This window comes from Microtus pennsylvanicus, chromosome 4, assembly GCF_037038515.1.
Source record: "Microtus pennsylvanicus isolate mMicPen1 chromosome 4, mMicPen1.hap1, whole genome shotgun sequence".
NCBI classification, from domain to species: domain Eukaryota; kingdom Metazoa; phylum Chordata; class Mammalia; order Rodentia; family Cricetidae; genus Microtus; species Microtus pennsylvanicus.
This window is the reverse complement of record NC_134582.1, coordinates 7,329,656-7,473,330: the sequence shown is the minus strand read 5'-3', so window position 1 is coordinate 7,473,330 and position 143,675 is coordinate 7,329,656. Positions and strand designations below refer to the sequence as shown.

Here is a 143,675-nt window from a genome sequence, read left to right as displayed (position 1 = left end):
TGTGTATGTATGTGTGTATGTGTGTGTATGTGTATTTATGTGTGTGTATGTGTGTGTATGTGTATGTGTGTATATGTGTGTGTATGTATGTGTGTGTGTGATATAAAATGTAAACATCAGGAAGGAGACCTGAGAGGGCTATGTGGGACATCAGGGACCCTCCTAAGGAATGGCACAGCACGGCCGTGCTCACTGCTGGCGAGGCTGACTCCATGTAGGGCAGACGGCACGGGTGCAGGCATGGTAGTGAGGCTCCAACAGACATCAGGATAACCTGAGGGACACTAGCCAAGATGCATGTGACCGAGGGACCCTTCTCAAAGTCTTGGTGTGAGCCTCTGAATTCTCACCTTGCAGAGAATGAAGACAAGGAGCGGTGGTGGGTGGGGCCACCCCTGGGCTGGGCAAGTCATGAAGAACAAGCCAGTAAGCAGCACTCCTCCATGGCCTCTGCAGCAGCTCCTGCCTCCAACTTCCTGCCCTGTTTGAGTTCCTGTCCTGACCTCCTTCAGCGATGGACTAGGACATGGCAGAGTAAGCCCAATAAAGCCTTTCCTCCACAAGCTGCTTTGGAAATGGTGTTTTATCACAGCAACAGCAACTTTAACTGAGACACTTGCCATCAATCAAAACTGTCCTAACCTGAAAGAGATTATATGGTGAATTAAGATAGAACTCAAGAACAATCGCAGTGGGTTTTTGATCCTACTGCACGTACTGGCTTTGGGGGAGCCTAGGCAGTTTGGATGCTCACCTTAGGAGACCTGGATAGAGGTGGGCGGTCCTTGGGCTTCCCACAGGTCAGGGAACCCTGATTGCTCTTCGAGCAGATGAGGGAGGGTGACTTGATCGGGGGAGGGGGAGGGAAATGGGAGGCGGTTGCGGGGAGGAGGCAGAAATCCTTAATAAATAAATAAATTAAAATAAAAAAATAAATAAATAAAAAGATACGGTGTTCTTGAAGTTGCCCAGCGGAAGCTGTGCACATACCTTTGGGAGATGGGGCATGGTAGGTCTGTGCAGCTGTTGTGTGGCCTCAGCAGAGTTGCCTGCTGCCTTCTCAGGCAGGATTAGATCCCAAACTTTTCTTGCCTTCAGAAATTCATGGGCCTCTTCCCTAGGTCAAGTGCTTCTTCTATAGGTAGGAGAACCTTGGCTCACTTACTCCTGGTGGGACATGGTTTCTAGTCTTTTTATCATTCTGGAGCAGTTTCTGGGTGAGCAATGATCAACAGTAAGTCCTGGCTGTCGTATTCTGTGAACCTGAGCTGGGAACACTTCTATCACCCAATGATCACAGGCATAGGCATCACCGTTATCACGGTTAACTCCTGCATCTTAGCGAATGATGGTATTTCCTACTCTCCTGGACACTCAAACATGGAGCGTCTGGGAACCCTGATGTGAGGAGTCTTTGCGCCAAAGACGAATTCCCAAGCTGCAATGTCTTGCTGCGGTATTCAGCTGTCTCTCATCGGCAAGGCCCAGTCTCCTCACTTGCTCCTTCAGGCTTAAACCTTATATGGGGTGACCATGATGGTTCTATCTGTCGGGCCACCAGAGAAGAAAAGCACTTTCATGGAGCAGGCCACTCTCAGATTTTTACCTTATCCAGGCCTGAAAATGCCAGAAGCAGATAAATGAGCTACCCAGCTGAGGGCATAACTTCCACTCGCCACAGGAACTGGGAGCAGGAGCGAGCTATCTCCGTGTTCACAAGTTTGGGCAAGGTGAGAGAACAAGATGAGCTCCCAGCACCGGCCGTGTGCCACTTCTGCTGCTCTGCGCGATGCTTGGGATGCTGGGGGACTGTCTGCCTGTCACTGACCTCGAAGGCAGATGCGATAGTCTATTGTGATGGGGTGGGCCCTTCTGGGCCCTTCCCTCTCCCAGCCTCGCTGTGGAGGAGAGAGAGGCGCTCACAACCCCTTCGGTGGAATCGTTCCTCCAGTCTCGTCTTAAAATAGATCCTTAATTTCACAGATAATTAGGAACTTCTGTGGAACTCCATCAGCCCTCGCCCAGCGCCTCACACCCAGGAGCAGGAGGCTTTCTGTTAATCTCCTCCACCCAATGTCACAGACACAGCCTGATGTGTCCCATGGGCAGAAGCGCAGGGCTCCTGGGCCCTGGTGAGCCAAGGACTGTGGCGGAGGACAGCTGGCCCTGCTCCCAGCTCAGTCTCCTACCACCACAGCCCAGTCCTCGCTGCAAAGCTTCAGGCTGGTGCACAGCTGACCACATGTTCTGAGCATCTCCTAACAACAGGTGCTGCGTCCTGCCCCTATCCATGTTTGTCAGTTGCCTACACGTATGAGAGCGTGCAGTGGGTGTCTGGGAGAGTCTAAGAGAACGGATCAGCTGCCAGGAGAGATCGAAGCTGAGCTGAGCAGGAGATGTGGTCACAGGAGGGTATGGTCAGGGTGTGGTGAGGTCACTGAGAGATGGGGTCAATGTTGGGTGGGGTCAAGTGTGCTCCCAAGGAGGTGGGATCGTTTGAATACAGCTGCAATGACCAGACAGATCACCTGCCTCTAGGTATCTGTGGGCAACAACAGTGACGGATGACGTGGTTAATGGAATAGACTGGAGGCCATGCTACTCTGTCAGCGGCCACAGGATGATCTTGAATGACAGCTGTCGGAGACGGGCTTAGCCATGGTGGAGAGAGAGAGCAACCTAAGTGACCCTTCGTGTTAACCGGATTCTCTCTTACCTTGGCTGCACAAACCTCTGTCTCTCATCTCTCTTGCAGTCCTTGTTCATTTTACATGGCTGTAGTAAAAACAGCCAAGGAAGCACGCTCTATAAATGACAGTGTGCGTTTAACTTTCTGTTCTGGGGGATCTGAGTATAGCGTGAGTTTGGGTTCCCGGGAAGACTTGGTGGCGGTGCTGTCAGGTGGGGTCCATGTGAGAGGCAGAACTTCCACACGGCAAGAGGAGCAGGTAGGGCTCACTCACAGCCAAGTCTTCTCCAAGGAAGGAATGCAGTCTCGTGAGGCCCCATCCACTTCACAGGTTACACCTACCTTCCCTGTGGCCACAGGTTCGAGGACTCGTGCGTCATAGTTTTTCCCTTGTGTTGGTGCCCAGAGAACAACGGGATGGGATGTGTTAGATCTGGAAACTGAACTGGGACAGCACTGGAGCCGGAAGACGGGGACACCAGGACTAAACCTGAGCTGCATGCGTTTGCCTGAGAAACGCCACACTCTTAGACAGTTAAAGGCACGTCTGTTTCTTTTGGGAAGATACTTATTTCATCCAGCCTGCTCTCTGTTCTTACTTCCCCTGCGGACTGCCCAGCAGTCTCCTTAGCTGGGGACAGGGGGGGCACAGGGCATGCCGGCCCCAGGATAGATGGTATTCTGCCCATAGCTCTGTGGTATCACTCTTGAGGGAAGGTGGCCTCAGAACCTTGTGTCCAGTGCATACTTCAACCCATGCAGACCATCATTGTTTCCTGATATGTCCACTCTAAGTCTTTTCTGCCCAGGAACTCTTTGTGAAAATGTAGGCGAACCACAGGACTCCCTGGGGCTCCATCAGGGGCAGTACAGTCCTAGGGTGGTAGGAGAGACCAGGAATTTCTAATCTCCACTTCCTCATCCTGCCTGCCGGGCCTCAACAAATCCTTAGACAAGAGGTGAGTCTCCCTGGGAGACACTCTCTTGAGTGGCAGATACTGACGTCCTATAATCTTGAGGAGGCCCACCATAGCCCTGGCTTTGGGCCCCACTTGAGCCTCTCCCACCAGCCACAAGGCCTCTCCCAAGCTGGCAACTAAACAGCACCATAGCTTGGTTTGATTTCTTTTTCTTTTGGCAGCAAGAGCAGCAAAAGAATGGAGGAGGGGAAGAGGATGAGCCGGCAGAGGTGGCGGAGTGAGGCTCCTGCCACAAAGCCGCAAAGCCTGCCCTGATGTAAATGCGCCCCCAGCAGTCACAGCCTGACTCAAAAGCAGGCGTGAATTCAGCAGGCTTGGATGGAACCAGGTCAGCCTCTGAAATGTGCTTTCTACCCTTGGCTTGGCAGTTAGTAAGATGAACCAGGTGTGGCGTAAACACCATTTTAATACCCCCAGGTAGTCTGAAGGAAAGCCACAAAGGATTGAGTTAGCTGTCAATGGGAGAAGCACTTCTGGCGGGCGGCCTGGGTAGAGCTTTTTTCAGACGTTTAGCCCTTTTATGGAGACCTGCTGAGGTTGGTCCCATCACCTTGTTTTTAAAAAGTGCCTGGACAAAGTTAAATGTGGCCACACATCCCTTCCGGACTTAGGTCAGTACCTTCCCAAGTTTCTTAAGCCAAACAGTATGGGAACATGAAAAACATCAGCCGCTGTTGAGGAAGAGGAGGCCGTAATCTGTTTTCAATTGGAGACGCTCTGTCCCAAAGATCCACCTTCATCGCTAGGCAGAAAGGCCGGCTGTGCTCTGAGTTAGAATGAGGACATTAATGCAATCTGGAGACTCAGGAAAGCTGGCATCTAGAAACACCCAGAGCAGCACTAACTAGGCAAGGAGATGTGGTTTTATGCTGGCTATGGGTCCCTGAGCCCTTGCTTCTGTCAAAGTGAAATTCAATACCAGCCAGGAGCGTCAGGTGGAATGGCCAATGGGCCGTGCCTTACAGGTTGTCATCCACAGGTCCAGTAGCTCCCCAGGCGCTGTGCTGAGGAGCATCTGGGCTCCCCGGGGAGCATCACTGCGGCCTGGGAGGGGTGTTGCATGGATAAGGAGCGGTATGGAAGGCCTGTGTGCAGTGGAGAGGGGCTTAGCTCCCTGCTCTCAGAATCTGGCTGTCCCTGAGAGAGCAGCAAGCACACAGAGGTGATTAGGTGCTCCCAGGACCTCCAGGTGACCAGAAAGCTTTGCGTAGAGAGGGATACCGAAGTGTGAGAGAGGAATGTAAGATGGCTCCAGGTATACGCCCCTTGTTTAGGGCAGAGCTCAGGGACATTAATCCTTATGGTGAAAATCAGTGGGGATGAGACGTTGCCGTGAGGATCAGAGCAAAGGACACACACACAAGACACCGAGCTTGCCAGCGTTATCTGGGCTCCGCTTGTCACGAAGGGTGACATCTGTGACAGGCTACTGCTTACCTTCTTTTCCAAGGCTGTTCCTGACACACATCCACACACCCAACCTACTGGTTTGTTCTCCTACTTTCTCATTCAATGCTTGGTAATTCTGGGCTGGCTGTTTCGTTAGCCACACTATCTTTAACACAGAAGGCCCGAATCGGTTTGATCCACTTGGATTTTGGGCCTCCTGGGAGTCTAGATCAGGCCAGGCTGGCCCTGGAAGGCCCGACTTTCTCAGGACTGGGTGGGGCAGCCAGCCATGAGTCACAAGTGGTCTCATGTGAATCACCTGGGCCACGCCCAGGGATGGCGCTGGCCTCTGTGGCGGAAGGTGTCTCCCTAGGTGTGATCTGTTGAAACTCAGCTCCGCCAAGCATAGGCGTGAGGTTTGGCACCAGTTTGCCTAATTTTCAGTTCCTAAGACAAAAGACTCAATGGCCTTTGGCAAAATCTACAGTTTCCCCGCATCTCTCCATTCCAGGGTGTGGCTGGAATTCAGCACAGCGGCTCTCTCTGGCAGACCTGAGAAAGTCTCAAGGGCAGCTGGTGCCTAGCGTGCTCTGCCTGATCTCCACAGTCTCCTGGACACCTCTGTCCCTGGGCCGGCCACCCTGGAGAGCCACACCTCCTGTCCAAGAGAGAGAGGGAAACTCCCTGATAGCTACTCCAGCCCAGAGCCCATGGATTCGGATGCTTCATTCTCCATCTGAGCAGAGATGGCTGGTAGGGCCATCTGCCCTGTAAGCGGATGTACCTCCCATATGGGAAAGGTGGGTGGTCAGGATCTGTGTGTGTTGAGCCCCACCTTGCTGGGCAAATACACTAGAAGAGTTAAAACAAGAACTTCATAGCCCTGCCAAGTCATAGGGTCGGGGCAGGGGGCAGAGGGGGGAGTGACCCTGTGGGTAAGGGCTGGCTCTCATGAGAGCTGTTCAGCTCCAACAGCAAGTCTGAAATCACTTCTGTCCCTGCCAGGTCAGCAGCAGGTGAGACCATAGGACCACTGTCCCAAGATCTGCATGTGTCAATTCTCTGATCCAGATCAGGGCAAAAACCTATGAGTGCTACACAAAGGCATGGAAATTAGTGAAGCAGCCAGCGGGAGGAAGGTCGCTAGGTCCCCTCTCTGCCATTCTGTAAAGAGGTCACCATAGACCGAATGCAGACGATTGTGTGTATATAGTGCTTGTGTGGAAGAGAGATGGCTACCCGAGTTCTTGCTCCTTAGTGTCAACTTTGCTTTACGAGACAGGGTCTCTACACTTCCCAGAGCATGCTGATTCGGCTGGGCTGGCTACCAGTGGACCAGAGAGCTGCCTGTCTCTGCCTTCCAACACTGAGAAGGCAAGCGCATGCCGCCACGCTGGCTGTTTCTGCTTCTAATCAATTCTGAGGAGGAAATTCAGGTTCCCATGTTTATGTGGCAAACCAGTAACTGAACGTCCAGTGAGGATTACTTTTAATAGAGGTCATGCTGCAGATAAATTTGTATTTGTTTATTTTCTACATAAATTGGATGCAGGAAATGGCTCAGCGGGTAAAGCCCTTTGTCACACAAATGTGGGATGCAGAATTTGGATAACAAGAACCCGCGTAAAGTCAGGCACACAGGGAACATCTGTAATCTAGGTGTTTCTGCAGGGAGGTACTAGGCAGAAATGGGAGGAGCCGACTTGAGAGCCAGCTTGCCTGGTTTGCACAGTGGCAAACAAGAGTCACTATTTTAACAAGCAGAAGGGGAGGGGCAATACTGAGGTTTTCCTGCAGCGTGACATACACACACACCCACACTTACACATAGTCATACCTACAAATACATCATGCAAACACACACACATACAGAGAGTGAGTGAGCAAGAGAGAGAGAGGAAACACAGAGAGAAAACAAGGGATTAAAACAAAATTGAATTCAGTTCCCTCTGCATTGCTGTGAGTGAAACCTCCAAGTCATCAAAAAGACTGCACGCATTTTCAGTCTTGAGGTCAAGAAGGTGAGGGAGGAAATAGGTGGGCAGGAAGGAGCAAACGAGGCTTTGAGGCTGCAGACCATCAGTGGCTGGAGGCTGTTGTATCGTCCATGATGAGGAAGGAGCATAGGATGGTGGTCCAGACAGAGTCAGTTGGAAGGTGGGGGCAGGGCAGCTCCGGGCTTCCAACCACCTGTCACTGGTGTATCAGTAGGACAGGTGGCCTTTGCAACCCAAAACACAAGTAGTGATGTTCTGATACCCTGGCTTGGCCTTGGCATCAGAGTGGCCTGGGCTGGAGAGCATTGCTCAGATGAGGGACGAGATCTATTCTGGTGGAATGAGGCCAGACCACTGCAGCTCATTCTGTGCAACCAACATCCCGATAGACAATGGAGGTTACGGACAGAGATAGGCTGGGGTCAGATAGGCCAGGCTCAAGGGGAGACTCCAAGCCAAAGTTCATGGAAGCTGAAACAAGAACATGCAGGAACTTTCATCTTCTGTGGAACCAGCCCCACGGATCTAGCTCTGGCACTCCGGGTGTAGGAAGAAATCCTTGCTATTGAAGGCATGCCTGATCACCATGATGGCTGCCACTCTGATTATCCTTCCGCCTCAGTGTGTTTGCCTGGGGCTAGGACAAGGATGGTCCTCTCCAAGGCCATGAGGTTATAGCCCATCATTCTTTCCCTGTCACAGTACTATGTGATCTCAGAAGCCCAGGAAGCCACAAAGGAGTCAAAACTGAGTTTGAAAGAACGTATTTGCCAGATTTACAGGAAGGGATACTCCTAGGACATATTGGGAGAAGTCAGAATTCAAGGGACAAACATTAGTCAAAGTGTAATAAAATATAAAGTAAAATTAAGATTGCAGCATTGTAGTAAACAAGGGGAGGCCTTTAGTACTCTGCGCTTGACAGAGGTAGAGAGGACCTGCTTTACCTCAGAGTCTGGAGAGCAGAGCTTCCAGAGGCCCACAGGCCAGACCAGGCTCTGAGATGGGCCAGATTGGCATTTCCCCCTTCATAACAACAACCAAGTGGTCCTGGAGCCCAATTCTAGAAGACCAGAGCCTGAGCCACATGCTTTGGAGCTGTGAAGTCCCCAGGATGCACCTTAGGCCATGTCCAGTTCCCTGTCCTGATACCTAGCCTGGCCTTGCTGCTCAGAGCTCAGCCTCAGAAGCAGTGAGCACCATGGCTACAGGGGAGAGGAGTGACCAGGCCAGCACTGAGGGTCCTGACCCAAGCAAGGCTCTTGCGGAGGCTGCACCCCTTCCTGCATTGTGTCCTCTGTGTTGTTGGTTGTTTCCACTCTTTTGGCTCTTATTTCTTTGGGGGTGGGTGCCTGCCACACAGTTCCCAAATAAATACATGGAGGGTTATTCTTACTTATGAATGCCTGGCCTTAGCTTGGCTTGTTTCTTGCCAATTTCCCTTAAATTATCCCATCTGCCCTTTGCCTCTGGGCTTTTTATCTTTCTCTGTTTCTGTATACCTTTCCCCTTACTTACACAGGCTTGCTGTGTAGCCTGGTGGCTAGCCCCTGCGGTCCTCCTCTTCTTCTCCTTCTCTTGCTCTTCCATCCATTCTCTCTGCCTGCCACCCTACCTAGCCTTTCTCCCATCTTGCTATTGGCTGCTCAGCTCTTTATTAGACCAATTAGGTATTTTTTTAAACAGGCAAAGTAACACAGCTTCCCAGAGTTAAATGCAACATAAAAGAATGCAACACATCTTTGCATCACTAAACAAATGTTCCACAGCATAAACAAATGCAACACATCTCCAACTAATATTCCACAACACCTCCACTCCGGCACCTGGGCCTTCACACCATTCTCTTTGTCCATGCACAGCCATTGACAGTCACCCAGTCAGCCTTTCCCCTGCCCTGCTATGTTCCCGTCACAGCATCTAAACCAGCGACTGAGTAAACCCTCCAGTGCCCTACCTTGTCCCCAGGTCCCCTGGAGCTGACTGTCTGCTTGCTTCCCTTTATTCTGATTCCATTGCCTGTGCCCCCATGCCCCCAACCCCTCACACCCTCAGGAAATCACCACAAGAACTCAGGGTTCCGTGTGTCTTAGACACAGTGTGCAGTTTGTTCAGCAGCCATTCACGTGTGGCATGCTCCGAGGATCCTCCCCCACGATCTAGTACCTAGCTGCTGTTTCTTAACTACAGTACTGAGGCACAGTGGGAATGGGTAGGAGGAACCATTCCCCAATCCATTGAGAAAGCAGGGCATTGTAGCCGGTGGCAGTGAGATTCAGACTTGGCTCTATCCTTTTCAATCTCTTCCTAGTTGGACAGGCAGTACCGCTATTTGGTAAAATCAGCTCAGACCCCTGTAAGCAATGGAGCTCACAGCGCTAAGGACGCACAGCATGGCCACCTGTGGGGGAAGCTTGCTTTTCTGCAGCGGGAAACGCCACTAAAGAGCACAGAGGAGAAACGCTAAATGTGCAGGCCAGGAGCTCTGTGTGGATTACTCCTGGTACTTCTGTCTTCAGCGATTTGAACTATGAAGCAACCACTCTACTGCTTAAGAGAAAGAGGGTGGCAGGAGGAGGAGGAGGAGGCCTTTCGAGGCAGGGACATGGCTTTCACTGAGGACCAGAACGACAAGCTGACTGGATGCCTCGGGGTGCTTTGGAGATATCCAGTGAGTCCGTGTGGTTGAGGTCTAAGTGGCTGCTGTGGCTAGGTGTGTGCTCAGCTGTGGCCTGCCAAAAGGTCCCATGTGTGACTCTCTCACTGTGCACCAGAGACATTGCTGGAGGAATCATACTCAACGCTTATCCAGAGACCTAGGAGAAGTCAACTCTGCATTCTGCACACACATGACTGCCAGCCCCCGAGGATTCTTCAACTTGATCGCAGAGGCTCGCAGTTGCCATGGAGACCCAGGAGAGCCAGGACACAAGTTCTCACTCTGCATGCAGTTGGGGTCTAAAGGCAGGAAACGCCCCCCTTATTACAAGGAAGGTTAGCATCTTGTTCTATTCAGGATCCCAGCAGACTGGCTGGGGCCACCACTCTGCTGCATTCAGTCCACTGCTCAAATGGAGTCTCTCCCAGACATCCTCACAGACACACCCAGAATAATAATTTGGCATCAAATGTCTTAAATGAGTACACATCATTGTATATATTTATGTGGCGCAGACCTGTGCTCCATGTGTTCCTGCCGAAGAATGGCTGAAGTTGGCTAATAACCATAGTCAGCAGTTAGTTTCCGTGTTAAGGTTAGGGTGATGATCAGGGTAAGATGGGATGGGCAGGACATACTGGAGATACTGACCATGCACAAATTGGCAAGTATCTAGCCATGAAGGCTAATGGGGACTGGATCCCGGACAAGCAGTGCTCTCTTTACAGCAAAGTAGGTGCTGTCAATTAGACACACACCCTCTCTGTCGTGGAAGGAAACTTCTGGCAGATTCCCCCAACCATGAGACCAATCCCTTGTTGGCTCTCACCTTCCGCAGCTCTAATGCCAGGAGCTGGGATGGGCTAGCCCCAGACGTGGTTTTAGGAGGTGCTGAGTAACTTGACGTTGGTACACTGCAGCTCACCACCACTGTGCATGTTCTAGTGTCAGAGAAGCACAGAAGCCGCAGTGGACTTGGAAGGCCTCTTTATGGAGGGGGCTTTATGACTGACCATCTGAGTGTTGGGGACTGTGGGCAGTGGCTGTCTCCAGCTCCGCAGTGAAGCCAAGGGGCAGCGTGAATCTCGTCAGAGAGGGGAGCGTCATTTTCTCTTTTCAATCCTTAAGCTGTTGTCACCACACTTGGGTTCAGGGAAATCCTGGAAACAGAACAATGTTTTCAGTGTAAACACTGGACTCTCAGGACTCCAATTTTCTAGGCTTGTATTTGAGACTAAAGTGGGATTTGGCCCCAGGAGGTCAACAGCACAGAACACATCTCAGCACAAGCCTTGGCAGCAAGCGAGGGTAATGTTTGCTTTGCAAACCACAAGTTTAGTACTTAGAAAAAATATATTGCTCACCCACCAAGAATAAAAGACGGGAAACAACACACCCTTGTTTCATGAACAAAGCATGTCGTGAGGTGAGCCAGAGCCGGGTTAGAGTGCGCCACTGAAGAGCCTGCCGAGCCTAGCCAGTGCCCCGTGGGCCCCCGGCGGTACATGGTGGCCAGCACAGCCTCCTTACCCGCCCCCGCCCCTATCTGTCAGAGGACATGCTTTCATTAAGACCCTCAATGCCCAGAAAAAACGTGCAGTATTTGCGGGTTTGCATTGCACAGAGCTCAGTCCTAGGGGAAGGTGTTTCAACTGATGAGGGCTGGGCTCAGGTGATAGTCATTGACTTCCCAACAAGAGTATTATCTTCAAAGACTGGCAAGTGGCCAGAGTGAGGAACAGAACAGGCAGAGAGAGGGACATGGGATCTGACAATTGAGCAGTATAGTAGGGCAGGCCATCAACTTGGCTAGAACCTTCTGTGATGTTCTGAAGGAAGTCACCCAAACACTATGACACAGATCACCTCAGCTTCATCAGAACCAGAGTAGCAGGGAAGGCCCTGGTGGCTGGTGCCCAGCTGAGGATGTGGACCCCACCTTCCTTTTCTTGTCTCTGAGTTGAGGTGCTCCTGCCTTCCTCCAGAGATCCAGACTTTCCTCAGAGAAATTGTATGGGCATAAGAAAGGAGTCTTGTGGGACAGGGTAGGGAGAGGACTGAGACCCGGCTGTTTGCCTGGAGTAGAGACTCCTACCAAGAAGAGACATCTAAACAGAGTTGAACCAGGGTCTGGGTCCATAAGTTTCTCGCTTAACAGAAAATCTCTCTTTAAAAAAAAATCTATCTTTCATTAATGCTCTCAGAACTGGGTTTTCCTTTTAGGGTGATTCCAAAGACAAAAGAAGTTGAATGTTAAAGCAGTGAGATATTTTATACACACCGAAGTCTTGCAACCAAATTGCTACGGACCTGAGGAAACTTTACTTCTCAGAATGGGAGAGCATTTTCCATCCCACACAAAGTGAAGGGCGCACACTGCCAACCTCCAGGCTCCCTGAAGCTAGAGATGTCAGTGACATCCCCACACGAGGGACTCGAGAAGACAGTGAGGCAAGAGGGATGGGGAGTGCACACCAGCTGATTGAAGAGACAGGCGGGCGCAACATGGTGGCCTCACAGAGGTTTAAAGACAGGCCGTCAGTGTCGGACGTGATGCATGGCCCTGTGCAGGAAGATGCCATGAAGTAGCAGCCACCGTGGAAGAGAGAAAGGGCGGCCTGGAGGGGTAAAGCCCTAGCAGATGTTGACCTCTGGTGAATTCAGGGGTGAAGGTAAGGAGGCTTGCCTCCTTATTCTGTAGTCCCAGAGGTCTGAAGAGCGGCTGTGAGGATCCTGATATTCAAGGTTTGTGCTCTGAGGGTGGCCAAGGATCTGGCTGTCTGGTGCGGGTCCCATTGGAGCAGAGCCCCAGCTGCATCTCTCTACAGTGTCTCTCGGTCTCCTGCCTCCTCACGACAGCAGCTGTTCCTCCTGGGCCCAACCAGAGGGTCCCTGTCATACAGGCGGATCAACGGACACCTAGCAACTCCAAATAGACACTGGCCAAGCATAATCGCCATCCTGAATGACAAGCACTCCCTAAAAACACTAATTTGCATATGGACATATGGACTCCAGTGGGTGTGCCAGACAGTTTTTCACTCAAACTTGGAACTTACTGCCTTATGGATTCCATGGACTGGTCAGCAAGTCTTGCATCCGCCAGTCTCAACAGGGGTCACAGACACTCACAGTGCTGCAATCAGGTGTTTAAGTGCTGAGCATGTCATCCAGGTTCTCATCCATGCACAGCAGGTATTTTACCCAGTGATCCATCTCCCCAGCTACATAGCCTAACACACACACACACACACACACACACACACACACACACACACCACACACACACACACACACACACACACACACACCACACACACACACACACACACACACACACACACACACACACAAGTTCTTAGCCTAGACTCTTGAGTATACTTCCAAGCAGAGATGGGCAGATCTTGTAGCCTCATAGGGCTAGGCTCTTCTGAAATCAAGGACTCACTAAGAACCATGCTTTGCTCAAACACAAGGGTTCCTGTGAGAACACAGGCTGAGAACTGTCATCTATGACCAGGTCATCCTACCGGGCCCTCAGAAGGACTGCCGCAACCTCCAGCTGGACCCTAGAGGCCCCCTTGCCACAGCCTGTTAGTGTTGTCTCAAGTCAACATGTCCTGTCTCATCTGCACCCACTCTGAAGCCGGAGGCTCTGCCTGAGCTTTGTCTAATTAGCTCTGTGCTCAAGCGGTCTTCTCTCCACTAACGGGGAGGGGCTTGCCCTGCAGCTCATCACGATCCCAGCAAAAGATAAGCCAGAAAGTTTTGGGTAACACACGAGCAGGGAACAGATGATCTGGCTTTATGATCGTGTGCTGGGAGTTTTTTGCCTCAAATACGTTAGTCAACTTTGACCTCTGGCATGTGCTGGTGTGTTGACATCTTGGCATCTCTGAACACAACCCCGAAGAAAAAGGAGAGATCCTTCCTTGCACTTGGTTTTACAAGGTTAGCTAAGTTCTTTCCACATCTGTGAGGTATGGCAGAACTACCAGGGCACCCTGGCTGGCTCAGTAGGAGGAGGATGCCCAGAAGGACCCAGGGTGGTCCCAAGGCCCAGGTGGAGCTCCATGTACTTCTCCTGAGTTAACTGCAAATGCTCATCTTTCTTGTGCATGGAGATCTTGACATCCACCAGGACATTTACAACAGACATGGCGCTTGCCCTTCGGGCTTGTTCCACACACTCGCCCCGTGCACTTCAGTTCCGTAAAAGCCCAATGGCTCCTCTTTGTCTCGCAAAGATGATTGTGAGGTGCTTCCTGCGGGAGACCACTCAGTTGACATTGCTAAAGGCAGATTTTCCTGTTGGTACTGAGACTGAACCTTGGAAAGATGGAAACACAATCTTTTCTCAAAGGTAGAGAGCTGTGCAATTTGGGTCACAGCTAGGAGAAAAAGGAAGAGGCAGGGAATGGCCTATGACATGCCACAGTCTGGCTTGAGCTGGAGCCAGAGACTAGCCGAGCCGGGGAGGGACTGTCATCTTGTTCCCACAGCCATCTCTGTGGGGTCATTGGGAGCAGGTAGTTGCAGCCAACCGGCAAGGAGCCATGGTCATTCCTCCTACCCTCCCACGTCCTGGGGAGCCCCTCTATCCCAACTCTCATCCTTGTTGACCTCTTCCCTGGGCAGGGTTGGCAGAGCTCAGCCGACCTCTGCATATGGGAGTCCATTGAGAGAACTTTTCCCACACTGACTGAGCCTACCCATTGGGAAACCCAGCAAGTTGAAGGAACATGGACATGGCCAGTGCCTAGAGCTGACATTGTCCTGGTGCAGCATTGGTATGTGGTGGCTAGAAGGAAATGCATTTGGCTCTGAAAGTGGAGCTGGATAATCCACAGGAAGGCAGCTATTGACAGCCCAGGCTTTGCTGCCTTCTCAGAAGCTCAGAGTAGGGTGAAAAACACAGCATCTCTGAGTCTCAACATCCTGATCTTTAACCCCAGTCCTCAGGGAAGCGATGTGTCCTCAGTAAGGTAAGGAGCTGCAGACGTAGTCAAAACAAAGTCCAAAGATCCTTTACTCAAACACCCCATACCTTCCTACATCAGGCTCATCAACTCCAGATTTATTTAGTTTCTTCTCCCTTCTTTTGTGTTTTGAGACCGAATCTCACCACGTAGTTGTGATTGGCCTAGAACTCACTATGTAAACTAGGTAGATGATGAACCTTCAGTAATCTTCCCACCCGTGCTTCCCAAGGGCTGGGATTATAGGCAGATGCCACCATGTCTGACTCCCGATTCTTCACTCTGTCCTGGCCTCGTAAGTTAGAACTTCTAAGCCCACAAAAGGTTTCTTCTTAGTTATTGTAGGTATCAAATGTGATAACATACCTTTGATAGGACAGCGCTTAAGGTTCCCTACCTGGCAGTGCATCCCCAAATATCTGGAGCGCTGAATATGTGCCTTGATTCATTACACCTCTTCCTTTCTCAGCCCTCTCCCCTACCCCACATCTGTACTAGCCCTGGTAGCCTGTGCTCACATTAGCCAGTTCTCCCAGAGTGACAGACCTCTCTTGCTAGGGCTCTGTTATCCTGGTCTGACCCCAAAGAAGCTCCAGGCAGAGGCAGCCAAATTGGTGGGATCCCAGGCCCTGTTCTGGCTCCACAGAGTAACTAGGAAATCTGTCTCCAAGGGGAATCCCAAGCCATCCATCACGAACAGCCGAGATGTTAGGGGTGTGCCCCGTGCCTGATGAAAGAAATACAGCTAAGGGGACTTTTGTGACCTGGATGTGCAGCCCAGACATAAAACTGTCCTGTCACTTATGCCTAACCACACCTAGTGGGACTCAGGTCTTCAAAGAAACTAGAACCAACTCGTAGAAAACCCTGATCCATACTCAACTAGAGAGGGGCAGTGTTGAACCAGCACGGCTCCCCTGAGGTCCTGTTTTCTCTAGGTCATATTAACTTTTTGTGTTAAGTGTTGACTGAATCTCAACGTTAGCTCTCATGATGAGTCGTAAGGGGTGAACATAGAAACACAGACAACACAATGGGAGCAGAGTAATGGAAGGAAGGATGGGTGGGCTGGTGGGATAGTGGAAAGGAGGATAATACAGATGGCTAGAAATGGGGTGAATGGATGGAGGGATGAGAGGGTGGGTGGGTGGGTGGAGGGATGAGAGGGTGGGTGGGTGGAGGGATGAGAGGGTGGGTGGGTGGGTGGAGGGATGAGAGGGTGGGTGGGTGGGTGGGTGGAGGGATGAGAGGGTGGGTGGGTGGGTGGAGGGATGAGAGGGTGGGTGGGTGGAGGGATGAGAGGGTGGGTGGGTGGGTGGGTGGAGGGATGAGAGGGTGGGTGGGTGGGTGGAGGGATGAGAGGGTGGGTGGGTGGAGGGATGAGAGGGTGGGTGGGTGGGTGGAGGGATGAGAGGGTGGGTGGGTGGGTGGGTGGAGGGATGAGAGGGTGGGTGGATGGGTGGAGGGATGAGAGGGTGGGTGGGTGGAGGGATGAGAGGGTGGGTGGGTGGGTGGAGGGATGAGAGGGTGGGTGGGTGGAGGGATGAGAGGGTGGGTGGGTGGGTGGAGGGATGAGAGGGTGGGTGGGTGGGTGGGTGGAGGGATGAGAGGGTGGGTGGGTGGGTGGAGGGATGAGAGGGTGGGTGGGTGGAGAGATGAGAGGGTGGGTGGAGGGATGAGAGGGTGGGTGGGTGGAGGGATGGTGATTGGTGGACAGATAAAGGATGGGGAGGTGAGAGAGTGGCAGGCCGATGAAGAATGGGTGAACTGGTGGGAAGATGGGGGTAGAGGTGGACAAACCAGGAATGAATAAAGAGCAGGGGATATACGGACGTGCGGGTGGGAGGCTAGAGCTAGAGCGAGGGGTTGGTACCAGTGGACTGGTAGATTGGCAGATGGGAAGTAGATGGATGTGGAATGGATAAAGAGTGGACGGATGGATGCGAGGACAAATGAGTGAGGGACGGGTGGTGGGGAGACAAAGGCGTGAGTGCCGGGCAGACGAAAAGATGCGAGGACCTGCTCCTTCCACCATGAATATTAGCACAACAAGCTGGACCTATAGTATGCACAAGCAAATCCTAGTACGTTGTGCTCTGTATGTCAGGTCATCTGCGGATCGGAGGTCACCTGGCTTAGCTGTCCTCACCGGGATCTCAGAGGATGGGGCCCCTTTGAATAGCTCTTTGAAAACAGAATTTGAACTCGATGAATGAACTGTTGTAACCCAGATTAAGTGGAGTCTTAATTAGGGAAAAGTCTGGATTAGGTAGCATTTAAAGATTTTGTTTATTCCTTTCAAGTACGTGTCATTATGGGAACTAATTGCTAATAGCATATTTTCAAGTCGAGGTCCTGCTGGGTCTACTCCAGTGAATGGGGGGAAAAATCTCATAATTAGCAGCCTTATTTGCATGCAGACAATGAGTGTTCCTAAAGTCTTTAACCCTGTTCCCCTAAGAGTACTTCTGGCATTCTTGTTTTAAGTGATTAAATTGCTTGGCAAACCCCTTTCTCAAGAGGAAGCCAAAAGGTAAGCTGAACCCAGCCAAACCATCATTACTGTCCAGGGATTCTGAGTGAAGGGAGTCGCCATTAATAAGGCTTCCTGTTACAGTATGTGGAAATGCACAGCGGAGAAACGTCCGCAGAATCCAGGCATCTTCAATTGGGGTTATAAAACTGAGTAGAAAGATGACTTGCTGGGTGGTCTCCAGACCTGCACCCTGGCCTTGCCGGGTCACAGCTCTGATGGGTCCCGAGTACGAGCCCCTGAAGCAGCTGGACTTGGATGGCGGTAGCTGGAGCGGGCAGGCCTTCGGCAACCTGCGGACAGCCTGAGCCACCGAGAGGAGGGTGAAGAGCCCCAGGCGCACTGCCTGCACGTGACCACAGGCCACCTGAGCCGTGTAGGAGGACGCCCACACCCTACGAACAGAGACACTTTTGCTTCGCTTCTGCTTTGTGAAAACTGTGAAAACCTCTTGGCTCCTGCTCAGGATTCCTTTGTTTTTCCTCCAGGTAAAGAGCATATTTGGCAGCGCGAGCTGTTTTTCAGCCCGTTTGATGCTCTCCCTTCCGACTGAAACTATACGAGGCCCCAAGGCATATCCAGGGATCTCGAGCCACTCTCTTGGCTAGACGCACAGTTTTGCCTGAATAGCATCATTGTTGCACGACGTAAAATGCAGGGAAAGGAAGACTGACTGGTGCACTGACTGGAATCTGGCCTACCAGGGAAGCTTTGAAATATCAAACATCAGAATTTCTGCTTTCAGCCAAGATGAACTAACAAGGACCAGATTGACTCTCCCACCAAAACAACTCGAGAGTGGAGAAAATAAATGAAACATGTGGTAGGCATTAGGTCTCAGGCAATGAAGGACAGGCAGCCCCGAGGGATGGCAAACGAGCAAGGTGAGGCCTTCGTTTTTTGGCTTGGAGAGGGCCCCAGGCCCTGGTGAGGCTGGAGGGTCTAGAGCCGGTTAATCTATCTGCAGGGTGAGATAAAGCTAGGTGTCTTCAGGCAGATGGCTGCAGGGGAGAGAGCTGGGCAGAGAGGAAGGGAGATTAGCACAGCTGAAGCTTGTTCCGATTGTTCCCGCTGGAAGGCCTTTAGGCCCCGGAAGGAACCACCTCAAAACACCTAGGGCTTCGCACTGGGTTAGGGCGATGTCTCATTTCACCCAGAGTGGGAGATTCCAAAGGACATCCAGCAATGTCCTCAGGAGGGCTTTGTGTCAAACTAGGAAAGTTTTAAAGCCAGGAAGACCCCAGGGAATCAGGCGCTCTGGAGTGACCCGGTTGCACACTGAACAAAGCTCAGGTGAATTTATAAGCACACAAGACACATCCTGGACCCAGGGTGGTGAGACCCACAAGCCTGGCACCCAGTCAGAAACGAATAGGCATTGAGACGTGTGGGTGAGCACAGGCCACGATGCCTGAATTGGCTGGGCAAGCAAAGAACCGGAGAAGAGAGGGAGAGTAACTCGGCCGGGAAAGGCGGTGAACTGTCCCTGAAGCTATTGCCTACAGGTTCTAGAGGTTAGTATTAAAAACACAAATGCCTTTGAAAGTAGGGTGTTGGCATTGGGAAGGACAGTAGGTAGGCTTAACAGCAACTTAAGTACTGCAAAGAAAAAACTGAGTGAAGTAACTGAGAAACGGAAAAGTCTGATAATATATGTGATCACACTCGCTGTGGTCATGGCTGAAGAACCTGAACGCACAACTACTGGGAAATTTCCACATTTTACGAAAAGCGCCAGTCCACAGATCCATGAAAACCTTAAATGCCAGAGAGAAGAGGAAAAGTAGACCAAATTATGTAATCGGTTTGCTGAAAACTAGTGAAAACGGGAAAAAAATGAACAGCAGCCGGAGCAAGTGGCATGCGCAAAAGAACAAAGGTCAGAATGACGGCGGACTTCGCAGGGCAGTGGGAATCTGAACCCGCACTGAGCATCATTCTCGTGTCCCCTTCTCAGCATCTTTAAAGGACCCAAAGGGGGAAAAAATGCACCATATCATCTCTCAAAAATAAAGTTTAGGGTGTCACGCTGTCTCCATGGGAAAAGGCGCTTGCTGCACAAGCCTGAGGATTCGAATTCTATCCCCAGGATCCACGTGACAGGAGGAGGATCCAACTCCTAAAAGCTGACCTGTGACCTCTATATGCATGCTGTGGCACCCATGCATCCACAAATAAATGAATAAAAAATATAATTAAAATTTTTAAAAATAAAGTTGAATGTGATCCAGCCTGTCAGTAGACTGGAGGGAAAAAGTACACTTGTGTCATCTCATAGACAAAAGAATGTCAAAATTGAACAAACAGGCGTGATAAAAACACAGGAGGAAGTGGAAAGAGTGGGATATTTCTTAACCCAATACTGGTCACCCACATAACCCTCAGTGGCCATCATATTTAAAAGGGAAAAAGAGACACTTTTCCAAGATGAGGACTAAGGCAAGAAATTGGTCCAGCATGCGATTGGAGAATCTTTCTCTAATTAATTAAAATATAATTATATCATTTACCCCCCTCAACGCCTCCCCCATCACTCTTTCCCTTTTAAATCCATGGCCTCTTATTCATTTAATTATACATCTGCAAGCAAATATATAGATGCAGCGAGTTGAGTCTGGCTAGCACTGACTGCTTGTATTTGTATTTTTAGGGTGACCACTTGGGACTGGATAACCACTCAGGGTGTTCATCTATGGGGAAGCCTGACTCTCCCTCTCAGTCACTGAAGGTTGCTTGTAGCTTTTCATCTAAGGGTAGGGCTCTCTGATGTTTCACCCTTATAAACCAGGTTGTCAGCTGGTGCCATTGTTCAGGTCTTGTTTGTGTAGCCACATTGTTGAGATTTTGTGGGTGTGGTTTCCCTGTCACATCTAAAAGGCATGATCTCACAGCAGACCTCCGGGTCCCCTGGTTCTCACAGCTATTCCACCTCCTCTTCCTTGATGCTCCCTGGGCGTTTGGTGTAGGGATCGTGTTGTAGATGTGTCAGGCGTGTTGTTCACTGCATTTTGACTAGTTGCGGCTTTCTGTAAAATGACAGTTCCTGCGAGTGTGCACACGCGGAGACCAAAGAACAGCATCCTTAAAGACCCCTAAGGAAAGAAGTGAACAGAAAATCTATGCTCAAAAAACCCTTCCATCTTTGGAAGAAAGAAAAAGACATGGAAGACGTGGAAGGGGCAATCAAAATGCCCTTATTTGATATAACCTAGTTATGTAGAAGATTCTGAGGCTTCTACAGAAAACTCCTAGAGCTAATAGTGATGCAGTAAGGTCGGAATGCAAAACCCAACCACATTTCCATGTTCTAGCAATCTCCGCATCTATCTAAATTGAGTAAACAGTATTATTTACAATGAGGCAAATGAAATTAAAGGTATAAACAATGGCAATGTGTGTGTCTGTGTTAAAATTTAAAATGCAGGCCAGGTGTGGTGGCTCATGCCCTTAATCTCAGTACTCATGAGGTGGAAAATTTTCCTGAGTTCAAGGCCAGCCTGGTCTACATAGTGAGATCCAGGACAGCTATAGAGGGAACCTGTCATAAACAACCAATCAATCAAACAAACCAACATTTTTTTAGTGCAGGTGAAAGATTAACGAATCCCAAACAACAGGGAGATGCAGTGTACTTATGGGCTAGTAAACATGTTGATTCTATCCAAACTGGTTGACAGGTTTAATATAATCACTATCAAGATCCTAGCAAGGTTTCTGTTAGAAATAGGCCCATTCTAAAATTAGCAGAGGGAGAACTTCGAATATCTGGGGTGGTTTTGATAAAGAAGTGTAAAGTGGAAGAGCCATCTGGTCAGATGCCAAGGGTGATCATGACAGTGCTGACCACACAGTGGTGCTGGCCTTGTGGTGGATTTGGCCATGGGTGATGCCGCTGATATGGCCATGCTGACAGAGGGTGTTGGCCAGGAGAGACGCCCAGATCAAGAAGGAAGAGCAGAAAGTTCAGAAGGACGTTTATACCTCCACAATGAAAAGTACAAAGGGGCCCTTTTTACAAATGGTGCTAGATCAGTCGGAGGACCAAGACTAAAAGACAACTTTTGACCTAAGTTTTGCCTTTCTCAAAACACGAACTCCGGTGGATCACGAACTGAAATATAAAATGTATGATTACACAGAAGAGGAGCTCTTTGGATCCAGGATTGAGTGCAGAGTTCTTAGGTTCGATACCAGACGCTGACCTAGAAGAGGGCAAATTAGTCACTTGGATCTCACCAGAACAAAAAGGGAGTTCTATCTCAAGAGTTTATCAAGGGACTGAGGAGAAAAGCTAGAGACTAGCAGAAGATACTCATAAGCCAGATCCCTAACAAAGCGGCTTTGTCTAGGATACGCAAGGGACTTCTGGGCCTGCCAGGAGACAACCCATGAGGACATCACTTGAGCGACACTGTGTAGATGCCCATGGGTCTAGACGTCCAGAAATATGTTCAACATCATTAGTTGTCAAGGAAACACAAATTTTAACCACAATAAAATGTCACTATACACATATCAGAACAGTTTTAATAAAAACAAGGACTCGTGGATCCCTGGTGGGAATAGAAACCAGAACCGCAGCCCTGGAAAGGACGTGTGTAGGTTTTCAGAAACTAAAGACCCACTTAACGTATCGCTGGTTTCTTAGGCCTTCATCCCAGAGAAATGGAAATTTGTGTTCACTGAAACCCTGGACCCCACCATTCACGGTAGCTTTATTCATAGTATCCAAAAACTAAAATAACAAACAGGCTTAGAGCTATAACTCAGCATTAAATCACTTTCCCAGCATGCACAGGGCCTTGGGTTTGAATACAGCAAAGTAAAAAAAAGAATTACATAAGAGACACCCTTCCCAAATCCAAATACCCCTCTGCAGGACAGTAGTTAAACAACCTTATCCATCTACACCATGGACACTGCTGACAGGGACTGATGGAGCTTGATATATACAGGCAGCCTGGCTGGGTCAGAGGATAGTAGTTTTGGGGTGCAGGTTGCCACACTCACTTACAGAACATTGCAAATGTGGAGAATAAGTTAGCAGCTGTGGGGCATAAGGAAACCGAGGCACGGTCTGAGTTCTGGATCCTGGTGGTGGTACGAGAATATACACACAAGTAAAGCCCAGAGGACTCAGCACAGGGCCTGGGGAAGCAGAGTGCACACCGAGAGCTGCACTTGTGCCCATTTCCTGTGTTGAGGGGGATGTGGTGAGGCGTCAGTAGGGCCTCTGTGCACTTTAGAAATTTTGGCCTGTGCGGTGGCTTTCTGTGGTGTGTGCTGCACACACTCTAGGCGAGAGGGATCCAGGCAGACTGCTTTATTACGCTTTGCCGTATTCCCTGGTGTCCATGACACCAGTGATCCTCCCGTGGCTGTCTCAGCACCGGCCTTATAGCCACATACGGTCATGCCTAGCTTTTGCTGTGGGTGTTGGAGAACGAACCTGAGGATTAGAACTCAGGTCCTTACACTCCCACAGCGAATGCTCTTACTGACTACGTCATCTCCCAAAGTGCTAAGGAGTCTTTACAACTTCTTGTGATTCTAAACTTATGTAAAGTAGAAATTAAGGAAACAGACAACCTAAAAGCTTTTCATACATGCAAAGCCTAAAATAACATTTCTTACCAGGCCTAGGCATAGCATAGAAGGTTCTAGATTCTCCTGGAAGGACCCCAGGGATCAAACCTGTATGAAATGGGCCAGCTCTAGGAGTGGTGACACACAAGAAAATGTAAAATGCTTATGGAAATCTCTGTAGCATATAATTTATTCATTACACAAGCGAATGCAACACATTGCAGGACCTGCAGCATGGGGAGCAATCAGGTGCTTAGCGAGAAAAGCACAAAAGCCCGGTGCAGAGAAAACTGTTGTGGCTTAAATCTGAACGTCCCTGACAGGCTGGGGTGCTTCACTAGAACTCCGGCTGGGGGCACTGTTATAGAAGGCTGTAGGAACCTTGGGAGGTGGAACCTTGCTAGAGGAAATAGGTCACTGTGGGTGGACTTTGAGGTTTTATATTCTGGCCCCACTTCCTGCCCACTCTCTGTTTCCTGATCTACGGAAATGTGATGAAATAAGGAGCCCTCACTGCTTGCTCCTGCCGCCATGAGTTGCCTGCTGCCGTTCCTTCCCAATGTGGATTGCATCCTCTTGAACTGTAGGCTGGAACAAACCCCTCTTAAGTTGCCTCTTCTCAGGAATTTGATCATAGCCACAAGAAAAGTAACTAATACAGGAACCCAAAATAGGTGGAAAAGAGGAAGGGGTTAATAGATAGAAAAATAGGAAACAAGACTATATAATTAAATCTGACCACTTGAATAATTATATTAAATGCAGTAGCTTAGTTTAAACCACCCCGTTTCAGAGGCAGAAAAAAATGAAAGTAAATATACTTTCCTACCAACCTACATGCCTATAAACATATTTTACAGGAGAAGATGTGAAAGGGTTAAAATTCAATCATTAATACATAAATTGTATACTATGTTACACTAATCAAAATTAATGAAACCACAGCTGGGCAATTTCACAGCAGAGTGTTTCCAGAGACAGGGAGGGTGACGCCACAAAAAACAAAGGAGTTCATTAAGTCGGGGCTCATATCAATTCTAAATCAAACCTAAACACCAAAATAACAGGGTTTCAAAATACACAAGTTCCAGGCAAAAAAAGCAAACCCGTATTATGAAGAAAAGCACTTCTTAACGAGAAGGTGCCACCTCAGCCAGGAGCCAGAACCCTCGGGCAGTATTGTCAAGTGGCTTTACCTAGCTGGACTTCTAGAGTGTTCTGTCCGTTCAACTATACTCAACAGGTATTTTTACCTTATCAAGTGTTGAGACTCTTACAATGATAACCCATGTTCTGCACTATATAACAAGGCTCAGTAAGTCTCAAAAGTAAAAATTGTACAAACGGTGTTGGACAGTCTGGATAATCTCCAAATGCTAAAGGAAAATCTCCACCTCCAATGGGTTCAAGAAGTCAAGGAGTGACTTTAGATGTCATGAACTGAAAGTATGTTTAATAAGCAGTGGGGAAGGAAGGATTGAGGGAAAATCATGTCAACATAAACCTACACTGGCAAAGGTCTCAGATCTGTGACCTTAGCTCCTATCTTTAGAAAGTACATGTTACTTACTCTGATAAGACACTGACCAGAAGCAGCTTAGGAGCAGAAGGGGTTTATTTCAGTGCTCGGGCTACAGTTCATCATTGAGGGAAGTCAGGGCAGAAACCGTGGCAGATGCAGCTTCTTGGTTCCCTAGCAGACTCACAGCCTAGGACCACCCGTCCAGGTAATGGCGCTGCCCACAGTGGGCTGGTCCCTACATCAGTTAACAGTCAAGATAAACCCTTATGACATGCTGACAGACCAGTCTGACCTGGTGAGTCCCTCAGCTGAGACTGCCTTCTCAAATGACTCCAGGTTGCGTTCAATGGACAGTTAAAGTTATCCAGGACAGAGGGTTAAAGTTATTCAGGACAGTGGGGGGGGGGGGGATGAAAACGAGGTAGGAAAGCAAGGATCAAAACCAGCGCTCATGAATGAAGTTGGAAGCGGCTTGGTAATGAGCTCAGTGTTTCACAGCCTGGTGAGGGAGCGCGGAGCCAGAACCAGCGCTGCCAAGAAATAAAGAGTGGAGACAGATTTAACTACCAGCAGCAGGTAACGAGAGTACAGGACCTACTTCCAAAGCTATGCCTTCCTCGAACAAAGGAAGCCTTGGGGTTTGATTTGAGGTGTCTATACATGTTCACGTGGGAGAGTTGCACCTTTGGTGTAAGGCCACAACTCAAGACGAAGAATGGTGGGTGGAAATCCTTGGGAGGATGCTAAGCTTCTTCCCCCAAAGGACACGCTGGAGATGCACTAATGCATGACTTTGGCCCTATGAGCATTGCCTCAGCCGTGAACAGCTAGCTCCCTTTAGAAACATTCCCAAAAGTTAACCTGGAGTCAGGTTGGTTGGGGAGGGGGGATACAAATGGCCAAGGTCACTGGTGAAAGAGGTGTCACAGCTCTAGGTACTCCTAGGGCACTTCATGCCAATAAAGTCTGTAACTTAGATGACATGGACAGCTGTCCAAAAAGTCAGAAACTATCAGCGGTAAAAACTTCCCCAAACTCAGGGCTAGGGAGATATCACACTGGCTCAAAGGGCTTGTTAAACAAGCAGGAGAACCTGTATTCAAACCCTCAGAACCCATGTAAAAAGTCAGGTACGCATAGGCATGCCTGTAGCCCCAGTGCTGTGGGAGCAGAGGGAGAAGGGTGGCTGCTAGCGTGGTTCCAGTTTCAATGAGAGAGCCTTTCTTGAGGGAACAAGTGGAGAGAGATTGACTAGGATACCCAGCATCCTCCTCTGCACTGTTTGTGTGCGTGGATGTGCATGTCTGTACATACCAGGCATATCACACACACACACACACCACACACACACCAAACAAACAAGAAAACCTGTAAGCAACCAATTAACACTGTAACTATTAAGGTAATTGAATTTGTATTAGAAAAACTCCAGTAAAGAAAGAAGCAGACATGGGTGGTTTTGCTGAGGGATTACATCTGAGTTTCACATAAACTTCAGGGACTAGTGTGTGTGTGTTCTTCCCATCCTAGTCTGAGGCTAGTTTCAGTATGATGCTACAATCAGACAAAGATATTAGAAGAAAAGCAAGTAGGGGCTGGAGAGATGGCTCAGCGGTTAAGAGCAATGGCTGTTCTTCCAGAGGACCCAGGTTCAATTCCCAGCACCCACATGACAGCTAACAACTATCTGTAACTCCAGTTTCTGGGGATCTGATACCTTCACACCAATCCACATAAAATAAAGTTAAATAAATTATTGTTTTAAAAAGAGGAGAAGCAAGTGTCTGTGCTGGGCCATCATCCCTCATGTGTGGAGTGAAGCCATGCCAGGCTTACATTGTGTCTGATAAAGAACTGAGGTGGGTTCAAGGATTCCCCAATCTCCTGGACCAAGTCTTTGCCTGTGGTGTTTCCCTGAATCCTCTGCCAGTATGGCTCTTAAAAGGAGAGGGGATTAGAGACCACGGGGAGTGGTGAGGAGGCTGTGAAGAAAGATGGGTGTGAGAAGAAGGTTCCAGCATGACTGGACGTGCAGAGACACTATGGGGTGCACAGGTTCCCAATAAGGACTGCCCCCTTCTCAGGTGGAGTCCTATCACAAAAGGCACCCCAGTAAAACCTTACATAAAGGGAGATGACAAACAGCAATGTCCCACCGAGATGGAGCATTTTAGTTGAACTTCCTTTCGACTTGGCATTAGAAACAAACATACAAGTCATTGCTTGTTGGAATATAAAACTTGTTGAGTGCATGGGAGGACCGGGCAGTAGGCTGCGTAGAGGCTGCGCTTCAGAGACTTGGCGATGCAGGTTTGAAGTGATTGTGACTCTCTGTGCCATTAGTAGACTTGTGGGTGCCAAACACTTGGGAGAACACAGTGTTGGGACTTGCAGACACCAAACTGGACGTGCTACCTCTGTTGCTGGATATTAACCCAAATGGCCTGGAACTTGGTCAAGGTTCTCGGGTGTTTTCTTTATCACTTGAAAAAAAAAAATCACAAATCCCAGAGATGGCAAAGGAATTTTTTTGCAAGGGGTTTGCAAGGTTGGGAAGCCTTGGGAGTAAAAGGGAAGTGGAGATAGTCACTTGGAGAGTCACTCAGGGCATGTGAGCGGGAGTGAGGTGAGTACCAGAAACAAGAAGGCCACAAGAGATTTCAGGCCGGTGATTTCCTTAGCCGGGACTGGGAACAAAGGAACAAGGCTCACGTGGGGGTGAGTACTGCTGGCCCTAGATGGCCCTCAGCAGCTCCTTAGAGGGCAGCCATGGTCACATTAGATCCTGGAGCAGAAGGTCACATCTTTTCTGCACAGAGGATGGCTGTACAGAGAGATGAACGCTACTGGCTGGTCCAGGATGTGCCTTGGGCCGGTGCCATGTTGGGATTGTGGTATGCTACTTTCTACTCTCCCCATGGTGGTTGTGCTGGTGACCCTGGCTTAAGACACATCCTAGATCACTAAGTTTATTGACATGTTTGTGTGATTATGGCTCTTCCTTCATCATGATTTCTCTGGTGATTGATCAGCTTCCGATCACGTTTCTCTCCTCCTTTACAACCTGTTCCCAGAAGCCCATCTGGCAAACAGCCTTGTGGCTCTGCTGCAGCCCCCTTGTCCCAGAGGACGAGGTCTACTCCTTGTTGCAGCACACAAAAACCCTGCACGTCCCCAGACAGTTGCCTCTGCCTACATGCAACACAGACCTCTAAAGTTAATGACGTCTGTATAGGGTAGAGCTCGTCAGGCACAGCTGGGCCCTGTGGTCCTGTGTCTACCCGGGAGGCCCAAGTCTGGGCAGGAAAACTCACCCTTGCTCACCAGCCCATACTTCATCTCCTTTCTTTTACTCATTTGGGAGGCGTTAGCTGGCTCCCAGCAGCGCTCACCTTCAAATGGCCTTCTTTGTGGCCAGATTTGTCCACAGCATAAAGGCTGGTTCCCAGGGGGAGCAGCCTCCGTGACCACGGGAGGAAGCTGTCCTGCCCTCCCTGAGTCTGGTACCTCTGGGAGTCTTGAGCACTTCCTCAGCAGGTGGCACCAAGTCATCCCATGTCCAGGGAGGGGTAAAAGATTTCAGGAGCTAAGATCTGCCAGTGTGGGGCTTCTTTCAGCTTCTCCCTCCCCACTAAGCCCTCTGCCCCGTGGGTGTTTGTGCAGCCTCCTGATTCACCACTGAGCAACTTCTCTGTGTGAGGAAACTGGGGTTTGGAAGAATTCCCTTAAACAATGGGCCAAAGGAAGCCAGACCCCAGAATTCACAGAGGGGCTGTGCATAGTGCTGTCTGTGCCCAGATTTCAGGGTCTGTAGAGGGGCTGTGGGGGCAGACATCCACACTAAGGCGCCAGTGTCCATAGAGGGTTTCAACTATCCACACCTTGGTCCCAACGTCCAAGCTGGGTTTGTGAATACAGCTGTCCACATCCAAACCCCATTTTCTACATAGGGATGCAATTTATGCTTTATACCTGGACCAGAAGCAACACTGGAGTCTAAAGCCATTGCCAGCCTTGGTCCCTGGAAGTTCAGGGCTCCACTGTTGCCACTGAAGGCAAACGTCTAGGAAGATAGGAAGATTCTTGGCAGGTGGGTGGCCCCACAACCGGTGGTCACAATACCACAGTTCTCTTCTCTCCAGCCAGTGATGACGAAGTCCCACCCCAGAGTTGGAACAGGTCTCTTTAAGCAGAGAAGGGGTGGCCTCTATTGTCATGGACAAGGTGAGGGTAGGGCATTTCTGAGAATTTGTGGTGCATAGAGAACCGAGACACTTTGCAAACTGACTTCCAGGTCTCATGGGTTAAATTAGGAGATACACGGTATGGGTAAAGCCCTCGTCCTGAAGAAGTCTGTCCAGGGGCAGACTCATGGCTGAGAAAGAAGGGCACTGGGAGAAAGCAGGCTCAGCGTCTCATTAGAGCAGGCCAGACCAGGTGATAGAATGGGGGAACAAGCTGAGAGTGAACCCGACAACCAGGGTGGTTCCCATAGACTCCAGGTCAGTCTCAGATAGATCCCCATTTTGTTTCCCTTTTCTGTGGAGAAGGATGGCTAAGGGTGATGTCAGTGCTGGAACAGAGGCCTCTCAGCAGCGGCACGGCTTACCCCTCTGTCCTACGCCTTGTGAGGAAGAACCCTGGGTGCTGTCAAACAGAGGGTACAGAGGTGCCGTGTCTGGAAGCCTGTTGGTTGCAGGGCTGAGAGACAGCGAGACTGCTTTTTTGACGAAGCCACCTAGAAACAGAGACACTCTCAGCCTCGCTTGCAGAATGTAAGGACTGGTTTTCCTCCTTTGCCCATATCCACAGTGACTCTGTCATTTGAGGACATTTTCACTCCAGGCTTGGCCCTTCCCAGATCTGGAAGTCTTTGCCATGCATGGCTCTTTTCTTCACTGGGTTAGTTTGTGCATGAAGTAAAAGAAGTGTCACCAGGGGCTCAGCTGGCACCATAGGAATGACTCACACAGCTTGTGGTCCCAACTTCTCGGCAGAAACCCTAGATGGGCCAGCTCTGCCGAGAGTCGTCCCAGGCGGGCTAAGGGTCTGCTTTCGGCTTCTGTCTAAGCACGCATTCAGTCATCTTTGACCTAACTTAATTTTTTTGGCATAAAGAATTATAAATGTGACGTGCTTCACATGTGTAATTCCAAATTAGGTTAGTGAGCCTGGTCTGTCTGGGGGATGGATAATTTAAACAGTCCTGTAAACTTACACTCAGTTGCCACATGATCAGGGGCCCGCTCTTCAGCGTCAGCCGCAGAGCTGAGAATAAATGCGTGTGAGCATTTACAAGAGCCGCGCTCGCAGAAGCGAAGAGGAGTCAGCATCTGCCTGTGGTGAAGGAGTGCGTGGCAACGGGGGCTGCACGATGCAGCCTTGTGTGACTCCACGGGGTTCTGACAGGCACTGCCTTGAGTGCAGATGTATGTAGGTCAAGATGGGCAGGAGACAGAGGCCAGGTTCACAGGACACTGGGGGGTAAGCCCATCTGTGCCAACTGTCCCAAGCCAGAAAACTACTGAGGGCAGAGTTAAGTTTCTGTATCTCAGGGCCCAGGAACAAGCATGGGTTTTGCTTTGGGAGGTAATGAAGACATTTTGGAACTGGACACGGGGGCCACACATCGCGTGAATACACACTCATACAAGGTCACAGTGATTCACACTAAAATATGGTTATCCTTATCTCCGGTGAATCCCAAAACCAAGGTTCAGACAGCATGAGGACCTGGATTTGATCCCCAGAACTCATATTTAAACTAAACAAAACAGGCACATCAGTACATAGCTGAAATCCCAGTACTGGATAGGCAGAGACAGGACAGGACTTGCTGACCAGACAGCCTAACAATGGGCAGCTGGAGCAAATAGGAGACCCTGTCTCAGAAGAAAACGGCGGATGGCTCCTCCCTTCATAAAGAACAGCCCCCAAGGATATCTTCCTTCACACACACACACACACACACACACACACACACACAGAGACACACACAGAGAGAGAGAGAGAGAGAGAGAGAGAGAGAGAGAGAGAGAGAGAGAGAGAGAGAGGTCTGTAAGAGTTCTTTACCTCTTCTACGGGGAACAAATTTTGCACACACTTTACTGGCACTGGCAAGAGACCGGCCCATGCACATCTGCCCGCCCACAGTCTAACCATGGAAGTAAGAGGAGGTTTGCAGCGGTGCTCACGGGTGAGGTCAGAGACCCCAGGATGGCTTTGTCCATCAACAGGGACCGCTTAACTGTACTCTCAGTCAGCTGTTGTTACCCAGCTTGGGAGACCCCAGGGTAGGCAGCAGGACCCCAACACATTTGCATTGGATCATGAGGACAAATTGTATCCACATCAGAGTCTTCACCTGCAGTCTTAGGTCGGAAATGAAGCAGGTGTGGGGTTGCTCTGTGCTGCTGTTTCTCTCTCACATTCAACGAGTCCTTAAGGCCCTGAGTAGTTTTGGTCACCAAGGACAGACATTATGGGAAGCCTGTATCCAGCAGAGCATGAAGTACTCCAGAGGACCCAACCATCCCAGTTAAGCTTCTCCTACCCACCCCCACTTCTCCTGAGAGCTATAGCCTTGCTTGGGGAGACATGAGGGCCACACACAACTGCTCTGATTGTTTCCTGCGAACCTGCACACTTCCCTGCTACAAGTGAGTCCAGGGACTTTTCAATATTTCCTCACTGATCAAAATCAAGCCAGAAGGTTCAAAAACTAGCAGTGTTATTTCCAGAAGCCCATCTTCCTGGGCAGAATCCATCCATAATTTTGTAAATTTGTGTGCACTGGGGGAGCTGGAAGATTCTACTGTTAGGATGGGGGGATGGGAATTTACAAAGCACATGCTGATAAGGACAACTCCCAGCACCCTAGGTTGCACAAAGCCACCACGCTCAAAGCCCAGCCATTCCAGTTCCCAGTGCAGTGAGGGAACAATAGCTTCAGAGTTGTTCAGCAGACATACGAGTCTGCTGCCTCCCTTAGACCCAGCATCTTGGATCTGAGACTCAACATTCAGCCACAGATCAAAGATTCTAAATATAATCAACTGCCACATCATCCTCTATCCCTTTCTTGTTATCCTCCCTGAGCAGGTCCCATGAGCTTGTGGTAGCACCTGACGGGGTGGACCCATGCACATCACTTTAGGGTGGCTTCTCTAGTGCTGTAAATCGATCTGTAAACCTCTTAGCAAAGGACACTAGAACCTTGGCATTCAAGTCCCGGGCACAGAATATTGTTTCAGAGATACTTAAGGTCAGTTACACTATAGCTGTCCCATCTCTCCTTGGTCTGTGAGTATCTCAATATGGTTTCTCACCAGAGCTTAAAGGGAAGTCTGTGTGGGGGAGGAGAGAAGGGTAGAACGAGAGGAGAGAGAAAGCACTGGCCATGTCAACTAAAGCACAAGCTCTTTCTTGATTAAGCAACTTGCCCAATCACAAGTGAGCATGTGGGTGGCCAGAGCCTCACCCAGAGTCTCTCTCAGTGAAAGTATTTGGCATAAGCAGAAGTTCCTTCCCCACCTAGCCTGGATGAGCATTTTTGAAGTGCTTTGTTTACAGTGCCTAAGAACACCACCACACATCCACTCGTTCCTTTCCGGAAGGGAAGACACGCTTCTTCCTGTGCCCAGACGAGACAGGAACAGCCAGCTCCACGTCATAAAGCACTTGTCCCAGGTCCTCACATTCACGTGCAATACAGAAGAAAGCATGGCAACCCATAATCACTCCCACACAGACTGTCCAGCCACGGAGGAAAAAAAGAAAAAAATACTGCTTTATTGGATCCATTTTCTAACTACAAAGATAGCTGACACGAATATCCAACGCTTGCTTTCATACGACAGTCTTCTAAGAATGGGTCATGCAACTCCATGGTGCTAACAAACACAGGTACATAGTAGATGCAGGCAGGAGGCAGCCTGCAGGCGACCAGGAGCTGTGTGTGTACAAGGTGGCGCACGTCAGCTCTTCACAGTCGTGTGAAAACGTTCGATATGGCTTTCAAACATTTGTTTCTTTCTGAGAGTTGGAGAAAAGTAAGACACCATCTACAGACGACCATTCTAAAGATGCATCTTCCTTCCTATGACAGAGCTTTTCCTGTCATGACTTCGTCTGTGACTAACTTACAACGTCCACCCACAGGTGCAATTCAGGCATGTTCCAGAAGGGGGCATTAACTCCTAAGGCACAATCATTAAACATGTTTTAATTAAACCATGCTTTTTGGTTATAAGAAATAATAGGTCACTGCTAGTAACTGTAATAAGCAGCTAATTACACACAGCCGACACCAGCCTATCTGTTACCAGAAACTAACCTGAAAACACGCTATCCACAGACTGCATACAGAAACATTGTTTTTGGTAATTGTCTTCTTAGATGAAGCAGAGAGCTATAAGGCTTCTGTGAAATAATAATCTTATAATTGAACAAATATATTACACTCCTTCTGTAACAGTTATTTACAACCAACCACCTTCAGACTTGGCCGTTCGGTAGCCATGGACATCTGGGCACGGCTCTCCTGCGTCTAGAGTACTCGTTAACTACTCGAGATAGGAAAATGCCACCTGTCTGTGCAGGGGCAACAGACGCTGATGCAAGGTGCTGGGAAATCGGGTCTGGACTCTGAGGTGCATTCTCAAGGTGGACACTCATTATTGCTAACACGGGCACGGACTGGTCATCACCGTCTCCGTTCTTGAATATCTATACATAAATAAACTCCTCTATGTACACGCATGCAAACACAAGGTTCTGTCCTGTAGCCGGTAGGTTTTGTTCTGTCCAAGGACCCCTGTCTTGTGCCGTTCAACTTCCTTGTGCTGTGTCGGAAGCCGGATTAAGAACAAAAAGCTCAGCATGCTATTATTAACAAAGCTGCTGTTTTAGTCACACGGACGGAGCTGACTAGGAAAGAGCCGAGATGACCATTGGAAGACCTTAGGAACGCACTGGAAAAGGCAGGCAAGCTGTGGAGGGCAGGCAGCAAAGTCAGAAATAAATAGGAAGCCATAGCTCACCAGAATCCTATCAATTGATACAAAGGATAAAGGCTCCTAACAAAGTGTTTTTGTTTGTTTGCTTTTAAAATAGCTTTGGCTCCTACAAATTCTCTCACGGTAGAAAATTCAATGCTTGCTTCCACAATGCCCTGGTGTGGTGGTTGGATGAAATAAGGCACTTCCAGTGTTTTACTCCGGTAGGCAGGAGGGTCAGGCTTGGGGTCAGTCTGCCATACAGGCCCTTCTTTTGTGGGCCAGCATCTGCTCCTGGCCCCACAGGCCAGCCCTTCTCTTCTGTTGAGATGACTTTTCTCTCAGGAGTTGCAGTGGCCTCCTCTTCAGCTCCATCCTTGTTAGAGAGTTACTTCTTCAGACATAAGCTCCTAGAATCGGTAAGTTGGGATTTCTGAGTGGTACCAGATGTGGGTTCAGTTTATTTCATCAAAGTCTCGCTCGCTGAAGCCCAGTTGTCTGCACCAAGCCAGCTCCACACAGCTTCTGCCAGCTCCAAGGCGCTGAATTAGGAGTGGGGGTTCGTGCTGGAGAGGTCATTGCGAATGATTTCATTTACTGCAAGAAAACGAGAGGAGAGAGTATTAGGGAAACGGTCCCTTATTGCCAACCTCCAAGTTAACAGCAGGGAACGCCAACAACATATTTCTAACTGGTTATATTCAGTCTGTGACGCTGAGATGGCCCAGAACACCTTCTCTAGGGCAGGAGTCAACTCCAGGACGTCCCTAAGTTTGAACGACAAGATGTTGACACACTACAACATCCCATGGAGTGTGCTCAGAGGCTGGGAGAGAAGGTGTGGGGACCTCCCGTGGTCACGAACCTCCCTTTGTTTGGGACGCTTCATTTGTTTTTCTGAAGAGGGTCAAGTCACAGAGGCCCCCACAAGCCAGTGATGGCCACTATCAGCGTGTGATTTTTGGCACATGGACAGGAAATGAGAGAAGCTCGGAAAGGCTGCGGCCAGCAAACAGCACAACATTCTCTCCCTCTCCACCCTGCCTCTCTCGGCCCAGCCACCTGATCCACACTGAGATAGGAAATGTCACTGGGCGGCTGTCACCACGTCCCATTTTCTAACAGAGTTTGAAGGCAGGGCACCCACGCTGACGTCAGGGAACCACCCGGGCTTCCCTTCCCCATGGGCTGGAGCGCCCGCCCCACAGCTAGATAAGCCCCTGGAACTCAGGGATGGAGGCCCCAGCCTGTCTGAGGACGCTTCCTGGAGCCATCAGGGGGCGTGTGCTTCATCACCACTCCCTTCCCTAAACTGCCTTTCAACACCCCTTCCCCAGCAATAGTTTTAAGAATAACAATAATAAAACGCAACTGGCGGAACCAGGAATTGTGTCATGGGAACTGATAGCAGAAGGAAGCCTGGTGGCAAACAGTTCAGGCTCGCCCTAACGGGGCTGCCTTGGCAAGAGCCTTACAAGAGCGAGGCTCCCTATACCAGAGCCATTGCCACACCTGGAGTCCCCTGCCTAGGGTGTGTTTGCCGTTCCCTCCAGAGTCACATTTGCAAAGATGAACCATGGCTGCTTCCTGGCCAGCTTCATGAGACAGTGCAGATCCAGGATCGATGCTTGACCACAGGGCCCAGCACACTGTGGAGAGGGCTCAGTCTTTAGTGTGGAAAATACCAGAAGGCAGGCAGGCTCCCTCTGGCCCTGTGACTTCACAGCCACTAATGAGGAATAACAAGGCCCAGGTGCTCACAGGCTGGTCTGGGACCAGCAATCAGGATTCAACTTGTCCCTGGAGTGCGCCCTGGTAGCTACCAACATTTTCCATGATACCGGGGTGTGGGTGCGGGGCCGCTGCACAGCCCTGAGAAGCAGCAGGGCAGCAGGGTCCCCGGGGGGGGGGGGAACCAAGGGGCCGGCTGCTCTGTGCAGTAGAAGCCATTGTCACATGTCCTTCCTGAATCCCTGCTGAGTCGCATGGCTTTTCTCAGGGCTCTCTCGACAACCTCCTTAGGCTGAGCTTTCCTGTTCGGCTCTCCTCGGCAGGGACACCTCGGGACAAGAGGCTTGAATTCTTCTTTCCCTTTCCCTGTGTAGCCCTCCTGTGAGAGCCGCACCGTCTGCTCTGTACTCTGCTTCATCAGTGCCAGGTCAGAGAGCAGCTGAGAAAGAAAGACTGCACATTTCATATTCTCTCTCTCTCTCTCTCTCTCTCTCTCTCTCTCTCTCTCTCTCTCTCTCGGTGGAAAAAGGCTTGCCTGACATTAGGATTTCTTGGGGGGCCAAGTCAGAAGGGCTTAGACCCTTGCTGAAGCTCGGAGCTCTGTGCAGAGGTGGAGACAAGCCACAGGCCCCTCCACTGTGCCACACCCATCTTTGTTCTGGTGACAGACAGCTGTGCCTGACTGCCAGGGTGTCCCATCTGTCTCACACTGTCCCCAAGTCTTACGTGCATTAGGGCTCTGAGTGCTTACTGCCCAGACTGGGTTCCCAGGTAAGGGCGGAGTCAAGACAAACACTCTACCTGGGGTTCTGGATGGTGACCATCTCTGAGTGGCAGGTGGGCACGTGGGGCTGGGAGAGATGTCTGTGGAGTATAAAATGCCAAGACTGGGAGATGAGGCAGAAGCAATTCCAGGTGTTCCAAATACGTTTTAATCAGGCTCCTTACAAGGAGCGAGGCACCATTCAAACACACTACTCTAGGGAATCATTGTTTTACTGCTCATTCAAATCGTAGGACAGACTGAAATACAGACCGACGGTTCACCGGCAGGGCTTAGTGATGAAAAGGAGCTTGAAGCACAGTAACAATGAGAGAAGGGGGCATAAAGGAGAACGCTGAGGAGAACGGGAAACCAAGGACAGAAGGAGATCTAAGGAGCACTAACGATGAGGAGAGCCAGGAAGGGCTGGGGAGTGATAAGGTGAGTAGGAGCATTTAGTGTCCAAGGGTCAGGACCTGAGTGCAAATCCCCAGCAATTATGGTCAAAAGCCAGGTGTGGCTACTACACACCTGTAATCCCAGCACTGTGGGCTACAGAGGCAGGAGGATCCCTAGGGTTTGCTGGCTAATGGCCTAGCTCCAAGTTCAGATCCAGGGAAATGGTGTGGAGACCGACAGAACAGGATATCCAAATCCTCCTCTAGCCTCCCTGTGTGCCACAGGCATGCACTCACACAAGGGTACACACAGCACACAAAGGGAGGGGGATGTTGGAGGAATAGCTACGTGGCCTCTGGCAGAGTGATGACGGACCATGAGAGAGATCTGAGGAGTAATACAAAAGGGACAGAACGATCGGAAAGCAATTGTGACCACGGGAGTTCTGAGGGATAAGGATGATGGCCTGTGTCGGAGACATTAAAAAGCAGCTGAGAATCTTCTAGTTACTCATGGGCTTGGCGAGACCACAAAAAAAAAATGCTTTAAAGGTAAAAGAGGAAGAAACACGAGATGTGGGCTTCCCCCTGCTGCCCACTGGGGCACCTGAGCCTCGAAGGGAGAACCCTCCTGAGGGAGGGGAAATTACTCAGTGGTCTTCACCCACAGGGGTCCCCCACTGGAGGCAGCAGTCGGCCACCCAATGTCTACTTTGCTTTCTCAGTCTTGTTTGGGGCTTCCACCGAGATCTCTGGAGAGCTCAAGGCCTGTCCCTGTGGGTGCCTGTTGTTGTTGCCTTCAGGGGGCTGACCAGCTTCCCTGCCCTAAGGCTGTGGGTTGGAGGTGTGTCCCAGCGTTTGACAGGCTCGCGATGCCCAGTTAGTTTCACAAACACAAACACCCTCCCATATAAAGAGCTTTCCCAAAGCTGCCGGTGGAGCCGAGCGGGGCAGGGGGCAACTGACGGACAGCCAAGATGGAGGCTACTTTCTAGCGGCACTCCGGACAACTGTCCATACTGCTGGGACAGACAGTGCTGCCATGGTGACACGCCACTCAGCTGTTTAATGACAGAGGGGTGGGGTACATTTTTCTACAGACATGTCTATGATACAGCCTGTGCGGTCGCCAGCCTGTGCGGTCGCCCGTACGTCCATATCATAGGTGGCTAAGGGACACCCCTGAGCTGGTGGAGATGGCTGACCAACAACTCGATCCCCCCTGTTCTTTTCCTGCCACCACTTTCTCTTCCATGAGGTCACCGCTCTGGGTCCCTATCAGCCCACGTTTCCCTGGCTCTGCTGGTTCCTCTGGGGTGGCTTTCTCTCTGACACAGCTGTGGTGATGCCACCCACGAGTTCCCACCGAGTCTTTTCTCCACTGATAATTTCCATCTTCTTATTCAGCTTTTCCACTGACACGGAGGCTTCTCTTTATAGAGGTGTTTTGAACTGCAGGTGACATGTGACCCTCACGACTTGCCTGAAAGAGGAACCTCTGCTCACTCAGTCAGATGTCCCTTGACAGGATGTGGCAAACTGTTAGACCACAATTCAATTTAATAAGTAAGAAGGGTTTTTTCCCTTATATTTGATTTTCTCTAAAATGCTCCTAAGGTGGAAACTATTGCTTTTTTCTCTCTCTCTAAAGTATGTGTGTGGCACTTTGAATTGCTACAATAACCTGGGATGTGCCCACAGGCTGCGTGTGTCCCTGTGAATCTCATCTACATACCCACACTCACACCCACCCCCGAGTGCGTGCCTGGAATTGAGCAAAATAGAAAGTCAGCAATTTCTTTCTCAAGTATAAGAGCCGAAGAGTTCAAAGTGCAGGCATAGCCTTCCACCCGTGCTCACAGTACTTATAAATCTTAATGAGGGGCTTCCAAGTTCTGCAGACAGGCTTCTTGGCTAGTCACCTACGAGTTGTGCAACTTACTAGCAAGGCAGAAAGTCCTCCCCTAGTGAGGTAGAAAGTCCTCCTAAGGTGAGACAGAAAGTCTTCCTTCCCCAAGTTAGACAGTAAGGTTCTCTCCTAGTGAGGCAGTAAGGTCCTCCCCAGTGAGACAAAAAGTCCTCCCCTAGTGAGGCAGTAAGGTCCTCCCCTAGAGAGGCAGTAAGGTCCTCCCCTAATGAGATAGAAAGTCCTCCCCAAGGGAGGCAGTAAGGTCCTCCCCTAGTGAAGCAGTAAGGTCCTCCCCTAGTGAGGCAGTGAGGTCCTCCCCTAGTGAGACAGAAAGTCCTCCCCTAGTGAGGCAGTAAGATCATCCCCTAGTGAGACAGAAAGTCCTCCCCAAGGGAGGCAGTAAGGTCCTCCCCTAGTGAGGCAGTAAGATTCTCCCCTAATGAGACAGAAAGTCCTCCCCTAGTGAGGCAGTAAGGTCCTCCCCTAATGAGACAGAAAATCCTCCCCAATGGAGGCAGTCATGTGCACATAGCTGTGTCTTCTTTTTTCAGTGCCTTTCAGAAAACTGGCAGGAGAATCTCAGATGCTCATGAGAGACAGAGCTCGCATCTCTGGTCACTTGTGGGTTTTGTGCATCTGTGCAGGGAACCCTGCACACCAGCAAGGGTTCATGAGAACATGCCTGTTGCCACCTCTCTCTTGTCCTTTGAAGGGCAAAGCTTTTAGGCAAAGTCGCCTGACATGGTTGAATTCTTAGTTTCTAAAGTTGTCCGAGGGGATCTTAAGTCAAACTTTAAGAAATGAAGAATTATTTGGCCCACCATTTACACACCCTTTGTGGGGTTTAGGCTTCAGTCTGTATTTGGGGGGGGGTCCTTGTAGCAGTCATGGGAAGGAATAAGGTGGCTTCTGAAGTAACCAGCTCTGTCAGAGAGAGACACCACAGAAGCCACGTGGGGACTGGTGGCCTTTATTTTCCAACCGCTCTGCTCTATGGAGCTGGGTCTGGACATCAGGGTCCCACTGTCCTCTGCTTCTGCTGCCTGCGTTCCCACTGAAAGTCCACAGGGTTAGACGTGAATTTTAAAAATCTTCTTCACTAGGAAACTCATGAAAAGCCCAGACTGGCCAGGCGGTGGTGGCGCACTCCTTTAATCCCAGCACTCGGGAGGCAGAGGCAGGCGGATCTCTGTGAGTTCGAGACCAGCCTGGTCTACAGAGCTAGTTCCGGGACAGGCTCCAAAGCCACAGAGAAACCCTGTCTCAAAAAACCAAAAAATAAAAAATAAAAATTTCATTTAGCCGGGCGGTGGTGGCGCATGCCTTTAATCCCAGCACTTGGGTGGCAGAGGCAGGCGGATCTCTGTGAGTTCGAGACCAGCCTGGTCTACAAGAGCTAGTTCCAGAACAGTCTCCAAAACCACAGAGAAACCCTGTCTCGAAAAACCAAAAAAAAAAAAAAGAAAAAAAAAAGAAAAGCCCAGACTGGTTGCCCAGGACCTGTGAGAAGGTAGCAGGGAACTTTCCCGGGGGTCACAGGCTTCTGAAATCCTGTGGCCAGCTCCGCTCCAGAACTCACTCTCACGCTGTCCCTGATCTTCACCGCTTGAACTTGCAAAGCTCCCCAGGGCACAGAATTCTGTCTCCTTGGCAATGTTCGTATTTACTATTGCTTTCTTTCCCTGCTGCCCGCGTCTCTTAAGATGAAACAAAGCATCGTGCATCGGTGTTTGCCCCATTACCAGCTCACGACAGAAACTGGGCTTCTGTTGGGCTAAAAAGCCGGCTTGTTTTGTTTGTTTTAATGCCTCCTCCTGGACTTAAATCTCCCACTTCAGGTGGGCAGATGGAGGTAAACAAGGGAAGAAGCACACAAAGCCCGTGCTGTCGCTGGTTTTCCGGGACACTGCAAGAACAAACAGCCCTAAGGTAGTATCTCTCCTGCTATGAGGCAGCCAGCCAGTGAACAAATCCCTCAGAGAAGCAGGTAGTTCAATTGGCACTGGGCAAAGCTGCTGGCACAATCTCAGAAACTACATTCACATTACCCTTGGGTGGTGGGTTTCAGTCGGGTGGGCTGCTCTTGGCTGGGAGCAGTGGGGGATGAGACGAGGCAAGCTTTAAAAGAAGGCTCCAACTTGACATGAGCACCATTTCTTTGCGTCTCGCCTTGTTTTAAAATCTGACATCTTCCAACCTGGCCCTCAGAGAGTTCAACCCAGTCCACCTCACAGACCTTAACTACAGCCCTAGGCAAACTGGCAGGGCTGTGCCTGTCTGTGTGTCTGTGACGGGACTCTGCTGAGTGGCAAAGCTGCAGCCGAAAGCGACTGTCCAGGCTCTGAAAAATCCAGGCTCTGAAGCCTAGCTTGTCACCTTAATGCAGGATGCCTCGACATCGGAATGGCGGCCCAAAAGAACCCCCGGAATGGAGCAATGTTTGAAACCCATGGAGTACCACGTGAGAAAATCCCCTGGCCCTGTTTGCAGTAAGCACCAGCCTGTCACGTATTTCCTGGGAGCGTCTGCAGGCTGGGGGCAGGGGTAGCATCACTCAAACTTGTGAGTAAGCTTCTGTGTGGAGGATCCAAGACTCTTCTTTGGAGAACTCACCCTGGGCCTGGGAGAGCTATGGTGAGAAACGTGTGGTAGGGAGGGTGGCAGCAGGCCCCAGGGGCTCCCATATTTTATGTCCTTCTGTCAGCTAATGGGAAAGTAAATGGCCCCTGAGCAGGAGTGTCAAAAGGAGTGATGGCAGCCCGGGTCCACTGTGAGTACCATGCCTGGCCTCTCTACTAACTCAATGAACATGCATCGAGTGCCCGCCATGAAGAGCCCAGGAGCCTGGCCTCATGTGGCTCTCCCTATAACCCATCTAACGTCCACCGAGGATCCACCACGTACGGGATCATCTTGTGTGGCTCTCAGGAGACTCGTGTTACTACAAGTCTAATTTTGACCTAGAGGTCAGGGTAGCTGGTGCTCAGGTGGTGAGGGAAGGCAGGGACAGGTGGGAAGCAGCCCATGGGTGTGGTACTATCACTCGGGAGCACCCAGACGGCTGTGCGAAGACTGGCTGTGATGACCTCAGGGAACAGAAGCCTTTTCCAGGTTACCGCAGGGCAAAGCAATGGCGCCCGCACCGCACTCATCCACGTCTCTGGGTCTGACAGTCACAAGGGTGCTAACATCCGCTGGTGAAGTTTCTAGTCACTGACCGTCTGGAGGAGGAAAAGCCCCAGTAGTGGATTGGAAATCACAAGGTCTGAAGAGAATGCAAAGCAGAGCAGAACCGCACTGAGCAGCCCAGCCCGTGCACGGGGCTCAAAATGGCTACCCGGAAGTAGCTCTGCAGCCTTACCTCGGCCTTGGGAGCATTATCCTCCAGGTCCCCTGAAGTATGCACGTGTATATTGGTTATCAGAACAAACATCTGTGCTGGGCTTTCAGGTCAGTGCTAAGGTTAGCTGTATAAGCCTCCTGGCAGATGTAGCCATGACATCCGGCAAAACGGGAAAACGGTGGTTTGATACGGCCGAGTCCCCTCTACACGGCCACCCACATGCCCACGTGGTCCATCTGTCCCTTTTTCTGGGTGGAACTATCTGAGGCTAAGCAGTGACCCAAATAAGCTAAGAGACCAGTTGATGCCACCATGCTGGGGAGGGGGCCGCCCTCAGCCTGGGGAATGAGGAACCGGGAGGGACAGGTAAAAATGTTTTTGATGATATTCAGATGCCTGATTCTCGTTCTTAGACACTAGATTCAGACTTAAAAGTTTAGAATTCTGGTTCATCAATTTCAGCATTACTTTCACATTCAAGACGTCTACTAAGCAGAGAGAAAGGCCGTACTTCCAAAAAGCAGACAAAACACCACTACTGGGGCATCTAGAATCATCTCCGCATAACACAGACACTGTTCACTTCATGACACAAATGCCCCGCCTCTTCACCAGTGCCACCGGCTCCAACAAGGGAAAGCAGCTGTGCCCCTAGCCCCAGGAACCTGTGATACCAACCGCGGACTCTCAGCAAGGACTGTCCACGGGCACAAAGGAACCCTTCTTTTCTGGAGATAGCAATGCTTTTCTCAGAGCTCTCGATCTTTCCCACAGAACCAGGACGGGAAGCAAAGCCTGAAGGATCCTTACAGAACCCCACGCTGGACCATGTGGGGGGTCTCATAAACCCTCCCACATGGGCTGGCACACGACATCAACGAGTCCATGACACAGAAGCAATGGCTACTTGCTGCCTCCATTTTCCTCAGGGACAGAAGAATGCATGTTTTCCCAGACTTCGAGCCATTGAGAATATTTTTATTTTTAAGGGAAGCCAAAATAACCTTTTGGGGAGTGAAACCAAACAGGAAGGGCATTCTCTCCCATTCCTATGACTAAAAGATAATTACAAAAAAGTATTCGTTAACCTTCCCAGAAAATGCACCTTTCGCTAAAACCTTTAGCTAAAGTTAGGTTTGGAATCTAAGAGGATAGTGATTTAGGTAAGCGGAACCAGAAATACCTAAAGCCCAATGTGATTCTTAACTAACTAACAACTTCTAAGAAGTACCTTGCATTTGCCACTTTGAACTTTTACGATATAATGATTCTCGGAACAGGAGCAGCGTGTCATAATGGTGGTTGAAACTTAGTACACACACATTTCCGCTGCCGCAACTTTCATTTCCAGGCTATGATACACGTCTTCGCCACTCTGGGCTCTCAGTGAGCGGCAGGAGACACGGCTCTTAATATTTCTACATGTTGCACATACAGACCGGATTTTTTTTTTACATGAAGCACTGCACTAGATAGGAGCTAAAAAGAAAAATGTCGCGTGAATTAGAGGTTTGAGCGTAGGAAGAGGGAGAAAGATGTTTTTACCCCACCTCAGCGCCCTGGTGCCATCCAGGCTCGGCTCGAACCTGTACCCCTAAGAACGTTTAGATTTCTTTTTTTTATTTAATTATTTATTTATTAAAGATTTCTGTCTCTTCCCTGCCACCGCCTCCCATTTCCCTCCCCCTCCCCCAATCAAGTCCCCCTCCCTCATCAGCCCAAAGAGCAATCAGGGTTCCCTGTCCTGTGGGAAGTCCAAGGACCACCCACCTCCATCCAGGTCTGGCCTGGGTCTGAAAAAGCCTGGGATAAAACCGGACTCGCTGAACATAGCGGACAATGAGGACTACTGAGAACTCAAGAACAATGGCAATGGGTTTTTGAACGTTTAGATTTCTTGAGGAAGCACAGCCTCCTACAGCAGTGGTTCTCAACCTGTGAGTCTCGACCCCTTTGGATTGCAGACCATATACTTACATTACTATTCATACAGATATGAAGTAGCAAGAAAATGATTTTCTGGTTGGGGCCAACACATCATGAGGAACTGTATTAAAGGGCCACAGCATTGGGAAGGCGGAGGAACACTGATAGAGATGGAGCTCTCCTTCACAAGCCTGCCCTTCGATCTGCCATTTCCTGTGCCCAGTAGTCTGCATGCCCGCAACTGCCCACGGCCAGCAGCCCAGCCCTGCAGGCACCAGGGCCGTGTCTGCGAACCGGGCAGAGGACACCGGTTTCCAGTACGTGTGCCATGACCACTTCAACTTGGAAAATGCGCACCCTCAGCATGTGTGAGCGTGGTCCACGCTTCTGGTTTTCTGGAAGATGCTTCGGGAAGCAGTGAAAATAGCACAGCTTCTCAACTTTCATTAAAAAGTAAGCAGCCGTCCTACCTCGGGGTCCTGCGTCTATCTCAGCCTCCGCTTATTTTTATCTTTTAATACTAATAAGCCACCGCCACGGGGCTTGCTATTTCTGGAAGGAGAGAGTGGGACAGTGGAAGGACTGAGTGGCAACAAGTCACGGTTTTAATAAAACATGACCCTCCACCTGGAGCGGGGCTCGCGCTGCCGGGCGCTGCCGCTACGCAGGACTGTCAGCCGTGAAGACGGAATGATTTTCCTACCGTAGGTAGCCTGCTTCCCTATTTAGCCTGAAAACTCCCGAGCATGCAGACAGCCGTGTGGAAACTCCAGCGGGGCTGGCCACGTGGCGGGAGATTCCACAGGCCTGGCCATCCAGTTGATGCAGGCTGGAGAATGTTTCCATATCATCTGCTCTGCTGTTTTATCTGCGCCAAGCTCCGTTCAGCAATTACTCACCGGGATCATTTAACCACCAACAAGTAGGGGTTTCTTTTTTTTTTCCAGGGCTTTCCTTGTGTTGTTAGAAATATAATATCTCCCCAAATTATGAAATTGCCATTCAACAGAATTTACGGAATTGAAAGAAAAAAAGAAAACAAAAAGTTTAAGTGAAAATTAAACTAGTGGACCCGAAGGAGAGCGACCAGCATGAGTTCCCACTTTGTCTTCCCCGTATTGTTCTGGCCCATTTGGTGTGAGAGCATGGTCTTGGGTACAAAGGCCACCTTAGGCTCTCCTTCCTTCACAACACAAAGAAACAATGGGATTCATGTGTTACTGTTTGACATGTGAGAAAGTCAAGGGACCACACCAAGATGCAGAAGCCACACGCCAGTAGCCTGGTTTCCACCTGGAGCCTAGGGAGACCCCGGAGCCTGGGGAGACCCCAGTTGAGTGACCCCAGTAGCAGGTAGTGTGAGGTACCAGGTGCAGCTCATTCAGTAAACGGGACAGCTCCGAGCTGCCTGCTCCCTCTGCTTAGGGGAAGTGGGACCTGCTTCATTCGACCTTAACCTGGAGCCTCACATTCCCTGAGGTAGGCAGTAAGTCTGTCAGGTGTAACCAGCACATTTTGTGTATGGAAGCAGCCACTTTTAAAATGGTACAGCAAGGGAGAGAGGTCAGGATCTGATGTCTGAACGACCCAGCAGCCTTGGCGTTTAGGGGCAGGGCAGATGAAGTGGGTGTGAGATGAGGGCACCTGCCTGGTTTGTCATATGCTTGCTGGAAAGGGTCCCATCTGAAGATGAGCACCTGTCCCAGAAGGCCCTGGAGCTCTAGGAAGGTGTCTGTAGTGGCCTTGTCACGCAAGCATGAGGACTTGAGTTCAAGTCCCTAGAACCCACATAAAAAGCCATGCGTTGGGGTGTGTGCTTGTAACCCCAGAGCTGAGGAAGTGGAGTCAGAGACAGGATGCCTGGGTTCACTGGCTAGCCACCGGCCTACTTAGAAAGTCCTAGGCCAGGGAGAGACTCTGTCTCAAAAACAAAGTGCTAGCTCCTGAGAAATAACACCCATGGCTGACTTCGACACCACACACACACACACACACACAGAGATGCACGTGCGCACACACGCGAACACACACACACACACACACACACACACACACACACACACACACACGAAACCCAGGGAGGAGGATTCAGTGATTGGCACCACACACCTACCTCCTAATCTATCTCTTGATGTAACTGAGCCCTGTCCCACATGTAGGGAAGGCCAAACGAGCACTATGCCCACAACCTTCTCGGAGCTGGCACTGCCTTGACATTCTCAGTCCTCATGAGCCACAGGTTCCCCACTCCTGCAGCTGGTGACAGAGAGCAGAGCCTGGGGCTGGGGACTAGGACTGTGTTCCTTGCACACCTCCTATGAGCATGGGCTGATCAGAACACCCATGGGTTCTGGCTGATCCATGTCACAGCAGTGTCCACAGAGGAGATGAGGAGAGCCTGAGGCCGTGTCTGTCCTTCTGTCCCAGCAGGATATCCTAAGCATCCTACAGCTGCTCCATGCATTCAGTGTGCATTCCCCAGGGAAAACACGTTTTCCTCTTCTTCAAAATAGTCCAAATATTGCCCAAATCCCAGAAAGCAATTATGAATTTGTTATATTTTTCTTTACTCCTATTTTATGTGTAAGAGTGCCTTGCCTGCATGTATACCTCTGTAGCACATGCATGCTGTACCTACGGAAGTTGGATTCCCTGGGACTGGCGTCATAAACATCTGTGAGTAGCCATGGAGATTTTGGGTATCTAGAGGAGCAGCTGGTGCTCTTGACCACTGAACCATCTTTCCAGCCCCATGCATTTGTCTCTTAAAAACTGAAATCATAATGCTAAAATAGATACTTTGGCTAAGGTTTTGGGATTCTTACTGATTCTCGGGGATGTGGCAGCAGATGGTATTAGGGAGGCAGGGACACCATGAGTGGAGATGCAGACAGAGGGGTTGAGGTTGCATGCTTCCCAGGGGTCTGAATCCCATTACAGAGGCCAAGCTAAGCAGGAGGTTGCAACCCTCCTGTGCCACAGTTTTAGAGCCTGGTACACATACTTACTGGAGTGGTCCCAAACCTTGGGACCAACTGAGGCAGCAACTTCTTGAGCTCACCTGCTCAGCATGGGTCACCTGAGACCAGCAGCTCTAGGCCCGATTGCTCTGAGTCTGTGGGATTTGGCATGGCTTGCCTAGACCTTTCTCAGATACTGGAAAGGGAATTCAAATGACACTCATGTAGATCTCCTCTGGGGTGAGCAATATGGCTTTTACAGGACTCTTTTTGACTATGACAGCTGTAACTCATGTCTCTTAGGCAAAGGCCCTGTGAAGCCGTGCAGCCAAGAGGCACAGCAGATAGGTGGGTTCATCTCAGTGCGTCCTCACCAAGGGCCCTGAGTTTATAGGTCATTGGTATGGGGTTGGATTTGGTGGCCATCTGATTCCCCTTTCACAGGGATGGAGGTGCCAGGATACAGACATGCACCACTAAACTGTCTATTTGTTTTCATAAAGAAACTGGAGATAGAGTCTCATTATTCTTACTATGTAGCACGGGATAGACTGGAACCAGCTATGCAGACCAGGCTAGCCTCGAACTTACAGAGACCTGTCTGCCTCTACCTTCCAAGTACTGGGATTAAGGTTGTGCACCACTACCTCCAGCCTGTGAGTCCATCGTCTTGCCATTTATCTTGCCTCCCACTTAGGTCGATCTCAGCCACGTCCAGATGGCTTTGCCTTCCTGTTCTCCCACTCACTGTGACTGGCATCAGCCTTTGATCTCTCAGCCACTAATGTCTACATCCACTTAACTAAACTGTGGCTGGTCAGTCTCTAGATACAGATGTTCCTGCCAGAGAGAACTTGCCATACCAACAGGCCTGTGGGCTCCAGGCTCCCTGTTTTTCCCTCCCACCACTGGGTGTAGTGGAGGATGACTCCTCTTCTCTGGTGGCGACTGTCACAGCCTGCCTCCTCTCCTTCATCCTAACTCAGTGAGTCTGCTGACCCCCTGGCAGGCTCCAGGGGGGCACCAAGCCAGCTCTTCTCCCTGAGATCAGTTAGGATACAATGCTTTGCCAGGGGATTTCTCTTATATCAACTTCTACCAAAGTTGTTCCCTCCTGGGCCACAGTCAGGCACATGGAGATAGAACTCTGAGCTCCCTCCGCCCTGGCCAACTCTGCAGGCGATCTTCTACCTCCTGAGTGCAGGACACTTCTCTCCCTATAGAGCTTCCACCTGTAATCTTCTACCCAGAACACACATGTCCACACTCTACCTTTCTGACCACCTACAAAAGACTACTTAGCTTACTCCCTGTATTCTCATAGCTCCTGTGATAGGACAGACACCTCAGGGATCCCGAGTGCCCCTTCCTCACCCGAATGAAGCCACTTTGAAGGCAAGCCTGCCCTGCCATCCACGGCTGACAAAGCCATCAGTCACAGACTCTGTTTCATTACTCTGGGATCTGGATGGAAAACAGATTCCTAGCGTAGAAATCAGGGAGCGGGAAAAAAGAGTCTGAAGCATGCAGGCAAATAAGACCCTGTGATCTTGAGCACATATTGACTCTGGAGTGAAAAAAAAATCCCAAGATTGAATTTTTGTATTGATTATCCAATTATTAATCTTTATGGAGGCTATTCCGACACTGCACATAATGAGCAATTCATCAAAGTATATTAGGTGCCATGAAAGTTGCATTCAGTATAAAGGGCCATTAAGTTCTTTGTAATTGCACATTACTGGAGCTTTCCTCAGACCTAAATCAAATCAACAGGACTGGTGTGCACCTGCTCTAATGGACCCTGTGTGCTAACACACGCCTCACTGCAGGACCCTGGCTCTCAAAGACCGTGGTCTCTAGGATGGCCTCCAGCCCCATCCGGAGCACCGGGTTTCAGGGACCCCGGTGGGAGTGTCTAATGCCTTAGCAGCCTGGCCGGAAGAGGAGCCAGTCCTCAGAGCTCCGCCTTCATCGCTAGCCCTCGCCCCCATGCCAGCAGAGAGCTGGGGTGGGAACAGCGCTCCTCTGGGGAGCTTGCCTGCTCATCCAGCGTGGTTGTTTTGTTGCAATCTCAGCTCCTTCACGTCCAAAGCAGGAGCCAGGATCTAATCCTGACTCATGGGGACAGGGAGCACAATCCTTCCTGTCACCCACTGTTCAGACTTCGGGTGCTGAACTTCTTATCACATCCACCCAGCTTCCTGAGGGGTCAGAGATCCAATAGCTTCATAGACCTACAATGGTGATGGCAAAGAGGCTTGGGAATATTGTGTGTGCATGAACATGTGAACACACACACATCTGGAGGCCGGAGGACAATCTCAGTTGTCATTTCTGAATGTCACCAATTTATTTTGAGACAGAATCTCCTATTGGCCAGAAACTTGCCAAGCAAACTAGACTGTCTGGTCAGCAAACTCCAGGTATCTGCCTCTCTGCCGGAATTACAGGATATCTGTGAGCCTCTGGGACATGGGCACTGGGGAATGAACTCGGATCCTCTTGGTAAGCGCTCAAATGACTGATCTAGCTCCCAAGACTGGGTTTTGATTTTGTGATTGGTTTGTAATAACTGCACCTGCTTATGGGACACTCTGTGGCGCGATGCAGGAAATGATACTGGGATGAAGTGACGTCAGGGTTGCAGCAGATTGTGCTGCTTGCTTTCTTCCCTGACGCTGGGAATCAGGGATGGAGAAAGGCTTTGCAGTCCTTCTGAGCAGCACCGCTGTGCAATCGCCACTCTGGGGGCTATATTCGGTCTGCATTGGTGGAATTCCTTCTGAAGAGCTACCGACAGAGTTCTGTAAATTCAGCATTAATTCCTCCTCTGCTCCCTTAAATTTGATATCTGAGGAACCTTAAACACATCTGCAGAATAAAGAGCAACACACAGACAGTAAATGGTTAGTTCCTGGGATGCCAGCACTCAGTGTGAGGCCCAGAGGCATTCTGAGAGGCTTTGAGAATCATAGGTGCTTCCACATGCCACACGCTGTGTGTGCTCTGACTTTCCTGACTGAGATTCCAATGAGAAGACAAGGACCCAGGGTGAAAATATAGAGGAGGAGGAGACCCTGGTGGAGAGACAAGGGAGAGAGGGATCTCTGAGTGAGGAGATTGGGGAGATAAGATCCCCCAAGTGAGACAGGGGGAACAGGGGTGAACCCCAAGGTAAAGGAGACAGAATACGGGAAAGTCCCCAGGTAAGGAGACAGACAGACTCCAGGATAGGAGTCAGGGCCTGTGGGGTACAGTACAAGGGCTTCCCTGCTCAGGCTCCATTTCCACTTTGCCAAGTCAAGGTTTGCTCATTTCCAGAAGCACCGTTAGATGCTCTGATAGAAATCTCTGAGCTAATCAAGCTCTGGCCACCAGCTGCTTAAAGAGAGACCCATGTCTGCACAGATCCTACAGGGAGCAAAGCATGAGCAAGTCCAGAGCCTTCTCCCAGCTTCCAGAGAGGCACACGGGGCAATCACTGGGCTGGGAGCCCACCTGGGACCCAGGGCTACTCCTCGTCTGACTGGTCAGATCTCAGTTTGCCCAGCCAACTCCCAGATTTGTGGGAGGGCACCCGGGCCCGCAAAGCAGCTGCCAACAGAGCTGACCCAAAAGGTGCCTCACGAACACTGGCACATTAGGAACCGAAGGTCATGAACCCGTTTCCAGTTTGGCCTTGAAAGCAGAGAAACAGGAAGCAGGAGGAGGGGACAGGAAGTGGCTTGCTAAGGAGGGGACCACAAGGGTCTCATGGAGAGGCCTGGCTTGGAACTCAGGTAAGGGCCCCCTCCCCCAAGTCACACCTCCCAAAGGATGTTCTTCAAATCAACGAATCGCCTGCCCTGAGTCTACATGCTGCGGTGCAGTGTTTTACTTCTGGACGGCCACAACAGGAAACAGCGTGAAGGATGGAAAACTGGCCCTCAGTCCTGAGGAGAGCTATTTCCATTCAGCGAGAGAAAGAAACTTTCTCAAAAAGAAAAAAAATTCGAACACCACAGTTAACATGCTGATGAAAGAAATGGTCTAAGTGAGAGAGGAAGAAAGAGGCAGACATCGGAAACGAGACAGGGAAAGAAAGGGTGAGATTCAGAGACAAGGAAACTAGAGACAAAAGAGACAGCGATAGAGAGACAATAGAGATATAAAGAGAGAGGGACATGGAGTCAGAGACAAGGAAAGATGGGGAAGAAAGGAAGAGAAACAAAGAGAGAGAGACAGAGACAGACACACAGAGAGACAGAGAAAGAGAGACAGAGACACAGAGAGACAGAGAAAGACAGAGACAGACACAGAGAGAGATACACACACAGAGGGACAGAGAGAGATAAAGGGAGAGACAGAGAGGAAGAGACAGAGACAGACACACAGAGAGACAGACAAAAAGAGACAGAGACAGACACACAGATACACACAGAGACAGAGAGAAACAGAGATACACAGAGAGACAGAGACACACAGAAACACAGAGAGAAACAGAGACACACAGAGAGACAGAGAGACAAAAAGAGACAGAGACAGACACACAGATACACACAGAGACAGAGAGAAATAGAGACACACAGAGAGACAGAGAGACATGAGAGGCTATCGTACCCATTCATCAGGGTTTGGACAGGAAGCACAGCAGTCCGCCTTTAGCTTCTGTTAATCCAGCATGACCACTTAGTTAGCATACAGGATCGGACAGACATTTGATCTCCTTTCTTCAGTAAAAACACCAAAGACTCGCGTGGCACCACTCCCTCCTAGTCTTCCTGCCACCCCAACCCTGTGCCTACACCCCTGACTCCAGACGCTGCGGATCAGGCCAGAGCAAATATCCAGGTGCCTGAGACTGGCTTTCTCCCCAGACCTCACCAGCGCCTGCCACCTCACCCCAGCCATTCCTCCAGCCATCTGCCAAGAGGAAATAACTTCCCCACACTGGAGTCTAGGAAACCCAGGAAACAATCAGAAATCCACAAAAATAATTGAAGTTCACTTTTACTGAGCCATTCAGCTTCATTCTGATTTTTATTACAATGTCAACAAGAGTTTAATTTGTTTTAAAGTTTAGGTTCTTAAACTGGAGTGATATACGGGAGTTTGCAGCTTGCTGGCAACAGCTACTGTGGAAAAAGAGGAAAGGGCACACGCAGGCGATTCTAAGTTTGATGCTGTGGAAGTGGGGCACTTGGCCAAGGGCAGCGAACCACATGCAGAGCCAACATGAAACAGAGTTCCCCAGGTCTGCGCCCACCACACGCACACACACACTCACAGACACACACACACACTCACACACGTGCATGTGCACACACACACAGACACACACACACTCACACACGTGCATGTGCACACACACACACAGACACACACACACTCACACATGCACGCACACACATACTCTCACACAGTGTACACGTGAGCATACACTTACACATACGCACGCAGTCACACACACATGCATACACACTCACACACGCACACATGCGAGCAATACACACACACTCACACACACATGCACGTGTATGCATACACACACACACACGCAAGCACACACACACACACACCCCTCTCTCCCCATCCTCCATTTTTCTGAAGGCACGGCCCAGTGAATACCGCGCCAAGTCAGCCTGTCATCAAGAAGGCTGCTGTGTCTGGATGGAGGACTCCTCCCAGCTTGAACGCTGCAGTGATCTGCCGCAGAGAGCCTGCTACTGAGCCTCTGCCATGGATTTTCCAGTCCTTGCTGGGTGAACTTCCAGCCTGGTCAAGTCATTTGTGGAGACGAGCGAGACTGAACTGTAGACCCATCCACTTTACGGGCAGAAAGAGGGAAGGGAGGAGGGTTGCAACAAACCAGTGGTTGAAAAGCAAGAGCCCTGGGCAGGGGAGGGCGGTACAACAGACCTGGGCCACCCTAAGCCTTCAAATGTCACTTGTGATTGTCGCCTTGGCTCTTTGAAGCATAGCCCCGATAACCCACACAACTATCGAGTGACCCACCAGGCTGGGACCCAGTCCCACGTCCCCGAATCTGCCTGCTCTGAGAGGACCCAGAGCCTGGCCCTCTGTGTTTTCCAGACCCCAACCTCCTGCCATATCAGAAGCAGCAGCTGGAAGACCTGATAGGGCGAGGCTGGATCTGAGGAGACTTCAGTGTGGGAACAGGGCTGATAACACTATCCCTCTCAGGGAGCGACCGGGACAGCCCCCTGTACTGTCTGTGGCCTGGGAACAAAGTCTCTTGGCGGACAGATAACCTCTTGTGGGCCTGGATGCCTGGCCTATTGTCCTGTGTATCAGGCTTGTTAGACCTAGGGGCTGGTGAGGCAGACACCCCTAAGTGTCAGTGGCCACTCCATAATCTAGGAGGAAGGAAGAACCCAGTCTCACAACTAAAACTGAACACAGTCAAGGAATTTTCAAAATTCCATGCAGCCAACCAAAGTGACATCAGAGACACCAGGTATGTCAGAAAGCTCAGTCAGCCCACGCCAGGAGGCCTGGACCGAGGAGTCCACCCTCAGCCTATCTTCCCAAAGTGATCCGTAAGTCAGCAATGAGAGCCCACGGCTTATTTCCTATGAGAACGTCTGCCATCAATGCTGGTTCACATTCTATTTCTTCTAACACGCCTTGGAGAATGGCGCCTAGACACTGCATGAACGCCGTTGCTCCTCTGGCCTCGAGGCGTTTGAAAGGCTGACAGAGGTCACGAAACTGCCCTTGAGTTTGAACTCTCATCAGGAAGAGAGATGAGCACCTCAGGCAGTCACTCCTTTCCATCCACTGGTCCCATCTCTTCACATGAGACCCCACAGAGAACAGTCTCGGAAGAATGTCGGAGAAAGACCCAGATGACAATACATGGCCGTCTAATTCTGAGCAGGACCGCAAGGAAGGCGTTCTATGCCACATATACAGACCACAGTGATGTTCTTAGGTCACACAGAGAATTCACTTTCGCCAAGTGAGAAGACTGTACTCTATAACCTAGGTCCCATTACGTTTGTGAAAGCATATTTTATATACAGTGTAATAGTCTTGCTTCAGAGGTACCATCCAATGATATTTTAGTAAGTTAACAAGTTTATTATTTTTTCTTTTCTTTTTCTTTTTTTTAGACAAAAAGCCACCACATCCAGCTTAAAGTTATGTGATCCTAATGCGTGTTTCAGAACTTCCCTAGAAATGTCCTTAGTTATGGTTGATCTCTGCCCAGTCCTTCTAAAGACAGTTGATATAAATGGACCCTGAAGGATTGGCCCATTTGCCTATCATTCTTTATTCAGCTTCAGGCTTTCAAGTCTATCTGAGCCCAACATGCCCCAGGGGTTATTTCTCGAATCTACGGGAGAATCACACTTCTGACTATTTGCCAATTGCTGGATGTCGCAGGTGTTTCAAGGGTTTGCCTCTTCTAAAGAACTTCAAGGAACACTTGTGTCACTTAGGATGGGTCACATGGTAGACTTACTTTAGCTTTTAAGAAATTGTTCAAGTCTCTAGTCTCCCTTACTCCTTCCAGGAGTCCACTTCCCCAACGTCCTTTACAAAATTTGCTATTTCAGTCACACTAATGGAATCTTGCTGTGATTTTCAACTTTTAATTAGATTTTCAACCTAATGATGAATGATGGGTAATCATGTGTGACTCCATGGCATGTGGAGATGGTCTGGAAAATGTGTCCTTGGGTAGTTTCATCATTGTGAATGCACCCATACAGACTACAGGGGCCACAGTGTCCGTTCACAAGTGATATATCATATGTGACCCAATACTGACAAAAATATCATCTTCCATGTGCCCATGACTGCACAGCTCTGCCCTTCTGATCTCTGACAGTTTGGGCTGAACTGCAAGCATCCTGTGTAAACTCAGAATGGTGTCTTTGATCGGATAGCTGTGTGGTACTGGGCAACCATTGCTTGTTTTTTTCTCTTTCTCAATGGTTTCTTTTGAAGCACAACAATGCTGAATTTTGATGAAGTTCAATTTGACAGGTTTTTACTTTATGGTCTGTGTTTTTAATGTCATAGTTAAGAAACCTTTGCCTAGCCAATGACAGTGTGTTTCTCATGTTATTAAAAAATGCCGGGCGGTGGTGGCGCATGCCTTTAATCCCAGCACTCGGGAGGCAGAGGCAGGCGGATCTCTGTGAGTTCGAGACCAGCCTGGTCTACAAGAGCTAGTTCCAGGACAGGCTCCAAAACCATAGAGAAACCCTGTCTCGAAAAACCAAAAAAAAAAAATAAATAAATAAAATAAAAAAAAATAAAAATAAAAAAGTATTAAGTCTACATTTGAGCGAGGTATGCGTGTGCGTGTGTGTGTGTGTGTTGACATGTGTTGTTGTGTTTGCTTGCATTTGGATACGCAACTGATGCAGTAGCATTTGTTTCAAGGGCTAGTCTTTATTCTCATCAAATGGCTTGATATCCTTGTCAAAAACCAGTTTACCATAAATCTAAAGATATATATTTTTGGATCTCATTCCTCTGGTGTGTATGTCTTACACCTGAGTCACACTGTCTTGAGAACTATAGTAATTTTTTGTGTATGGGGTTTATTTTTGCATGAGAGTGTATGTTTGGTATCACGTGTAAGTGTATGTGTCTGTCTCTGTACACGCATGGAGGCCAGAGGAAGTGTCCTGCTCTGTGACTCTGCCTTGGTCTCTCGCTGAACTTGGAGGTAGGCTGGTGGTCGGCAAGCTCCAGTGAGCTTCCACTTTGCACCCTTTAACGGCAGGGTTACAGACACAGGCGTGACCTCGTCTAGCCATCTATGTGGGTGTGGGGGATTTGAACTCAGGTCTTCATGCTGAACAGCAGGCACTGTTAATCACTGAGCCGTCTTCCCAACCTCTCGTAGCAGGTTTTGAGATCTACAGGTGTGAGGTTTCTGACTGTGTTCTCTGGTTTCAAAATTGTTTGGGCTATTCTCCCTCTGGGAAATCCTCTCTTTCCTTTCCTGCTGTAGTCTGGTAGGGGTCATGTAGATTCTACAGACCAGCTTGGAGAAGGCTGTCACGTTGTCACGTACTACCTCTTGATGGACACAGAGCCTCTGTCCATTCAGAGCCCACGTCCCCCTCAGCAGTGCTGGGGAGTCAACGTATTCATGAGCATATTATTCCTCCTAATAATATTATAAGTAGGACTCATTCGGTTTTGTTTAAATTATTTACTATATGAAGATGTAGAAATATTCTGTAATTTCATATCTGATTATGAATAAGTTTAAATATGGGGTTTGTTTTCTTCTGGGGGCAGAGTTTTTAGGATTTTCTACATATGGGGTCATATATCTACACAGAAGACATTTTACCTATTTTTTCCCTAATCTTTTCTTTTTCTCGCCTGATTGCACAGGCCTGTTCAGATCAGTGCTGAATGGCAAGTGAGGAGGATTCCTCATCTCGTTCTTTGTCTCAGGGGAATGGTGTTTCACCTTTGTCGTGAGCGTGATGTCCACTGTTGATTGTATGGGATGGGATTTTCCATCTATTGAGAGGACTGGGCAACGTTTGTCTTTTATTTTACACAGGTGGTATTTTGCTTTTCGGGTGTGAAGCCAACATCACATTACTGGGAAGAATTTCACCTGGAGATGGTGTGCTATCATTTATTTATGCATTGTCCACCAGGCCCAATTTGGTACAGGCTTTTGCCTATGTAGTCCCATCCTGCATTTGTCTCTGGTTCTTTGGTGATGTTTTCCTCCGGCTTTCATTTACTGTTATAATCAAGCATCAGCAGGGCGGTGCTCCCTCTGTGTTTTCCGGAAGCTTGTGGAACACTGACATTATTGTGCTCCTTGTAACGTTTGATGCGATTCACCAATGAAGCTGTCTGGGCCTCAACTGTTCTTTATGGTCATATTTTAAAATTATTAATTTATTTTCTCTGCTTGCTATAGATCTATTCATATCCTCCTGTTTCCTTTTGAGCCAGGTTAGGTAATTTGTGTCTAAGGATTTTTCCATTTTATCCTGGTTGTCAGATTTGTTGGTACCATGTTATTTATAGTACTTCTTTATAATCCTTTTAGTAACTACAGAGCCAGGAGGAATTTCACCTTTTATTTCTAACTTTTTTATTTTTAATCACATGGAAGATTTATCAATGTCTTTATTTTCAAAGAGTAATCTTTTGGCTTCTCAAAATCAATATTTATAAGCTCATTTGCTTTGCTTTGCACTCTAGGCAGAACTCCGCTCTGGAATCTCCCACGTGCATGCTTCTCTAGAAGGCTCTACCTGCACCTCTTGGGTCACACTTGCTTTCTTTCCTGGCTCATTTTATGTGCAATCGTTTTGTTCTACTGAGAAATGAGTACTGCAACACTGGCAATTTTGGTGGTCTACATCTTCCTTCTGTTCTGGAACTTTCTGCTTTATTTCCTATGGGGCACTACTGCGCTACCAATTTAGAATTGCAGTCACAAAATGCTCTAATTAATGTTATCGTCACTGTATTTTTAACAGCAACACTTGTTTTGTCTTGAAGTTTGTTTTATCTTGTATTAGTTACTTTGACTATGGTTTAATTGAGCCACCAAAAGTGAATCGAGGTTTGTTTTCCAGGTGGTGGTACTGAGAGGTGACACCATCAGGAGATGGATCCAGTATGTGACGGGCTGTCCTTTAGAAGGGCTGTGGAGTCCCAGTCTCTCTCTCTGATTTATTCTATGCCTGATGAGGAGTTCCCATCCTCATACATTTCTGTCACGATGGGATGCAGCTGAGATCGGCTCCTCCCAGAGTGGCCTGCTCTAGCACTGTGTGAGCCTGCCCTTTCGAATAATGATTAAATAAGCCTCCTATAGGCAAGCCTGGGCCAGGCCTTCATCAGCCACAAAAGCTGGCTGAACCTCACCTTAGTGCAACTTCTCCAGGGCTGTTTGGTAAGGTGTCCCTTTTCCATCATTAACTATCAGCCTGCTATGCTCAAATCGAAAGTACGTCTTTTATATGTATCACATAGATGGATCCTAATTCAGTTCCTAATTCAGTCTGGCAATCTCTGTCTTTTTTATTGATGTGCTCAATCCATTTACATTTAATACAGTGCTGCTGTAGATAGGTTTAGGCATGGCACTTTTCCATTTGCCATTTCAGGTTACTCTAATTTAGTTCTTAGTTATATATAAACACTTTGACATGCTACAGCTCTTTCTTACCCATTCCTTTGTGAACTACTGTCATATAAATGATGTATTTTTAAGACTCTTAAGTCCACAAGTAATTTTATAACCATTGTTTTATACAGTTTTAGGTCAGAAGAAATGAAAATCTGTCAATATCACCTTTTTAATATAACTTTTTCCAGATATTATAGTGGGTTTTAATGTCAACTTGCCACTAATTAGAGTAGGGAGCCTCACCTACTCTAGAGTGTTGTGATTGTTTTGATTGATGTGGGAAGATCCACCTCTACTGTGGGCGACGCCTTCTGCTAGCAGCCCAGATAGAAAAGGTTTGGCAGAGGGAAGGTAACTTTTGTTTATTTGACCTCCCTTCTCTCCTCTTTTGAGTTAATGTGCCCTGCTGTTGTTGAGGTCAGATTTACAAGATTTCACAGCACTCTAGGGACCAGTGGCTTCCCAGAAATCTTTCAGGGTCCTAGCACCAGATTTTGGACTGCTGAACCAAGTAGTCTTGTAGCCTGAACAACTACTGGTGGCTCTGCCCTCCAGTAAGAGACAGACACTGTGGGGCTACTCTGATGCTGAGTCACCCAGCTTCGAGGACCGTGTACCTACTAGGTTCTTAGCTCTGAGGTGTGAGTCTGCTGCTGGTACTATTTCGAACCTGACTTAATAAACATGTGTGCATGCAAGCGCACACACACACACACACACGCGCGCGCATGCACACACACACACACACACACACACACACACACACACACACACCATCCTATTAGTTCTGTTCCTCTAGAGAATCCTGACTGACACAAGAACTTTTTACTTCCTTGCATGAATCTGCTGTCAGTCTGTATGGCTGCTTTTAGTATTTCTGTAGGTCAGAGTCCCTGGCAAAGCATTCTGTGTCTCCTGATTCATTTGAAAAAAAAAAAAACAACAAAAAAAATCCCCCAAAACAAAAACCCAACAACCTTATTTCTCCTTCACTTTTGAAGGCTAGTTTTCTCAGAAGTCTTCCAGGTTGGCAGTTCCTCTCAGGGGTTTGACTGTACAGGCCCCTTGTATCTGCATCTACAACACGCAGGGTCTGTCTCCTACTCGGTCTATTTGAAAGGTCTGTCCTGCATCTTTCAGGATTGCCTCCTGTGACTCTGGACATTGGTCATGATGTATCTAAGTGTGAATCTCTCTTATCTGATCTTACTTGGAGTTCGCAAACCTCTACAGATGTCTAGAATCATTCCCACCAAGTTTAGGATGCTTCCCTCCGTTTCCTGCTCCAATCCTTCCCTACTCTCCTGCTCCAGTGTTTACCTCCCTCCCAACATGCTTTTGTCTGCACACCTGTGCCATCCCCAAGTCTCTAAGACCCTGCTTACTTTTAAAAAATAGTTTTTACATTTATTCATTTATTTTGTGTCTGCAGAGGTATGGGGTGCATGCTGCACAATCTGCATATGTGGAGGTCAGAGGACAACTTGCAAGCGTCGGTTCTGTCCTTCCACCGTGTGGGTCATAGGGATGGAGCCTGGTCATGGCAGCAGACACCTTGCTCACTGCATCATGGGCTCTGCTCAATCTTATCCACTCCTTCTGCTTTCGATTCCTCAGACTGGATAAAGGTTTGATCTTTCCCTAAGCTTGCTGATTCTTCTCTTCCACCTGAAATCTGTTGGTTCAACACTTTGAGGAAATGTTTAAGTATTGATCTTTTCAAACCCAAGAATTTCTACTTGAGTCTCTTTAAAGTTTAGTCTGTGTCATTGCTGATATTCACTATTTGGTGAGATGTGGTTATCACACTTCAATGTAACTATTTAAGTGTTGTTTCCATTCGTCCTTTGAATTTAATATTTAAATAGCCAATTTGAAAAGTCTTTGTTACTTAGTTTAAGATTTGAGACCTCACAGGGACATTTTCCACTGGTGTAGTTTCTCCTCTTTATGAGACACTTTTTCTGTTAATTTGCATATCTCATTCTTTTGGCCTTAGGATTGGGCACTATAGGTAATATATAACAGCAGCTGTGGGTAAAGGCTTTCATCCCTCAGGAGTTGTTACTGTGGGGCATGGGCCTCTTGTTCATTTGGCTGCCGACTGTCCTGGACTAATTCTTTAGATTCTGTATTCCTTGCAGGCAGTGATGCAAAACTTTCAGTTCCCTTTCTAGAAATTCTTATTTGCTCAGCAGGCCTCTTTCCTGGGGCTCAGACTTCGGTCTGCCGAGCTGCTGGTCTGCGGATGGTCAGTCGGTCAGGAGGTTTTTCTAAGTCCTGAGCTTTCACCGGGAAATGCTCCACGCTTGGCCGCACCTTTAACTGCAGGATGCGGGCCAGCTTGACTTCTCTTCTGCTTGTGTGGTCTTGAGGCGGCAGAGGCGAGGACCCGGCCTCTTTTCTGGAGCATACACATCCATTTGGGCATTGCGGCTCTCTGGGCTACTGAGAAAGGTCCCAGGGCTTCACCTGACCCTGGGCTGGCTTGCCCACTGACACCACAATGTTGAGTGGCTTCAGTGTCACCATCAGTGAGTGGAGGCAGTGGCAGGTGTTTTCCAACCTGAGACTGGGACTTGTCCAGTAAGCTTAGGGACCAAGCTGAGCTCAGACAGCACATTGGGTTTTGGGGATTCCAGGCTCTCTCGCTGTGGTAAGCTGTCAGTTCCTCGTGCCATGGGAAAAAGTTGGGGGCAGGTGACCCCAAGATAAGACAGGTTTCTTGAGCACAAGCTTTTCAACTTGCCGCCTTCCCCTTTTAACTTCTAGATTCCCAACGTGGAGAGTTGGTCGGTTTGTAAGCATCGCAGTTCCTCGGGGATGGCTGACATATTGAGATCCTCTGTCCTTGTTCTGGAACATCTATCCCCGTTCCATCTTCCACCTTTGCCAGGCTAGCAGAGTACTTCAGAGCACCAGAAGAGATTCTGTGGTGAAGAAACCAATACAGAACAGGTTCCTCGGTGGCTCTAGGGCCAGCTTATGCCAGAGGAGAGTGTTTGCTTGTGTCTCTCGGTGGGGGGAGGGGTATTCCATGGTCAAGCTGAGCTTTAGGAAGACAGTATGCTGGAGTTCCACATCTGCTGCTCAGGATGGTTATATATTTCTAGAAGCTTCAGTTGCCTTTTGTGCCCAGAGAAGTGAAAATGGGCATCTTCCCTGCTCACGGGATGGGGAGGTATGAGAAGTTACACATACCACTGCCGTGCTCACACATTGCTGCTCCTGGTCCTCTTGTGTGTTAGCATCATGTGTCAGCCTGGGCCAAGGGCAATGGTTTTAGCATTGGTGGGAGGGCAGTCACTATGATTCCAGCTACCAGTGTTCTTCTCCACTCAGGGAAAATAAACGCTCAGCTCCCCTGGGTACCCTGCGGGTCCTCTCGACCCCCTGGATCACAGAAGCAAGAACACACTCTCACATCTAGAAGATTCTTTAGACAAGTTCTGTGGCTCCAGCAGCAGGACTGCGTAGAGTAAGGAACCCTGCTAGTTTTCGGGAACAACTGTGGCAGAGATCTCAGAGGGCACCACACTCCTGATGGCCACCAACTACTGGACTCATGGAATGTGGTGGACGTACTTCTAAATACCACCCACACTTGATGGTTTTGTGCTCTGGAGCCAACAGAGCGGACCATTGTTCCCTGGCTCACAGATCTGCAGAATCAACAGGACGTGTGAAAGAGACACGGCCCGGAGGGCAGAGCACTGCTAGATAAACCGACAGACGTGGAGAACCACCCTTAGGATGCTCTGGGAGGGTTTTAACCTGTTTAGAGGAGAAAGGGGCATTTCCATACACTCACAGAACACACACGAACGCATGGCCACTGTTTAGTGCTTGCCTATGAGAAGCAGAAGTACCACAAACGCCCACACAGCCACCTCAAGGTTACGTCTGAGCATCCTCCTGGCCTTGAATTTCTGAAAGATCCTTGACACTAACTAGCATAATCTCGAGGCCCACGGAGCCTTTCTAGCTCTTGCCTTTAGCTTTTTTTCCCTAACCTATTGTCTTACTTCAAATTACAATGCCACAAATCAAGCTTGGTAGACTGTTAATAAAGGCTGATAGCCATATATTCAAATTCCCCGCCTGGTAAGTAGATTATATGGGACTGTAAGAGGACACCACAGTTAAAATCCAGAGTAACCCCAAGTACTTTACATATAGCATATACCATCTAAGCTATGTCACTGGAAGCAGGGCTGAGTCAGACCTCGGCTCCAGCCCCTCATGCAGCACAGGTGCAGGGTGACGGTCCTCCTCCGGCCCTCCTGCCACGTCAAAAGCACAGACACTGCAAGTCAGAGGCTGCCAGCCTGCAGAAGCAGCACCAGGACTGACCCAGGGTGACAAACACACAGACAGCCTAGGATCCTCGCCACCTGCTGGGGCCTGCCTGCATGGAAGGGACTGAGAGCCCCCGGACTGCAGAAGGGTTCTGCATTCGAGCCCTGCCTCTGACTCAGAGCACACACTAACCCCTCATCCTTCCCAGCAAGTCTCCTGGTAGCAGCCGCCTGAGACTCAGAGCAGCCCTACAGGCGCGTGTCTAGATACAACTGAAAGATTTAAGCCAATGTCTGCTTTCCCGACGCCCTGTGGTGTGCACGAAGGCTTGGAAAACAGCCTTCTGTGGTTCGCTCGCCCTGCAGGGAGCAGTTGGAAACTCCACCACGCAGCAGCTACAGGCCTGGGCCTGGTGAGCTCATGAATGTTGGGAGATCCCTCCCTTGGGGACTCCAAAGAGCTACTTAAGCAGCCTGCTGGTCGACACTGCCTACGGCAGTCGCCAACTCTGGTGGTGTGCGGTATAACTTCTGTGCCTCCCAGTTCATGGGCAGGCACCCCAGGGCATGGAGTATTGACTTGACGAGATGGATGCACAGCTGAATTCTTTCTCCTATCTGTCATGGGGTGGCCTGTGTCTGCCGTATTCATGACTTGGTGTGTTTGATCGCTGTATACAGGCTCTTGCCATCATTGCTAGCAACGGGGAAGGCTTGGGTCTGGGCAGGCTGCCAACTTAGTCAAACTTTCCATGAGGAAAGCTTTTTGTTCTCTTCCAGAGCAGCTTAAGCTCAGGAAAGAAGGGGAGGGCGAAGAAACTCAGCCAGCCGACAGACACGGCTGGGCTGTCTGGTCTACCTGCTTGTTGTTTTAATGACATCTAGACTTCTGGACACCCAGCAGCCACCGACAGGGCTGAAAGGCCTGATTGTGGTAGAGGCCGCAGGGTGGTCACCATAAGTGTATGTATGGGGTGCGGGGTTACAGAGACCAAGAGGCTAAGGCCTTTAGGCTGCCTCAGTCAAAGAACCCAAAGCAGGCTGGCTGGCTACATGGCACCAACGCAGTTCCGTGCCAGGGTCTCATCTGCACAGATGTGGGAACAAACCCTATATGCCTCACGGTATTTTAGGAGTTTCCAGATGTACTTGAAGCAGGAGCTTTGTGTGTAAGGGAGGCGCTCACACACGTGACCTAGAGGACTCATTCCAACAGGAACACCGCCACACGCTTCAGTCCCGTGACAGGCAGTGTAAGCAAACACTACAGAAACAGTCAATGTGCGGCTTCGGTGGGACCTTCTAAAGGTCTGCCTTTCAAATCACGTGAGAGCCTCAGTGCCAACACCTTCAAAACCTAACCATGGCAAGTTTAAATGAAAAGCCCAAGTCTTATGCAGAGTGTCGAGACAAAGAAATTACCACCGAGGCTTCTGAATGGGTCAAATACATTTTCAGCAAAACTTCAGGGTGGAAATGAAAAAGACCCCTGGAAAAGGTGGGATTGGTTTTCTATCCATAATTTAAATGACTCCTTAGATAAGGAGACGTTTGGGAAGTGTGCCGCCCTGAACATCCTCATGTGTGGCCTGCAGACCCAATGACGTGGGGCACACACACCATGTGCTGTTCTCTAGGCACTAACTTCCCAGTGTCCTCATGATGCCAGAGCTGAGAATTTGTGCGTATGGAGAGCTGCTGGTGCGCAACCACCAGAGTTCATCTTTTAGTACTGCCTTTTCCATGTTCTCAGAAGGCAAAATCAAAATGCCAAAAAACCACGTGAGAACCAGTATGTGAGCAAGATCCGCTCCCTACCTCCTCCCTCTCAGGCGGGGCAGTCATAGCACGGCATCGTGAACCCCTGAAGCCCACAGACGTATTAAAGGAGGTCCCTAAGTGCCGAAGGGCTGTCTGTACGTCAGTCAACCCTCCGAGACTGTTCACTGCCCATCCCGTGCAGCTCGGGAACCTCCTGGTCACCAGTTTGTCCCTGTGCTCCTCCCATTAGTGACTGTGTACTTGGAGACCCAGCATCACTCTGGAGAGGGCTGAGTGCCTTCTGATAGCTGAAGAGGGAGATTCCAAGAGAGGGCAGGAGCCTGCAGCCTGACCTCCTCACATGGCCCAGGGGTCCAACCTAACGGCCGGGAGGTGATTACCCCCTGAGCCTTCCTACTTTCAAATGAAGTTTCCCCCTGCCCCGCCCCGTGTACCTCTCCCTGTTGGGTAAATTGATGACCGACCTCCTTTAAATAGGGGGTTTGGGGAAAATGGAATCTGGCTTTCCGAATTAGAGCTTGTGGTGGTTTCTGCTCTCTCTTTGTTCCTTCCCTGGGGAATTTAAACTAAGACCCCCTGGAAAAGACACAGCACCCAGGACAGGTACCCATGCCCAATTCTCGGCTCCTCTTCTTCACCTTCATTTCCTGTAGAGGTTTCCTGTTTTCTATATCAGCACCCCTTTTTTGCACCCCAACATGTGCAACTCTTGAAATGTTCTCTCAGGGACACAGTAAAATTCAACAAAATACGTCCCGTGCCACGTGTGGGCAGTCCTAGTCCCGAGTTCTGCTGTGTCGCTTCCTGGACACAGTGTCCTCTCCTCCCTGAAGGCTCACCTGCTCTCATCCCATGCCCACAACAAAGCCCTGTCTGACGTAGGCTATGCTGGCCTCTGGGTCAGAGGGAAGCCTGGTTAAGACCGACTTCCTGTCTCTGGGCCAGAGGGCACTGCCCAGATGCGGGAGTCCTGGGCTGGCTGGTCACGCTGCCTCTGACCAGATGACAGTGATCCCACAGGCTTACACAGGCACTCGGTGTAGAAGGCGGGACTCTCGACACAGACACCAATGCCCATCCTGGACACTGTCCACCTGGGCAGGTACGAGGAACACAGGCAGAATCCTCAGGCTGAGGAAGCTGCTCTGGGCACTGTCACTGTGATCCTAGCCCTGAGTGACGTGTAAGCAGAGTGGTGTGGAGGTGGATAAGGGTAGCAACAGTCCTCCGACCTGAATCCAAAGAGAAGAGACCAGCGAGGCCGGGAACCTCTCAGGAGTCTATGGGGGCTTATTGGGGGCAGATGAACATGTCTAACAAATGCACTGTGGAGCGGGACACTGGGTTCTAGGTTCAAGAGCTGAACATATTTTTGAGAAAAAAACTTTTGCATGAATCATTCCCCCAAAGCTTTAAGTTATGGATTTGGAGGGAAATGTTCAGCAAGAAGTTTTACAACTCTGAACACAAGATCCTTGTCAACCAAGTGCCCGGATGCCAACACTGGGCCTGTCCACAGGGAGCTTGGGATATTCTCTCATCCCTAATAAAGCTCACCCCACACCCAAGGTATCAAGGAGAAGGTGCAGAACCTGGGACTTAGTACCCTCTTTCAAATGTTCCTCCCAAACGTTCCCTTGGAAGAAAAGGAGCATCAGGCTCGCAGACAGAAGCACGAAGAAGAGAGATGGAGAGGCTGCAAGGCCTCAACCTCAGAGATGGGGAGCTGAGCAAGTCCTGGCCTGGTCCTGGGCCTCACCTGACTCCAGGTGCAGCAAGGAGCTGGACCTGTTCCAGGTGTGCAGCTCTGCACCTGGCCTGGGAAACAGCCCACATCTGGGGAGACCAGCTGGCCTCCGAGGGGGCCCAAACACCCACAAACTATCTGAACAAGCTGGAAAACACCGCCGAACCCACTCCCAGTGGGCAGTGTGTCAGTCACATGTCTGGCCACTGTGGCAGTCACGTGGTCAGGAATTATCACTTGACAGGAACAGCAGCAAGGTGTCCAAAGACAGAGTTACAAACCCGCGCAGAGCAACAGAGACACACCTGGTCACGCTCATGTTCAGCGATCCTGTGCCACCACACACAGCTGGGCACAGCTGGACAGACTACATCCAGTGTGTCCCTCTGCCCAGAGCAAGCCATACTGTCCCAGAAGGAAATGCCACATCCTACCAAAGCCTATGGGGACAGCCACCTTGGCATCGCTCCCAACCTCTGGGCTCATGACACGGCTGTCACATTTGAACATCTGTAGATGGCTGCCTACAGTACCATTGCCTTGAACTGGGCATTGACTTAGACACTCTTCTCTAGCAAGCTTCTAGATGCTCGAACCACAAAGGCCACACTCTGTGACAGGCCTTTTCTGATGTGACTTTCTGAGGGTCACCTGGACAGCTATTCGCTTCACTTTTCACACCAAATCCAAGTCTCAAGTTAGAACCAATATTGCTCAGGCTGGGGTTGCCACGATTACCAGAGCAAAACCACTGACATGCAGCCTGCTGGCTGGAGACTGTTCTGCATGGCACAACATGGGGACTGTCTTCCACCCATGTCACCCCTTCCTTCCCAAACTCCATGGCTGTGCACACACCTGCTCGGCTGCAGGCACTTACCATCGTCCAGGTACAACTGGTCCAATTCCTCGGGCTCTTGCTTGATCACTACAGGAATAGGGGCCAAATTATGATCACTGTCCTCACGCACCGCTGGCAGTGCGGCTGGAGATTCATTTCTTTGAACCTTCTGCGGTTGTTGCTGCTGGTGGCCCACATCAGGAGGGAGGGCTGAGGGCTGTAAGCAGGCTGGCTCGAGGGCAGCAGGCGGAAGTGGAGAAGAGGGGCTGTTGGGACAGAGGACTTGTTGGCAACCAAGGGGACAGCTACTGTTCACATGTGGACTCACCTGCGGCTGCAGCCGGGAGGGCGGGGGCTGCTCAGGCGAGTTGGGCTGCACGGCCATGGGTCTCGGCACTTCCTGCATGGCGGGGACTTCTGAAGCTGGTGGCTGAAGTCCGAGGTGACCACTGTGGCCTGGGCTGGTGAGGCCCTTGGTGTAGGCAGTGGAAGAGAGGTCATGGAGCTTCGGACTTGCGTCGGGAGGCGTGGTCATCAGTGCGCTCCTCTGAGAGCAGGGGGCAAAGCCAGCCACGAGGCAGGAACCAGGGTTGGGAGGCATGGTGAGCTGTTGGCTATAGTAGGGCCTCGGCAGAGGACTAAGTCCCTGGCTCATTGGTCCACAGGTCAGAGCTGGCTCAAAGTCGTCCGTGGGTTCCGTCTTTATAATTGGAACTGTGAGGAGGAAAGAGCAAGTTAAATAAACCTAAGTTGTAGCTGGGTAGGCTAGGCTGTGGCTAGGATACCCCGTGCAAAACAAACAGCGTCCTGACTGAGCCCCTCTGTCTCTGCCGGTTCTCCCACCCAATTAAAAACAGGGTGAGTCACTGGCTGAGAAACTCACAGCTGGTTCTAATACAAGGAGGACTGCTTTCCTTGGAATTTCCCCCAGCACTAGCGTGCTATAAAAATCTATTTGCAAATGGCAGTGGGAGCTTTGGGCCTGAGGGCCCCATGGATTTGTAGCAATCAAAGTGAAAACTTCAGCTTGGGTATTGCCGCAATGCTGCTACTGACGGCTCTAGTGGGTCTGTCAGTGTGGAAAACCGAGCAGCACTGAGTTGGCTTCCGTGAGTATCCAGAGGCGGATAGCCATCTGAGATCGTCGGGAAGCCGGTAGATGCTGAGCCAGAAGGACACTGTGCACTCTGGGCAAGGGCACCATGTCTCCCATGCATGCCTTCAGGTTCCCACACCCAAGTGAGGACTCTGCAGCTAGCCAGCCCCAGGAGACCAGGCAGCCCCAGGAGGCCTGGTAACCCCAGGAAATCCCACAGCCCCAGGAGACCCTACAGCCCCGAGCAGGGCCTCCCGGTTCTCCCTCTCTACTTTTAGCAAGAAGGCCTCCAGCTCAGGCAAGAGCCACAGAGACAGGTAACCTCTGTGGCCTGGAACTAGCCCCAGAGCAGATGCCGGGCTTCTCCTCAGGGCCTGAGTTTCTACAGGTTAGGAAGCGAAGGTCCCGGGCAGAGGAAGAGGTGGCACACAGACCCTGGGGTCCTAGACAACCCCCACCCCAGCAGCATTGTGCTGCATAAGTCATGTGCATGATGAACACTCACATAATTCTCTATTACATCTCACCTCTGCACATGCTGCGCATGGCTGGGTCTGGCAGCAGGTCAGCCACCTAGGGACTGCCCAGCCACTGCGGCCCCTTCAAGAGGCGCACACACTCCACATACAAAGACACGTGCCGCAAAGGAGGCCCGGCGTCTCCGTGAATAAATAAAAGCATATTTGCATTTTGAGGAAAAAGTCTTTAGCCAAGGTCTGCGCCAGCGGGAATGTCCATGTGTTCTTCGTTAGAGCCTGGCCTCTGCGCCACCAGCTGCCGTGAGGGATGAAGGCACAGCTCTTCTGAAGCCTGGCTCCACTGGGAGCTTCCTGGGAAGGGCAACCTCCCTCACAGCACACCCCCACTGGATGCCTGGAGGCTCTGCCCTAGACGTGGGGCAGGTTGTGGTTTTCTGGTCTAGGTGCCCCCTCCTCACCTCTCAGTAGTAAGTCTGCATGGCACTCAACGCCAGTGGCTCAACTTCCAGAAAGCAATAGAGCCATTGGCTGCCACAGTTCCCTCATTCCATTCTCATTCACTCTAGTCTCTAAGACTTCTCCCGGCTTGAGCAGATGAGGCAGGCTCTGCAGCAGCCGAGTCTCAGGAGACGCTGACGTTCAGACATTCCATCTGAGGCGACAACAGTGGTTCGTGCTACTCAGACTTTCAGTGTGAGACGCTTGTGTTCAGCCCAGAAGCCAAGCTGACGTAGCACTGGGCTCTTCAGGTTTGGGTTTTACATGCAAGTTCAGGTGTCCCTAGGTGTGAGCCCAGGATGATCCCATGCTGGCTCATTCAAAGAGTGTGACTTGTCAGCTGACAGCTAACAGAGAGTTGACCCTCATGTGGTACCCCAACCTTCTTCCAAGAGGCTGTGGGTCCCCTGCTCATGACACTTTGCCATGGGCTTACCATGACTCGGGAAACCAGGTTGCTTGCACTGCGTTCATGCCAGAGATGCTACATACATATGGTACCAGGGTGACTAGCCAGGAGTCAGAGGTCAGTCAGTCACGTGAGAGAGTGGGGAGGTGGGCCATGTGCTGCTAGCATTTCCTGTGAGTCAAACATGACAGAGAGGGGACATGGGGGCCTGGCAGTGGGCTTTATGGGTGACCTCCTGACAAGATCTATAAAAGTTCACCTGCCTGGAATCCAGGGTTGACCTTCAAGCCATCCCAGGGTGGCAAGGAGGAAAGGACCCTTGAACAGGAGCAGGGACCTAGGTCACATAAGAAGACCAGATACAGTTGAGATGGCAGTGCCTCGGGCTCCATTACTTGTAGGTAGGCACTTGGAGGCTTGATCAGCATGGGACCTGGAAGAGCTCCTCTCCAAGTCCTTCCTATTATCCTCCCATTCATGTGGTCTTTAGTTGTCTAGGGAGCTCTGGTGGAAGAAGGACCACAAGGAACAGAATCTTCAAGGCCAGTACTCCTCACACACAGAGCTTCCTAGAAAAGCCTCGGGGTGAAGGCTTTTCAACTAATTCAGCTCAACAGTCAGTCATCCTATCTGTCCTCTCGCCTAGGCCAGGGAAATCCCAGGTTCAGGCAGGTAACAGGCTCCTTTCTCAGCAGGTTCCCCAACTGCTTTGTAGGCTGGGAAGCTCTGCTAGGAACAAAAAAGACGGCGGACATCCTGGCATTTAACAAAAAACGGAAGGAAGGGAAACCCATCCCTCTGACACTAGAAAGTCGAATATGTGAAATCAGCTGTGGGTCCCACCCTTCCTAAGGACGGCATCTCCCAGGAGCTGCCGAGGAGCAGGAAGCCCTGGCCATCTGGGTTCTGCAGCTTGCAGTGAAATGTGTTATTCAGGTACTAACTCAGCTCCAGGCACGATCCCGTCTAGACAGCTCTGTGGGGGTAAAGCCGTGCTTTAGGAACGACCCCCACTCAGCAGCAGTCCAGCTGGCTCAACCACATTGTAAATGCAGAATTGGCAAGAAACAGGTAGAAGACAGGCCCTGAGAGGCACCTGGAGGCAGAACCGTATCCAGCCAGTCTCTGTGAGCACAGGCCTCACCCGAAACAGGTACCGATGTTGCTGAGAACACAACTAGACCAGCAAGAAGGCTCCTGGGTAGGAGTGGTTCCATTCAAAGCCCATATCCATACATGATGGTCTAAATGAGACTGGTCATTTTCAGAGCTGGTGTTTTTTAAACTGTACATGACTAGAAGGTGGAATTATTTCCAGACTAAACTCTCTGTTCACGTTACTGGGTCCCCAGCCAGGTCCCAAGGCCAGTGAAGCAGCTTATAAGATCTGTAAAACCAGCCCCAACTATCCAGCATGACATGAAAGGCACAGTCTCAAACACAGCTGCCCAGGACATGCCAGAGAATGTAATTTACCTGCCACACAGGGGCAGGGACAGCGAGCGTGGGCTGGACCTGGGGCCAGCAATCCAGAGGCCAGGCACAGTGTGGGTGTGGTGGTTACTCTGGGGAACCCTGGAGATTCTGCTGTTAGGACCTTTTGGAACTACCTCAGCCCTGAACCAGCACCGCACCTTGCTGACCACCTCAGAGTTTTCCTGGCATTCGGTCGCTTGGACAAGAAGAATGTTAAAGACTGCTTGGCTACAGGAACATGAGTCGTGATGGTCTCAGTCGGACTCCCAAGCTTCTATCTCTGGAGGGACAGAGTGGGCCAGGATGGGGATTTGTGGTGGAGCCTATGCAGTCCCTTTTGGGGACCAACACCTCACTGCAACCCCTTTTCCACTCTGGCCGCTGTCTCTTTCTTTCTAACCATCTGGGACAGCGACATCAGTGCCATTTAAGAACTGCCACCACCCTGGGGATGTCGCCTGTTTGATTGGACAGAGGGAGACAGAGGCTTGGGAACTACCATTCCAATAACACTATCTTATATCCAGGTCCATTATCCCCAAAGCTAGACCCCAGCTCAGTGCCTGGATGCAGGGCACATGGCAATGTCACACAGCTCCGCACAGAGGGAAAGAAGGCACAGTGTTTTCTCCTAGCACCTGCTGACCCTGAGGTGGCAAGCCTGATCCCTGCCCTGAGGACACTGCCACGGTCCCACACTTGACATATTCATCTCTGATGGAGGCGGCTGGGTCACATGCCATTCAAAGATGGAGACCATTGATGATTGGGTGGTCACTCAGAACAGCTGAGGACAGCTCGGAGCCAGAGTGGCCTACCCCTCTGGCGGAAAACTGAACCAAGAGTCATATTTTGTTGCCCTTTCCTGAGGTTCCCCACGGCTGCCTCCTCAACTGAAGTCACATACCATCGCTCAGAGTATCCATGAAAGTCCTACACGTCTCAAGACTGCCTGTGTCCTCTGCATTTCTCATGTGGGGTTGAGGGCCTTTTAGGACATTTCCTATTAGTCAGGAAATAGAAAGAACACGTGCTGTGCAGAAGTGCAGGCTGTGCAGGCTCTGCTCTGCCTCCTGTGCCAGAGGGAAGCAGGAATGTGACGCAATGTCTCCAGGCTAGGCCGGGTGGGGGGCAGGTAAGGGGATCCGGTGCTTGCCATGTAGCTCTCTGTAGGGCTATGCAACGGCACACCGAAAACATCACATTACCCAAGCTGTGAGTTTATAATACATGGTTTATTACGGGGAGTGAGCACACAGAGGATTAATGGCAATCTTTTGGGCCAGCTGTCAGGTACAAAGAATGCCCTCATGAAGAAGGTGGGCTGCCGGCTCCTGCTGGAACTGGGCCCTCACACCCAGTACAACACAATGCCGTATCTGTGGTGGTGAGAGGTGTGTGTCATCATGTGTACCTGACGTCATGGGCACCTGAGAGCCGTCCACCCTTAGTCCAGCAACCTTGTACAGTACAGTCCCTTGCACGGCGCAGAAGGACTCTCCCAGGCAGTGCTGGTGTGGGGAGCCCAGTCCTCACAGAGACTAGGGACAGCTGCCAGCTTTGGCCTACAGTCACCTCAGAGTTTGTGTCCTGGGTTGGGATTTACTGGCTTTCAGAATTCCTCAAATCATGAATAGGTGACACCACCAGAGAGAGACAGATACTCAGATGTGTGATGGGGAAAGCTCACTCCTAGTCCCATAATATCTCGCACCTCCTGCACTGATGGTCTGTGGGCCAAAGAGCCCTAAAGAGAACCCCTGGCCTCTAAACTTGATACTTAGGCCTAGCAAATGCTTTCCTGTTCCTAAATGGCAATAACGAGTGGAGGATGCTGCCCAGTGAGACCAATAGGCTTCATCTGGGTGCCACTGAGCAGTCACGTTCTGCTGGTGCTCCACTCCTAGGCCTCACATGTTCTTAACCTCTTGACATGTCCCTCCAGGTCGGGCTGGGAGACTGGGATGCTGTGCTTCTAAAATGTCTTAGAGGCGCACTCTAAAGTTGCCTGCTGTGCACAAGGCTCAGCAAGAGCCAGGGTCTCTGTGACTCAGAGCGGAGGCACTCTCTACATTGTGGCTAAGGAAACTGTGGGTTGAATCCCTCCTGGGACCGGGGGCTGTGTGTGTACACCGAAGGCTCCCAGGAGATCCAGCTCTTCTGTGCTTAATAGCCACAGCCCCTCTGAAGCCATCTACACGGTGAGTCTGGAAACAATTCTGCCTAACCGTCCTAGCTCCCTCTGCTGCCCCATGTCCCTGTGTGCTTGCTAGTGGACAGCTGGTTCCTACCACCCATACCTCACCCAGGAACTTCGGTGTGTTATTTCATGAACACCCACTGAGGAACTTAGGTGAATAGAGAAGAGGCAGCCAGAGGGTCCTCAAGAGGACCCAGAAGAAGAGATGGAAGCTCTTGGTTCGCAGTTTGGCCTTGGGTCTCAAGACTGACCACCTCAATGAGGGAGGGGTTGACGCCAGCTCTCCTGTGCATTAACATAGTGTGTATCTTCCTGAGAGGAGTCTGGGATGTCTCAAGCACGATGTGTCACGCTGGCTCCAATAACCTCCAGCTGGACTGGAATGTGGCTCGCCCAGGGTGCAGGACACACTAGGTTTGACTGCTCAAACAGGGAGCAGGGTAGAGTATGACCTTTCTCCAAAACAGGCAAGTGGAACAAGGAGACACTTTGATGGGGTGATGTGGGTAGGTCTTTCATCCCCTCTTGGGATGTCCACAAAAGGGGCCTGGTGACACGCACAGACTATGCATCTGTGCTTGAGGGAACTTGCATGTGTCTACTGTGGACCAGAGCCATGCGGATGGGCCTGGTCCTTGCCTGGGATTAGTCAAACATCACACAGGCCTTTGTGCAGACAGACAGACAGACAGAATGGCTCCTACTTTAAAAGCATTACTCTGGGGTATTGGCTCCAGGCTCTACCAGCTATTAACACCTCACAAATCCCAGCCATTTTATTTGGGGAAAGACGACAGCTTGCTAAGAAAATGTGGACAACTGAGCAACCTTGCCAGCCAAGCTTCACTGACATCTGACTCCTGTGCCCCCAGTCCTCTCGCTCTGTAGAAGACCCAGCACCTGACACATGAGGTGTGTGTGCACCAAGAGAAACCACACATTGTGTAGACGATGCTTTTGTTGGGTTTCTGTTTAAGTATGCTTGCCCAGCTCAAGCCTCAGTGTGTGAGGTGCTCCTGCATACTAAGTGGGAGATCACCACTTGCGAATGCAGTCATCACCCACGAGACAGGATGGAAACTCTAATGACCGAGGTGTGATCATTGGGTTAATTCAGTCCTACAGCTTAAGGCTCTACCAGCTCTGAGTCAGTAGGACCTGTCTAAGGATTCTGAGGCAGAGCTGTGGGTACACAGCCTGCTTCACCAGGCATTCTGGGCATCTGTCAATCACAGGCCATACCTTACTTCTAAGCTCTGAATCTTGAGAAGCTGGGAGAACTTGGAGGCCCCCCAAATTCATGAAGAACCAAGTCCCAACAGGACTATGTGGAGATGGGGATTTTAGGCCTCCCATAGGGTTGGTGACTAATGTTTAACCAGCTGGTGGTATCTTGTCACCGTTGTGGAGCAGGTAACCAGGGACCTTTACAGAAGCCCTTCAGTGAAACCTGGCTATGGGCAGAAACAGGCACCCGATACCATCCCATGGCCTTCCTAGTTAGCATGCTCAGTCCAGGCAGGCACTTCTGCCATGCAGGCCGCCTTCCTCTACACCTGCCTTTTCAGGCACACTCAAGTGTTCTGTCTCGAATTACTTCACTAACTATGTTTCCATACAAAAGAAGTTTTGTTCAAAGTCTAAAATTCCTAGAGAACAGAAGTCAGATTGTCTTCATGGCAGAGTGGCATTAAAGCCCGAGTCTCACCATCAACATCAGCAGCTCAGGAATGACAACTCAGGGGCAAGATGTCAGGGGTAAAGAACACATAGAGCCATCCAAGTCCAGGCCAAAAGGCTTCACACATCTCCTGCTGAGGCTCCACAAATTCTGCAGGTCAAGGACCCGAGAGCTGGCAGATGGACAAACACACCTGCCATCCAGCATACAAAACGGCTATGCATGTGTGTGGCTTCCAGCTTCCTGGGAACATGGGAGTTAGTCTCCCAAAGAGCTTAGACCTGAACCGAGGGATGTATTGGGGGGGGGTGCTTAAGGAATGGAAGCTATCCCCAGCATATGCCAAGGCTGGCTGACTCAAGCCTTTTGTACACTGCCTCATTAGTCTTCTCGCCTGTCCTGCAGGTGAGGGTTGGGAATATCCCCTTTACAGAGCATCAAAGGGCTCCTTTGATAGATATTAGACATGTCACTAGGTCCTAGTTCCCAGCGAGGGAGCAGTTCTTGACCCAGAGAAGGGAAATGATTTTACTGTCTGTGAACACCAGCCACTGCCCACATGGATCAGCTGGAACACAGTCAGGTAGAAAGTGATAAAGGCCATTTATGCTCCATGGCAGTGGTGGTCAGAAAAGGCCACACACACACATTCATCAGTGATGTTCTATCCAATAGCTGCTAGAGTTTCTCTTTGTGACGATAGCTCTCCCTCCAGCGGCTGGGGCTCAGGGGCTGCGATACCACATAGGACAGAGCTGGGTGGGGCAGCCAGGGACCTGAAAGTACTGCACAGGCAGCATCTGGCAGGCAGCTCTGTTGGCAGAACACAGGCGGAGCTACCTTCTGCCCACCCCCCTGCCCATGCATGCCTAGGTACTCATCTCCTTGGGTGTTCGGCTCACTCTGACTCACATTTTTGTTTGTTTTTGGTGGCACATGGCCCTTAGATTTCTAAACAAAGCTACCTTCCTGCTCTCCCTCCTAATGGGCTATTGTGTCCTGTTATCTCTCTATGAGAGGCCACAGGGCAGGGCTCCTGGGGCCTCCCTCTCCAACCCTTCCTTCCCCAGCAACCGGGTGTCACATAGGTTCCATGGTGTTCTCTCTCTCTCTCTCTCTCTCTCTCTCTCTCTCTCTCTCTCTCTCTCTCTCTCTCTCTCTCATCCTATGATCTTCAGGACAACCTCTACTCTTCAGTTTCTCCCCTACACGAAAACGGAAAGTCCACAGATGCAGGTGTGTGCACACAGTTATATCACGTGGTTAAGAGGTCTACATCTCGGTGCCATTATGCTAGCATTTAGGCAAGGGTGCCAGCAACTCTCACTCCAGCTTGAGGCCTTCTGACAGCTGGAAAGACCTGGGAGACCACAAAGATGCAGAAATAAATGGCTTCTTTCAGTGCCCGACATTCCTCATGGATGCAGAAGGCTGGCATAGGGCAAGAGTCAAATCTCTCTGTCACATTGGTATCAGGATGAGAAACACATCCCTCCTCACTGGAGATGGATTTGAGAGTTTAAGGGATCAGGACTCCATGATCCAGATGTCTAGGCATCCCTTGGCCATTATCCCAAATGCTTACTGGCCAGTGCCACCTGAACATTGAGGCACACACCTACCACAGCTACAACGGCCAGTTAGTTACTGAGGTCATTTGGGAGTTGAGAGTAGTTGCCACCTGCAGCTCCAGGAGCCATAGACAGCTCTCCCTTACCCAGCCTGCCCTCCGCTATCTTCACGAGGACTTTATTTAGCTTGCAGGAAGGAAATCAGGCAGCACAGTCCCTAGAATTAACACACGTATATGGCACACACCACATTGTGATCCCTGTCATTTGAAGTCTTCAGGGGCTCTTTAAAGAAGGCAGGGTCAAGCTGAACGATGGCAAGGGAGGGAAACTGTCCCGCCCTTTATCCTAAGAGCTATTGTGTTCTGTGGCCCCTCCTAAGACACCCTTGGAGCAGGGCAGTCTTGGTCCTCTTCTCCAGCTCCAGGCTTCTAATAGGAGAGGGGCTGCATGAGAGGCGATGGGTACACAGGCAGACAGCCATAAACTGTGCTCAATTCTGCCATGTCATCATGGTCTCTGAACCCAGGCCAGGGCAGTTACAAGTTGAGGCCTGATATTTTCAGTGCAGTCATGGTTGTCATGGTCAGGGCAGTGACGAAGCTACAGGGCCCACGATGCCAGAAATCCACCATAAGGTGGGAGCTCCACTTCTATGGTTGGGCCCAGGCCCTCTGCTAAACTGCATCCGCATCTCCATGATTCTAGAACCTAGTGACACAGCCAAGGACCTGGCAGAAGGAGTCTCATGGTTGCCCCTATTCCTCCGAGATGGAAATGTATCTCAGTAACTGGCATGTGAACATAAAGATGCACTTTTTAATAACCAGGAAGGGTTCAAGAAAGTAACTTGTGGTATTTTATTCTCTAGGTCGCACATGGCTCCACCCAAGAGTCCACACAAAGAAGTGTGTGGCAGGGTGGGCCTCAGAGATTCAAGGACTCCTGAGCCTAGGGCAGCTCTGTCCTTCCAGGCTTCACCTGCTCAGGGGGTTGCTTGCCTGACACCGGTTCCGCTGGAGTGCTTTTACTGTCCTACAGTCAGGCACTAGTCTCTGCCACCAGGAGAGTCCCCAGTGCTGGGGGTGGGAGCAGGTGTCCTGGGCTCAGGACAGGAAGCACTCACTCTCACCTGTACAGCCCTGCCCTGGCTGGGAAGGGCAGGGCTCCTAACCACCTGAAACAGCTTCAGATGAGGTGACAGAATTCCAGAACCCCACAGTTTATTTCCATTTGTCTTTTCATGGTATAGAAACACTGACTTTGGGGTGTGTTTTCAAGATAGACCGATTCTCTTCTGAGTACCCCTGCAGCTGATTTTTGCCATGTCTAGTTGGGAGAAAGAGCTCTTCTGAGGGCTCAGACTAGCAGAGATGCTCATCCTGCAGCTCCCACACCCACTTATCACTCTGTAATTCTAACTGACGTGTTGGAATAAGGGCTTGGACCTACACATTCCTGGCATAGCCCCCATCTCATGATGGTGTCCATCTCGGTCCCTTTGGCTCAGGGAGGAAGATAGTATATTCCCCTTGCAGGGAGAAAAGCAAAACCAGTGACAAGCAAGAGACTCGGGAAGCCCGGGAGGCCCTCTCTGGCTGGCTCTGGGACTCCGAAGCCTCCTCTCAGGTTGCAGGTGCTTTTACCATCTGGGCCTGATGACTATCCCAGAGACACCACAGGGCCCGGTGCAGGATTTCCAATGGGATGTTCACGGTCTGCAAATGGTGCCTTGCATTCAAGTGGAAACTCTTCCCGTTAGACACACCCCAAATGGGGGCAGGGAAGGGAGAGGCCAAACTGCCCTTCCAGGGCCACCGCAGACCATGCACCAAAGACATCGCTCCCCCACCACCACCCCAGAACCTAGAGGTCCCAGAACTCATCCGATTATTCTGCCACCTGATCCCTATCACGGTTTTACTTTGAGAGGAAGGAAGGAGGAGGATGGTACAAGGTGGGTGTCAACCCGTCGAGCTTATGGGGCAGAAAGCTAGTGGCCAAGAGGTGTCCCTCCTGCCTCCTAAGGAGCAGAATACCTTGGGCACGTTGATTTCCCACACCCTGGAACTCAGAGGAGCCTGAACAAAGGGCAGTTTTGTGGAAGAACAGGACCCTTCCACAAGGGGGTCTGATGCGGTCCTTTGAAGCAGCCTCACATCTAAGTTTGAAGGAAAACCAAAATGAGCTTTGATTTTATATGTCTATGGAAGAAAATGAATTTCACAGGTAGGGTTTAAAAGGATTTATTCCTGCTTCCTCAAACACCTGACAGCATATTTTATGGCCTTGAGAACCTGCATCCATAGTGGTCACAGGTACGTGAAATAGGGATGTACGTGAAGTCCACTTAATAGTACAGGAAGACTTGGGGGGAAGGCTTGCAACTTCACAACCAGCGTCTAAGGAGCAAAGCACAAGCACTATGGACCCAGGTTAATTACGAGCTCTCAGGCCCTGGAGGGTCTCCAGGACTCGAATACAGCCCTTTGTCAGCATCAACGTGCTCAGAGACACATCCCCGAGCAACAGATGGCACAGAGCCCGGAGGGAGGGCGCCAGACAGAACACGGGACACGGGAGCGGGAGTTCTCCATCTGTGTGTTTATTTATTTAAAAAAAAAACAACAACAACACACATTGATAGCCAGCCAGGCACCAGGCAATGAATAATGCTGGGGTTCAACCCTGCGATGGCCAAGGTCTCTCTGAAGGAGCTCACAGTCTAGTGGTGTGGAAACATGGCCAGTCCCCGGGGCCATGCTGCTGGTGGGCAGCCATCTTGGGGCTGGAGACAAGAGTTGAAGTCGGGACCATATGGCTGAACCCAGAAGGGCTGAGGAAGACCTGCACCACGCAGGAGGTGATGGGCAGCTGGGAGGTTCCAGCAAGAGGCTTTGCGGACTGTGGGAGGCAGGCTGGTGCAGACCCAAGTGTGGAGCAGCTGGCTTGCCTAGATGCTGCCTCCCTGTGGGGTGGCAGTGTAGGAGGCAGTGGCGAACTTCGGACACCAGGCCCTGGGGCCTCACTGCACACACTGCACCACAGAGCCCCCCCCCCCCCCCCGACACAATGCTTTTTACTAAACTGAGCACCGTACAGAATCTCTATCAAGGACTCAGATATGCCACCAAACAAGGGAACATTAATCTTCATGAAATTTCTACATTGTTTTAGAAAATAATCTTTTTTATAAGGTTTAGACCTTTGTAAATTTTGGATCAGCCATGCTTGAAGTATAATCAGGACACAATCATTGCATTTTCAAACAAATAAAAAAGACCAAATATTTGTTTTTGTAAGAAAGGTTGTACATTATTTCATGAACAACAAAGCCTTGTGGAATAAACTGTAGAGCAGTGGCAGGATGGGGTGTGGGCAGCTGTGCTGAGGCTCGCCATGGTTCTCACAGTTGCTTACACGGATGCCCTTGTATGGGAACTTAACAAAGTTATTTTCTAGTTTTGAAGGGCATCCCTAGGGCTTGCCTGATAAGACCGTTGATTTCAGCATCTTAATACCGATTTTTCTTACTAAGATATTCCAAATGTCTTTACACTTCAAAAAGAGACCCTGAAACCTTAAAAAAAAGGAAAATCTTGATTTTACTAAGACAGCAATGTGGCTGCTTTCACAGGTAGTGAAAGTCCTGCCTTGGACAGGGCTCTTAAATGATATGCATATCTTAAGGTTTTAGTGGGGGGGGGAGCAACAGTATAAAAAGGTTGTTGACATAGCTGAGCTTACTCAAAATACAATAGAGCTCAGGATAACAGCCCACTCTGCTCTCTGCACACACATCCTGCCACAGGAGAATGGCCTGCACCACACAGGAAAACCCCGGATGCCTGGGACACACCTTTCTACAAGCTTAAAGAGGGTTTTTTTTTTCAAAGCAAAAAACCAAAAACAATAACAGTATTTTCTTAAATAAATCAGTCTAGAAAGTTGAAACGGTGAGCTGATCATATCTGAATGAAAAGAAGCCATTCCCCAAATGAGCAAACCCAAGCAGAAGCCCTCCCACCTGAAGGCGTCCTGTCACCAGGGGATGGCGTTATTCAGCAGGGACCCTGCATGCGGTGTGGGACCATCGCTATAAGGACAACACTGTGTATGTTCCCCAATGGCTGTGGCAGGCTTATTTTTGAAGCTACCTACAAAATTGCTCTAACAAATACTTGTTCTACCCCAAAGACTCACAGAGGGTAGATAGATATACCTCGACCTCATCAGCTTCTGAGTGCCGCTGCTTGGCTGCTGAGCGTTTGCAAAAAGGCTAGCAAGTGATTCCCCCAGCATGCACCAGTCACAGGCAAACACACCCAGGCTTCGCTTTTCTTTGAGTGGATGGGCGACTTGGTCTTGTGAATAGGCAATCACGTGGTGTGAACAGAGCAACACAGCCACACTGTTTTTATAACAACATCCTCTCACGGCCTCTGTGGCTTAGTAAAAGCCTCCTCGCCGCTCACTTTCAGAGCTTAAGGTTAGAAAGACAGCGTTACCATTGGCAGGAAGGTACGTGAAATGCTGGTACTGGCTTCTCTTCCGCTTCCCGTTGCAGACGTAGAAGCTGACTTGCACAGGGCTGGTGATTCTCTGGTTGCGGAAAGGCGGTATCTCCACCACCAGGGAATTCTGGTGAGAAACAGCAGAGAGAAAGAGGCAGTCAGGACCTCACAGACCAGAAATGCTTTGTACTGAGGTATTGCCATCAACTCAAACAGCCGTCTCTGGCTACCCACAGGGCCTCCGACAGGGACTTTGGTGTGTAACCCGTTCAGGTTTGATCACGGATTGGCTATAAGGTGTACTCACAGGGAAGAGGAACCCTGAATTCCCACACTAGAGGCTGGAAGACTTTTATGCTGGAACAGAGCCCAAGAAAAGAGAACCCACGAGCATCTCTCAGAGAGTGGAGTCACCTCCCTGCTACTGGGGCAGCAGACTCTAGGGACCACTACTGCCCCAACATCCAAGGCCCAGTGACCTTCAGACAAAAAGAATTGCTCTCTGCCTACTTGGAGACATGAGAGGGAGCATTCCTTGTGGACACTGTCCAGAGTGAGCTGCAACAAAAGTCGTGGTGTCTGCCACAATCCCCAATTTCCTCAAAATGAAGACAAAGCCGCTCTCAGTCCAGGACCCTGGAACCGCTGAGAACACAGGGAAGAAAATACTAGACAGCTTGTGGTGGCTGGGGCTTTCTTTCCTGTTTTTAAACAGAAATATACAAACTTTGGACATGTTCTTTCAAGGGCAGACAAAAATGCAAGGCACAAGCCCTTGGAACTCAGTGGAAATATCCAAATGTAGACAGACTCCCGGGGGTGCCTGGTCCTAGGTGAACGTGGAGCCTGGCACAGTCACGCTAAAGAGAGCCAGTGCTTCAGAGGGCTTTACCACATTTCTGCTGGCGATTTCAAATCCATAAAGTTTCTTCATTTTGTTTCTTTCATGTGATTTCAGTTTAACAGACCAAGAAAAATATATATCAGAAAATCCATTATATCATTTCTTTTGTTAAAGTAATTAACCATAGCTTGTTATAATGGTAGCAAATCAATTGCAGCAAACTTTATTGAGTTGTGTTAATAATAATACCTCAGTAATAGAAACAGAAATCAGGAGAACTTCAGATCCAGCCTCTTGGATTACAGAGAAAGAGCCTTAGACATCAGCACCAGGGCAGGACTGGCCAGGGTGCGCTGGGCTCTGTCCCCTGGGATCCACCCCCCAGGATGAACTCACTCCAGCAACCTGCTGCAGCTGTTGCATTTCCTCCCCTTCCTTTGAAAGAAATGAGGGTGGGGGAGGGGCAGGTAAAAGGCATGTTCGCCCACACTACATGGTCGGCTTTGTTGGGGGCTGCCCCAAACTGTGGCGACTCAGGTCTGGGCTGTGTCCAGCTTTTAGTGGTCTCACTGTGAAGCTTGAGTTCATTCGCGTGAAAGGACAGAGACGGTCACTGGGTGGCTTTTAGGACGTGGTGCATTGAAGGAAGCTGCAGGTACAGCTGTCACTCAGGGGCGGCAGCTGCTGCGACGTAATGAAAGAAATAACTCTTCAGAAGGAAGCAAGGGAAAACACAAGGAGGCACATCGTGTTGATGCTTAAGCTGAAGCCAAAGAAAGAAAGAAGGAATAAAAGGAAGAAAGGAGGAAGGGTGGGAGGAAGGAAGGAAGGAAGGAAGGAAGGAAAGAAAGAGAAAGAAAGAAAGAATAAAAAAGTCTTTGAAGCCCCTGAATAAGGAATACAAAATGGCCTCGAGTGCCGCCAGGCTCTCCTGCCTGGCACGTCAAGGCACTCCCCTATACCAAGAAGGCTTCCACAGGAGCTCCGCCCTAGGACACAGGGGAGGAGCTGGATGAAATGTGACCTGAAATCCAATGATGGGGCTTTGTCGATGCTGTCAGAGACAACATGAGCTGCAGTTAGCGCGGGCTGCCTCAAGTTCATAGCCTTAGTTTATGCAAGGTGTAACCACAAACACAGCAGAAACCCATCTGTGAAATATCTGCAGATACAATGTGTGTGCAGTGCATGTATGTTTGTGTGTGCCTCTATGTGGTGTGTGTGTGTGTGTGTGTGTGTGTGTGCGCCTAGGCACATGCCACTATCTTCAATATTTCCACAAGGGCTTCTTGTGTGAAGCTGAGAAACTAGACTGAGGGGGAGAAAGGCTTCCTCAGTGGGAGGGAGAAGCCAGGCATTGTGGAGGAATGATTAATGTTCACCTTCATGAACAAGTATCATTTTGGCCAGAGAGGATTCGTCCACCTGACAAAGACTCTGAAAGGCTTCTTGAGAGTGGACCGGTGCCTGGAAGAGGAACTGCGGTAGCCAAGCCAAGCTGTTTCATTCTGACGGAGTCACCCAGAGGGCGGGAAGGCAGCCTGTGCCTGCTGCAAGTGAAGCAAACACCCTGGCGACTGTACCCTAATGAGAGCCGTGACCACCTGTCTGCTCTGTGAGTCCCGTTACCAGCATGGCCTGTTTATGTGACTCTGGCTGCCCAGTGTTCACAGGTGGCTCAAGAGAAAAAGCCCTTTACTCATACTTGCCCAGGGTTTCTAAATCATTTAAACCCCACTTCCACACACTCAGAGCACACCAAAGGCCCCCTTTGTCCTGCGTTCACAAGAGCACTGCCCGGACTATTGGAAAGCAGTCAGTGGAATGAGTTATAGTCTGGGAGGATTTTAGTTGCCTTCACAAAAACCCGCTCCCTGGCTGTAGTATGTTCTGCTATCCTGAGACTGGAGAGAAGACACACAGAACTCAGCAAGGGTTTTCTGACTCGTCTGAACTAATAATTGCTTTAAGCATCCACGGCCTAATGTCCAATTAAAGGACACTGTTGGGGTTGGGGATATAGCTCAGTGGTGGAGCATTTGCCCAGCATGTGTGGCTCTTAGTTCAACTTCCAGCACTGCAAAAGCCAAGCAAACCAGAGAGAAAACCGTGAGGATGGTGGAGACAGACTGCAGTCTGCAAACAAGGCCTGACTCCACTTTGTCCCCAGTGGCCATTGGAGTTGAAGAGACCCGCGGCAGTGAGAAAGGAGACCACACCAACAGTCAGAAGCACGCTGGGGTAGCAAAATGTATTTCCAACATAATTAGCCAATCACAAACAACAACGACCTGATGCGAAGGTGAAGAAGAGGCACGGGCAGGTGCCATGTCTATGAGCAGGCGGGAAACTAATTATATCACCCACGGGCCATGCCACACGGTTACCACAGCTCATCAGCAAACCCAACCAGCAGATCTAAGCTAGCCGGTTAGGTCTACCCTTTCATCCATGTCAAGTTCAAAACAAGAGCGCTAGGTAGCTGAGGCATTCTCTGGAGAGGGTGGTGGCAAGTCACACAGGCAGGGTGGCATGTGCAGGCAGGTGCTTGGTGTCCATGAATGAGACCTAGAACACCAAGATCTCCCGGGGGTAGAGCATTAGCAAGAGGAGATAGAATCTGGTACCTCTAGAAGACAAAGCAAACACAGCACAAAGAGGCCTCAAGTTCTATCCAGTCTCTGTCCCCATGGTCACTGCTATTGCCCCAACTCTACCCTGATGGCATTTGTTTGGGCAAGAGATTTATGGCTGTGTTTTCTCACGGCCTCTGTCTGGGGTATTTTTGTTTTTTGTTTTTGTTTGTTTGTTTTAGCATTTCTTCATTTTAACGAACAGGAGCCCTGGACTGGCCTCCAGTCCCTGATTCAGGATCCTAAATACTTACTGGCTTGCACAGGTCTCGGTCAGTTTTTGCTTCCATCTCCCAGACGTGGTGGCCATCTGGAACAAAGGGCAGGAAGAAATCTGTCACTCCGTGTGGGCATAGTCTGTCTTCAAAACATTCCAGGTGACCCAGAAACCGAAGATCAGGGAGGGGAGAATGGGAAGGAATGGTGATACAGGGGAACGATAGTGTCTAGCTGCTCAGGGTGTGGGTCAGGGCAGAGCTCTGGGCTTCCTAGACATTTGGCCCTTCCAGTGGTGAGCATTGACCAGATTCAGAGCACTGGCCTTGTATAGTTAGTAAAGTCCAAAGACAAGGTCCAGTGTAACTTCTGAGCAATGGTCCATCCTTGTATCCATTTTTACATACATCTTAGTGGCCCCAGCACACATCAAGAAAGGGTTCCTACCTCAGTCTCTTCTGAGGGAGACAAAAACAGAAGAGAGATAGAGGCAGGGAAACCCTGAAACCCAGCAAAGCAAGACACGTACAGAGCCCAACTTGGCGCTGCCACTTGGTGCCTTATCCCACCAGCCTCCCTGCATGTTTAGAGCTCAGGGCAATGCCCAAGCCTCTATCCAGAGGAAATGCTGAGGAGAAGAAAAGTCTTTCTTTGGCTATTTCATGCCACATCAGGACCTGGAAATGCAAAACACGTGGTATTTTTAACCTTAGTCCAGTGGCTGTTTGCATGTTACAAAAAAAAAAAATTAAAAGGCTCCCATAGGCACAGTGAAAGCACTTATTGTTCTCGGCTGGCGGTGAGGTGTGGACCCAGTGCTTAGAGGAAGGGTGTCTGCCACTCACAGGCTCTGAGTCCCCAGGCCTGCTGACAAGCCCATGACCTGGGGACAGCTGGGTGGCTCCCGAGTTGACAGATATCCATCCCAGCTTTTATCTTCTCCAATGAAGTCAGTTCCTGAGATGAGCCGTTAAAGCGGCTCATGCTTGGTTTCTGCTCCCAGTCCATTTGTCTGTCGCTAACCCTACATTACTGATAAATCAAACACCAGCGCCTTCCCTCAGTCCCGGACAGGGGTGGGTGGAGGGTGGAGGCACAGGGTGGAAATGTGAGTCATGGGAGGCTCCGAGAGCCACCCAGGCTCACCAGGCCACAGCAGCCTACGAGATGCTCCAGGCCCCGAGCAAATCACCCATCAGCTGAGCCCAGGAAGAGCTCTAACCGGATTCCCTTAGCCGCACCCCTCAGAGAAGACAACAGGACACTAGAAATACACCTGGCCACCCCTAGAGCACTGGAATGTGATGAGCAGTAGACCCCCTGGCCCTGGCAATTCGGGGACTTCAGCTGAGCAGAAGAAATGTTGTCACCATGTCACCACGAGGGTCAAGAGGGAAGTGCCGACATGCAGCTCTCTGACCACGCGCTGGCATGCTGTGCATGTGAAGATTAGGTTTGACGTCTACAAGGCAGAGGCAGCACATTTCTGCTACCTCTGCCACAGCTTCTGAAACCTCCCTGGGCAAGGCCACTCTCTGGCGGCAGAGAGACTGAGGTGCCTCTGCCTGAGTTCAAATCATGTGGCAAAAAGTTAATGAAACGTAGGCATACAGGTGGACTGGACACTGTGGACATGGCCACACAAACTAAGAAAGGTCTTTTCCCTCCCTTTATCACAGCTGCCTGTGAGGAATGCTCCCTCCATCAGAGCGACTGAGGAGGACATCGTGAGCGGCCATGACACGCTGGCTAGCTCCCATCCAGCACCACGCCTACCACCAGCAGACAAGACGGAGCTCCGTTCCTGTCTTCTAATTCATACCAAGTTAGATAACTCATCTGATTCCATTTCCCACTGAAATATGGTTCCTTGCAGCCACCAAGATGAAGGGGCTGCTGTCAATCACTTCCTCCCAGGTCAGGGTATTCAAAGCGCTGGTCCCATCTGGACCCCGCTCCTCCATCTGCAGGTGCCACACAGTGAGGAAACTGAGTGATGGTTCTTCGTGTTCTGACACAGCTGACCGAACTTTCAAATGCACACAGGGCAGACTGCTTCTAGCAGGAGCCCTTTAAAATCCTGAGGAAATCACCAGAGTGTCAACCGCGAGGGGTGCCCATGACCCAGAGGAGCCCATGGCATCCTCAACAAAGAGCCCATGCTCAGAGGCAAGTTAACACAGCCCTGTTGAGAATCTAGCCTCTCCCAGCAGGGAGCCAGCCGGCCATCCTAAAAGGGCCTTTGTGTCCCATCTTATCGGGAGCTCCCTAGGCTCTCAGTAGGAAACTGTGCTCCAGTTCAGAAGTAAAAATATTCCAAATCATTAGGGAATTCCCTGCAGTGTGAGTCATCGGAAAGGCTTCCCCACCACACCCACCCAAGGTTTCCACACAGCCAGCCTGCAGGTCTGAAGCGGCTCCACTGGCTGCAGGACGCTGCTGCCACCACAGGCCCACAGGCCAGTCACAGGCCAGGGAAGGGGCTGAGCCACTGTTTCCAGCTCAGGAGTGGAGGAGCATCCTGGGATATGTTTTCTACCTCCTCTGCTCGCTCGGTGGGGCAGGTTTCACCCCTCCTGTTCTGCATCTGCACCACACCATCCTCGAGAGGGGCGGGTCCAAACATCCCAGCATGGTGAGGCCCCAGGATGGGTGTGTTAGGAGGTTGGGGGAGCACAGCAGAGGCCATGAAGAGCTGCACTTCAGAGGGGCTCTGATGTGGACAGCCTGGGACATGTGTGGGTTCTCTAACCTTCTATGGACCATGCAAGCTGGTGTATACAGATACGTGTCCCTTGGGTCCCTGCTGGGGAAACTCCTTCAGCCAATGACCTTTGAGATGCCTGTTTTTCTCTGGTTAGAAGGGCAGCTTTGCACTCCTCAGCAGCACCCCAAGGTAGACTAAGACTGCCCAGCATTTTGGAAAACAGCCTGGTGGCGCTGGCTAGCTGAGGACAGACACATGCCCAGGTATGTGCCACGAGGAAGGCTCAGACACTCACAGAACCTTGTTTATGAACATTCACAATAACTTCATTCATGACGAGCACAGAGAGTGGAGCAACTCATGCCTATCTACTGGGCAACCTATCAGTGTGACTGGCCACATGGAGGTACTGGTCAGTCAAAGAAATGAGCAGAGCACTGAGCTCTACTACTAGGGGCATGAAAATGTCATCCTGTGAAAGAAACAAGACAGCAAAGCACAGACACCGTCTTGGCTCTACTGCTAAAAAGTATCCCAGAGGCAAATCCACAAGGTTTGTGGAGGTGGGGGAGGTGGGGGGGGTGGCAGGCATTTGGATGGAGAGAAGCACTAATGGCTTTCGGGCTCTTTGTGGCTACCACAGACCACCTGAAGCTTGTGACTCAGCAGCCACTCTGTCCCAGGGGAGAAGGGGACAGGTAGTCATGGTGCCATGTGGGAGTCTGTGTGGAAGAGGATCCACAGTTAGACAGGGTGCCAGAGGGCTGAGGAACAGGCTTGCCCTTCACAACAGGTCGCTTGGCTAACCAGCACTCTGGTCGGTTGCAGGGTGACCCCCCCCCCCACTTCACACACACGCACAGAAACAGAAACACACACACACACACACACACACCTATTCTCTCACTAGACTCCACCCCATGAAGTCCAGCGTCTCCCACACAGCCACTTCAATGAGTACGTCCAGTACCAGAGCGTCAGAGACACACCCATCACACCTGTGCAGTGCTCATGGAAAAGGGACCTCTCTCGTCAAGATGAACGCATCCTGGGCACAGAGCAGACAGCATAAAGCCATGGGAAGTGCACCCCGTGAGAGATCTGGCTGTTTGTCCTCTACAGACACTAGGCAGAAAGGTGTAACCCAGTGGGACTGTGAGTGCGACGGCCAAATGGGATCCTACAACACTCAGGGGAGAAGATGGTCAAGGACCAGCTGCTCATTTGTAGGGACCCTGTGTGGCTTCCATCACACTGCCCATGAAGCCCACCAGCGATACACAGCTCGTACACAGCTTGTCAGCACCAGGAGCTAAGGCAGACCCCTCCTACCACAGAGGACTCTGGGCAGCGTCTAATTTCTGAATGCCCAAGGTGGGTCTATCATTGCCTTTCCAATTCATTTCCTCCTGAGGCTCTTAGAAATGCTGTCAGTGCAAGATTCTGGGTCCAGTCCCCCAGCTTCCTTTACTCACTGGGCCAGTGATTTCTGGAACCATGTAGAGCTGGGCATGTCTGTGGGGCAGAACTTCAAGGGTGCTCTCTCCCCAAATCTTGCTGAGTGACTGTGGATGGTAGCCACGTGGAGCCTTGCCTGACCAGGTCAGCACAGTGGTATTTTTATGCCCGTGATGAAAACAAGCGCATGTGCAGAGGGCTGATGACGTACAGAGCCCGGCGCAGACGCTGTCCTCTGATCTGGCCCACCCCAGCACCACGGCCAGGGAATTGGAAAAAGGAAAGCATTTTCCTACAGCTGGTCACCACTTCAGGGTATGTGTAACGCCTCCAGCTGACCCTGAGACACCCGGTGAGTAAAAAAGCCCACGGCAGCTGCATCTGGGGGACGTTCAGAAGTTCTTGAGGAAGCAGAAGAGGTCTCTGTGGCCACATGGCTGAGGCCCGGAGATTATAGATGTCAGGAGACTGCCTGGCGACAGGACAGTAGGAACAAGGCTGGTTGTCTCTAACTGTAGAGCCCTGCTCTGCACTGCAAGTGGCAGGGACACTCCACCTGGGGCCAATGGAGCACTCGGTCATGTCACACATGCGCATACACCCACGCTGACAGACACACACCTCATGACACACTGACATACATACACATTCATCCACATTCGGTTATACATTAAACACTGCCATACACACATATCATAGACATACGGACACACATACCCCATACTGACACCCTCCACTCCCTACATACTGTCTTAAAGCCATAGATCTCTCTGGAGACTGTTTCCTAAACAGGGGACAGTATGCCCTTAAGTCTACAATCATGAACAGACTTGTACTTTAAAAAATAAACCAGAAATGAGCAAAGACTGTCAGCTATATGCACTGGAGACGGAAGGCTCCCGGCTATGTGCTCTACCCACACAGAGATCCCTTGGAATGCATCACAAATAACATGCAGGCTGAAAGTCTGCAGAGAGTCAGAGCGCATGGCCCACGAAGAGTCCAAGATCCCCACCCCTCCCAGGGCCCTGCTGTCTTCAGCTGTCCAGAGGTTTCCCTTCCCCAGCTTAGCACCTTCTCCTCTGGCCAGCTCTGGGATCAGCTCTGTTCCCAGAGAGACACACCGTGATGAAGTATCTCTGCTCCATCCTCCAGGTGAACAGGTGTCTCTTGGCCCCCTTGGCTGGGTGGTGATGGCGCTTTCTCCTACACACATTCTCCTAGACTCAGGAGGATCCACGTCTGCCCTTCTACCCTGAGACTTTCCACTCCCACGGTCGCCTTCTCTTTGGTTCTCAACAAAGCACATCACCATGCCTATTCAAACCTCCCTACTCTGCAAGAACAGGGAAAGTCAGCTAGCAAGGAAGTGCAATCCCCATCTAAGCACCTGCCCTACTTCAGAGGGATGGAACGTGCCCACCTGCCAGTTCTGCCTTCCCGTGCCCATTGAAAGAAACATAGAAGACAACTTTGCACCTTCTGTTTGCATGCTCCAGAATCAGCCTAGCCATGCCTGCACCCACACCTTCCCAGGCAACAGAGCAAGGGTCAGCCCAGGAAAGCAGCTCCATGGGCAGCAGAGCATACCAGGTCTGTGCTTTGGGGACAGGCATATCTCGGGGCCTCAGAGGGCAGTGGCACTGAGGAGCAAGCAGAAGATGGCATAAGGAGGGTCAGGTGTCATCATCTGTCTGTGTTGGGGTTTAGGTGTTCAGACGGCACTGTTCCAATGCAGTAATAGAAGCCCAAGCAGGCTTCAATAAGGTTTTTAAACAGAGCAGAGAGTGAGTGTATAAACTTTGAATGCAATGCCAACATCCAGAGCTGGGTGGTGCTTTAGAAACCCGCACCTTCTGCTTTCCTTGGGTCACTCTCCAAAGAAGAGTGAGCCTACCTCAGGAAGATGCCTCTCGTTTTCACTGCTCAGAGATCAGGGAGCTCTCATTCACATTCAAACATGCCCCCCCCCCCAGGCTTCACGTCTGAAGACACAGTCATACTTGGGCAAACAGCTGGCTTGTCATCTCCCATGACAGACACCTGCAGCATTTGGAGTGAATGGGTTGAAAGTCTGCCACAACATCTGGCAGGACGTGCGGACCCATGTGAATGCCCACACACCTCACCTTCTACCTCTGCTTCCTGAACAAATATCCTCCAAGGGTTAACATCATCTGGCAGTGTTCCCTGATACTCAGGAATAAACCTTTGACCTTCATCCTTGAAAGAAAGTCTCATTTCAACCAGTAACCAATTGCCTGGCATGATGATGAGGCCCAAGAAGAGCCACAGCCTCTCCATTATGGATAAGCCAGAGGCATGCTGCTTAATGCCCTGTGGTATCAATCCCTCCCAGAGAGCATCAATGGATGACCATGGTAGGGGCCAGCCTCAGAGACCATAGGGCAACTTCCCTTAACTGCTAAGTGCAGAGGCAGAGTGAGGTGTGCATGGTGCAGAAGCTAGCCACCGGCTCTACCACCCCTACCCAGGTCACTGCAGCAGAAACGCCCCAACTCCCACGGCCCTCCTGGCAGGGGGACCGCTCTGGTGGATACACAGAACCTTTGAGTCATTGAACATTGTGACCGGAGCACTGGATGGTGGCCCACAGAATAGCAGGGTACCTGTGACTCAGGCATCCTGCATCACACAGGGAAGTAACATTAGAACACAGCCCTGGCTGTAGTGCCGATTGCCTGACTCAACAATGGTCACAACAGGCACAGCCACAGGGGTGGCCTCTTCCAGAGAGGGTAACAACTGCCCAACTTGCAGCTTCCACACAGCTGTGGCTCCTTGCACCCCAGTGTGGTCCTCCTGCAAGCAGCAGTTTAAAAACGGAACTTTAAAATGGACCAGACATACGATCAGAAGACAAGAGTCCAGTGCTGCTATTAATCCAAATGGAGTTTAGTGGTTTCTCAGAAAGAAACAACTAGAAAAAGCTAGTCTCTACATACCTCACATGGTATGGTAGGTTAGTGATGGCATTTGCTTAGAAAACCAACTGTAGAGGAAGAGAATTATGCAGATGTTGGTTTCCTTCCTTCAGAAAAATACCATTTGCATGAACACACCTGAGTGGATACGCAAATAATCTAATTATAAAAAAAGGAAAAACAACAAACATCGTCTAGACAAAGAACTGCAGTATTCCCACATGCCAAAGCTCACAGTGCTGTATGCATTGGTGATAGCTACTCATGTATTGCATGCCTTATGTACACTAAAGATCACCTGCAAGCTGGGAGAGTAAGTCAGGGACCCAGCATGCAACTCCGTGGGCTTAGCTTGAAGTGAGGGCCTGTGGTCAGTGGAGGGCTTCTCACTCTGTAGGCATGAAGGTGAATCTCGCTACTGCACCCTTATTGCTGAACTATGCCAGGCTCTGACCCAGCTGCCTGCTGTTGGCTGAGAACTGCCAAGTCTACAGCTGTGATTAATTCTCCAATGTGAGAGGCACCATCCTAGGCTTCCCCATCCTGAAGAACCACAAACAGGCAGGAAAGCTGTCTGGATCCTGCCTTGTGACAAGGCCAGTGAGGGCATGGCTGTCCTCAGTCTGAGCACAGAGATGTACTCTGTGCAGAGTGTAGGCGTTAAGTCTGTGCTCCTCGTCTGACAGGGAGGCGTACCCGAGGTTCTGAAGGTCAAATGGTTTCAGAATGAACCTCCCCAGAGAAGGGTGTGGGCACTGCTAATTTCTCTTTATCATTGTACTTAGTTGGGTTTTCTTTATAATTTAAAACATATTTTCCAATTATATGCATGATTACAGAGGCGAGCCGAGTTAAATCTGAAAGCCTATGTTGATTGAAGTGCTTAGGTTTCCTGTGAATGGCACAAAATCAAGACCCCATTATGGAGGCTATTGAATGACTCCATGCTTTCTGGTGATTAGGGTAAGTACCGACTGACCACTTCCAAGAAAACTCCAGTGGGTAAGTAAGAAAGGAGGAAAAGTCTTTAACACACCCACCTTGAGTAGATGCAGCCCTGGCTGCCCATGTGGCATACCTGAGAAATGCCATCTGGAAGACCTGGGTCCAAATTCCAGACGCCATACAGCGTTTGTAGAGGAGGGTAATTGAGGACCTCTGGGTCAGTGCACACCTACTCACAGCCACCCGAGAGGCTCAGGCCGTGCTTACCCTTTGTTCTTTAAAACTGAGCATCAGTGGACTAGGGTCTTTCTATTGTGCCCAGCAGCCTCTTTAGTCAGCACAGCTCTACCAAGTTGCTGCCTCCATCTGAAGTCAGAAAGGGTCCCCACTGTTCCAGAAATGATAAGCAACTGGCCCAGTGTCCAAATGAAGTGACCTGGGCTGCCCTCTTGGCCCGTGGATTACACAGACACAATGGTTCCAGATGTAAAGAAAATACACAGCACACACAACTCTTCGGGACATCACCCTTTCTGATTCCCCATATCTGCAATTAATAACATATTTCCATTATGGAACAGTGCGAGAAGACAGCTATAGCTGAGACAGTGCCTGATGTGAGATGTCCTTTTGTATATGTGTTACTTGTATTGGTTGATGAATAAAGCTGTTTTGGCCAATGGCTTAGCAGGGTAAACCCAGACAGGAAATCCAGAGATATAGAAAGAGAGTAGGCAAAGTAAAAGAGATGCCATGTAGCCACCGAAGGAGAACATTACCAGGAAACCACGGCCCCATGGTAATAGATAGATTACTAGAAATTGGTCAATTTAAGATGTAAGAGCTAGCTAAAAATACACCTGAGCCATTGGTCAAACAGTGTTTTAATTAATATAGTTTCTGTGTGATTGAGTCTGAGCGGCCGGGAAACAAAACTGCTGTCTCCTTCTATAAGTGCCAGTATCATGTTCCGTCTTCTAGTGGAGATCTTTATAGGGTACAGGGGTTCGTGGAGATGGACGGCACACTCACACACATGGCTGTGGCACTGAAGGTTCCAGTGACAAAGAAAATACTGACCTGGGCTGTGATGTCCATGATATGGACACCAAGAAGGTCAGCAGGTTCATACTTAAATCCACTATGGTACTAACTGGCACTTGCTTAGGGGACCGACTTCCTAGAGAAGTCAAGAGAGGTCTCCCTCACGAAAGGGAAATGGGGAGGAGGAAGGGCTGGAAGAGCAAAAAACAGTTGCCAGGCCTGGTCTCCACTCTAGGCAAGCAGACGAGCCCAAGCAAGTACCTTTGAGATACCCAGCCTGCAGGCTTCTTTAACTCAGATGCCAAGGGGAGCTTTCACTTGACTTTCAGCAACACAAAACTGCAAAGGGGATGCAATCACAGGCTATACAGAGCCCTATGGGTAACTGGTGACTGTTTGCCTGGTGACTGCCCGTGCTAAGACCAAACACCCTTCTGCAGACGGATCATGCAGGTGGAGAATCTATATCTTGCTGACCAGGAGCCGGTTCCCAGCAGCAGAATAGGTGCTCACCCACCATCCTGGAGGACATACCTGGAGCTTTCTCCACGAAAATGACCTTCGAGTCTTGCAGAAAGTTATGGCCAGACAGCACCATCTTCTTGCCGCCAATGACTGGGTAGCTATCCGTGCTCTGCTTCTCTACAAGGGGCAGCTCCTGGGCCGACCGCTGGGCTGTATCAGAGGAGGTCATAGTTGTAAAGCTTTGTCTTTGATGCCTGGAGGAACCCTGGCTGGGATGCTGGGCCCCATGTACTGCTATTCGACATAAGGGACTCTCCAAGCCCTGAACTTTGTAGAGGGTCTCAAGCCGTGTTATGTGGACTACCATAGGTGTGCTGTTCCAATTGGTCAGGAGTATAGCAGCAACCCCATCAGGACATGGTCCACAGTAAGAATGAAACGCTGTCTTCAGAGGCTGCCAGCAATAGGATCGGCGATTCCTAATGCTGGCTCCTGGAGTGGAAGGGCAGTGAGACCCTCAGAAGAGCTGGATAGGAAAGCCAGTCCTAGTGTTAGACTGAGCCTGGGGGCGGGGCAAAGTGGAAAGCTAGACAGGTGTCTGGGAGGGACCATGTGGAGCACTGGCAGCTTCAGGAGGGCAGTAAATGCAAGGGGACTGCAGAGAGAGGGGTGACATTCTCAACATCTGTGTCAGATGGGTGACCTTGACTCCCTTGAGTCAGGCAGTTCAGGGCAGTGAAGAGTTCACCTCACAGAGAAGAGGATCAACCTTAGAAATTTGTCTCCAGAGGCTTGAGAGAGAAGGGGACAGAGGGCAGAGCCACATGGCTTTAGTGTGTGTGACTGTGGAAGGTTCCACTTGTTCTGGGGGAAGCAGGGATTAGCTGGATACATAGGTGGACCTGCTCCACAGTCCGGGGGCCACTGACAGAGGGGTGTGTAAAATAGGGAGTTGAGCAAGGAGCCAAAGACCCCACGGTGGGAGTCTCTTAGGAGACAAATCCAAGAGAGCTGGGGAGGAGCAAAACTGTCTGAAGGCACCAAAAATAAGCAGCAAGGAGAGACTATGTCTCTCCTCAGAGGTCTGGCTGGTCCCATATGAGTCCAGTTCTCAGCATGCAGGGAAGTAGACAGGATGGGAACCGACAGGTTTGCAGTGACCAGGCTTGCTGACCAGGGGCCAGCCAAGCAGAGCATAAGAAGGCAATAGCCATACCTGTTGCCGGTCTGATGGCCACAGCACATATTAAAGGCAAAAACTTGGTACAAAATTCAGGTTTAGGACATGGTGTACAGTCTACTGGCAGATCATTGGTTTACCATGCATGGGGCTCTGAGTTCCATTCCCAGAAGTGTGTGCATGTGTGAGCATGTACACACACACACACACACACACACACACACACACGGACTGGGGAGATGGAAAAAGTAGAAAAGAGAAGGAGAATAAGGTAGATGCAGGTAGCAAAGAGAAGGGGGAAAAGGAAAGGATAGAGAGAAATTGTTTCACTTTGCCCAGTCTGGTGACTGCAAAGCCAAAGTTACTTTTCCCAATTTCCCCCAAATAAAGAGGGAATAAATGTAGATATGGTCAACATGACTGCTTCATGGCCAACTTTGGTTTTTTTTTTTTATGTATGTAGTTGCCAGGGGCAGGAACGTAGTGTACTCTGGTCAGGTACTAACCAGCTTCATGTGGGGTATGTACCCCAGCCAGACACCCTTATGGTGATGCAGCAGTCGGGACTCCTGCAAGGAGTCCTGTTTCCCAGGAAGTAGGCTGAAGCAGACCTTCAATGGCAAAGTTCAGTTCACAAATTATGACTACAGCTAATTCTACTTCTACTTACAGCACTCGATGGGGTTTGAGGCCACCTGGAGAGAGAGCGTGCGGCCATTGGGCTGTGGGATGTGAACGCGGAAGACCAGCCGCACCCTGGTGTTCTTTCTCCCGATGTCTGTCTCCCCTTTCCTCAGCTCTATGTCCGAGTTTCTCAGCTTCAGGATCCCAGCACAGTCAATGCTGCCAGAAACAAAAGCCATGGCTTGTCTTTAAAGCCCAGTACCGAATATGAGACGCACCAGCCATCTGGCTGCCAGGCCAAAAGACTTAGCTGTCCTAGCTTGTTCATGCTGAACAGGCCTCCCTGAGGAGAAGCCTATGGAGAAGATTACAGCATCTATGCATGTCAGAGGATGGGAATTGAACAGTTATGTAGACTGTAGTCTCCACCTGGGACCCCTGGAGACCAGACAGTCGCTGTCCCAGACATCACAGACACTCCAGAACAGCTCTGAGAGGAAAAGCCTAGAAGGATATGCCTTTCTGTGTGTCCTGCAGTGCCCCACCTCCCTGTGTGTCCTGCAATGTCCCACCTCCCTGTGCCTCCTGAAGTGCTCCACCTCCCTGTGTGTCCTGCAGTGCTCCGCTTCCCTGTGTGTCCTGCAGTGCTCCACCTCCCTGTGTGTCCTGCAGTGCTCCACCTCCCTGTGTGTCCTGCAGTGCCCCACCTCCTTGTGTGTCCTGCAGTGCTCCACCTCCATGTATCCTGCAGTGCTCCACCTCCCTGTGTGTCCTGCAGTGCTCCACCTCCCTGTGTGTCCTGCAGTGCTCCACCTCCCTGTGTGTCCTGCAGTGCTCCACCTCCCTGTGTGTCCTGCAATGTCCCACCTCCCTGTGTGTCCTGCAGTGCTCCTCTCCCTGTGTGTCCTGCAGTGCTCCTCTCCCTGTGTGTCCTGCAGTGCTCCTCTCCCTGTGTGTCCTGCAGTGCTCCTCTCCCTGTGTGTCCTGCAGTGCTCCTCTCCCTGTGTGTCCTGCAGTGCTCCTCTCCCTGTGTGTCCTGCAGTGCTCCTCTCCCTGTGTGTCCTGCAGTGCTCCGCTTCCCTGTGTGTCCTGCAGTGCTCCACCTCCATGTATCCTGCAGTGCTCCACCTCCCTGTGTGTCCTGCAGTGCTCTGCTCCCTGTGTGTCCTGCAGTGCTCCACCTCCATGTATCCTGCAGTGCTCTGCTCCCTGTATGTCCTGCAGTGCTCCACCTCCCTGTGTATCCTGCAATGCTCCACCTCCATGTATCCTGCAGTGCTCCACCTCCATGTATCCTGCAGTGCTCCACCTCCATGTATCCTGCAGTGCTCCACCTCCCTGTGTGTCCTGCAGTGCTCCACCTCCATGTATCCTGCAGTGCTCCACCTCCATGTTTATCTGCAGTGCTCCACCTCCATGTATCCTGCAGTGCTCCTCTCCCTGTATGTCCTGCAGTGCTCCACCTCCATGTATCCTGCAGTGCTCTAGCCAATGTATTCAAGGCCTGAAATATTATCCTCTTTGTTCATTTTGATATCTTTTATGATTTGTAAAACTTGTCTTCTAGGGTTTCACATAATTTTATTTTACTTCATAATCTCATTCAAATCTAGAGTCCAGTAAAATGTTCCAAACATGACAAAAATCTTGATATAATAAAACCAGTACCTTTCCTTCCCCCACACAAGAAGGGAATAAGCATGTATCTCCCATGCCAAGCAGTTGTGTGGGGCCCTGTAGCTCAGCACACACACACACACACACACACACATACACACAGCCTTTAGAGTATGTCTTGCGTTATGTGGCTGTGTTAGCTGATGGCTGCTCCCTGGTCCCCTGCTGGAGCATGCTGTGTCACAGTGGCCCCAGCAGCTGTGGCTGAGCTTGTCTCCTCCGAGACGCGCTGGCTCTGTCCTGTCCTTGGGAAGTTTGGATTATACAGTTAGAGAAGGGAACCTAGGGGCTGACAGTGAAGTCCTGATCAGTAAAACCATCGGATCCGTGAGAGGATGACACACACACAGAGCTCTCCCTTTGCCATGGGCTTAGAAGGCTTAACGTTATGGAGAACTTATCAACACACGCACACAGTACTGTGTGATTCAGCCACACCAGTCTGCCTGTCTTCCGCCCTTCCCTCCCCATGCTGGCCTCCTCATGTGTGAACACATACCCCAAATTTACCCATGCCCATAGCCTTTGCACAGACAGGCCCCTTTGGTAGACATCGCTTAGTTGAATGTCACCGGGGAGACACAGATGTTGGAGAGCAAGATGAAGCCTTCCAGTCTGCACCCAGTCTCCCTTACCTGCAATTTTCATGATGGCCTCCTGCTTATGTGTGCTGTCATCTGTCCCCAGTCTGGGGTCCCGGTTCAGTGTGACTCCCGTGGGAACTACCAGAACACAAGTTCTCTCTGCTCCACTCACAGTTTGGGGCCCTCAAAACGGCATACTATGTGATGTGCTCTAACGAATTCCTTTCTAAGCTAACTGTGTGCCTGTGGGCTTTGTGCACCAGAGCTGGCCACATCAGCCGTATTGGCAGCTTCTGAAAACACAATCCAGAGGTGTTGCCCTCCCTACCTTTCCAGTGTTTATCTCAACCATTTTTTGAATGAGCACGGCTGCATTCAGAAGTAAACAGGTGCTGTGCTTAGGCGCCAAATGCAGGCGCTGGGGGTAGCGTTTACAACTCTGTGATTCAGACACACTACATAGCAACTGACAGCCCAGAGCGAAGCAAATCTGTTGTCGCAAATATTTGTAAAGTTCCTTCAGGGCTGAGCTACAGGGCCTGGGGCCTGGATGCTGGAACAGAGCCCTGGGACCTGAAGGAGAGCCCGGGAGCTGGGGCAGAGCCCGGGAGCTGGGGCAGAGCCCTGGGAGCTGGGGCAGAGAGCAGGAGCTGGGGCAGAGCGTGGGAGCCGGGGCAGAGCCCTGGGTGCTGGAGCAGAGCCCTGGGTGCTAGAGCAGAGTGCAGAAGCTTATTCCCAAGGGAGCCCCAATCAGCTTACATGGCTCGCATGTTATTTTCCGGAAGTAGAGGGATCTCCAGGACTTTGGTGTTGGACAGGATGGCTTCGTGGCTGGTGGTGGAGACAGTTTTCCCCGTGATCCGGTGGACCTGGTAGAAGGCGTGGGGCCGCAGCAGGCGGTCGTCGGCTGTCCCAATGAAAAGCTGTAGCGTGAGCGGCTCGTTTTCCAAGTAACCATGTAGCTGGCAGGAAAACAAAGAACTCCCAGTGAGCTCCATGCACAGAAACAGTGGGGTCCATTCGTCAGCAGGGGAAAGCTCAGAAGGAAAGCTGTGTCCCTTGCCCCGTGCCCGGTGCCCAGTCCCTCAGCTTCATGGGGTGTAATATCAGTACTTCTTAAAATTATAATACAAAATGCAGCCAGGCACAGTGGCACACACCTTTAATCCCAGCACCTGAGGGTCAAAGGTTCCCAGCTAGCCAGAGTCTATATAGAATGTGTCTGGACAGCCAGAGCTACACAGTGAGATCCTATCTCAAAAAATAAACATAAAATAAAACCTCACTATCTTCAAGGCCCTGGGAATCTAGATTAGAATTTGAACATTCCTGGTCCTATCTTCAAACAATCATAACACATTCATATACATGCATCAGCGTACACATGCACTCCTCACACATGCCACCACTCAAAGTCCATCAGGCCAGGAGCCCAGGACCCACAGCCTCCACTCAAACACATGATGAACATTTAGGCGTGATTCAAGCACCCCAGACAAGTGCAGGTGATATGCCAGCACAGGGTGATGCTGGTCCCAACCACAGAGGATCCTAGGATAATGTGTTAGAGAGACTCACACAAGGTGAAGGAAGTCGATCTGCAGGCAAGGCTTTGGCTCCTCGCTCTGCCTCACCCCTAGCAGCTCTGCCCCCTCCAGTCATTCTATTCAGAGTCTTGAGATCTGCCCACCTCATGGGCCATGCTTACAATGTCCCATAGTGCCCCGCTATCCTGAAAGAAGCCCGGGCTGGATGACATACACTCTGGGATGCAGGGGCCACCTGTGCTTGCAATGAGCATCGAGGTCCTAGTCTATGACGAAGTACAGCCTCCCCTAGTCACTGTCACCCACTTTACCAAGGGCTTAGGCTGCAGCCCCTCATGGAGGTCACAGGAATAGCCTGGCCACAGTGGGGTAGAGAGGCTGAGGGCTGCAACACAGAACTCAGAACTAAGAGGGGCATGTGGGTAGGAACCTGAAATGAGTTGTTGGAGTGTAGGGGTTTGGTTTCAGCACACTCAAACAGGAGGGCTATGGACACCCCTCTAGAGAGCAGCCAGCAGTCTCTGAGGGTCCTGAAGCAATGATGAGGAAGCTCTGTGATGAAACAGACCTAACGGAAAAAACCTCAGCACAAGAAATGGAGACAGAGGAGCACCGGACAGAAATCTCAAGGTCCAAATCAGGAGCAGAAGGAGACGCAGCACGAGCAAGGAACTCAGGACCGCGAGGGGTGCACCCACACACTGAGACAATGGGGATGTTCTATCGGGAACTCACCAAGGCCAGCTGGCCTGGGTCTGAAAAAGCATGGGATAAATCCGGACTAGCTGAACATAGCGGACAATGAGGAATACTGAGAACTCAAGAATAATCGCAGTGGGTTTTTGATCCTACTGCACGTACTGGCTTTCGGGGAGCCTAGGCGGTTTGGATGCTCACCTTAGGAGACCTGGATAGAGGTGGGCGGTCCTTGGGCTTCCCACAGGTCAGGGAACCCTGATTGCTCTTCGAGCAGATGAGGGAGGGGGACTTGATCGGGGGAGGGGGAGGGAAATGGGAGGCGGTTGCGGGGAGGAGGCAGAAATCCTTAATAAATAAATAAATTTAAAAAAATAATTAAAAAAAAAGAAACGGATCCACAGATTCCTGCCAAAGGACAGGGAGGCAACAGGGAAGAGAGGGGGTACAGGGGACCCGAGGCTCTATCCACCTACCTCTTGCCTTTCCAGCGTAAACCTTATGGGCTCTTAGAGGGTTGTGCCTTTCATTTTAAAACATTGGGAAGGAAACAAAGAAACCCAGGAATGGGAACAAGAAAATCAGACAGTGTAATTAGCTGCTCCTGGATTTTGATGTGGGCCTTGGGTATTGGGTTTTTACAAGGCAGCGGGCCGCTCGCATATCCCTCACGCAAAGGCCTCAGCCACTGCCTCTGGCCTGATGCATGCCAGTGGCTCATTAGGAGAGGCATGGCCATCCTGTGATCCACCAGCATGTGGCATGCGGCCAGTGCCAGCTCTACCTCAAGATGAAAGGACTGGGGACCAAGGCTGGACTTCAAACAGGTACCACCAAGATCCTCAAGGTCAATTATCAGCCCAGGGCCAGCAGCCGCAGCAAGAACAAATGTGTTCCCCACTCCTCAGAGGCTAATGGGCAGAGGCCCAGGGCTTTGTTGCCTCAAGAGCAAAGGAGGCCAGGTGGACTAGGAACCCCACAAAGGGCTCACCACTGACGACTGGGATGAAAGCATACTGCTTCCACATGGAGGCTGGCTGACCTACATATGGGCTTGGGGGGACTTCTATCCTTTTCCTGCTGAGCTCATACAAAGTGACAGCCACTGGCAACTTTGAGAAGGCAAATGTGAGGAGCACTCATCTGAGGGATGACCCTGCACCCCAACATTTTCTTCAGCAAAACCTTCTGTTTTCCCAATGCAAAGGCCTGTGAGGCAAGTGGAGATAACTTTCTGTGAGCCTACGAACTCCTCTCAACCCAAGAGACTCCTCAATACAGATATGCAAGGTTTAGGCTTGAGAGTAAGAAATAGCCCAGAGACCTCTGTGCCCATTTAACATCTGTGTCCACAGCCCAGCTCAGTCTGTAGGAACCATCCCTCCACACTGTATTAGCAAAAGATGCAGACCCTCCTCTAGTTCCTGTAAAGGGAAAGAAACTATTTCTGAATTTGAGTTCCCAGAAAAGAATCCTGTCAAATGGTCCATTACTGACAGCATTCAGGAGAGAAGTCTACATAAGCAAGCTGAGGGCCGGGGATGGGGCTTACCCCGGTTCACTTCTGGAGATGCAAGGGAATCTGGGGGCTGAGAACAGCAGTCCTCTATGGTGAATCACCACACAGGACAGGGGATCAAGAGCTCATGGCAGACTGCACGGTGGAGGGGCTGAGTGAAACAGCCACCCATCCCTGTGGCGACACCATGCAGGCGTCACAACTGTGGACAGGAGAATCTGTGCTGCAGAGGTGGGAGATGCTGCTGCGGTATGCCTGAATCTGCAGCCACTCCCTGACACCATAGGTGACTCCAAGAGAATCTTTGTCTCCCGGGCCTCTGCTCAGCATGACGAGCACCTCTGATTCATGCTTAAAAATCAATGCTCGTCCTGTGACAAACCCTGGACGCATGTGGTGCAGCCGACAGACTCCGACCATCACCTGGGTGGTTTTATAAGTGTCAGCCCCTGCACGAGACAGTCTGGTGTGGCAGTGTAATTGTGTCTGTCTTTCCCTGCATACTCATAGACACTAGGTCAGGTTGGAAAGATTTCTTTCTGGGCTTGGGTCAGGAGTTATGGGCCAGGCATCTGTTTTTATTTTGTTATGTAGTCACGGAGCCCATGAACTCGATCACTTCAGACAGATTCAGTAAACACCTGTGTGGATATGTTCAGGTGGGCTAAGCACCAAGGTACATATATGTGAGTGTGAAGGGTGCCTACAGACCACAGATGCCCAGCCATTCTAAGACAACAGCAGTAAAAACCCTTGATTAAGACTGGTGAGTCAAAGCATACAAAGAAATCTCTCCCCAATTTGCCGTGGGACTAGCTGGCTAAATGGATGGATACTACATAGAATCTCCCACCCAAGGCCATCAGCACAGAAAGCTAACTCTGCCATCTTAGGCTAGCAACTGTCTAAATCTTCAGTGTAGAGCAAACAGTGCCCAGAATGATCATCAACCAAGGTTGGTTGGTCCAGGCCCCTAAACACCTGGGAGTCAGGCACTTGCTTCTTGCAATGGGATAAAAACACTAAGAAACCATTACTCTGTATTGAGCTAGAATAGTTTTACAATGTGAAGTGCTAAAGTAAATAAATAAATAAAAATCAGAAATTCAGAGGCAAATTGTGCCAGTTAGTATTCTATCTTGTGAAATTTAACACAAGAATATATAAATGAATCTACAACCTAAACCTTCTCAGTGGGCAATCCTCAGAGAGGCCCAAGGCCAAGCCTGGCTTGGGTCAGATGACTTTAAAATGACAACTGAAAATTCCCCCAGGACCCCTGCTACTCCAGGCTTCCTACGGGATGGAAGGCAGTGAACACGGTATAATTTTATCCTTTAGAAACATGCCATTTCAGTGAAAATAGGAATATTTAAGGCTTAACCTGGGAGGTAAATATCTATTATTTAAAGCACGAAGTTCACTTTAAGAGACGAAATCTAAGCTGCTTCACACATCCCACGGCAGGGACCATCTCCCTCCGGCTTCTCACAATGTCTGTCAGAACTACATCTCTAAAGTTACCTGTCAAACCCAAGTCTCCTCGGCTTCCCTCTAAACGAAGCAAAATGCATCACTTCGTTTGCAAGGCGTAAGCACTCCTCAGTTTCCTGCACATTAAAATGTTTGTTTTTAGCTTCTGTGCCACCTCAGCACTTACAGAGGGAAATGACAGGCCAACGGACTGATGGAGGACAAATTTATTCAGTGCTGGAGTTGGGCCAGCGTGCACACCTTCCTACACGGCAGAGGGAAGATCTGAATTAGCAGTGCCAATTAGCTGGGGAAAACAGTTTGCCTTTCAGCCAGCCATTCTGACTTGGTTACTAAGCAAAGGCCAGCGTCATGTGACAGTCTTCCACATGGACATAACGTGCACTTGAAGTAATCAACTTAAAGGGAAATTTGTATTTAAGACCCTGAGTAACATGAGCATGCCACCACGTCCCAGAAGACGAGAGATATCGGCTCACACACTGGTCTCGTTTTTCCTCCTGCTGGGGATCACACCAGGGTGGGTTTCACTATTTTTTTAAACCCAGTTCCCTTTATTTGGTTAACCAAGAGTCCACGTGTTTTACTAACTCATATTATCTCAGATTGTTCTCAGCCCCAATTCTTCATTACAAACACCACTGCCAGGAGGTGGGAAGTTTTCTGTTATTGGAAGTTCTATTTCCCTCTCCTGGAGACTGCAGAGCATTGGTCTCCAGGCAGGGCAAGAGGCACCCTGGGAATTCATCACTCTGCCCCGGAGACCTCGATGCACCCACAGGAGCCAGGTCTGAACCAGCTTCCTGCCTCACAACTTGAGAAGGTGGGAGCCAAATGTCACTCTAGTGAGGTGGGGGCTACCACGCCAACTTCAGCGAGAGGCACAACCCTGGGGAGCTGCTATTCTTAACCATGGGTGACCCCCTTCAGAACAACCATCACGGGAACATCACCACAACTGTGGAACTGTTTGTCACTCCAGATGCCACCATGTGCCTGTCTGGGAGGAAAGGAGTGACCAGTGGGGTCAGGACCCCTCGCAGACACTCAGTAGAACAATTAAAGCACAACTTCAGAGTCAGGCTGTGTGGTGCAGGACCATAATCTCAGCACTCAGAAAGCTGAGGCAGAAGGATTACACATTCAAAGTCAGCTTGGGCTATAGAGTGCGTTCAAGGCCAGCTTGAGCAACTCAAGGAGACTGCTATTTCAAGATTAGAAGTTAAAAGGGAGATTAGGAATGTAGGTCAGTGGTAAATGATTTGCCTAGCATATATTGCAAAAACAAAACAAAAACAAAAACAGCTTCACGTACTCAGCAGCACCTGGAAGGATGCCAGACAAACAATGCTTGTCCTGTTCTGCCTAACTAGGTGGGAACACCCACTGCCTGAGCTCCTGTGTCCCAGCAAATGGGCTCAGGACATAAGGTCCCAGGGCTTCCCCATGATGCAGGCAGGCACCGGGCAGAGCTTCCAGGCACAGCTCCCTAGCACAGAAGACAAAGTTACCATCATTGCTGCTCAGTGGGCTACCCACAGAATTTCTGTCAGTGACTAAGTGTCTGCACACAACGATTCCCTTGCTTTCCGGTGGTACAAGTGTGTGTATGTGTGTGCGTGTGTGCATATACTGATATATGTGACATGTGTATGTCTATGCATGTGTTTATACATATATGAGCATATAAGTGTCTGTAAATATGACCGACTGGGATTCATGCACATGTGTATGTTATGAATGTACATAATGTATGTGTGTATGTGGTGTGCATTTCACCCTGAATTGTATGGGCACACATGTGTTTTGGAGCCTGTGCAATTTGTTTCATGAATGTGTGCCTGGGTGAGCAAGCACACGGTTATGGTAGTGTGTGCACTTGGTTTTGTGTGTGCACATACGTGTCATGCGCCCACAGCAGTTCTTAATTTATACAACGTAATTTTGAGGACTCTTCCCATGAAGACAATCATCATACTAAAGACCAAAACCATCTTTATAAACACAGACAGTTGTTCCTCAGATCCCGAGGGATGGTGGCCAGTATACACATGGCCCCTTCCAGTAAAGCCCGAAGCTGAGGGCCGCACAGGGACACCGTGAGAGGCTGCACGTAGCTCCTTCATGTCTTTCCATGTACACATTTTCTCTACCTTTCTGAGAAGTCAAATTAATAAAAAAATGAACCGAAATGGGTGTATCTGTGTAAATACTTCAAAGGTATGTAAGTTAGAGACCACACACACTGATAATGCCTGCTAGGCCCTCACTGAGAACCTTGCATGTGACACCTTCACGGGGACTTGATTCCCACTGGCAAAGTCATCCCACCTTGCTGAGGGCCTGAGGCTGATCCAGGCCTCTAATAATGAGTTGTTTAATTTACTCAACGATGTCTCAGAGCTGTGGGTGTAACTCAAGAGGCAAAATGCCTGCTTGGTACATCCAAGGACCCAAGCTTCATCCCCAGTGCCGCGAAGAGTCTCTCTGAGGAGAAAGTCTGCCATCCTGAAGCCCCAGTGAGAAAGCATGTGCTGTCTATGGAAGCACTGGACTCAAACATGCCTTTCCTTCCCACCTCCCAGGACTACCCTCTCCCCAGAATCTGGTACAGTTTCTGAGATAAAAGGCCCTAGTGCAGGTTCTCATGGAGGAAGCCACACTCCATGGCTTTCAGAGATGGACTGTGAGCTTCATGGCTCACCTGCAGCTGGAACTGGTGAGGTGTTTGGCCGGTCAGATTTTAGAACCCTGGCTCCCTGTTGTCTTCATCCATGGCCCCCTGAAGCACTGCACACGTTCAGAGAGCACGTTTGCAGATGCTTCAAGTGCCGCCCGTCCTGGGGTCAAAGGGTCCAGATCCACTTTCTTATAGGGTCCTGGAAAGTGAGCTTTGGCCCCATCCCAGGAAATAATTCCCTCACAAATTTCATGTTTCCTCTCCTGGCCTGAAGAAGGCTGGGGCAGACAGGAGGTGGGGTAGGGGGACACGGCCTGAGCCTCAGACCACCATCTGATGTTAATTCTATGACCTGTCAAGTAGGAGCCACAGAACAGCTCAGAATGAACATCGGAGGACGCTGTTCACATCCACAACCTGGATGCACCCGGATGTGCATCTTAGACCAGCACCCCTGCTCTTCTCCAATGGCAACCTTCCTGCCTTGCATGCTGGCTTGGGAGAGTGGGAGCCTCACCCCCACCCTTGCTGGAAATGCCCCTTACTTGAAGGTTTCTTGGATGGAAGTGGATGGGATCACCCTTTAAGATCTGGGCATCAGCAAGGTAGTGTGGGGATATTAAATCAAGGGCATGTGATCGAATCACGGCCCATCTGTTCTGCACAGGCTCAGTGGGACTGTTGGGCAGGGCTGATTCCTGCCAGGCCTGAGGGGTTGAAAGGGGCCAGGGGACAAAGAGAGGCACAAACTCGGGCAACATACAGGTGGGGCGGATCGCACTGCTCACCTCTCTGCAAGAGCCCCCAGGGCCTGGGTGTCCTTAGGAACTGTCAGCATGGCCAGGAATCACAGCCCAATCAGCCCCGTGCATACCAACCTGGATTATCTCTGTGTTAAGCATGGCATTTAGCATCCCTGAGGCTGGCCCTGCAGATGGCAGCCTTTACCCACTCTCTGTCCACCCAAATCCAAGGAAAGAGGCACCAAAAGCTAGCAGATTCCATTTGCAAAGCTGGTGAGCAGGTACAGAAACTCCCGACATAGGCTCCTCCCTCCCTACCCAAAGGATTCGGAAGCAGCCGCCTGTCCACCCTCTGGGACTCATTCAGGCTCCACACTGACACTCTAGGCTAGTGCTTACCTTGTACACAGGGCGGAGGCCCCTCAGGAGTGGCCTCCTATACCATGCCAGGTAGTGTGTCGCAACATGCCACCGTGGGGATTTCAGACCCAGACATGCAAGAAACCCCAGAGAACATGGCTGCTGTCCTGAACCCCGACCCCTCCAGCTTGTAGAGTTCAGCCTGTGGCTGCCAGCACGTTGGTGAATTTTGCTGTTTACAGTGTGGCTACCAGGGCTCAGGGCATGCGTTTAGCATGCACAGAGTAAATGTAAGAGAATTTGAGCCTTGCCGTTAGACTATTAGGGCCCCAGGAATGCCGAGGGAGGATGGAGGGCTGGGATGTGATAGGAAGGATTGAAGATACTTAAAGCTCACCAAGGCTTCTTGTTGCACTGGTCCCATAATGCTACCCTAGATCCTGTGTGTCACACCAGAGGCACCGGCTCTCCTTTTGCCCCATCTCTCGGCCCTGAGTTCCATGCTAAGGGCATCTACTCACATGACCAGTGAGGTGGGGACTGTGTGTGTGGCCCTCTGTGCTGATACAGAGCCAACTGCCTCCATCCCCACAGGAAGGAGCCAGTGTTCTCCTCTTCCAGGTGGCAGAAAAAAAAAGGTTGCTGGGCCAGGGTAGGCATACAAAAATAGTCTCTCTCTGTACCCCTACCTCCCATGGTGGCCCCACACTGGGGACAGTCACACAACAGACTCAGAGACAAAGCACCAGTCCTTCCCTGACCGACTCCTGAGAGAATACATCTGAACAGCTTCTCAGGAGTAAACTGTGACACTCGGGGTGCCTATAGGTCCTCGGGGCCAGTGAAAGCCACGGAGTCACCAGGAAGGGGGTCCATGCACGGCCAGGAGCCAGACATGCCTCTTCCTGGTCACTGCTGCTAGAAATGCTGGTTCTTGTTTCGTCTCCAGTCACGTTCTTCATCTCACGGCACCCCAGTTCGGCAGCTGAGATCCCGGGGTAGGAGAGAAGCTCGACTGGGTCTCTCTCGTCTGGACCCTAAGAACAAGCTCGGCTGGCACGCGACGAGAGAGCCATCTGCAGTTTCCATGCCCAAGATGTCATCGTTAAACTTTCTCTAGTCTGGAACAAAGAAGCCACAGCTTCCAAGTCTTCTCTGGGGACTTGGTGACAGGCCTGGAGGCTTCTTGTTTGCGGGGAGGGGATGGTTCTGCCTGTAGCCCTGCCTTGCCTTTGCTCGCAGGCACACACAGTGGCCTCGCAGCTTCCCACTCTACTCAACAGCAGGGTTCTGAAACAAGCCGACAGGGCCATCTCCACTCCACTGTCACACTGGTGTGGGAGTTGTCCCCAGAGGTCTTCCCAGTACAACTCGTCTCTCACCACCAGCTGTCTGTCGACCCTTAGCTGTGCCACTGGGAGCTTGTACGGTAAGTAAAGCTGCAGTGAGCTCAGGGGCATTCTCGTGAAACCCTTGTGCTTTCTGAACAATGGACTTGGGGGCTGAGGGCATGTGCGAAAGGGAGAAGCAACATCTACGTGACCAACAGTCGGTCAGCCTGTGCGTGGTGGGCAGGGACTGGAAAATGTTTGCATTGAAAGGCCCTGAAAGAAGAGAGGACTCTGTGCACTGTCCAGTCGGATCCATAAAAAATTAATCCAGACCTCATGCAGCTGGCTGACTCTGGGCAGACCAAGGCCAGCGTGTTTCTGCTTCGGGGTCAAGGCTGCAGTTTAACCTCTGCGACGTGCATGTTTTAACAGCTTGCTGCCCCAGGCAGAGTGAAGTGCTGCATTTTATACCCCACCCCCACCCCTACCCCTGCCCTGCTGCTTTGACCAGAACACCTAACAAAACCCCTCTCTGGCCCTTGAAGGACCCTGGCTCTGTTGGCCTCCAGGTGTGCACATTCCAGAGGAGAAGCCTGGGAGACTGGGGAAAGCAGATTCATATGTGACAGAGCATCCCAGGCCACTGAACCAAATGACCTTCTAACCGCAGGTCAGACACCCTCACCAACCCCCTTCCACAGTATTTTCACCACTCTCAACCTCCCCCTGGGACTTGAGGAAAGACACCACCAAGAAAGAAACGTAATTATAACAACAGCCTGGCTCGAGGACAATTTTAACAACCTGAGAAATGCAAGTCATCCCCCAGTGGACGTCCTCAGCTGCCAAATGTCATGTAGGACAGAAAAATCATCTGCCATAAATCTATATGGGAGGGAGCAAGTTAAGTGACCTCTGAAGGGTCCCTAAGGTCATGAGACCCCACTGGCCTCTGCCTGGCCCTGGTGAGTGAACACAAGCCAAGGCTTATGATGGCTTCCTCTATGGCACTGCCCTGGTTCCTTTAGATTCTCAAGTACCGATTGTCTGTGCCCTGAGAGTATATTACTTATGCATGCTGAGTGCAGGGTCACCTGTCTGGGTCGCTATCTATCTGTGTTTCTTTGACTTGAATCCTTCATGGCCAGGCAGGGGCTCCTCTGGTCCCTGTTCTAAATGGCAAGACCCATGCTGCAAACCTAAATGTTAGGAACCGGCCAGCTTCTGAGTGTTCATATGTCAGTGGTCTATCAATTATTCAAGCAGAGCGGGCCTGTGTGTGATGCGCAGATACTATCAGGCAAGTCATTTTGGTGATTGGTAAGCAGAGCTGGATACGGTGACCCCCAGGGTGGGAGGTGATCTTCAGACCCCACAATGCACTGCAGTCAGGGCCCCTAAAGACAGGAGCCTACAAGGCCACAGTTCACTTTAGGACAACCTAGGCATTACCTGCCTCACTTCTGGAGAATTTGGGTCCTCAGCCACTTCTGTCAGCAGTGGCCAAGACCCAACAGTCACAGAGACCTGATAGCCAGAGGCCAGATTAAGGTCAGGCAGGTCCTTGCTGGATAGGGGTGATGCTCGATACTGAAGTCATACTGTGGGGAGCTGGAGAAGCAGGTGCCTCTACCTTAGACAGAGTAATTGAGACATCTGGTCTACCAAAGCAAATTTCAGAGTCAAAGGAAGTTTAGGCCTTTTCTTACTGGCTACAGTGTGACATTGGAAGCAAGACCACAGCACACTGTAGACAGATGTAGGAGGCCCTGTCTTGGTAACTAATGGAAGACAGTGGAACTGGAGGGACATAAGGGGAGCTACCATGTCACCAAGGATATTCCCCACAGACTTTGCACAGATCATGTCCATGTAGACATTGCAAGGTGGGTCTCAAACTGATCCTGGGGTCTGCCAAGACAGTCTAAAGGTAAGCCCTTACCAGCCCCTCCTTGAGTCCAGAGTAACTCATGGCTGCTCATTCTGATTTGGCATGATTTTTTGTTTTGTTTTGTTTTGTCTTGTCTTGTTTTGGTTTTGGTTTTTTAGATAACGTCAGATTATTAAGCCAGTGTTCTTGAAGACTGGGTAGCTTGTGGTAATGGAACGGCTAGTGGGAGCCTGTGGCCATTTTGGATACTTAGATCCTGGCATAACGGAAGCAGAAGTGACCCCATCCTGGTGGGAAACAATGATCCCGAGACGAGAACACTGCTCAAAATGAAAGTCTGTGTCAGAGGGAGAGTCCTCCCACCACACAGCTGGCTGTTCAGGCAGGACCTTCACAGGTACTGACCTCACTGATGCAGCTGCCCCTTCCTTTTCTTAAATGCATGCCCTTGACTCTCCCAATATGTCCAAGCCTGGTCCGTATGTTCCTGGACAGTACATACAAGGAAGAGGTCACTGATGTGAGCTCTTTCTGGACCCCGGCTCTAAGGGCACATCTTCCTCCCTTTCTGCAGGGTCTCCCATTCTGCAGATTGCTGCTGTCTTTATGGACAACTTCTTGAGACACAGAGGAAAAGAGGATGCTGGATCCACTACAGAGACAAGGCTGGACCAAAGGGAGCTTCTAGGGGCTCATGTGTGAGATGGAGGAACAGTTAGGAGCGCAACAAATACCACTGGCCACACAGTGGCTTGTGCAGTGGCTGCATACCGGACATGTGGGCTGGCCCGTGGCCTCACCCAGACTACTGTGCAATGTACCCACCTCTGAGAGCTAAAAGGTTAGGCACAGAGCTGATGGCACTAAAGGGTGTGTCAAAAGAACCCAGAAGCTTGGGGTAGAACTTTGTGGTTACGGCGCTTTCATGGCAACCAAGAGAATTTTCTATTTTTGCGTGTTTCATAATTATGTGTAAATTCTATTTTTATCTAATTTGTGGTCCACCAACCAAAAAAAGAAAACAACCCCCCTAAAATGCCCTCTTTTTAGCTGTTTACCTCACACTGGCATAGGTGTGAGCTTACTTTGTAAGAATATTCCAGGAAACTCCTTGGGTTCCTAATTTCTCACCATGAGACATGCCACAGGACCTGGCATTTTTGGTTAGGGGTTGTTTTTCTTTGCCTATCAACACTGTTAGGGAAGGGGGTGGCTGTTTGGTGGAAGCAGCACCGGCCTGACCTGACTTTGCCACCTTCCCTTAATACCACTTTAAATAATTCAGAGGGTGCTTCTTAAACGCTGTTTTAAATTTCATCATTCCTCAGAAATGCCTCAATTTCCTGGATATTATTTGCACTGGTACATAAACGTTGCCCTGTGCCCAAGATGCCCACAGCCTGGCTCTTTAGGGGCTGCAGGTCCACTAGGCATCTGACACACAGTCAACGAGTATCAGAGGCTGGCAGACAGCAAACTCCCCCCACCCAAACACAAGGGCTCCCCACACTCCTCCTAGCTTTGTCTTCCCAAAGTGACTGAGATTCTTACAACCACCATCAACGAAACCCCGAAAGGCACAGATTCGTGTCCATGGCTTCATCTTTCTGCGGAAGGCACACTATTTCCACCCCCTGGCTCTTGCCCAGCGCCCCTTGCCTATATGATCCAAGTAAGTGGAGGAGGCTGGCCATTATCTCTCCGCTAACTTTCCTGCTTTCCTTTAACGGGCTTACGCCCTCTCTTATTAAAACCTGTTCCATTCAGCAATAATGCACTTCCATTCAGTGCCGACCACGGCAGGAAAGGAGCGGTAAATACCTGTAGTTACCCTGCACAGCTGAGGGCCCGCTCTACCTGACTTCCACCTGGGAAGAGGTAGAAACTTAAAATGTCAAGCTGGCTGCTGCGTGCTGACGTCTCTCCCGCATTTTATCACATCAAGCCGCTAACAAAGTGGGTATTAATTGGCATCAGGCACACGGGCCACAAATATCACCTTAATATCACCCACAAGCCCTGCTAAAGTGCCTCATTTCTGCACCTCGCTTGGCTCATGCCATGGGGCTGATTGCTGCGTTGGCAAACAGCCATTTGTCTCCATGGCCTCCTGCCTTGGCCAGCTTTTTATTTACCTAAATGGAATAAAATAAAAGTACATGGTTCCCTGTCGAGTCCCCCTTCCAGTCTGCATCAGTCCTGAAATAACAGGGTTGGGCACCTGGGTTTATGATGTTGGGGTACTGGGATAGAGAGCTCTCTATAACACCATGTGACCAGAGCCAGCCAGAGAAACAAGCACTTCTCTGTGCCACTTAAAACAGTAATGTCTGGGGGGTCTAAAACTCACAAGGTAACAGGTGTGACACAGGGAAGCAAGGACAACCTCGTACGGCCTCTTGGGATGTCGCACTGATGTGCAGGCGGAGAAGGGGCAAGCTAGATCTGTGATGTTCTAGGACCTCCTAGTTTCCAATGTGCCTCCTGGCCAGCAGGGGTGAGCATCGAATCTCCCCTCTGAGTATGTTTCCTTTCCCAAAGTCCCAGGGGTGTGACTGTGCCCGTCTCAGCCATCTTCCCCTTGGCACGCCATCTCATTACCTGCTCCCTCAGACCCTACCTCTGACACCTCCAGGCAGGTGCACAAGCATAGGCTGACCACTGATTCCCTGTCTGTGGTGTGGGTGCAGAGTCTGCATCTGCTCCAGGGGCAGAGCGTTCGGAAAGGGAAACATAGGGTTGCAGAACGGTTGATGCAATGGAACCAGGCCTGCGAGTAAGTCAGTTTGGGGCGAGCCTTTAAACCATTACAGACGTCACGAAAAGTACTGTATGGTACCCACAGACGGCGCCTGACTCACCGTGGTTCCACTTATCTTCTTCCCTTTAACTTTAGGTTAGTATGAAAGTGATGCCCATTCAGAAAACTACACTTTGAATTTTTCTTATTTTACTCAGCCAGCCCCTCTGTGACGAGAGGAGTGGCTGACATTCTGCCTATGCTGTGCTTATGAGAAGACACAAGGTCAGTGAGGTATAGTGAATATATCTTCACTTCTGGCGTTTTTACTGGGGCATAACCATACAGAAGATGAGGAGCATCCCTACTCAGAAGGAAATGAGGTACATTACATAGCGCACGTCTAACTAACTAGCTCTGAGGTGATTGTGTTTAAAGTTTGAGCAAAGTCCCTAGCTGTGGATCCAAAAACAGTTTTAGACTGAGAAATGCCAAGGCATGGGCTATTGGCAGGTCACAGCAGACGCCTTACCTGCACGACGGGGTGTCCTCCAGCTGAGGCCTTCACAGCCCCCCGGCTGCCTTCTGTCTCATAGTGAGCCCTGTGGTGGGACTTGGGCTGCACCTCGATCCGAAGCTCATACGGACCAGAGTGGGATGGCAGCTGCCAGTCAAGGGCGGGTAAAGATGGGCTGCAAAGGAACAGAGGAGCTTTTAGTGCAGGTAGACACCAAGACACAGTCGCCCACGCTGTCCCCGAGGCACCGGCAGCGGGACAGCGCTCACCGCTGACAGACACAACACCCTTAGCATCCTGACGGCAGAGGAAAGTCTCTGTATGGCCACTGTGGCTATGTCACCATGTGTGGTCACAGCTTGCCAGTGCTTCACAAATAAAAGAAACCAGCCAGTCTTTAAGATGCTAACCAAACCTACTACCCAGAGCAATGAAGAGGTACAGATAGCCAGCTCGTAGCTAGCAGAGCCACCAGTGGGATGCAGGCTTCTGAATACCCTTTGCGAGGAACGGTAAAGGACACCTTCCTCTAGGGGAAGCCCTGAGAGGCACCCTTGACCAAATGGGGCTCTAGGAATAACTTACCCTACAATGCTAAGTTACAGCAGACCCAAGAGAAAGAAGGAACTCCTGGGCCCACTCCCTCCTCCAGACTGGCATGTCCCTTGTTTCCGTTCCAATTCTAACAAGATGCACCTGTGTTTGCTACTATACGGGTACAAGCCAGGACATCCCTGCAGGAATTTGACTCGCAAACCCACAGTCCTGAAGGGCTGCATTTGCCTAGCACAGATGAATGCTGGCTGGTGGCGGAGCTTGGCCGGCTGCGGCTTCAGAGCAGCGTTACAGAAGGGACAGGCTTCCTGACACTAGAAGTGCTGCCATGCACCCGGCAGCTCACACTACGCCTGTCAGGGCCGTTTCCTGTGTATGTCACACACCCCGTTTCCAGAAGCTGTCAGGCGGAAGGAAGAGCCACAGAGCAGAGGGCTCGGCCCGGGAAGGAGGCCCGCATCCTGGGGAAGGCGCCCCATGGGAGCCGAGCAGCCTCCTGCTTCCAGGAGGGGATGTGTTTCCAGGACTGTGGGGTCACAGTGCTCAAAGCCAGAGGCAGCATGGGTACCCAGGTGTGGTGTGGGAGGCAACTGCGAAGCAGCCCACACCTGTGGCTCTCTGTCGTATTTCTTATATGTGCATTTGAGTTTCTTATTCACTCAGAGAGACTATGCTCTGCCGTGAACAGAAACAAAACAACGAAAGCTTCACAATGAAAAGAACTAGTTTCAACCCCTAGGAAATGCTTAAAAAGAGTGTGACAGACAGAAATTGTGGGAAGGAGCAGGATGTAGAATGACTTACATGTTTAAGACTGTCAGCTCTGGACGGAAATGTCCACCACAAATCCGACATCTCTCCAACCCCACAGGACTGCACCTCGGATCAGAGCTGGGGACAGGGCTGGAGGAGGAAATGGCTGAATACCATTTGCCCACTGCCGCCCTCCTGGGGTCTGAACTTCAGGGCACTGCCATGGTTCTGCTGTCCCCGGGGTGGTCTCTGACATCAGACATAGGGGCTGTGACTGCCCGCTGAAGATGAGTGCCCAGGACTGACCCAAAATTTTGTGCACATGGTGAATTCAGTTCCACGCCTTTTGGAAGTCACACTCAAAGCAACCCAGGGAACAGCAGGCCAGGAGAGCCCTTGACTTCTACAAATGAAGTCATTTGAAGTTCCCTGCATACTTTAAAACCTACACCAGTGATCCAAAGATACCATCTAAATAAATGGGAGTGGAGATGCATGAATTTTACAGAAAACATAGAATTTGGTATCCCAGCCTTAAAAAAAAAATGAACCAACTTTTGAGCATCTTACTGTAATGGTAAAAAGCGGTTTAATCACCACACCACATTATATTACACGAATATTTCTTTTTAGCTGGACTTTGATTACTACCTAATCCACAACTAGAATAAATGCCATTGACTTGATGTCCACATAACTAAATCAGGGATTAATATTTGCCCCATCCTAAATGCAGGGTCAGCATTTTGGGGTTCCTGAGGCATTAGCCTCACACTCCCCTGAGATATGAGGGAGCCTCCTACCTCAGCCCCAACTTGTGGTAACATTAACCTAACATATTTTACTCACTTTCAAAACTGTCCCCCCAGACTGGCTTCATGTGCTGCTGTTTGCCCCTCTACACAGCCCTGAATTCAGAGCAGAAGGCAGTGGGTGCGGCAAAGCACACATCTGCGAGAAAGTGATGCTCTGCTCTCCCTGAAGCAAAGCTGGGAAAGCTGGGACTGCCTGGCCCCTCACCACCTGCTGAAGTTCTGTCCTGTGTCTTCCTGAAGATCTTCTGGGACCTTGCGACACTTCCCAGGGCTCAGCCGCCACCCCAACAGAGGCTGGCCATGACTCTGCTGCTCACCCCTCGTCAGTTAGCATGTGTCTGTCTAAAACTGCCGTCTGTGATGAAAAGTCTCACAATGCCACAGAGGGAATGTCAGGCCTTGCTCACTCCACATGACAGACAGGGCTGGAGAGACGCTCAGTGGTTTAGAGTAGCGGCTGCTCTTGCAAAGGATCCGAGGTTTACTTCCAGCTTCTGTGTCAGACTGCTCGTAGCCAACTCTAGCCTCTGCAGGCGTGAATATTCATATGCACACACCACACACACACTTAAAAGCAATAAAAGAAATCTTTTAAAAATCAAACTAAGCACCAGAGAGATGGCACAGTAGCTAAGGGCACCTGCTACCACGTCTGAAGACCCGAGTTTGGTCCCGGGGACCCACGTGGTGGAAGAAGAGAATGCCCTCCTGTAAGTTGTCCTCTGTCCTCCACGTGTGCACTGTGACATGCCCACAAACTAAATAATGAGATAAATATGTAGTGATAATTAAAAGAAACACATTACAGAATCAAGCAGGCAGATTGGAGGTGATCTGGAGCTTGCCCTCCTCCCACAGGCACGTCAAGCACCCATTGCCCCTCTTAGCCTGTTCAAAGCAAGTAGTCAGTGATTTTGAACAAATTTAAATTTCTTTTTCTTGAATTCTTGTAAGAAATTTTTTGCATAGCTTTTTCTTGATTCTGGGGTCCTGAGGGTCCTGGGTCACACACTGTATGGCCTCCAGCTGTAGGAGCTGAAGGGACCATGGCCAATGTAGCCTCTAAGCTGGGGGAGGAGGGAGGAGGGAGGAGGGATAGGCTGCGTGGGAATGATGGGCATCTTCCCCTGATAACGGGCGAGTCAGACCTTCCACAGTGCTTGGTATGTGGGCGTAGTGCAGGGAGAAGCCACCAGCTCTCCTGTTTTGAATCACTGTTCCCATGAGAAAGGGCTCCGCCTCCCACTGACAGGAAGCATGAAAATGCTGTTGGCACACAGGTCACAACACAGAGACCAACTCCTCATGAGATCACAGACCTGAGGCCAAAGGGGGCTCACATTCTCTGATTCCTGTCTACACGAGACCCACAATCCCCAGCTCCACCATCGCCCAGCATCTGAGGCTGAAGCATAGGGACCATGAGGTTCTCTGGGGCACTCAGCTCTCCAGCTGGCCACTGGGGGTTGCCAGTATCACTTCCCCTCTGCACAACCTCATCCATGCCTCATCCAGCTCAGCTAGGCTGCTCAGGGGCACACAGGTCTCTCTCAAATCCCAGCTCCGAAGCCTGTCATGTAAGCACCACAGCCCTTGACTGGAGCCAACATGAACCTCATTCAAGTGTCAGAAGGCACCTGTGGGCCACAGAGGTCCATTTGCAACCGTTTTCCAAGACAGAGCTTTGCTTTGTGCCTGTTCTGAGTTCTGCCTTTTGCATTTCTCCTCACACAAGGTCCCAGGGAACACAGGAGGACCCTCAGGAAGCACAGGTGTTACTAACACCAGGGCTCAAAGCTAAGGTTGGGTAGATGACCTCTAACGACTCTGAATGTCACGCAATTTCCTCTCCCTTTCAAACTCCTAAGCGACCTCTGAGGAGGGGGGCAGGGCATGGCCTCACAGCTACCTGTGTGGGAGGCAGTAGAAAGGGCAAGTGGGTTAAAAGCAGTCACTGGATACCTGGGCTACCACGGACGGTCATAGGCATCTGCCCCCATACACAAAGGCCATGGAATCCAAATCCAGAGGGCCCTAAGTGACACCTTCAGCGAGATCCGTGTGGGGGTGTGAGTGTCCGGAACAATTTCTGCCAGGAAGGAAAAGGGTAGGAAAACAAAATGCATAGCTGCGAGGGAGGGAATTGCTGACTGAAGAAGGGATCCACCCCAAACCCCAAACCCGAGCCCAACAACTGCTAAGAAAATTCCAGACGCAGGAGCTGCGAACCCTGGCGAGATGGGGCTCATGCTATACGAGGTTCCAAGGTGTATCAATGGTGTCACAGTCGGTTTTGAAGGTTGGATTCCTGTCTTGTGCACATTAAAACACCTACAGATGGAGCTCTGAGAAGCCCAGGGGTGTTCAGAGGATAGGGCAAGCATGGCAGAGGTGAAGGACAAGAGCCAGGACCCTCCATGCTGGGGCTCCAGACCTAAAATGCCTTTTGAAACTTGTGAGGGGCAGATTTGGAGAGCTGGAGCTGAAAGCAATCACCATGGCAGACTAAGTTACATGGCAAGTGATTCTTTTTATGTATTTTTTTAATTACACAGTAAGGGCAGCTGGGCTATGGTGGCACATATCTGTAGTCCCAGCACATGGGAGGCAGAGGCATGAGGATCTCTGAGTTTGAGGCTAGCCTGGTCTACCAAGTGAGTTCTAGGACAGCCAGGGCCACACAAAGAAACCCTGTTTTGGAAAAACAGAAAAAAAATAAGAAATAGAAAAAAAAGATTACCCAGTAATGAGCCCAGGTTGGCACGTATATGTTCATGTGTGAGGACAGCCTAAGGTGTTGGTCATCGACCTCACGTTACTTAAGACCGGGTCTCGCCGGTGGTTCCCTGCTGCATATGGCAGCCCACGACCTTCTAAAGAGAAGCCAGTCTCTGCCTCCCAGTTTGCCCTAGGAGAGTCCAGCCTCACGCCACTTCCGGCTTTATGTGTCATCTGAGAGCTCAACTCAGCTCCTCGTGTTGCATTCATCAGCTTCCATGGAAAGTCATCCCAGATACAGGTACAACAGCAAAGGAGCTTCAGAGTAATTCCTGGGAATCAGAACCCTGCGGGGGGGCACGGTTTTGCTTAGTTTGGGTAAAATCCTTTTGACTGTGAAACTTCCATAGATAAAAGCGCTATGTGTACATGTCTTATAGAGCTATCTGTGCTTCCATCATCCTAAAATCCATGACGCTATTCTAAGCCTAATCTAAGCCAAAGTCTGCCCACATGAAAGAAAATCGAAGCAAGTTAAAGGAAACAAGAACTTCAGCTTTATAACACATTGTCTCGGGAAGCAGACAAGGGCCTTCCTTTAATTAAGAAAAAATAAAGAGGGAAAGCAGGAAGGAAAGGAATGGGGAGAAAGGGAAAGATAGAATGGGGAGGGAGGGATGGAGAGAGGGAGGGAAGGAGGCAGGCAGGAGGAGAAATGGTTGCTGAAGTCAATCAGTGCACTTCTTGGCTGGTTTTGTAAAGGTTGGGCCTCAAGGGCTCCATCTGTCCATCCATCCAAGGCCAAGCCAAGACCACCCAGCAACACTGTCCAGAGGGCACATCTGGGCCATGGCCCCTGACCATAGGACTCTTGGCTTGGGAAAGCTCGCCTCACCCAAGCGGGGCTGGCCTTCCTAGAGACTGACCCGGTGCCTGGACAGAAGAGGACCAATGGCCACCTCAGACAGGATGGACAGCCTCAAGATGGTCAGGTGGGGAGCAGGTGTGTGGGTTATGCCTTCCTCACTCCACCTGAACACGAGGGTCACCTCTGACAGGATTTCCGGCTGCCTAGTCCCGGTTCCTGAGCTCCTGCCTCTCTCAGACAAGCTGGGAGGGCCTCAGGGACCTGGGGCCTCAACAGTTAGGGCCTTAGCAAAAATGTTTCCTTTTGAGTTGGTAAGGGTACAGGTACAAGCAAGACCTTATTACCTAGGACAGCTTGGAGTATTCTCAGGGCTCCAGAACACCACTGTCCTGGCCGGAGACCAGTGTCCAGACATGCTTGTCTATTGGACTAGTATCCTGGGCATGCCACTAAAAAGTGACTCCTTTCTACATCCAAGGGGGAGACAGGTCCTCAGTGTGGTCCTCAGGTGTAAGCAGGAATAGGGAAGGAAAGTGACCCGATCCCCAAGTTTCCTGCCTAGAGCTGGACTCGGTGTAAAGAAGTTGCCCTCTGCCTGGTTCCACCCTGTGTGGTCCAGCCTCTACCACGACGGCTGTGTGCTGCAAAGTTCTCCCTGTGCTCTAGGACCTAACACAGCCTAAAAGCAATAACCCAGAGTGTGTGTTCCACAATTCTGTGCTCTTCCCATTCTACCCCTGTGCTGCTCCATTAGTGGGGTGTGGGGCAGGGAATTCTAGGGACTTCTGCCCAGGAGGGGAACAGAGTCCGGTGGGCAGGCAGCCCCTGTGACAGGAAGCAAAGGACATGGCTGGCTCAGGAGACCAAGTCAAAGTCACAAATCTGCAACTTCCAGGAAACAGACAGGAGGCACACGTGTGTACACAATCAAGTGTATGTTCATCCAGGCCTACATGTGTGTAGTAGAACTGCAGATTAACAGACTTCATACATTGGCTGCTTTCTGAGATCTCATCAATGAGGGCGTGGAGTGTCTCCAAGGAAACACTTCTTTCCAGTTCTTTGGACACTCTGCCCTTCACTCCCAGACCTCCCTGACCCAAGGACATCCCAGGAGCCTCCTCCTGTGCATCCAAAGCTCAAGAATTGCCCTCTAGGGCTTGGTATCCCATCATTGGCCGGATAACTCTTACCACCTGGCACCCGGGTGGGTGGAGGGCAGAACTCATGAGCCCGGCACGGTGAGACCAGAGCTTCTGGGTCTCTGGCCAGACTCTGGGTCTCTGCCCTGCCCACCTGCTTCAAGCTGGAAAACAAAGAACAAAGAAAGGAGGCAGGACAGATGGAGAACGCTCCCCAGGAGGATTTCCGTGGGAAAGGAACCCTGTGCCCTTTCCTGCTCCCTCCGCCCTGGGGCAGGCCCAACTTCTGCATACCCGGCATTTCTCCTGCGTACCCCCCTTCCTCTTCCACACCGTGCCTCTCTCTAGCCACCGAGCAACTCCTAGCAGCTGCCGCTGATCGTGCACACATCCCTGATGTTTTAATAATGAGAATGCTTTAGGCCACACCTGCCATGAGTTATTTACGAAAAAATGAAAATCAAAACAAACTAACACAATATCATGAACGCAGCACGAGGGAGTAGAGGCTGAAGGATAAGCAAGTCACACAGCGCTTCTGTGACTTCCTACAACTTGGTGTCCAAGTGATACCGAAACGGTTGCTGGTCAAGTTGGTTAAGTCCGTGCCAACACACAGAGCACCCACAGATATTCCTCAATCATCAGGAGACAGGAAACAGGCTAGGCACGTTGGCCCAAGGTCAGAGAACCTCGCCGTGCCACAGGGCTTCTGTCTCCTGTAGAATCAGTACCTATAGTCGGACACCCACTAAGGTGTCACAGCTCTGTGCCTAGCTTAGAGATTCTAGGCCATTAGTGTCACTGGCTGCCCAGGCCTCCTTCGTTCTCGAGTCCTGGTTCCAGCAAAAACAGGGTTATCATAGGAAGGCACTACCTGGGGCTTTAGGCACATACTGCCACATTCGCCTGCTGGGTGAGCTAAGTATTTTCAGTGGTCTCAAAGTCTGCATCTTGGTGACCTGAGTGGCTCTTCTGGAAGCAGCAGCCCATATAGCAGGGGCAGAGCTGGGTGCCTACCTGTGCAGGATTGATCATGGCAGGGGCAAAGGTGCGTGACCACTCCTATGCCAAACCTCCCGGCAGTGTTTGCATCTGAAGACTATGTGCATATGACCAGTATGTCCCAAGGGAAACCTTCCGATGAGGCTGGAACCCTTGCATCTGCAATGCTGGCCAGGTGTAGTGGGCAGTGTCCACATACCGTGCCTAAGCTTCCATAGTAGCTAAGTCCTCCTTTGCCTTACAGGCGCTTCCCCTGGCAAAGGTCTTTAAGACTAGGCTGCATAGGTCTCGACACTCCTGCCACTGGGAGAGACTTCAGAGTAGATTACAAAAAGGCAAACTGTGGGGGCTAGCCGTCAGTCAGATGTGTGCATTGCAAGCTCAGGACCTGAGCTTAATCCCCAGAACCCATATTCTGGGAGTATGAGGGGAAGCCAGCTGCTGGCTATGGTGGCTATGAAGAGAAGACAGGTGGATCCCTGGGCTCCAGGGCCAGCTAGCCTAGCCTGCTTGGCAAGTTCCAGGACAGTAAGAGATCCCCTCCCTCTAAAAAAAGAAAAAAACAAGAAAGAAAAGAAAAAGAAAAAACTAGTGGTGGCTGGATCCTAAGGACACACACACACACATACTCACACCACACACATATACTCACATATACACACATACAAAAACACTCACACGCACGCACACACAGTCCTACTGTCTTGCAGCTAACAGTTGTGTATTAGAAGTGAGCAATTACTTCCCGCATGGGTTTCCTCCCGAGGCAGCCACTGTTCTACAGGCAGCCCCGACTCTAACTAGCAATGACTCCCTACAACTTTCCTCAGATGGAAGCCCGTGAGCAGAAATTTGACCGCTTCGTCAGTGGCCTTGGACACTCCCTCCCAGTCAGGGTTTTAGCAATTTGGCAGATTCTTAAAATTCAAGACTGGTGAAAGCTTCCAAGCCAAAACACTCCCAGACCTGACTGGGGACAACCAAGACCAGGTACAGCCTCTTTTCCCTCCTGAGGACGTGAAGCTGCAGTTTGATTTTTCTGAGACCAGTAACAACTAAGGTCTAGGTGGTTTGCATTTAAAGATTCTCAGCTCAGCTGGGTGGTGGTGGTGCACGCCTCTAATCCCAGCACTTGGGAGGCAGAAGCAAGTGGGTCTCTGTGAGTTCGAGACCAGCTTGGCCTTCAAAGCGAGTTCCAGGACAACCAGGGGAGCCTGAGTTCCAATCCTCAATAAGATCACTGTCATCTTATTTTCTCCTGGAACGTGGAAGTGTGTGAGTTCCCCTTTTCTCACAGAACGCTCAGAGGAAACCAAAGGCCAACATCCCCTATACTGATTGAGCTTCACATACATAGTCTCCTTGAATGTCCTAGCTGAAACAGCAAGCTAACTGTCCAGGCAGAAGTAAATGAGGCAAGGCCAGTTCTCCAAGTATCAAACTGTGAACTGACACCAGGAACAAGAAACCAACATCTCAGGCACCCAATAACACTACAGAGGCACAGCAGGAGTGGACAGCTCCCAGGTCTTAACCCCAAAGGCTCTAGAAGGCAGCCCCATTCTCTAGGACCAGTGAGATCTTGGGTTCTGGCTCTCCCTCAAGGAGGCCTGGGTTCAGCCCTGCTCTGGAGCCCCTACACACTCCCTGTATTACATAGGGCTCATGTGAGAGCTGACCCCATGGAACAACCGAGGTAGCATTTGGGGTGCAGGCTTTGGGATCAGCTCATCCTGAACGCCTGTCCCGGCTCTATCAATTATCATCTGGACACATTAACAAGGGACCTCCTTGGGCTTTTGTCAGTCATAAGGAGGCTGTGTGGGGACCTGACATGGTCCAGTGCTTCTTTATCTGCAAAGCCTCCTAAGATATGGATGGGGTGACAGAGACTCCTTCCCAGTCTCAAACCAGCCCTCCCTCCTTCTTCTCCAAGTTCCCAGAGACATCCAGGGTCTTTGTAGCATAGAAAGAAGATGGGTGTGGCGCCCCACCAGGTGAGACATTCTCCTGGAACTGGGGCAGGGATATCAAAGGCCAACGCCAAAACCAAGAACAAATAGCAGATAGCTCTTGAGAACACAAAGTGCACGTCCGTGGACCCACAACCTGTGGCAGCCTCGCCCTCTTCCACCAGAGCTTCTGCCTGGATGTCTTGTCTGTGTGTGTCCCCTGCTACAGGAGTCTGGCTCTGCTGGGTGGAGATGCTACAACGCTCTCACGAGCACAGGGGAAGGCAGTCTCCGTGAGCTCCCAATGCCAGTCACTGACTTTTCCCAGACAGCGAGTAAGTTTCACTCAGTACCTGACTTTGAACACTGCACACTGACGAGAGCTAGGGGGAGATGCAGGAGAGTCAACACACTTAGCACCTAGAAGGGTGGTCCTAAAACAAGAGCTAAGATGCTACCCTCAGGATGCAGTAAGAACCGCTTGGAAATAACTTGGCACTAAAGAAGAGAGTAGCACTCAAGGGTCACAGTACTGGGCACTGGATATCAAGTCTGGGAATCCTATGGCAGAGTACTGGGAATCGTATAGACAGAGTACTGATAACCCTTTGGTGTGATACTGAAATTTATATAGAGGAGACTAGGCCTTGTATGGACAGGGGATTAGGAATGGCTGTAAACAGCTTTATTAGTCACAGAACCATCTCCTAAGGAGCTGTTGTGAGCACCACTAAGTCCACAGCACAGCCGAGTTCACTGGAAAGATTCTGCTCCCTGTAGCCACCAATTCATTTGCCCCTCTGTGCTCTAAAGAAGGGCAGGGCCTTCCTAGACTCTACCTTGTAATGAATCCACAATCATCATGGCTCTAATGAGCCTCCCAGAGCCCAGAGTCTGGATGTTCTTGGCCGATGCCAGAGACACCAAGAGGCCAATTTGGCTTCCAGAGCCCTGAGGTGGGCTGTCACCACCAAGGACCTGAGGACCCGCAGGAGCCAGAATGATCTTCACAGACATTGTGTCCTCCCTGGGCTACAAGAATCCTGGATCCACCGAGCAGCTATCCGAAGTGAAAATCCCCTGATGAGAGTGGTTGGGCAAGGATGGAGAAAGACAAGACCTGGATTTGCTGTGAACATCTACAGGCGTATTTAATCTTATTCCCACGTAGGATAAACTCTGAGCTACTCCGATAACCTTAAATGCAAGAGGACTGGCTGGCCCTTTTGAAGCTAACACTTGTGCATAGCATCAAAGCCACTGGTATCATCAAGGCGTCCAACATCACAGCCAAAGCCTGAAAGAAACAACGGCTGACATAAACGGATTTGAACGGAGCACCCGTTTCTTATCATCTGAACCAAGCCAGCTTCCCTGAATCAAAGCTGTTTGCCAAGCCTGCCCCACCCCTTGGGAATGCTATTCTTCAGAAAGCAATGGCTCATGCATCTAACCCAACTCAGCAAACACGCCACTAAAGCCGCAGACACAGTTAAAAGCTGTCCACTAGCCCCAAGCCAGTTCCTTTTTATCTGAATTCCTCATGTGATTTTTGCCTTTTTATAGGCAAGTCCAGAGATCGTGCTGGCTGAGGACATTAGGACAGTAAGACATGTCCCATGAGCCTGTCCTAGAAGGAAAGAAAATGCCTCTATGGAGAGCTGGCCCACGCTCTGACACACAGCACAGGTACGCTGTGAAGTCTGGATGGGATGGATGGACAGTCATTTAAACTTTAGGTCCTTCGGGCTAATCCAAAAGTCCTTTCATGTGGCTGTGTCGGCGAAGCGCCTGCTGTTTATGTAAACATGCCTAAGCAGTCATGTAGAGCTGGGAGCTGTGGCACACATCTGTAACCACAGCACTGGGGGCGGGGAAGTGAGTGAATCCTTGAAGCTCACCTGCCTACCAGCCTAGCGGGGTCTGTGTGCTTTCTCAAAAAAACAAAAACAAGAAGAAAGAAAGAAAGAGAGAATAGAAAAGAAAAAGACATCCAAAGTTGACTTACAATCTCCACACACACATACACACACACACATACACATACTTATATACACACATACACACACACATACACACACACACACACACACGTACATACACTACACACAATTCCTTAAAAGCCACAACCTGAAAACCACATCCAGGAACAAGCTAATGTGAACTGGCATCTCCAGACACGGGCACTCTGGGGTGCGCTCTTCCCACACTTCACTAGGTGTCAGTGCCCTGGTTTCACACGGCCACCCCTGGCCCACTCCTCCCCAGGCTCAGCAGCAACACAATGGTGGCTCTGCCTGCACAGAAGGCATCTGCCACGGCTATTGCCATCACTGAGACTCAAGCATGTCACCACATGACTGTGCCATTTCCCACAGCAACATCCAGTTAGAGCCTGCGGCTAAAACCGTGAAACCCTGTCCACTGTTCCTATTAGTGCCACAAATGTAATTTCTTCCATTGTACCAAGAATTCAGTGTCACTCTTGATCTTTGCCATGGAGCTAACTGGAGCACCCTGAGCAGGACAGGGAGTGCACACCACAGAAAAGAACAAACGAGATCCCCAAATGAAATTGAAAGTATGAGGGAGGCACCGTACCCAGGATGGGTGGGGACAGGGATTCACCCCGGGGGAACTCTTCAGGCAGACCAAATTTAGGGGACACATGGGAACACAGCCTTCCAGGGGTCCCTCCAGGTCCCTGCTGCCTGGTGCTTGTCCACTAAGAGCATCTGTGGGGAGGGAGTCTGGCTTCTTCACAGTGATGGTCAAATCACCCCACGTTTCCTCTCTCCCAGCTGCCTGGAGCAGCCATTAGTGAGTTTATGGAAATCCACTAAAAGGGACCAGGAAACATATTTTAGGTGAAGCAAAACAGTGGGAAAAGGAGAACTTCAACCCCCAGGATAGGGTGGTGTTTGTGTTAGCTCACAGGAATTTCATGACCACGAGATAGAGGCCATAGGCTCGCAGGCCAGTAGGCTCCTGTCAGTGCTCCTAAGCAGAGGAAAACAATATCAACTGCCTTCCAGGGCCTGTGACGCCGGCAGGCTGTGATGGGCAGCCAGCCAGCTGTGCGCCACCAGAAATACCCAACCAAAAAACATAGCATGGGGGCAGATCTCATGTTTAGAGGAGGTTTGCTATTTCCCTGAAAAAGAAAGACATGCAGTCAGTTTTGAACTGTGTCCCCGTCACTTTAACTTGAACTCCTGGCACCCCCAGAGGATGACTGATCTGGAGAAAGTACCTTGAAAGGGGTGACCAAGGTGGTGTCACCAGCATGAACCCGCATCCTGGTCTAGGGAGTTAAAGGAAGGCAGAGGAATGACCGTGGGACACGGGGGAGATGATAGCGATCTGGAAGCCGAGGAAGGAGTCGCAGAAGGAGCCAGCTGACCACATACATTCACCTTGGGCTTCCAGCCCCTGGGAGAGAGCAGATGCCTGGTGGGAAAGCCACCAGTCTGTGGTTCCTGTCACTCCAGCCCCAGTAAGCCACTCATGTGCTTACCTGAATCTTAATTCTACAAGGCTCTTACTGCTATGGCTTCGGTTATATTTTAGGACATCCCTCTTCCCTTGATCTCAGGAGTCCCATTAAGTCTCAGTGAGTAACAATGGCCTTCACTGTCCATGAACCACAAACAAATCATGTAATGCCGATAGCTGTGAGCTGTGAGGCCAGTGTTGAAATATTCTTGGTTTTAGGTAAACACAGGGATAGTACAGTAGGCCCAACAGTTGTTTATGTATTTTAGCTTCCAGTATTTTAGATAAATCTTGACAGGTTCTGATGACATGGCTTGAACTGCCAGCCCTTTAAGGTCCTCAGACAGAGGGAGGGACAGAGGACAGACTGACAGAGGCCTGTATCCAGCAGGACAACAGCTCTGTTCCACCCTCCTGTCCTCAGTTTCCATTGCTGCCCCTTACAGAGCGTCCAGTAGTATCACTCACAACTGGTCACTACATCTCCTGGAGTGGCCCCAGTCCCACATGGCCATGTGACTGCACTGTGTGACAAGAACCCAAAAACTCCAACTGAGTTCTGGAGCTAGTGGCCTCACAGTCACTAGAGATCAGGGTACCAAACACTAGGTGGCCATGTGTTGGGAGCAGTGAGACCCCAGATCCTGAATTTCTTGTAATCCCCTGATCTGAGTGCCTACAGCTGCTCTGAGCACGAGATCTTCAGGAGTTCCTGATGGCAGGAGAGTGGTTTCTGGTGGGTTTGGCTGGGGCGTGGCTATCTCTATATAACCTGCCCCTGAACACAATAAAGGGGCATTCTTGGGGAATTCAAGGATGACCCGTGTCACTGTCTCTCTGTCTGTGTGTGTCTGTGTATTTTAACCTCCAGCCCCCTTGCCCGAAGCTCACGAACTGGGGTCTAGTGCACCGAACGCCAACATGGGGGGCACAGTGTGCGGCAGCCATGCCCCAAGTGGGCCTGAGTCTGCCGTGCGGAGACAGAGATGGGAAGGAGGCAAAAGGGAAGCACCAGGCCTTAGACAGTCCCTGCGACATGACAGGCGCCTGGGCCAGAGGTGCCTCAGCACATGGAAGTGGTCCAGATTCTGGTGTCAGATTAGATGCTTTAATGCCTCGTGTGAAAACCCTGGAGCAGAAAGCAGCCTGCCAGGCGTCACAAGGGGCACACCTGTCCAGAAAGCTGTTTAGTTCAAAATAAAAGCCTTGAGCTGGTTAAATGAACCTGGTAAATGGCAAGCAGCCCTATACATCCTGTTTAAAAGAAAAACCAACAACTTAAGAGAGTAGTTTTGTAACACGCTCTAGCTCCCCGTGGAGCAGACTGCCAGCAAGCACGTACTGGTCTCCTGGGAGGCGGTGGCAGTGTTGGTGCTGGAACCCTGGTGAGCTGGCTGCTCTGGGGAACCGTGGAGCAGAGAGCCCATCTGCGCCAGCATGGCGACAGCAATTAAGGCAGAGAAAGGAAGTTGGTAGGCAGCAGGCAGAACACACAGGGGGGTGACTGCCTCGCTGGGCTTACTCAAAACACAACTGTGGGTGTCTGATGCCCCTCAGCCTGAGCAGAACAGCAGCCACAGAATTCTAGTGCTACCGTCCTGGCCCCGGCACCTGTGAATGTAACTTCCAAAAAGTTTGTGTCTGTGAATCAATACTTTTGGGGGTCCCCTCATCTAGTTTGAGGTGTCCTTAGAAAAGGAACAGGCAGACAGAGATGGCCCGTAGGGAGCTGCCACCAGAGGAGACAAGGGGGTAGGGACATGCTACATGTACCAGCATACCATATCTCTACAGAGAAGCCAGGGCAATGCTCTCCTCCACCCCAGCCACATCCCCTCCTGCATACCCCCAAACACAGTTCAACCCCAGTTGGAGGCTGCTTACCTCATGTATGTCGTAGGGGACAGAGACTTGGGCTTTGCCCACTGGTACGGGGCCTGTGGCACCGACAGATACTGCTCACAAAAGGCACCCTTGCGAAGGTGCTGGAAGGCGAACTCCTCGGGTTGGAAGTCAGAGGTGGGCGGAGTGGTGCCCAGGTCTTCCCCAGCTGGCTCTACCTTGAGGGCCACTGAGGGTGCGTGCTCCAGGGTTGTCTTTCGAGACTTGATAGGGACGCCATCACCCAGGTCCAGGGTGCTGTCAGTGGTCAGGGCGTTGATGGCTGCCACAATGGCAGAGCTGGTATACTGGGTGGTGTTTCCGAGCCAGGTGTCCTCGGTCACGCTGACCCGAGGGGAGCCATGCGGGGACGGTGTGGGCGAGTGGTGGGGTGAGCAGGAGGGCTGCCGGCCATTGAGGCTGTACTTGCGTTTGTTGCAGGGGGATGTGGGCCGGGAGCCACGTGCACCGAGCCAGCTCTCCTCGGTGACACTGGCGCGTGGAGAGGTGGATGGGGAGTGTCTTGGAGATCCCAGAAGGTCTGTGGTCTTGGGAGACACGCAGGGTGACTGCCACGGAGAGGTCTGGGGGGATGCGTACGGGTACGAGTAGTTGGACTCGTAGGAGGAGGCCTCAGAATTACAGCTCCTTGAGGACAGGCTGCTGGCTGGGCTCAGGCAGGAGGGGTCTCTGTAGGCTTCCAGGCTGGGCAGGTGCAGGGTGGCCGTGGATGGTGACCGCTTGCAGCTGGGAAGCACATCTTCCACCTCCACGTCGTGGAAAAACTGGCTGCCACCATGGTGGAGGCCCAGGTAGGAAGTGATCTCAATTCGAGGACTCTCCAGAGTTGGGGCCCCATTGGGCCGGGTGTTTCCAGAGGACAGAAAGTACCCAGAGGGCCCACTGTCCACAGCCCCTCCATAACTCGCGGGATGATTTGCTGAAGGAACAGCTGAGATGCCGGGGGTGGATGTCTGGAGGTCATGGCATGGGGCTGGCAGGGAGGTGTGCGCTGTGGGAAGGGGCAGAGTCGAGGTGATGCCAGGGGATGCATAGCTGTAGTGTTCTGGAAGAAAAGAGAAAGAGAAGAGATGAGGCCAGGAAGCAGCATCAGATACTCACAAAGGCAAGACCGGGGCATCCCCTGAGGACTCCAGGCCCCAGGAGTAGCCTCTGGAAGCATTTTGAGGTCAGGCTGCCCCAAGAACTCCAAGGCCTCCTGCTTGACTCTGGACCTCACTCTGTTCCAGCACGAAAGCCTTCCTCAGCTAGATGTCCCCCGCCAAATGCCACACAGCTGTCCCTTACTGTCCTCTCTATTTAAACTCCGCATTCCCTAGCCCCTGTAATGATTTTATAACCTACTCCAATAGCTGAGTTATCTTCTCCAGTTTATCCCTCCCCCATCCCTCTCTCTGGCATACATCACCAGCTAACATACATTTTTATCCTCCCATCCCTCTGACCAGTAGAAGCCATGCTTCAGCCTTCTGGTTCATGGCTGTCTGCAGAGCCTTGGACTAGCATTTCAGAGGCTGGGCAAGGCAGGGGGAGTGTGACTTCCAAGCCAGGTGTTCATTGTATTTCACGGATGGCCGTGCATGAGTGGCAGGTGATGGACAGAAGGATGGACAGAGGCTGGGCAGACGGTGGAGGGAGGGAGGAAGAATGACAAGTGTATAAGTCAACGGAGGTATGTGCTTTCGACACAGGGACCCGGACATTTAAACAGGTGTTTACAGGAAATTTGCTATCCAGCAGCCCACATGCTCGACTGCAAAGAGCACACTCAAAGGATGGATGCGAATGTGAATTCTGAAGTTTCTCTATGCTACCGAGGCAGGCTGGTACCTGGAAATCTATCTTCCAGAGCTTCTTAAACAAAACAGACGGTTCTAAGGCACGGCTAGATCTCGGAGCCATTATGTGCTAATTATATCTTGATAAACACTTTTTTTTTTTTAAAAAATCATTATTCTAATTAGCAATCTACAGGAAAGGCTTGCTTCTGGATTTCTCGTCAGAAAAGGCTCTCAGCATCCCAGAGCCATTCATGTGTGTCTGGAGACAAGCGTTTCCATGTCTCTGAATAACAGAAATCAGCACAAGGAAGTTCTAGCTCCATGCCGGGCTTCCGTGCCCGCCTGGAAGACAGTGTGCTCAGGGAAGGCACAGCTCGCTGTTGATCCCTGGTTCAGAACCAGCAGGGAAAACTCTAGGAATGTTAGGGTCTCGGAGCACCAGCCAAACCCTAGGATATTTCTGAGGAGGAACAAGCCAGGCCTCAGGTAGTTTAGAAAATTTCCATCACTGCCTACTGCAGTCTTCTCCCATTAGTGGGGAGCTCACAATCCCTCCAGCCACACAGCAGCCTCTTTATGAGGTAGGCAAGGGTCCCACTCCAGAGTCCAGTGAGAGGACACATTGTAGTCCTCAATCCTAGGTCACCATGGCCCTTTGGAAAAAACTAGAGCCGAGACAAAGAGGAACAAGTGACAGCTGGAGGAATCAGCAGCAACCCAAACAGGAAGCTGCCTTTGCGCCAGGTGGACCCTGCAGCCAAGGCCGTGGTTGGAGGGTCCTTGAGGTACAAAAGCACTGTTGCCCTTCAGAATGCCACACCTCAAGAAGCTGGAGCTGAATGCTAAAAAGGACACTGTTCTAAATTACTCTAAAGCCACTTTCTAGAGAAGGCAATGCTTCTGAAGAGACAGAACTGGTGGCTAGTGCTGTCTGGTCTCAGAGTAGGCCTTTGCTGAGTTCCTAAGCTCAGGCTGTCTTCATAAGCACCGGACAAGACTGCAGAGCTGTCCACTTTCATTAAGCCCCCCTTCATGTCCAACTGTGTATCCCAGTCTTGGACAGAGGCAGGCCACCCCCAGTACCCCAAGTACAGCCATGGGGAAGACTGATAGGGGTGGATACGGACTGCCGTGGTACATAATGAGAAAGAACACTAGTCTCAGAGGACCCAGTAGCTATGAGATGAACAAGTGGGAAAACCAGGCCTAAGACCAAAGGCTGGCTGGTGAAACAGACGACCTGGCTGCTCTGTGAGGTCACCCACAGGCAAGTCTGGAGCAGGTTACTAGGGACCCCATGCGGGAGCAGCACTGACAGATGTCTACGTCCAGATGCTGTCTTCTCTGTCGTTCTTGCCAGAGGCTGTCTGAACAGTCATCTTGGCAAAAGGAGGAGAGAGGCAGAAAGGAGGGGGAGGGGGAAGGGGAGGCCTGGGGAGGAGGGGTTCTCTATGCATCCTATGTTTGCTGTCGCACACAGGTAGCAGACACAAGGAAAGATGTTGCTGCAGAGATCTCCCTCCGCTGGCACAGCCTTTTCCAATCTGGAACTTTCAATAGAAAAGCACAAACAGTGTTCCATGGTTCAGAGGCCAGGATCTGCCCATCTTCAGCTAAGAATTCAGGTCTTAACTAGTCCACCAAAGCCAGAGTGTAAGGCGGGGATCCCAAAATGTCACCATGTCATTGCTAATTGGAATACTGGCGGGAGGAAGAAGGAAATGATAGTCTAACACGGTGGGTGCTTTGCTAACTTATTTCAACAACACTTTCACCAGTGCAGTCACTTAAACTTGAACTAATGTCTGCCTCTCTTTCCTCAGTTCACCTCTGAGCTAGGATTTCTGGCTTGGTGCTCCCTGGTGTACGGCATCCTCTGAAACATGCCCCCTTTGGGAAGTTTCTCTAGCGGTCATCACTTCGCTCCTTCTGGTCATCTCCCAAGGTCTTCAGAAATTATAGACTCCGTTCCACCACAGATGGGTGACCCCTTCATGACCCCACCTGCTCATCACTCAAAGGGCCCCAAAGATGAGGTCATCTGTGCTCTGCCCTCCAGACTTCTGAGCCGTGGTACCACCAGGGTCCAAGCAGGCATGGGGAGTAGCATGGCAAGGCAAGTTTTTGCCAGAGGTACCACTTCTGAACAAAGTGCACATCCTAAGAACGGTGGTGACCACCCCCATGGGGGTGCCATGGTTGCCCAAACAGCACCCAGGTGAGCTGACTTCACAGGCCCCAGCCCTGAGTGGGCAGCTAATCAGCCTGGGAAGTCAAGCCTTGCCAATGTTATGCTGCCACCTGTGTCTAGAGCTTTCTGCAAAGCGGCAAGCCTGCCAGTAAATAACCTAACACTTGAGAGGAATGGGCTTTCAAGACTGGAGAGGTGGCTTGGCGGTTGGGAATACATGTTGCTCTTGCAGAAGACCTGGGTTCAATTCCCATCTCTCACATGGTGGTTCACAACTACCTGGAACTCTAGTTCCAGGGGATCTGATGTCCAATTCTGACCTCGGCTGGCACCAAATACACACGTGGTACACATCTATACCTGTAGGCAAAATATTCACACATAAAATAAAATAAATAAATCTTTAAAATAAAGAACTGGTTTTCATCTTAAAGGGAGCCAGCTCTGGAAGACTAGGCGATATGAGCCTAAGGCTAATGAGAAACACTGGTGTCCAAGCAGCTGCACATATGCTGGGAAAGCCAAGCCCAGGGCTTGCCCAGTTCTCCATACAGAGGTGTGGCCTGAAGACCTGGGCCAGCCCTCCACAGTCTTGAGCTGCAAGACCCCGAAGGAGGCACACCTGCGATTGTGCAAGACCTGGCTCTCGTGTTCTCCGTCCCCCAAGTGAAAGGATCCTATGTACTCCAGATCGGGGCTGGCCCCACAGCTAACCACCTTCTCTCAGTGGGAAGGGGAAACTGGAAGGCTTCTGTGGAGACTCCCAGCAATGGGCTCTCCTCAGTCCCGCCCTGACACCCCTTGCAGTATATGAGGCGCGGGCTTCAGCTGCCTGTGGATCTGGAAGATTCCAGAAGACAAGGCCCTGTCCAGGAGAGGGCAAACGGCATGGCAAATCTCTGCTTGTCTCCTTGGGGCCGCCCTAGCAACAGGTTTTCTAAGGCCCCAAGAAGGAGGAAGAAGGAGGTTTTTCTCACTCTGGGCCCAGATGCAGAGGAAGAGGAAGTTGTGGAACGTGGCGCATAGGCCCCAGGACATTATAAGAGGGGCCTTTACTTAAACCAGAATGTTTAATAAAATAGTATTCAACAGGGCAAAATAAAATCCATAAAACATTAATTTTTTAAAAAAAAACAGAACAGGTTAGGGAGACAGATCAGTAAGTAAATACTTCTGGCATTGAAGGAGCCTTGGGTTCAATACCTAGCACCACATAAAGCAGGCTCCCCTGTGAGCCCAGCACTCGGGAGGGGGAGGCAGAGGATCATGAATTCGAGGCTCTCCTGGCTACACAGAGAGTTAGAGACTAGCATCAGGTTATGTGAGCCCCCTTCTCAAAAACATATGAAAAACAAAACTAACTAACCTACACTGAATGTCCTTGGTCAAACTCCAGAATAAAAGCTTAAACGCCTGTGTGTGAGAGGTGTGTCTGCCTCTCTTCTCAGAGTCCTCTGGAGTAAGCATGCTCACTGACTCTGTGGCGGGCAGCTGACTTCAGCTGAGCTTCCTCTTGCCACAAAGCCTGGGCCTGTGGGGGCGGGACTAGCCCTTCACCTGCACTAACTTCCATCTATACATACAAAGGGGTTGCTCTGTAGAGTCTATAGGAATGCCAAGCTTCCCAGTAAGCCCCTCACCAGTCCTGAGATGTTGGAAGCGATTATGTAACATCGGACACTGCTGTGACTGGCAGCCTGGCTTTTGCTGGGTCACTAAACGGAGGTGCAGGGACCACAGAAGAGCTGCACAGTCGAAAGCAAAGAGCTCTCGCAGCTCTTCCTCTACTCTGCCACGTAACCAAACGTAATGAAGGCACAGCCGTCCTCCGCAGGTGCCACAGGTCATCGGGCCCTGGCTCACTTCTCTCAGTCACCCCGCTGCACGCAGAACTCCATGTGGACACGACGGGGTGCAGGCAACACTGGGCAAACCCAGAGTTGTTCAGCTGGCCAGCTCCTACCGGCCTCAGCAAACTAACAAAATACTCTGATCCTGCGGGAGAATTTACTTCAGCTGTACCAAGGCATTGCTTCTGAAGAGTACACGCCATGAAAGTACCTGGTATATCTCCTCGTAAGACACTGCAGCTGCAGGAGAATGCCTGCTGCCCACCAGGTGACCTATGGCACCTGCTGGGAAGTCACTCTGTGGGAGCTCTCGTCCAGGACACTTGGCATCTTGCCTGAAGTGAGTTATGACAACACTGTGCGTCCGGCACACCAATGTATGTGATGCTCTCCCATAAGCATGGCTATCAGAACCACCACCAGAACTCACTGTTCACACACACAGAGCACGGCACTTTACAGCCAACGTTCACCTTTCGTTTTAAGGAACACCCCTTTAGCCTTTCCTCGCACTACACTGCAGGACTTGACGCTAGAAATAGAAGCAGCAGGAGCCTGCCAGCCAGGTCCTGTCCTCCAGATGCCTGCCCACCCCGGTCTTTCTACACGCCACAGCGCCTGTGTGCAGGGGTGCAGGTGAGGCTGAAAGTGTCCACACTTAGGGCTGAAACAAAAGATGACAGGACAGGGGCGGCAGAGCTCTTGCTGGTCACTTAGCGCGTTAGATGGCGCTACCTAGGGAGGACAGCGTGGAGGCGACTGTGCCAGTCCTGGGAAGTGACAGACAGCAACAGGTTCTGAAGAACTGTCACGCAAGGCTGTGCTGAAGGGAGATTTACAGGCTAGAGAACTGGGCTTGCTGGAGTAACAGAAAATGTCACCCAACGATCCACGAATAAGCTCACCACAGCAGGCTTAAGGGTCCCGTGTCCAGCCTGGGTCCACATCTTTCCTCGAAGAACTCCAACATTCCCCCGGGTACATAGTAAAGCATTACTTTCCATTGTTCGGTTTCCAAGGTGCTCTGCCCAGCCGAGGGCTTCCTTTGAAAACTTGATACAGAGCTAACAGATCCTGCTCGCACGGACAAGTCTGCCGTTGATTAAACCGTCTCTAGAACTTGATCACAGGGAGGCTGCTCCAGCAAAGACTGAAACATCAAACCTTAGCACACTTAGGGCACACTCTCCTAGGGCAAGGCCCACTCCCTCCCGTGGATTCCTACAGTAGGGAGTGACAGACCAACATGGGTTCCACTCCATCCTGCTGGGAAAAGAGAAGTTGCAGCCCTCAACAGAAAACACTGGAGGATAACAGCTCTTCCAAATCCCACGGCAGCAAAGCCCCCTTTGCACCAGAACACTGGTTAAGCCTGAAGCCGGTGGGCAGAGCTGTCTGGGCCCAGGGCCTTGGCCAGTTTCCTCTTGAGTTGCCACGGAGACAGAGCTAAGCGGCCAGGCCAAAATAACTTACAAAACAGGAGCCCTGGGGCGGGAAGCGGCACACCCGCCTCCCAGCTGATGAGCAAAGCAGCTATTTCCTGAGCCCCAGAAGGAAGCCTAGGGCCCCGTCTTCTCCCCCAAAACTGACCCTGGCCCACTGGTTGGCAGGGTGGAGACAGAAGGATGCCTGGTACTGGAAGGGAGTGTGGGTCTAGTCCTATTAGGCCCTCGGCTGCTTACTCCAAAACACCCTCTCTCTCCTCCACTCACAAATGGCTACTGTATAGCCACCACTACTAGCATGTGCTGAGTGCTTTGGAAATAGAGCACCAGGTACCCTTCCCTCCAAACAGACTGGTAAGGCCCAACAGGGCAGGTACACCATGGGAGCAACCCAGTGAACCTGCCTAGGCCCATGGCAGCCCAGCCTGCCCTCTATGGGTAAGTGGTAGGGGGACCATGTCCCCTTGTTTTAAGGTAACCAAGACCTCTTTCTAGAAAGGAGTTGAATTTGTGTGCTCAGTATGATCTGTAAAACTCAAGTGTTACTTGGTTTTGCAATTGATCTCAGAAATGTTTGCTCATTAGTGAACGTAGGTTTAGATCCATTCCAGATAATGCGAAGGTCTTGCTACCATTCATTAGGGACTGGAGAGTTTGGTAACTTCATATGACTAGGTATTATAAATAATGTAATTGGGCAATTAATAAAATGTAATTATGATATTGGTAATAAGAAAGAGAGAAGTCCGAGTCAGTCTCTCTCCCCTTCTCTTTCTCTCTCTTACACACACATGCACACACAAGCACGCACGCACACACACACACACACACACACACGCACACACACAGAAATGTAGCAAATATTTACACGTATAATGACTTCCAGCACCTTCTCTCAACACTGTGAAAGAGAATAGAGTTTGTCCCAATGCTGACCTCCCTAGCTCTGGGCTCTCTCCAGTGATCCGTGACCTGCAAGCTGCAAGCACTGGACTAAGATGCAGCAGCTCGACCCACAATTCACAGGGACATCCACAGGCATATCCCTGCACCTCTGTGTGGCTCTAGGGTGCACTCTGTTCCAGAGACCCTGTATTGTTAGGGCCACACCCAGCCTGAGCTATCATGAGACACACAAGCTTCGCCTTTCCACTCAACTCTACTTCAGACAAAAACCATCAAAAGCTCCTTCTCGTGCCTTAGGGGAGGATGTGACCTAAACCCACTTGCCACTCAAAGTTCAAGGAGCCACCTGCTTCCCAGGCCAGAAGAGAGCCCGGGGCTCCCGAGAGCCACTACTCAGTGTTTTCATGGATCACAGCAGAAACCGGCATCCTGTGTTCCTTCCACAAATGGGCCTGGAGGACTCTCAGCTTTGGCATTCTGTGTCTCCATATGGAAAGACCCTAGTGAGACAGCTGCTGTGTCCAACTCTGAGTCAAAGATCCGGGGGGGGGGGTGCTGGTGGTGCTGAGAGTCGCTAATGCTGGCCTGAGGAAGTACGCAAACGCAAACACACACACACACATATATACACACCCTTGCCCTCAGAGATACACAGCTTAGGTCTGGAGAGATGACTACCAAGTTAGCATCCCCTCCAAAGGTAAAAAGATATGATAACAGTCAGCAGGTCAGCAAGATACTCTTCCCCCAAGCAGTCCACAGGCAACCATGAGGTACCTGGACATGGTTCTGGATTTTTATCCCTGTCCCTATTGTTGGGCCTGTACTCAATTGTTCGATCTTTCAGAGCAAACAAGTGGGTCACAGGAAGGCAGTGAGGCCCTACCCAAATAGCAGGCAGCTTGGGGAGCCCAGGAAGGTTATGCCCTACCCCATGACTTTATCCCTAAAGAGACAGGAACTAAAGGCATCATAGGCGAACCAGAACCACAGGGACCCACACTCATCCAAATCCAACATGGACACCCTAAGAAGAGGTCAGGAGTAGGCTCTTTTGCCTGGAGCATGAGAGAGAATTCTGGAGAGAACTCAAGAACACCCCAAGCACTGCCACAGCGGCCAAATCCAACTTCCCCAAAGCAACAAGGCCAAGAGAGTCTCCACTCCCAGCCCCAGATCTCTTCCCATCAGGTCTTCAGATCCTGCCTGCCTTGGAGGCCACTGACCCTAGAGCCCTATAACCTGGGCCTTGGAAGAAGGAAAGAGACCAGTCAGGAAAGGGTTTTAGCGAGCAAGCGGCAGATGATAGTTGCTGGGTGGTGACAGCCAACTTGGAGAACTCACTTTCAAAGGCAAACAAGATGTTGAACTTTAAAGGGGGAGGGTAGTGGATGTTATGGGAAACATGACACGCTCATTTCAGAGGTGCCCTAAAAGTGTCCTGTCTGTTTCATCCCCACGTCTGGGATGCAGACCCCAAGGAAAGCACAGAAAGCTGCCTGGGGTCCCTGTGCAACCTGGACCAGAAAGTCGGATGGAGAAAAGAGTCAAATTGCTGGGGGGTGAGTGGGGGGGCTGACATTATTGTTTAGGAGAGTCAAGTTTGGGGAAACAGCACATTGACTATTGGCCTAGCTGGAAGGTTTACTTTTGACGGAGAGAAAATGAAAGACAGGTTCTGGTTGCTGAGGTGTGGACTGAAAACCCAAGCGGTGGAGCCTTCCTGCTGAGGGAGCTGCGGTGGCTGTCAGCACAGGACCGGGCCTCCTGGCCCCGGGATCCCGGGGCCCGCAGTCGGGCTCTCAGAAAGGGCGGCTTCCGACCGCCCTCTGGCAGCGCCGCTGACCATCTGTCCCCGAACTACGAGGTCCAAGTCCTGCGCCGGACACAGACTCCCCTCGGGTAAGGGCCTCCTGGAAGGAGGGGCGAGCCCTCTCCCGTGGCCGGGTGCTCCGATGCCAGGAAGTACCCGGGCGGGTGAGCGTGGCAGGCTCGCCCCACAGGTGGCCTCCTGCCTCCTTGCGGCCGGCAGCAACTTGGTCCCCGTCGCTCGCTCTTGGCCGCACAGGGCGGCGGCCCGGGGTCCCGACTGCTGCCAGGTTGGGGCGGGCACCGGCGACCTCAGCAAACTCAGGCCCACGGCGGGGTGCAGGCGCCCGCCGCCCCCCGCCGGACCCACCTGCGGCCGCGGCACCCCCGCCGCTCTGATCGAACTCGAAGAGGAAATCGAAGTCGAACTCCGGGTCCTGCTCCAGCCCTGTCATGTCGGGGTCGCGCGGCACTGGTGCGCCCGGCGCTCGCGCGCGTCCCCGGCGTGACGCGGCCCCCGCCTCCTGTCCCCTCCCCTGTCCCCTCCCCGGCCTCCCGCCCCGGTCCCGCCCCTGTCCCCCCGGGTGTTTCCGGGTTTACATAAACAAGCCGCTCGCGGCCGCCGGCTTCCGAGTTTTAAATAAACTCCGCGCGCGAGCCCGAGTGCAGCCTGGGCTCCACTCGCGCCCGCAGGACCCCGCAGTCCGAGGGACATCCCCGCCCCTCAGCAGGATGCCTGGTCCCCCTCTGGATCCCGCGCAGCTCCTCGGATCCCCGCCTCCCCGTGGGACTTCTGTCTCCCGTAGGATGTCCCCCTCCCCGCAGGAACCCTGTCCCCGCAAGCAGCCCAGGCGTCCGCGCCCCAACGTCGGCACTGCCCGCTGCAGCAAGGCGAACGCAACAGCCTAGGGGTGCGCTGTCGTTCCAGACTAGAGCGCAGGGCCGGCGGCGCTGGAGCTGCGTCCTGGACCCGTCGCCGGGCCTCGCAGGCGGTCCCCTGGTTCCTGTTCAGCGTGGTGCGCAGTCCACAGCCTAAGGAGGTGCCCTGGGTCGTGCTGTTTCCCTGCACCAGGAAAAAGACCAAGGCTACTGGATTAGTTCAAAAGTTCGAAGAGAAAGGAAAAAAATAATATATATATATATATATATATATATATATATATATATATATATATATATATATATATATATATAAAGCATGACCTCTGCTGATCTATCTAGGGCTTCCTCCAGGTTGCTTCTTGAGCTGCATGACTGGAGGAAGAACCCCACCTTAATCCCAGAGCCCTCCTCAGAGCTGAACAACTTCTAGCAGTTAGCGCTGCAGTAACTAAGTAATTAAGTCTGCTTTTACTAAAGAAATTGTCTGAAAGCAATAAGAAGAAGTGGGTGGGGGTTCCTGAGGGTTGACACAGTTGCTCACAAACCATTCAAGCTTACCCTTGGTGGCCACCTCATTCCGTGGGCACCTCACTCAAAGCAAATGCTGTTCATGCGCTAATGACTTCCGTCTTTCGGCTCCCAGAACACTACACACTCCCGTTTTGATAGGGGTGACTCCAGAGCTCCCAGAGACTGACTGGGTGCTGGGTGTTACCCACTCAAACAGTGCCGTGAACATAGCGATCAGGAGGAAAAGGCTGGGCCTGTGTGGGCCCATCCATCTTTTCCTGTTTCTCCCAGCTTTTTGTTCTGACTTTCCTGGTGTCTTGGCACCACATAAACCAACATCTGGAATATCAGGGAAATGGTGGCCAGTGCAGGAGAGGCCAGTATCAGAACCCTGGAGGGAGGGAGGCAGGAAGGAAAGGAGGAGGAAGGTCGGTGTCAGTATCTGCCACCAGATGCAAGTGTCCCCTGTGTCCTCCTCCTGCCCTGCAGTCCTGGGGGATGGCTTTTTCCGGAGGCTAACTCGGGCCTCACGTGGGCTGCCACTTCTCCCAAGACCCTGTTTCAATAGCTGGCTTTCCCCCGTGATAAACTATAGTTCAGTCTGGCCTGATTTAGTTTCTAATAATAGTTCTTACTTTGAGATGCATGGTGGAGCCTTGTTTGGTTTTAGTTTGCTTTTTGCTGACCTTCGGGGAAATGGAAGTTCTGTTTTCTGTGGAGAAACCTCGATCTCTCTTCTGCCACCTTTTCCCCAATTACACATAACAACCCTTCTTGTCCGATTTTTGAATAAAGCTTTTTGCTAAAGTTGCAAAGCACTTGACTTCTGCTACCCGCATGTCCCCAGATGCTGGGACCATAGGAAGGAAGCCACGGGGCCTTTCTAACTCAGGGCTGCTCTGGCTCCCTCCTTGTCTGCTCACTAACACGGGAGTCAGTCAACACAGCTACTTATGAAATGCTCCCACACGCCTCTGCCAGCCCCCTTGCCTGTCCTCTACATGATATGAAGCTTGGTTTGCCAGTTCCACAGACACTCCACTTTTGATAGAAGTGTTTAACTTGGACTACTTCCTCCCAAGTCTGTAAGATGTTAATGGGCTGGCTCCAGTGCTGAGTGTGATGAAGCAGGGTACAAGGCCGCAGCATTTTCTAATCTGGATTAGGAAACAATGCCATGAAACTAAGTGGCTGAGGAACAGGGCAAGCTTTGTTTCACTCCGGAGAGCCTGTGGGGCGTTGTGTGAGGCAACTCTGACGCCGTGGCTACCTGCAGGCTTGTGTTTCTTGGAATTTTTCAGAGCAGAGCAACAAGGCCTTCAGAAATGGCTGGGCCTAGTGAGCCTCCATCCAGATGCCCATCAAGTGGGAAGATCTTAGAGAGCAGCTGGCGCCCAGGTCAAGGCCTCCTCAAGAAGGATAGCGTTTGTCCGTGGTCCTCAGCAATGGCGGACACGGACCTGCTTCATATAGTTCCCTTCCCCTGTATGGGTTTGCCTGTCTCAGGCCTGGATCACACAGTCTCTGGTTAGCCCAGTTACATACGCATACTTTACAAAACACGACCAACACGATTTGGTCAGAGGGCATTATTACCTCCAGTCCACTGCTTCAGCAAAGACATTTCAAACTTCCTTTTCTAGGCAGGTTACACAAGAGATGACCACTACCCCACCCCACGCACACACACACATAATGACTTTTCCTTTTGTACACACACACAAAAATCATTTTTGTGTGTTTTGTTTTGTTGACACAGGGTCTTATACTGTAGCCCGACACTGGCCTGGTACTTGGTTTCTTGCCCAGGGTAGCCTCAAAACTCATGGCAATCCTCCTGTTTTAGTTTTTCAAGTGCTGAGATTACACCTAGGATTATGGGGTCGAGCCATCAAGCTCAGTTTAGAAGAAAAGATTTCTTATTGAGTAATGAAATAGTAACTCTACAATTAAAGAAATGTAGGCTTTAAACGCCGAGGGGGGGGGTGATGAATGTGTGTGGAAATAAGTGTTAAAAAATCCACAATCCAAACCACAACACAAACACTGTTAACTTTCCTGGCAGCAAGAGCTCCTTCTGTGACTACCGACACATCTTTGACAACATTTAGGCCTCTTTAAAACTGAGAGGGCGATGGCGTGGTACAAGCAATACCTGCCCCCTTTGACTCAAATCCTCTCTACCCAGGACAGCCGACCCTGAAAATCTGGATCCATTAGTGAAGAATTTATAGGTCTTGAGTTTGAAGATAAGCAAGGTGTCCAGGGCTGACTCTGGGGACCGCTGCCCCTGCCTGACACACTCCTCAGAGTCTCACAGGAAGCTGAAGTTTCCTTCCAAGTGCTTGTCTAAAGGATGGCTGCCCTCGTAAATAAGAGCGCCCCAACCCTAGCAGGGGTCCAGCTCGTGGTCATTAATTTAAGTAACATCTTCAGAGCCAAAAAGGAATTAGGACGCATGACTCCCAGGTTCCATCGTACACAGGTCAGGTTATCTTAATCTCCTGCTGAAAAGCCAGCCATCCTTTAAAGGGTGTTCTAAAGACACCTGCAGGAGCCTACATGTTTTAAAAGTTATTTTACTGGTTCCTGTGAAGGGACACAAAGGGTGCTGGCAGAGGGTCTGGGAAATGCTATCCTTCTGATCTTACCAAATCATGAAAGATTCCAGCGTCTATTCTTTAACTGGAAGAAGCAGCTTGAAACCTGGCAGTCCTTCTTCGATCTTTCTCAAGGCGTTTTCTAAGGCAGAACTTGAGAAGCATCTAGCAGCCTGGACCACTTGGGGCCAGTTGGCCAAGCCCTTGCTTTGTGAGAAGCATCTACCATCGGACCCACTTGGGAAGGTGTAAGACTCTCCAACTTCATGTCATGGATTCGCTCTTCACCTTAACCGGTGGTCTTGCCTTATCTGATCTCCAAAGAAGCCTCACTTCATCCTAGGGTGTCCCCACGCCCTCATCCGCCCAGGTTCTGACCGTCCTCCCCCCCCCCCCCTGCGCCCCATCCTTAAATCTCACCCCTGTGAATCAAGTTTCCCCAACTGTGATCTCCGAGACCCCAGCCAAAGCCAAGTTTGAGTACTCGGCGCTAGAGAAGAGGAGACACCTATTGGCAAGAAAGCGCGCTAGAAATCTGGGCTGCGCCGGGGAAACACCAGGGGGACACCCTTCACAGTGTGTGCCACGCTGTCCGGCCGGACGCCCGCGCCCCTCCCTGGACGCGCAGACCGGCCCCCGGCAGCCTGGTCCCGGAGGAGGGCTAGAGATGGGTGAGGGGCGCGGCGGGCTGGCACGGGGCGGGGAGCAGGGCACGCGGAGACGAAGGAGGGGGCGCGGAGCTTACCTTCCTCGGCCGCCTTCATGGTGCCTCCGGCGGGCGGCACGGGCCGCAAAGTTTCTCCGCTCCCGCAGACTGCGGCCGGAGGGCCGAGTGGAAACTTGGAAGGGACTGGAAAGCTGGTACTTGGCATCCACGCGGCGGTGGCGGCAGCGGCGAGCAGCAGGAGGAGGAGCGGGAGCTGGCGCGGCGAGCAGCCCCCGGCCGGCTCCCTAGTCGGACCTCTTCCTCGCCGACACGCGCGGGACCGGGCTCAGCGCCGCGAGCCGTGGGGAGGTGGCATGCGGGAGGTGTGCACGCGTGGCAGACCTGCCTGAGGCCGGGACTCGCCGCGAGTTCGGAGGTGTGTGCCGCGCCCGGGAGCCGGTTCCCAGCCGCTCGGATTCGCGCGGCGACTCTGCCGCCCAGTTAGGAGCCTCTCGGGCTCACTCTGACGCAGGGCCGGGCTCTGCCTTCTGCCTTTTTAAAGCTGGAAAACACCTCCCCCGGCTCCCGCCCGCCCGGCCGCTCCCGCGCCCCCTCCCTGCAGTGACATCACGCCCCTGCCCTCCCGAGCCCGGGGCCCGGGGGACAAGTCGCGGAGCGCCGCCCTCCGTGCGCAGCGGCTGCAGTTCCCTGGGCAAGCGGGGCGCCCTGGTTTGGACAGGGGTACCCCGGGGTGGACCGGCCAGTCACGCAGAGAGGGAACGGACTTAGCAGGGGGTAACGAGGACTCAAGGGACTGGAAGGGGCTCCCAGAGGTGCGCAGTGGCACCCAGAGGTGGGCAAAGGTGTTCAAGAGGGAAAATAGGGGCGCGAAGGGAGGTGAGGGGAGACTTAAAGAGA

The 143,675-nt window shown here is 50.8% G+C and overlaps 1 protein-coding gene across 4 annotated transcripts; it reads right to left on the bottom strand.

Annotated features, from left to right (window-relative positions):
- Positions 1 to 32,094: 32,094 nt before the first annotated feature.
- Nfatc1 (nuclear factor of activated T cells 1) lies at positions 32,095 to 143,108 on the bottom strand. 4 transcript variants are annotated; one of them, XM_075968170.1, is made up of 10 exons: positions 138,490 to 138,640; positions 128,120 to 129,182; positions 112,948 to 113,107; positions 98,174 to 98,376; positions 95,200 to 95,372; positions 93,419 to 93,559; positions 83,824 to 83,879; positions 80,087 to 80,219; positions 66,208 to 66,882; positions 32,095 to 33,927 (listed from the first exon to the last, which is right to left on the bottom strand). In XM_075968170.1, exons 1-10 carry the CDS (start codon positions 138,572 to 138,574, stop codon positions 33,878 to 33,880), a joined length of 2,739 nt encoding a protein of 912 aa, XP_075824285.1. In that variant the 5' UTR covers positions 138,575 to 138,640; the 3' UTR covers positions 32,095 to 33,877. The 4 variants fall into 4 exon arrangements, with proteins under 4 accessions (XP_075824285.1, XP_075824287.1, XP_075824284.1 ...); XM_075968172.1 differs by having other exon boundaries at positions 66,497 to 66,882; XM_075968169.1 differs by lacking the exon at positions 138,490 to 138,640 and adding an exon at positions 142,857 to 143,108 and having other exon boundaries at positions 33,752 to 33,927.
- Between the last annotated feature and the right edge of the window lie 567 nt (positions 143,109 to 143,675).

Bases quoted from the DNA above. Each gene is read 5' to 3' on its own strand.
- Nfatc1 (XM_075968169.1), bottom strand. From the start codon at position 142,983: ATGCCAAGTACCAGCTTTCCAGTCCCTTCCAAGTTTCCACTCGGCCCT. The intron at 129,183-142,856 runs GTAAGCTCCGCG...CTTTTCTTCCAG, and splicing joins CATGAAGGCGGCCGAGGAAG to AACACTACAGCTATGCATCC. The intron at 95,373-98,173 runs GTAAGCTGATTG...TGTTTCTGGCAG, and splicing joins GAAAATAACATGCGAGCCAT to CATTGACTGTGCTGGGATCC.